A 144,179-nucleotide genomic window follows, 5' to 3' on the forward strand; every position below is an offset into this window, starting at 1 on the left:
GCACATAGACATGCAGGGAAGGGGAATATTGGGATCATATTCAGGCAGATGAGATCAGTTTATCTTTTGATCATGTTTGGCGCAGACACTGGTCTGATGGACCTGTTCCTTTGTTGTGCCGTTCTATACAACATGTTTGAAGGTCCTGTTTCCATGCTGTCATACTCATGTTCAGTTATTTTGCATCTTTGTGAAAGAGATCAACAAAGGCTCCAGTTTGATTATTTTGTTACATCGCATATTAAACATGGCAATGGGCAGAATTGTTCTGTCTATCAATACTTGGGATATTTTGTCTGGGCTCCGGGGAGTGTTGTAGAGCAGAGGGAACTGGGAGCGCAGGCACATTGTTCCTTGAAAGTTGTCTTCTTCTTGCCTATGGCGTGCACAGCCTAAAGTTGTAGGTCAACTTGTTCTATTTGATCTTCTTTGTGCACGTCGGGTTGATTGCATTAGTCGAAACAGGGTGGACCACGTGGCGGTTGCAATCTCCCACCCCCTTGAAAGTGGTGTCACAGATAGATAGGGAGGTCAAGAAGACTTTTGGCACATTGGCCTTCATCAGTCAGGATATTGAGTACAGAAGTTGGGATGTTATGTTACTGTTGTACAAGATGCTGGTGAGGCCACATTTGGAGTCTTGTGTTCAGTTTTGGTCACTCTGCTATAGGAAAGATGTTGTTAGACTGAAAGGAGTGCAGAGAAGATCTTTCCTATCTGTGCTTCCCATAATGTTATACCTCTATCAGCTTTCCACAACCTCTGATGCTCCAGAGAAAACAATCCAAGTTTGTTCCATTTCTCCTTTTAGCTTATGCACTATAATCCAGACACCATTCTGGTTCCCCTTCTGTACACTCTCCAGAGACTTCACATCCTTCCTGTATTGGGAAGACCAGAATTGCGCATAATCCTCAAAATATGGTCTTACCAAAGTACAACCTGACGTCTTGACTCTTTAGTCAGTGCCCCGACCAATGAAGGCAAGCGTATCATACGCCTTCTTTACCACTCTCCGTACTTGTGTTGCAACTTTCATTGAGCTATCAACTCGGACCCCAAGGTCCCTCTTCACATCAATTCTGTTAAGGGTCTTTCCACTAACTGTAAACTTCCTCCTTATGCAAAACCTCCCAAAGTGCAACACTTGGTTTAATCTCCATCTGCCATTTCTCTGCCCATATCCGTAACTGATCTATTTCGCACTGTATCATTGAACAGCCTTCCTCATTGTCCAAAAATCCACACATTTTGCTGTCTTCTGCAAACTTGCTAACCAACCTGTCTACATTTACATCCAAGTTATTTACATATTCAGATTCAGATTCAATACATCAGTAACAACAGGTTTATCTCCTGTAAACCTTGTCCTTCACACCTTAGGGCTACACTCACTAGTATTTGATATTTCCATCCTGGGAAAACGGTTCTGATTACTGTATCTATACATCTCATCATTTTATATTCTTCTATCAGGTTTTCCCGCAACCTCTAGCATTCCAGAGAAAACAATCCAAGTCCATAAGACCATAAGTTCACAACAAATATGGGTAGGAGTGGAATGAGACCATTCGGCCCATTGAGACTGCTCTATCGTTCAATCATGACAGACTCTAATGAGAACCTCATTCTCCTGCTTTCTCCTGCTTTCTCCTTGTAACCTTTGACACCCTTCCCCTTCAAGAGTCTGAAGAAGTGCCCCGACACAAAAAGTATTTTATCTATGTGCTCCAGAGATGTCACATGACCCGCTGAGTTACTCCAGCACTTTGTGCCTTTATCTGTAAACCTGCATCTGCAGTTCCTTGCTTCTACCAATATCATAACTTTGACATTATCTGCTAATTTCAACATCATGTTATCTAATGTTTTATTTTTTTGTAACATCCTGCTACTGTTTGTTTCTGCTGCAACAGCGTGGTTACAACATTTTATTTCACCTCACCCCCAACTCCATCAAATTTGGTTATAAACACAGGTCTTAAACTGGCAGCAGATACACCTGCAGAACCAGAGAGACGTGTCAGGGAGAACTGGAATCCTAGAATGAATTGTGGTGCTAGTGTCGTAATCCTGCTGCTGTTTGGACATTGTGCAGCTTTCACTCAGGGTTAAGGGCCTGTCCCACTTTCACAACCTAATTCACGACCTCTGCCGAGTTTGCCCTTGAGTCATACTCGCAGCATGGTCGTCACGAGGTCGTAGGAGGTTGTAGGTAGGTCGTAGGTAGGTCGTGATGCTAGTCGTGGGTACTCGTGGCATCAAGTAGGTCGGAGCGTTTTTCTACCCAGATGAAAAATGTCACATTGGCCTTCATCTGTCAGAGTATTGAGTATAGAAGTTGGGAAGTCATATTCCAGTTATATAAGACGTTGGTGAGGCCACATATAGAGTATTGTGTTCAATTTCTGGCAGCATAATAGGAAAGATGTTGTCAAGCTGGAAAGGATGCAGAAACAATTAACAAGGATATTGCCAGGACTCTAGAACCTGAGGTGCAGGGAGAGGTTGAGCAGCGGGTGCAGGAAGATGAGGGGTGATCATATACAGTTGTACAATATCATGAGAGAAATAGATCATGTAAAAGCCCAGAGTCCCTTCCCCCAGAGTAGGTGAATCGAGGACCAGAGGACATAGGTTTAAAGTGAGGGGGGATAAGATTAAATGGGAGCCATTACACAAAGGGTGGTGGGTGTAATGTATGGAATGAGCAGCCAGAGGGGGTAACCATATAACCATATAACCATCTAACAATTACAGCACGGAAACAGGCCATCTCGGCCCTACAAGCCCGTGCAGAACAATTATTTTCCCCTAGTCCCATCTACCTGCACTCAGACCATAACCCTCCATTCCTTTCCTGTCCATATAACTATCTAATTTATTTTTAAATGATAAAATCAAACCTGCCTCCACCACTTCCACTGGAAGCTCATTCCACACAGCTACCACTCTCTGAGTAAAGAAGTTCCCCCTCATGTTACCCCTAAACTTCTGTCCCTTAATTCTGAAGTCATGTCCTCTTGTTTGAATCTTCCCTGCTCTCAATGGGAAAAGCTTGTCCACGTCAACTCTGTCTATCGCTCTCATCATTTTAAAGACCTCTATCAAGTCCCCCATTAACCTTCTGCGCTCCAGAGAATAAAGACCTAATTTATTCAACCTTCTCTGTAACTTAGTTGCTGAAACCCAAGTAAATCTCCTCTGTACTCTATTTTGTTGACATCCTTCCTATAATTGGGCGATCAAAATTGTACACCATACTCCAGAATTGGTCTCACCAATGCCTTGTACAATTTTAACATTACATCCCAACTTCTATACTCAATGCTCTGATTTATAAAGGCTAGCATACCAAAAGCTTTCTTTACCATCCTATCTACATGAGATTCCACCTTCAGGGAACTATGCACAGTTATTCCTAGATCCCTCTGTTCAACTGCATTCCTCAATTTTCTACCATTTACCATGTACGTCCTATTTTGATTTGTCCTAAAATTCAAGAAGATTAGTCAAACATGACCTTCCAGGCACAAATCCATGTTGACTGTTCCTAATCAGACCCTGTTTATCCAGATGCTTATATATATTATCTCTAAGTATCTTTCCCATTAATTTGCCCACCACTGAAGTCAAACTAACAGGTCTATAATTGCTAGGTTTACTCTTAGAACCCTTTTTAAACAATGGTACAACATGCGCAGTACGCCAATCCTCAGGCACTATTCCCGTTTCTAATGACATTTGAAATATTTCTGTCATAGCCCCTGCTATTTCTACACTAACTTCCCTCAATGTCCTAGGGAATATCCTGTCAGGACCTGGAGACTTATCCACTTTTATATTTTTCAAAAGTGTCAGTACTTCTTTTTCGTTGAATCTCATAGTATCCATAGCTAATCTACTTATTTCCCTTACCTCACATAATTCAATATCCTTCTCCTTGGTGAATACCGAAGAAAATAAATTGTTCAATATCTCCCCCACCTCTTTTGGCTCTAAAGATAGCTGTCCACTCTGTCTCTCTAATGGACCAATTTTATCCCTCATTATCCTTTTGCTATTAATATAACTGTAGAAACCCTTTGGATTTACTTTCACCTTACTTGCCAAAGCAACCTCATATCTTCTTTTAGCTTTTCTAATTTATTTCTTAAGATTCTTTTTACATTCTTTATACACCTCAAGCACCTCATTCACTCCATGCTGCCTATAATTATTGTAGATCTCTCTCTTTTTCCGAACCGTGTCCAATTTCCCTTGAAAACCATGACTCTTTCCAATTTTTACTATTTCCTTTCAACCGAACAGGGACCTAAAGATTCTGTACTCTTAAAATTTCCCCTTTAAATGTCCTCCATTTCTCTTCTATATCCTTCCCATAAAACAAAATGTCCCAATTCACTCCTTTTAAATCCTTTCGCATCTCATCAAAGTTAGCCTTTCTCCAATCAAAAATCTCAACCCTAGGTCCAGTTCTGACCCTCTCCATAATTATATTGAAACTAATGGTATTATGATCACTGGACCCGAAGTGCTCCCCAACGCATACCTCCGCCACCTGACCCGTCTCATTTCCTAACAGGAGGTCCAGCACTGCCCCTCCTCTAGTAGGTATCTCTATGTATTGCTGCAAAAAACTATCCTGCACACATTTTACAAACTCCAACCCATCCAGCCCATTTACAGAATGTGTTTCCCAGTCTATGTGTGGAAAGTTGAAATCTCCCACAATCACTACCTTGTGCTTACTACTAATATCTGCTATCTCCTTACATATTTACTCTTCCAATTCTCGCTCCCCATTTTGCGGTCTATAATACGCCCCTATAAGTGTTGCTACATCTTTCCCACTTCTCAGTTGCACCCAACTAGCCTCCCTAGACGAGCCCTCCAATCTATCCTGCCAAAGCACTGCTGTAATATCTTCCCTGACAAGCAATGCAACACCTCCACCTCTTGCCCCTCCAATTCTATCACATCTGAAGCAACGAAATCCTGGAATATTTAGTTTCCAATCACAGCCCTCCTGCAACCATGTTTCACTGATCGCCACAACATCATGCTTCCAGGTGTCAATCCAGGCTCTAAGCTCATCCACCTTTCTTACAATGCTCCTAGCATTAAAATATACACATTTAAGAAACCCACCCCCTCTTATTCTCTGTTTATTATCTTTTTCTTCTTTCTCCCCTAGATTTTGTGTCCGAGTGCTTCCCTTCTCTGCCTCCTGCCTCACACTCTGTCTACTAGCTTTCTCTATTTGAGTTCCCCCCCCCCCCCCCCCCCCCCCCCCCCCAACTGTTCTAGTTAAAAGTCTCCCCAGTAGCCTTTACAAATCTCCCCGCTAGGATATTGGTCCCCCTCGGGTTCAAGTGCAACCCGTCCTTTCTGTGCAGGTCACACCTTCCCCAAAAGAAGTCCCAATGATCCAGAAACTTGAATCCATGCCCACTGCACCAGTCCCTCAGCCACGCATTTATCCTCCACCTCACTCCATTTCTACTCTCACTGTCGCGTGGCACAGGCAGTAATCCTGAGATTGTTACTTTTTTGGTCCTTTTCCTTAACTCTCCTCCTAACCCTAAATTCTCCCTTCAGGACCTCTTCTCTTTTTTTACCTATGTCATTGGTATTGTATTGTTGTATTGTATATTGTATTGTATATCTTTATTGTCATTTCCTGAGTATGCGCATACCCAGAGGAAACAAAAAAACGTTGCTCAACCAGTGTCCATTCAGTGTGCATGAAAAATAAATAGAAATTAAAAAAATACATGTATCATGAACAAATTTAACACTCTACTAAACATTCAATAGGCGTTCCGACCGGCAGCGGCACAACAGTGGCTCTGCTGCAGTGTGGGGGTTTGTGCGCGATATTTGGCAGGGGGCAAAGTCCATTTAGCAGTCTTATAGCCTGTGGGAAGAAGCTGAGGAGCATCCTGCTGGTTTTGCAGCTAATGCTCCTGTACCTCTTCCCAGATGGCAGGATGGAGGAAATGTCATGCGATGGGTGGTAAGGGTCTTTGATGATGGAGATGGCTCTGCTGATACATCTCTTCCTGTATATGTCCAGCAGGAAGGGGAGTGGAGCACCAATAATCCTGCTGGCGGTCTTCACTATCCTGTCCAGTTGGTGCCGTTCGTACGCCTTGCAGCTCCCGAACCAGGAAGTGATGCCGTAGGTCAATGTGCTCTCGACAGTCCCCCTATAAAAAGTCCGTAGGTGTGTAGTGGGGAGGCCTGCTTTACGTAGTCTTCGGAGGGGGTGAAGTCGCTGCTGGGCTCTTTTGACCAGAGCTGTGGTGTTGGCCGTGGACGTCAGGTCATCAGACAGATGTAGTCCTAGGAACTTCATGCTGCTGACCCTTTCCACATCAGCTCCGTCGATGTGCAGAGGTGTATGGTGTTGTTTCCCCGCCCTCCTGAAGTCAACCACCATCTCCTTAGTTTTTCCCACGTTAAGAATGAGGTTGTGGGATTTGCACCAACCTGTGAGCAGCTCCACCTCCATCCTGTACGCCGATTCATCATTGTCACTGATGAGACCCACCACTGTTGTGTCATCAGCGAACTTGTTGATGAAGTTGTTATTGAGTCTGGCAGTACAGTCGTGTGTCAGCAGACTAAACAGAAGGGGGCTTAGGACACAGCCTTGGGGTGAGCCAGTGCTCACGGCTATGGTTTTTGATGTCCTACTGCCCACCCTGACTGTCTGCTGCCGTTGCGACAGAAAGTTCAGGACCCAGTTGCATGTGCCAGCATCAACCCCCAATAGCTCCAACTTCTCCACCAGCTGCTGCGGAATGATTGTATTGAAAGCAGAGCTGAAGTCTATGAAGAGGATCCTGGCATAGGTATTTTTCCGATCGAGATGTGACAATACGAGGTTCAGTGTTGTTGAGACTGCGTCCTCTGTGGATCGGTTGGCTCTGTAGACGAACTGCAGTGGGTCTAGGTCGGCAGGTAGACTATTTTTGATATGCTGCATAACTAGTCGCTCAAAACACTTCATTACAATGGGTGTTAGAGCCACTGGTCGAAAGTCATTATGGCAGGCTAGGTTTGGTTTCTTCGGGACAGGGACGATGATGGCACTCTTAAGACAGTTGGGCACTACTGCCTGGCTGAGTGAGATGTTAAAAATGTCTGTGAAGACATCTTTCAGTTGCTCGGCACAGTCTCTTAGAACGCATCCAGGAATGTTGTCCGGCCCTGCAGCTTTGCGTGGATTGACGCTGGCAAAGGCCTTTTTAACTCTGGCTGCGGACAGCCTGAGCGACTGGTCACTGGGAGATGGCAGTAGTGCACGTGTCTGGGTGCTGTTTTTAACCTCAAACCATGCGTAGAACTCGTTCAGTTCATCTGGTAGGGAGGGGTTGTTTTGGCATATCCGCAGCGGGGGGGGGCTTGTAGTCAGTGATGGTACGAAATCCCTGCCACAAGCGACGTGTGTCTTTGTCATTTGCGAAGTGGCTATTGAGTTTTTGTCCGTACAGCCTCTTCGCTTCCCTGATCCCCCGGGATAGGTTACCCCTTGCCAGTTTGTATGCTTCGTTGTCCCCAGATTTGAATGCCGCATTCCGGATTCTCAGTAGGGAACACACTTCCCCAGTTAGCCAAGGTTTCTGATTGGCACGCCTCCTGATGGTTTTTACCACCGTTACATCCTCAATACATTTATTGATGTATGCGATGACGGATTCTGTATATTCTTGGAGGTTGATGCCACTGTCATGTTGCTGCCTCTCTGAAAATGGCCCACTGTGTGGTTTCAAAACAGTCTTGTAGTGCTGCCGTTGCTCCCTGTGGCCATGTTCTGACATCTTTGACCGTTGGCCTGTCCTGTTTCACCTTGGGTCTGTATGCAGGTGCGAGCATGACCGCTAGGTGGTCAGAGTTGCCGATATGGGGGAGGGGGGCTGCTTTATATGCATCTTTAATGTTGGTGTACACCAGATCTAGTTTGTTCTTCCCCCTGGTTGCAATGTTCACATGCTGGTAGAATTTAGGCAGAACAGATGTGAGACTTGCCTGGTTGAAATCCCCAGCTGCCATGAAGAAAGCATCTGGATGTTCCCTCTGCTGCTCACTGATGTTGTTGTAGAGCACTGTCATAGCATCCTTCACGTCCGCGCTCGGTGGTACATAGACAGCCGATATGTACCTATATGTGGTACAGCCGGTACCTATATGTACCACGACCTCAGGCTCCTCTCCCTCTGATTTCAGGATATCTTGGACGGGTTGAGACACATCCGAGACCCTGGCACCAGGGAGGCAGACTACATGAGACTGCGTCCACAGAATCGCCTATCCGACCCCCTAACTATAGAGTCCCCAATTACTATTGCCCTCCTCTTTTTTTTCCCTACCTTTCTGAGCAACAGGGCCGGTCAGTGTGCCGGAGGCCCGGCTGCTGTCGCTACCCCCAGGCAGGCTGTCCCCCCCAACCGTACTCAAACAGGAGTACTTATTTTCAAGGTGTACAGACACTGGGGTACTCACTCGTCCCTGCCTCTGCCCCTTGCCCTTCCTAAGCGTGACCTACATGTCTGAGGTAGTTGAGGCAGGTACAACCGTTGAAGAAACGCTAGACTAATTGGGACCCATTGGGTCCCAGCTTCACACGGGAGGGCTGGTCCCCCAACGCAATATTCCACGCCTCCACCAATTCCAATATTGCTGGCCAGTGAGGGGGAGGGGGGGGGCTTTCTGGAGCACTAGTATGGGTGTTGTGGTCCGTTTAACTGTTTAACTCCTACACTGCCCGTTAGAGTTGCTGCCTTACAGCGATTGCAACTATGGGAACTCTCTGTATTGTCACAAAATGGAGAATCTCTGTACTTGCAAGCCTGTTTTGCAAAGCCAGTTGTAAGCTGTGAGTCATGCTCCAAGGAGTCTGGACCTGAGATGGAAGTTGATGACAAGGCGAGGTCCAAATGTCTTTCCTTTTGTTTATATGCGTGAGGGTTTTGTAGAAGAGCTAAGAGGTGTTGCATATGCATGATTAGAATTGGACAGATAATGGGTGTTGTAAAGTACTGTTAATGATGTTGCGGAGTGTTTGTGCTGTTATCTTGTGAAGTATGAAGCCTTCAAATTGTTTATACTACCTGGAGAAATGTTTCTATTATTTTGTATACTGTCTTCCCGCTAGAACTTTGTGTACAAACAATGTAATGGTGAATTTTGTGATTGGGTTTGGGAATTGTCAATAGCTATAATCTAATCAGGATTCAAGAGAGTTTATTGTCATGTGTCCCAGATAGGACAATGAAATTCTTGCTCGAACTTCTCTCGAGCATGAACGAGATTTACATAGACCTCCCATGTGTTGACCATGCTGTGTGTTTGAGTCGAGTGCAGACTCTTCCAAACTCGCAAATTAGGTCCTCTTTAGTTGATCCAGTGCTGGACTTGGTGTTTTACTGAGCTAGACTGCAAGGCCAGTTCTCACGGTGCGACCTGATGCAAGATGTCACCAGAGTGAAGTGGTCGTGGTCCAGCACGAGTTCCGCACGATATAGCGGGAGGTAGATAAAGAGTTCCCACGGTACTCTGCAATTCTGTCATTTTTGCGAGTGACTTGTCCGTCTCCCGATCTTTCCCGTTAATCGTGAATGAACATCGTGGACTGTAGTGTAGTTAATCACGTGGCACAAATGATGTTACTTTGTTGTCACACACTATATTGGTTTTTTTCACCCGAGTTCTTTAATGAGCTGAAGAATAATCTGTGTTTTTTTAGACAAATGTTGTTTGGTGTGATGCACCTTCTCTCAATATGTGCAAGAAGTCGTCTTTTTATTTTGTCAAATATGAATAAAGACTGTGTCTCACATTGACCGTGATGATTGTGTTATTTTATGATCTACTGAGAGGTGAAACTTTCAGTCTGAAGAAGGCTCTCGACCCGAAACGCCACCCGTTCCTTCTCTCCAGAGATGCTGCCTGTCCCGCTGAGTTGCTCCAGGCAACTGGTGTCTATCTTCAAAGGACTGACCACCGGGCTGGTTGTCGGGGCTGGCGTGTTGCGTTTCACAGACCGAACTTGGGACGGGACTGGAGTTGGGAGGGAAAGGTGGGGGAGTCGAGGGAGAGGAGGGGGAGACAGATGGGGGTGTCTTCATTTAGTGGCGGTAGGTGAGATTTCACATCCACCTTGTGTGTGCCTCTCTCTCTCTCTCTCTCCCTCCCTCCCTCTCACACAGGCATGAATGGATGAACTCCGCGGGCCAGGCAGCATCTACGGAGGGAAATGGACAGGCGACCCATTCTTCAGACTGCCTTATGTCTCTCTCCTCCCAACTCCCACCCACACACACGAATGTTGGAGAAACTCAGCGGGTGCAGCGGGTGCAGCGGGGCCGAAACGTTGTCTATTTCCTTCGTTCCATAGATGCTGCTGCACCCGCTGAGTTTCTCCAGCATTCGCGTGTGTGGGTGGGAGTTGGGGGAAGGAGAGAGACATAAGGCAGCCTGAAGAATGGGTTGTCTGTCCATTTCCCTCCGTAAATGCTGCCTGGCCCGCGGAGTTCATCCATTCATGCCTGTGTGAGAGGGAGGGAGGGAGAGAGAGAGGAGGGAGAGAGAGAGAGAGAGAGAGAGAGAGAGAGAGAGAGAGAGAGAGAGAGAGAGAGAGAGAGAGAGAGGCACACACAAGGTGGATGTGAAATCTCACCTGCCTGTTTCAGTGACAGACACCCACCGCCAGTAAATGAAGACACCCCCATCTGTCTCCCCCTTCTCTCCCTCGACTACCCCACCTTTCCCTCCCAACTCCAGTCCCGTCCCGACCCCCTGGGAAACTGAAGGTTTCCCGCTGTAATTAAAGAGTTTCCACGGTAGACTGTAAAACTGGGACCCTGGTTCTGGACTCCCCCAACATTGGGAACATTCTTCCTCCATCTAGCCTGTCCAATCCCCTAGATACGATTAGACAGGTATCTAGTTATTTAATTCGATTAATGATTTCTATCGCCCAGCCTCTCATCTTTCAATCGGGTTCGGCCAGGAAGGAACTGCAGATGCTGGATTAAAACGAAGATAGACACAACATGTAGCTCAGCGGGACAAGCAGCATATCAGAAGGGTCTCGACCCAAAATGTCACCCATTCCTTCTCCCCAAAGATGCTGCCTGCCGTCGAGTTACTCATTCTCTTTAAACCGGCATCTGCTGTTCCTTCCGACACATGCACAAGAAATAGGCAACTTTTCGGGCCGAAACGTTGCCTATTTCCTTCGTTCCATAGATGCTGCTGCACCCGCTGAGTTTCTCCAGCATTTGTGTGTGTGGGTGGCAGTTGGGGAGAGGGGGGGGGGTGTAGAGAGATAAGGCAGCCTGAGGAAAGGCTCGCCTGTCAATTTCCCTCCGTAGATGCTGCCTGGCCCGCGGAGTTCCTCCAGTTAGAAACTGCTTTCAGACAAAAAGAGACACAAACTGCTGGAGTAAAATAGCTCAGCAAGTGAGGTACTTGAACACTCAAAAAAGAATAAAAATGTGATTATTTCACCTCCCTTCAACTATTTTGTGTTTCAGCATGAGAGGGATTATAACATTAGAGACATTCCTCTTGTAGTGATGTGTTAATGAAGAGTTGCAGACATCAATCTGATAGTAAAAAATATATTTATTTAACCTCACCTTATGTCCCCTCTGTCAGGCTTCCGGGTTTACCGTTCGCAGGAGTTCCCACGGTACCCGCAATAGTTATTACGGATATTGCACGGGCCGCTGCGTTCACGACTACCTGACGTTAGCGCCACGGAGGTCCTCGGGGGTCCACGAATGCCGTACTGCTATCGCAGAAGGTTCCGACGATGTTAAACTCTTGTTAAGTCTTGCCTCAGGTCGCACCGTGAGATCGCCCTTTAAGGGGTAAGCGGTAGGAGCATAATTACATTATATGTTACGGACGTGCAGCATATAATACAATAATATTAAAGTTCTGATCTTGAAAATATCACATTTTTGAATTTTCTAGGCAGTCTGGGTGTTTATTGCTATTTCCGTCACAATGGTCAATTTTGTAATTAGCTACAATTAGGTAAGTAATTATATGCTTTAATTTCAGGTCATCCAAGTAACGAGTGTCGTCGCATGCAACACTACACCAGGACTTCCATGAGCAATGACAGCAAAATGCAAAATGCAACTGCAAAATGTGATTAGCATGATGCTGCCTAATCAAGTCGCCAAGGTAAATCAAGTCAAGGTAAGTCGTCAAGTCAAGTCAAGTCAAGTCTATTTGTCACATACACATACAAGACGTGCAGCAAATTGAAAGTGGCAATGCGTGCGGATTGTGCAAAGCAACAGAACAGGTGCTCCTGAATGTATATTGCCATTTACCACTACTTCTACTAATGCAAGGACATTTGTTGGCCTTACCCTATATACCAACCCTGGTTCCGCAAATCCTGTCATGCCACCCCATTTTTTGAAAAGCTTCGTACGGGCCTGAGTGTGAAAATGCACACTTCTAGATTCAGGGACAGTTTCTTCCCAGCTGTTATCGGGCAATTGAACCTCCCAATCGCCAACTGGAGAGCTGCCCTGACCTACCATCTACCTCATCGAAGAACCACAGACTATCTTTAATCAGACTTTATCTTGCATTAAATGTTATTCCCTTTATCCTGTATTTGTACACTGTGTGCAGCTCGATTGTAATCATGTATTGTTTTTCCACACACTGGATAGCGTGCACCAAGCAACTTCACTGTACCTCAGTACAGATGACAATAAACTAGACTAAACTAAATATTACTGTGCGGCATGGTGGCGCAGCAGTAGAGTTGCAGCCTTACACCTATTGCAGTGTTGGAGAACTGGGTTTGATCTACGGGTGCTATCTGTATGGAGTTTGTACGTTCTCCCCGTGACCATGTGGGCTTTCTCCGAGATCTTCGGTTTCTTCCCACACTCCAAAGATGTACAGGTTTGTAGGCTAATGGCTTGGTATAAATGTAAATTATCCCATGTGTGTGTAGGATAGCATTAATGTGCAGGGATCACTGGTCGGTGTGGACTCGGTGAGCCGAAGGGCCTGTTTCCACACTATATCTCTAAACTAAAGTAAAGAGTATTTTAAGTGGCTTTTGGATAGGCACATGGATATACAGGGAATGGGGGGGATGCAGATTATGTACAGGCACCAACCTAAATTCCAAAGAATACCCATGAATCGAGTGGTACATAAAGGCTGGCACTGCCAATGACATTCACGCAACATGCTTCAACGGGGCAAATGTCTGACAGGAAGTGCACAGGACTCCAGTTTATGAAAGCATCTTCTCAATGTGCATCTACTGACTGCGTGTGATGTTTGAGCAAGCAATCAATATACGGTTTAGTCTGCAACGCTGACATGTAGATCCCACCAATGGAACTCAACAGTGGAACCAAAACAGCTCACGCATCTCAGCCCAAATAGAAAATACATCAGATTTTCCCCATCAATGTTACTTAGTGGGATCACACAATCCATAGTAACGTACATGATTGTTTGTTTTAAGAACTATTTTAGTTGCACTAAGGATGTGAGTGTTTTTTATTTTGCACTGGAATTGTAGTTATAAACGTATTTATTATATACTAGACTAAGTGGGACCCGTTGGGTCCCATGTTCACAAGGGAGGGCTGGTCCCCCGACACAGTATGGGTACTGTGGGCTGAAGGGACTGGTTAGTATGGACATTGTGGGCCAAATGGATTCTTGTAGTGACAGCTCAGTCCCTCAAGCCTGATGTGCTGGCAGCTCACTCACACTGGTGGGCTAATAGTTAACTCACAGCCATTCTTTGAAATTCCATTTCAAGCAGGGTGTAAGGCAACCAAATTCAAATGCAATTTCCTACCATTTCAAGCAGGGTGCAAGGCCACCGAATTCAAGTGCAGTTTCATACCACTTCTAGCAGGGTGCAGGGCCACCAAACAAAAGTGTTGTTTCATGCCATTTCAGGCAGAGGCTGCAAGGCCACCGAATTCAAGTGCAGTTTCATACCACTTCTAGCAGGGTGCAGGGCCACAAAATGTTAGTTTCAAGGCATGAGAGAGATTCTCAAATTTTTTTTTTAACACTAACAAACACTTTTATTTTTAATCGATGGGAAGAATCCTCTGCACCTGATGATTGGTGAGGAACTGAGTAAGATGGCCAGCTGTAAGTGGTAGCGTTTTATCTATAATCAATATTCGTGCAAACAGGAAGTTGTCAAGTTACCACCACCAGCAGCCATATTTTTTGCAGTGCAGCCTTTCAAAACAATTACCACCACCACCACCAGCCATTTTTTTTGCTGTGCAGCCTTTCAAAGAAGCTACCACTACCAACAGCCATTTATTTTGCAGTGCAGCCATTTAAAATCAGTTACCTCCACCAACAACAGCCATTTTTTTTTGCTGGGCAGCCTTTCAAAGCAGATACGACCGCCAACAACACCCATTTTTTTCCAGTGCAGCCATTTAAAAGCGGTTAAAACCACCACCAACAGCCTTTTTTTTTTGTAGTGCAGCCTTTGAAAGCAGTTACCACCACAACATCAGGCAATATACACTTTTTGCAAGCATTTTAGAACCAATAGAGACACTTTTTGCAAGCATTTTAGAACCAATAGACACTTTTTGCAAGCATTTTAGAACCAATAGAGACACTTTTTACAAGCTTTAGAACCAATAGACATTTTTTGCAAGCATGTTAGAACCAATAGAGACACTTTTTGCAAGTATTTTAGAACCAAATAGACACTTTTTGCAAGCATTTTAGAACCACATTAAGGGCACCCACAGTTGAGTAGACATGGCTTCCTCCATCTTGCAGAGACTGAGTGAGGCACACCACTTCCGGGTTTTATAGTCCCTCCCCCCTCCCACCAGGAGGGGCAGCAGAGAGAATGTGATTTAAAAAAAAAAACATTAATATCTCTCTGATTTTTCATCGATGGGAAAAATACTCCGGTCCCGGAAGGCGGAGGTGGGCTCTGAGCGAGGTGGCCAAAAATGACGGCCGTAGGTAGCGGCGTTCTCTCGGAAATCACACCACAGCGAGCCAAAAGCGGTCAAGATCAGACTTTTAGTAATATAGATTATTAATTTGTATTGTGTTATGCTGCTGCAAGTAAGTATTTCATTGGTCCATCGTTGGTTCTTTAGAATCACTGAATTTTCAATGATTTACTGAGTCTAGTGGAAGCGTTCAAAACTTTGTGTTCAGTCACAATGGACATACGGCATCAGGGCAAAGCATTAAAATATCTTAACCAAATATTAAACATATCATAACTAACAGAACAAACAGCTATGGAATTAGTACTGAAAGACTAAAGACTGAGCATGAGTTTTTTATGGACACACTGAACATAGAGTGACGAGGATGTATCAAGCACCTGGCACCATGAAAGGATCATTGTTCACAGTTCTGTCCAGACTCCTATCAGTTGTAACCTTAATCTCACAAACTGTCCCTGGACACGCCATTGAGCCAAACTGCTAAATGCAGTAGACGAGGTTTGTGGAGGCGCAGATGGACCTCTCTCTCACCTGGACGGGCTGCTGTGGTTCCTGGAGGGAAGTGAGAGAGGAGATGTAGGGACATGTGTTTTGTGATCCTGTTATTTAAGGAACAATAGATAATTATTAGAGACACTTCACAGAATGGTTACTTGGATATGGATTGACTTATTAGAGAAAGGTTGAAACGGGTGGGGGTGTGCTCATTGTAACTTAAAACAATGAGAGCTCATCACACTGAAACATAAACATCCTGAGGGGGTGTGGCAGCCGTGTGTTGGAAAGATGATCCTGCTTGTAGTAAAGTCTGGGACCAAAACACACCAACGCAGAATAAGGTGGAGGTGTTATTTATGAATGAGACAAGGAAGAATATCTTCTCTCAAATATCGGTGACTTATCTGAATTCCTTATCCCAGGAAAGGCTGAACCTTTCAATATATTCAAAGTGGAGAAAAATGTATGATCTGTAAAAGAATCGAGTGTAATGGGACAGGGTGGGAGAGCAGATTTGGAACGTTGTATTAGCCATGGTTTTATTGAGCATGAGAGAGGCTCGTGCTGAATGGCCTGCTCCTGTTCCAACTTCCTACTGTCTCCGTCACACCATTAACTTGTTTTCAGCTTATTTTTTTAAAACAAACTGTCTATTTTGATATAATCTACAAATTGCAACATTTCTGCTTATTATTAATTTGACTATCTTGATGTAATCAGTGTTTTCTGTTGCACCAGTGACCAGTGGCCGTTGCAATTTCATTATATTGAGCAACCCCTGGTTATTCAGAATATAAATGCAGAGCAAATAGAAGACACCAAGAAAAAACAACTGGATCAGAAAGGCAAGGCTCGAGAAGACTGGAACTCCGACAATGAACTACAGAGTTAGTGCTACACTCCTGCTGCTGCTTGGAATTTGTGCAGCTTTGTCTATGGGTGAGGAAAATACCCTAGATCTTGTCATTTAGAGTCTTTTAGCTTTATAGTTGTAATTAGATTTTTGATTCATTCAGCCAGTTGAAGGAACAGAAGACAGTTCAACGAATGTTCACTTGGATAATATTAGATATGGATTGTCTTATAATAAATAGTTGAAGCGGGTGGGTCTGTACTCATTGTAATTTTAAAAATGAGCGGTGATCACACTGAAACATAGAATCCTGAGTGGGTTTGGCAGGTTCTGATTCAAAGACAGTGTGTGTTTTCCAGGTTGTTCTATTTGATGTTCTGGCTTGCAGGTTACTATGTGTCCAAATGGAACTTGATGTATCCTTCCTCGGTCTTAGAATAGGCCTTGTTGTAACAGCGCAGAAGGCCAAAGAAGGGGCCACATTGTGAACACTGAAAGTAATAAAACTAATTTTAAGGAATATGTCTTTACAACTTGTCATTTGTCTTACAGCGGCTCATAAAAATATCAATTTAGGATCACGATGTAGGTGCAGTGCGTTTCAAACAAATCGCATGTCCGTGGATAAGATTCATAAAATTGAAATATTCACCGTGAGCAGAAAGTGCAATTACGTGGAAATCATGTAAGAATTGTTCATGCATTTAAATTTTCATGTTTATATTTCAATGGGTGGGATTCGTGATAATGTGGAGAAATTGTATGAATTGCATTTTATCGGCAGATCATCTGCCACAAGTGAAAGGAACAAACAAGAGAACTATGACATAGATTTTTTAATTAAATGATGTTGCAATTTATCCCCCCCCCCCCCACCCCCTCAAAAAAACCTAATGTTAATGATAAAATGTCTCCCTTTTTCTTTCAGAGCTCACTACACAATTTCACCACATCAGCCGAAGACAATTTGTTTGAGTGGGAAGGCTGCCTGGGTGGAGACATTTATTAGTGACTTACTGACCAAAACTGCAAAGTAGGATACATTTTGAAGGGCTTCATTGCCACAATGGTATCCTGAGGTGATGAAACAGGTTTTATACCTACAAATGTTTTTTTGGTGAAGTGATTTGAATTCTAAATAAAAAGGATTGTATCTCTGATATGATTTAAGCATCAAATACATGGCATTCTAAAATGTATTTGTCTGTTCCTAAATATAATGCCAAATCTTCTATCTCTTCGCTATAAGGGAAAGTCTCCAATATTAAATCATAGAATGAGGTTCACAGCAGATCATTCTGCACAAATGTCTTTGCTGGTTATGTATAAGTGATATTCAAGTATTCTCACCTCTAGCTCTTCAACTCCCAACCACCACCAAAACTCTGCCACCATTTCAGGTATTTTGAAAGCCATGCAAATTTCTCTGCTTTGAAAGTTTTTCCAACGAATTCTTTATTGAAAGTTACCATCAAATTTGCTTCCATTGCCTTTTCAGAGAGAAACTCCAGATTAACAGCTCTTTTCCTTGTGTTTCTTTTGCAAATGTCTCCACATCCGTGCCCTCTAGTCAATGATGCTTTAGCCACGAGCAACACTTTCATCGTCCTTCCTCCATTTTATATTTCATGATATACTGGATATTGGATATACAGTATGCTTCAAATCTCACCTTCACTCCACCTCTGCCCTGTTAAATAAACCAAGCTTTTCTCAATAAAATAGAGATTCCAAAAACATGGCTTCATTCTTGTAGATCAGCTTTGTGGGACTTTGATTTTGGACGTAATTTGGTGCCAAGAACTGGAAGGATTACATCAGCTAGAAACCTATGAAAGGTTTATCTTAGTTCCTCGCTATTTTTTAATTCTATGATGAGATGGACAATGCGCAGAATCCCTGTTTCCTTTTTTAATGGCAGTCATTGGCACATCAGGATGGAGGTGATTGAGCTTTCCTGATCTGATGACATTGTAAATCCAGGGGCACGGTACTACACCCGACTCTGTTTTTCCAGACACATCTTTCCAGCCACTGCTCCATTCTTTTCAGGGTCTCTATTACTTTGTCATTCACCTTTTCTCTGTCGGTAACACAAGGAACATTAAATTAAAGTAACCAGAGTAATGTGGACGAACGTACTTCATATTATTTTAAGCTATAAGCAGCATGGCACAGCAAGAAACGTGCCTGTCAAGAGCTTGCTATATTATATGTATGAAAAACTGTGTGCGTGCAAGTTTTGTTAATAAACTGCTTTGAATCCAATAATCGCATCCTGGTCATCATTTTAAAGAGACACAGGGAGATTGATACGGAACACCAAAGCTGTATTAAGTCAATTAGATTTATAGAACACAAAAACAGGCTGAATGTCTGAAAATGGGTCTTGACCCGAAACATCACCTATTCTTTTCTCCAGAATTGATGCCTGACCCGATGCATTTTGCAACTCCAGCATTTTGTGTCTATCTTCGACAGAAACAGACAAATCAGCATGTCCATGACATCCAGTACTCATCTATATTAATGCCATTTACTAGTACTGGTGTTGCGGGACTTCAGGCTTCTGGACCTCCTGCCTGACAGTAGCAGCAATAAGAGGGCGTGGCCGAGATGGCCAGGATCCTTGATGTTAGGCAACACCTCATGCAGACGCATTCGATGGAGGGGGGAGGGTGGGGGGGGGGGGGGGGGGGGGGTGGGGGTTGTACCTGTGATGGACGGCAACTCTTTCATTCCTTCCAGATAGAATTGCCATACCAGACCAGTCACAATACTTTCTACAATGTTTCTGTGGAATTGTGTTGGAGTATTTGGTGACATATAACCATATAACAATTACAGCACGGAAACAGGCCATCTCGACCCTTCTAGTCCGTGCCGAACACGTATTCTCCCCTAGACCCATATACTTGCGCTCAGACCATAACCCTCCATTCCTTTCTCGTCCATATAACTATCCAATTTATTTTTAAATGATAAAAACGAACCTGCCTCCACCACCTTCACTGGAAGCTCATTCCACACAGCCACCACTCTCTGAGTAAAGAAGTTCTCCCTCATGCTACCCCTAAACTTCTGTCCCTTAATTCTCAAGTCATGTCCCCTTGTTTGCATCTTCCCTCCTCTCAGTGGGAAAAGCTTATCCTCGTCAACTCTGTCTATCCCTCTCATCATTTTAAAGACCTCTATCAAGTCCCCCCTTAACCTTCTGCGCTCCAAAGAATAAAGCCCTAACTTGTTCAACCTTTCTCTGTAACTTAGTTGCTGAAACCCAGGCAACATTCTAGTAAATCTCCTCTGTACTCACTCTATTTTGTTGACATCCTTCCTATAATTAGGCGACCAAAATTGTACCCCATACTCCAGAATTGGCCTCACCAATGCCTTGTACAATTTTAACATTACATCCCAACTCCTATACTCAATGCTCTGATTTATAAAGGCTAGCACACCAAAAGACATGCCAGATCTCTTTAAACTTTGAAAAAAGTAGTGTTGTTGGCACTTTATGATTCCATCTACGTGCTGGGCCCAGGACAGGTTATCTGAGATATTAACACCCAGGAATTTGTGCAATGTGTCATAACTATCGGGATTAAATTCCATTTGAAATTCAATCTGATTTGCTAGCACCAGCTATTCTGCTGTGTTTATATGACAATCCATTGCCCAGCAGATATAAAACACCTTGATCTGAAAGATCAAGACTAATCTTGTATATTCCCTGGATGAGATGTGTCAGTCTTCCAAGCTATTACAAGTGTTATTTTTAACAGACCTGTTATACTATTAATAGGAACATATAGCGCTGAAGGAAAGTGTAGGACGAATGTGCCTCAGACAGTTTGGTGACAGAACTTATAAAGTAAAACAGTTGGCTCAGTCTTTCCTTAAAATTCATTCATACCATTTAAAATTCTGTTTCCAGTAACTTTTCAATCAATGAATTGCAGATCACAACCAGTTCATCTTTTAAACAAATGCTTCCACATGCTGCCTCACATTCTTTTCTCAGTGATCTGATCATGTGTGATTTTGACTCATGGAAGCACAAGGAGATCTTAAAGCCTCTTCATCCTCCTCCATTGTTCAATAAGCCTCCTGCACTCCACGGAACAAAGTCCCAACCTCCTTATATCTCAGGCCCCTCAGTCCCAGCAACATCCTCACTCATCTTCTCTGTACTCTCCCTCCAGCCCAATGACATCCCTGTGACCAAGACTGAACACAGTGCTCCAAATGTGGCCCCACAACGTCCTGTACAACTGCAACACAACATTCCAAACTCCACACTAAATACCCTGAATGCCAAGGGCTAATGTAGAACCTCTCCATCATCCTCTCCACCTATGACACAACCTCCAGGGAACCCTGCACTAGCACCCCTACATCCCTTACTCCACCATGGCCCCCAAGGTCCCATCTCAACCCGACCTCCCAAAATCCCAAAACACCCCTCACCCACCTGCACCAAACTCCATCAGCTATTCCTCAGCCCATTCGCCCAGCTGATCAAGATCCCACTGTAATCCTTGACAACCATCTTCACTGTCCACAATACCACCCACTTTAGTGTCATCTGCAAACTGCACGCTAAAACTGTCAATGGTTTATCAAACATATTTTTCTTTTGCAATAAATTATCTGCTGAAGGAACTCCGGCATCTGTGGGATGGAGGGGAGCAGTGATCGATGATTCTAACCAGGAACGTCTAGGACCAGGGGTCGTAGACTCAGAATAAAATGAAGTTTCTTTAGGAAGTAGATAAGGAGGAACTTCTTTAGTCAGAGGGTGGTGAATCTGTGAAATTCATTGCCACAGAAGGCTGCGGAGGCCAGGTCAATGGATATTATTAAGGCACTTAGATAGATTCTTGATTAGTAAGCATGTCAGGGGTTATGTGGAGAAGGCAGGAGAATGGGGTTGAGGGGGAGAGATAGGTAAATTCTCGTAAACCTCCTCTGGACCCTCTCCAACACCAGCACATCTTTCTTCAGATATGGGACCCAAAACTGTTCACAATAATCCAAAGACAGTCTGACCAGTGCTTTATGAAGCCTCAGCATTGCATCCCTGTGTTTGTGTTCTAGTCCTCTTGAAATAAATGCTAACATTGTATTTGCTTTTCTTACTACTGATTATGCAATTTCTCAATATAACTAATGTATAAATCCAAGGATGCCATCTACCCTTGTGCACCATTCCAAACTTGCCCTGCCAGAGACTTGTGTGGCCCCTCCTTCAGTCCTGCCTCCTACTGTAACGTCACTACTTCAGTTACAGTATGTTGCCCCTCTACATACTCAAATATTTCTCTTCACATTTTGGTCCATGAGATTTCACTCACCATGTGTGTGCTCACTTCACCAGCCTGTCTCTGATTCTTGTCCCTCCCACAGTTTACACTATTATATGTTTAAGAAGGAACTGTAGATGCTGGAAAATCAAAGGTACACAAAAATGCTGGAGAAACTCAGCGGGTGCAGCAGCATCTATGCAGCGAAGGAAATAGGCAACGTTTCGGGCCGAAACCCTTCTTCAGACTGATGGGGGGGGGGGGGGGGGGGGGTGTGGGGGGGGGGGGGGGGGGGGGGGGAAAGAAAGGAAAAAGAAGGAGGAGGAGGAGGAGGAGGAGCCCGAGGGCTGAGGGAGAGGAGGAGGAGCCCGAGGGCTGAGGAAGGGTGAGGAGACAGCAAGGTCTAACAAAATTGGGAGAATTCAATGTTCATGACACCAGGATGCTGACTCCCCAAGCGGACTATGAAGTGCTGTTCCTCCAATTTCCAGTGTTGCTCGCTCTGGCCATGGAGGAGACCCAGGACAGAGAGGCCGGCTTTGGAATAGGAGGGGGAGTTGAAGTGCTGAGCCACCGGGAGGTCAGGTTGGTTAATGCGGACCAAGGCAAGAAAAATGATAAAATCTGCCTAAAGGTTTTGTAGCAAGATTCTCACATGGAATGTCTTCATTATATTAGTCAGGAATTAATTCTATCAGGATATGCAAAATGACAGATGTATAGGTTTAAAGAACGGTTATTTCCTGTTTGTAACCACTGGAAATCTTACTCGAGATTACATTTAGACATCCAGTTATTTGTAAAACCTTCACACCTGCCATAAGTCAGAATGAACTTATTTCACACATTTAACTGTACCAATTAGTACGTGACAAATAAATGTATCTTGAATGAAAGGACATAGGGTGACATCTTACAATATTTAAACAATAAATATAGGGAGGAGCAGCATAAAACTACAAAGCAGAAGACACATGTGTGGGGAGTTAACTTCCCTACGAGAAATAGCGTAAGTTCTGAGTTATCGAGGCACTAAATAACTCATCAACAAATGACTGAAAACTTTAAGTCTATTCAAAACTAACCTTTTCATTAAAGGCATTGTCTACTGTAACTTAAAACTATCCCTAACCTTTTCCAAGTCCTTCAACAACTGTGCAAGGTTTGTTGATCTGAGTTAAACCCCTGTCCCACGGTACGAGTTCATTCCAAGAACTCTCCCGAGTTTGCCCTGAATCGAACTCGGAGATTTACGGTAATGGCCACTTGTCGGTACTCGGGGCTCCCGTGGACATTTTTCAACATGGTGAAAAATCTTCACGAGTCTTCCCGTGCTTACCTGCCGTTAGCGAGTCTTCCCGAGTACCTGCCGTTAGCGTTATGAGACGCTCAGAGACATCCCCGAGCTCCGATGTACCCGCTACGTTAATTCTCCGTGCTTACCACGAGTTTGATTTTTTTAAAACTCGGGAGAGATCTTGGAATGAACTTGTACCGTGGGACAGGGCTATTAGATAGTAAAGTTCATCTCAAAACTTTACTCAGAGATATAATTTTATAGCATATTCACAATTATAACGGACAAGATCATCTGAATTAATATTCAGCTGCTACACACCATGTTACATGCAATGCCTTATTGATGCGACTGAGGTTCATAGAACCTACCTACACACCATCTGACGAAGTGTTCAAGAAGGAACTGCAGATGCTGGAAAATGCATCTGCACCCATAGATGCTGCTGCACCCGCTAAGTTTCTCCAGCATTTTTGTGCACCATCTGACCAATCCTTCTTTGCAGTGGTCTCACCTGCACAAGGAAAGTCACACGACCAGCCCTTACATGGCCATTAATGTTAACATTAAAGTCATCATCTCACTCTCATGTTCTGCACACCCCAATGTACAGCAGTTTTCCAAGTCCAGAGTTAGTTGGAAGGTACTTTGTGGTCTCGCAGAATCAGTTGTATTAACTGACTTCCAACACCAGACCACATACTCTGCAACTTGCAGTTCAGCAGGTGGTAGATATCCCACTTTATAATTAAAAACACAAAATACAGGATTAACTCAGTTGGTCAGGCAGCATCTCGGGAGAACATGGACAGGTGACATTTCGGATCAGGACCCTTCTTTAACCTGGCAATTATAGAGTCAGCATTTGCCAACATCTGGGAAGGTGATTATAGTTATAGTCATATAGTGTGGAAAGATGCTCTTCAGCCCCACTCGCCCACACCCACCAATACATTACAGGTACATAGTTCCCTGAAAGTGGCAACACAGAGAGAAAGGGGGGTGGGGATGAACAAGGAGTTTGACACACTTCCCTTTATTGGTTAGGGGCATTGACTATAGAAATGTGGACATCATGTTACAGTTCAATAAGAGAACCAGCTACCAGAATGAGTTGTAGAGGTTGATATAGTTACAATGTTTAAAAACATTTGGACAGATAAGTGGATAGAAAAGATTCAGAGGGATAGGGGAAACTGGGCTAGCTCAGTTTGACATGTTGGTCAGCATGGGGGAGTTGGCATATTTCTGTGCGGCATAGGTCTATGACTGTGTTGATGAGAAATATATATTTGATTGATTGTATATTTTGTTGCAGCTGCAAGAATTGCAACCAAAAGCCAACTTTACCTGGAGAGCCCCAATGCAAACCCCCACCTCCCCCTGCAGACACCTGCTACGGCCGTGACATCTAGAGAACGCCAATACCGTAAATACACCATGGCAACCAAATTGATGTTGTGTGGAATCCCAAACTCCACTGGAATCCACAGCCTACAGCGCCCTCTACTGAAACAACACATGATTCGGCCTCCATGTCAGATGCTGTTCCCATAACCACATTGTGTTTTCTTAATGCATTTTTAGCTTTATATAGTTGCATTGCTTTTTATCTTCATTGAACATATAAAATGCTTCATTGCTTCAAAACTTGTTTTGTGCAAATCCCATTCTTTGACTTGTAGCATCATTTCTAATTTGTCATAGTTTGCTTGTACTTTTTTTGATGACAAACAAACTGAAGGCCACATATCAATGCAGCAGACCCCCCACTCAGTAGGTTTTGTAGATACAGAAATATCTTCACACATGGGCCTGAATCCTGTAATCAGCAGCAAAGCAAAAACACCCACTATACCAGGGAATCGCTGGTAAGTAGGGTCTTCAAACGAACAGATACTCATAAGTCACAAACAGAATGCAAAAGGTGCAATTGTTGATAAGTGCTTCAAACAACATATAGAGCACAAATGCATCAGAGAAAAGAGTCAGTGAATTTTATAAATACACTTTAAAAATTGTTTTCATTATTCCAACGTATTCATACTTTCAAATACTTTGGAATAAACACAATCCACAAATATAAAAGTAATTCTTAACGGGCAAAAGATTATTTTAGCAATGGTAAAGTTTACTATCCCATTAAAAATTTCATTATAACTATTAATTATAAAAATAAATATGCTGGAGTTATTTTTCAGGGAGAATAATGTATAAATACCTTGATTATAGATCAATTGGAATGACCTACAATCACTGAGATAGAGAAGAATGCAGAGTCTTTTACCCAAAGGAGGGGAATTAAGAACCAGAGGACATAAGTTTAAAATGAGAGGGGAAAGATTTCAAAGCAGCCCGAGGAATGGGAGGGGGATGATATATGGAACGAGCTGCCAGAGGAGGTCGTTGAGGCAGATATTATAACAACATTTAAAAGACATTTGGACAGGCTGATGGACAGGAACGGCTTAGAAGGATATTGGCCAAACACGGAGGTGAGACTAGCGTGGATGGGGCATCTTGGTCGACATGGACAACGTGGGCCAAAGGGCCTGTGTTTATGCTGTATGATTGACTATATGACAATGAGATGAACAGTGGAGGATATGGAAGAGGACATAATTAGGCACACGAACTCTGTTATCACCCGTGTTATATTCCACATGTGTGGAGATGCTGCGAATGCCCTCAAATTCATGGTGTATAATACAAAATGTCAAAAGTATAGTCATCGATGTTACAGTGAAGTACAGGTTGAAGGTGGAGTAGTGGAAAGAGCAAGGCCAGTTGTGGACGGGGAGGGAGGGGGGTGGGGAAATGAAGGCCAGAAAGAGTTAGGCCAGTGATGGAAGAGGGGGCAAAGGAGCTCTGACAGGGATGAAGGAGAGGGAGAGTCAGGCCAGGAAATAAGGAAGGTGAAAGAACTAGACTAGTATTAGAGGAAGAGGAAAGTGCCAGGTCAAGGATAGTAGAGGGGAGAGGATCGGAGATCCTCATGGGGTCTGTCTCCCAGGTGCAGGAAAGTTGACAATTTCAATTGAAGTTTTCCTTTTCCCTGGTTCCCTATGAATTACTTAAAATCTCAAACTAAAAAACAAAATTTAAAGGAACAACATTTCTGCATTATTATGGTGTAAGAGGCTTAGATGATGTTCACCTTACCAAGCAGGAAAAAACTATTCCAATTCCTGATTTGTGTGTTTTGAGATATGAATATGTTTAGTTTAGTTTAGAGATACAACATGCAAACAGACCCGATTAGCAAGTTTGCTGATCTCACTAAAATAAGTGGTACCATGGACAGTGAAGTTGGTTATTAAGAATCACAGTAGGATCTTGACCAGCTGGGCAAGTGGGCCAAGGAATGGCTAATGGAGTTTAATTCAAATTAATGTGCAGTGTTGCATTGAGAACTGGGACCAGGGCAGGACCTTCACAACAAGTGGTAGTGCTCTGGGGCGTGTTATCGAACAGAGGAATCTAGGAGCACAAGTACATAGTTCACTGAAAATGACATTACAGGTAGATGGGGCGGTGAAGAAAGCTATTGGCAGATTGGTCTTTATGTCACAGATGTTATGTTACAGTTGTATAAGACAATGATGAGGCCACTCTTGGTGTTTTGTGTTCAGTTTTGTTCATCCTGCTATAGAAAGTTACAATTAAACTGGAAAGGGTGAAGTGAAATTTTACAAGTACATTGCCAAGATCTGAAGGGCTGAGCTATAGGGAGAGGTTGGGGAGGCTAGGACTTTAATCCTTGGAGCGCAGTAGGCTGAGGGCAGATTTGAGTGAACTATATAAAATCATAAGGGGAAAAACCTTAATGGCATTGATGTTCAGATAGATCTTGTGCAGAGAAAAGTGGAAGCATAAGTATATAGGGTGGTAAGGCAAATGGTATTCTTGCCTTCATTGCTAAGGGAGTAAAGGGCCTGACCCACGAGCATGCGACTGCATGCGGCAAGCGGGTCCTAACGTGGTCTCTTGAGCCGTACGGCCTCACGGGGCCGGTCCCACTTCGATCGCTGGAGCCCTATGGAGTTGTGCGGAGCTGGTCCCGACCGCGCAGGGCTCCGAAAAACTGACACTGTCTAAAAATTCCGCGCGGCAACGTCCTGCCGGTTCGCAGCTGCATTGAGGCCGTACGCACCACCTTGACGGGCGTGCGCAGTGTCTCCACGCCATACGCAGCGTCTTGTCAGCATGTGCCTAGCGCGAACCTCCCGCTGACTTCGCTCGAACTTCACGTCAACTCGTACGGGATCACGCGACCTCCGCGCGGCCCCCGCCTCCGGTTTGGTCGCGCTTGCCACATGCAGGCCGCATGATCGTGGGACAGGCCCTTTAGATCCATGAATGGAAAGGCGACCGATCCATATTTTTCACAGATTTATTTGAGAAACAAATATATTACACGTGAAAAGCAATTGGCAGACATTTATTCTTTTAAAGCAATAGTTTGACTCAGCTATGTAAACATTATAATAACATGTAATAGCTAAGGGATTAAGTGTGCATATTACATATTAATCCCTTGCATGTATTAATTAAAACAATGCAGTAGAGCATAAACTATTAAATACAGCTTAGAAATGTTCCCAGAAAAAAACTAATTCCAAAAGGGTTCCTTGTATACTGCCAATTATGAAGATCGACATCACTATTAATGATTTCACAATTACTGAATAACCATCCAACCACCCAGCGATCTTCATACTAACCCAATAGAAATATTATCCGGTGGTCTTCCAGATGCAAACAAATACAACAGAAATCATTCCTTGGAATGCCAACAACAACAAAATTTAAAAATGAGTTGGTCCATTGCTCAGACAGAAATGTTTTAGGACTGAATATTTATTCATCTCAGTAATTTGATAAGTGCAATGAAATCCCCATTTTCTCAGGGACAGTGCAATGACAAACTTCCTTAATTATCTATGTATTGAATTTGGTCACTGATTGATTTGCATGGCCATTGCTCTTATGGGCAGATAAGAGTTGCTGCCTGTCTAAAGTCACTGTAGGCCAGACCTGAGAAGGATGGTCAATTTCCTTCCAGAAAAGGATATTAATAATCCAGATAGATTTTAATACCTCTATAGGCATATTTTTATTCAAGATTTTTTTTAACTTTAAGTATTCAAATTTATATTTGGACTTGAATTCATGGCTCTGGATTACTAATCGTATAACATGAAGTAGTTCCCCAGCTCAGATTGGAACTTAGTTATCTTATGCCATCCAATGCAATCTTACAGTTATCCATTCCATTTCACAGAAATACTATTACAACAAATAAAACAGCTTTAATTATTTACTGTGTTAATTATTGGATTTGGTAGTAAAATTATTTGCAATATTCAAACTGCAAAATTCCAATAAGGCATTATTAGGAACTAATTTAAGATTAGATAAATCTTAACATGTTTTGCAAGCTCTAATTCATTAAAAAGCATTTGCATTGCAATTGTACTTTGATAAGCAATTAACAGGTTAAAACTTCAATACTGACTATGGAATTCATTATTTCAAAAAGAGCATTAATTATCTTCACTGCCGCACAAGCTTAGAAGGACATTTCTGTAATCACCCGACGTGTCACTCTGCAAAAGAAAAGGAATTTGTTAATGGTTGTTCTTGAAAATTGAGCTGTTGTGTTCAGAAACCATTTAATAATAATAATAATAACTTTATTTATAAAGCACTTTAAACAACTGCAGTTGCCACAAAGTGCTGTACATGAGAACTCATGGACAAGAAGTTATTACAAACCATTAAAAACCGTAAAACAAAGAACTATAAAACAGTAAAAATTAAAAGACATTAAAAGCACTAAAAACAGGAGCAATGTCTCAGCCAGTGTCGAAAGCCAGAGAATAAAAATGAGTTTTTAGGGTGGATTTGAAGATGGACAGTGCAACGGCAAGGTGTTCCAGAGTGCCGGAGCAGCAACAGAAAAGGCTCTATCCCCTCTGAGCTTCCGCTTAGACCTTGGTACCTCAAGGAGCAGCTATCCAGGTTGAGAATAAATTCTTGTGTGGCAACATCAACAGCAGCTTGCTTTAGATGCATCCATGACATAGAAGCTACAGTATATATAGGTGCATATCACCTTACAATGTAGAGAACATAGTCGCGATGGTCAAGTTGCTGCCCCACAGTACCAGAGACTCAGGTTCGACCCTGCCTACAGGTGCTGTCTATATAGTGTCTGTATGTTTAGTTTAGAGATTTAGAGCAGGACCACTCTTCGGCCAATCGGGTCTGCACCGACCAGCAATCCCTGCACATTAACATTATCCTACACCCACTAGGGACAATTTATATATTTACCAAGACAATATACCTGCATACCTGTACGCCTTTGGAGTGTTCTACCCCTGTAACCATGTGGGTTTTCCTCCCATGTGCTCTGCTTTCCTCCCCACACTTCAAAAATATACAGGTTTGTAGTTTAATTTGGCTTCGGTAAAAATCGTCCCGAGTGCGTGTAGGATGGCGCCAGTTAACAGCGATCATTGGTCGGCACAGGATCGGTGAGCCAGAGGGCCTGTTTCCACGTTGTATCTCTAAGCCAAAAAACTAAGCTAAACCTTGATTAGTGCAGATTCAGAGAACTCATTGTATGTGTTCAAGTATAATTGGCAAGGTAGTTGGTAAACGTCATGGGACATCTTAGAGCTGTCCATAGACTGATTAGGCAGTCATGCAAGGCCTCAATTGTTAACTTGGGCGAGTCATACACATTCAGGAAGTAATGACTGGCCTACAACTGCCACAACCACAATTCTTTTTGCAAGGCAGAACTCCAGCAAGTGGAGATTCTGTTCTCGATCCTCATCAACTTCAGTTTACTACAGGTGCATCTTTCTGCTTGGGGCAAATCTCTTTTATCCTAATGATGTAATTTGGCTCTTTTATCCAAGATGGGCAGGGCTGCAATGAGAAGTGCAACCTTATTAGAAATCATTCTTGATTAATGATATTTGAGAGTAAGTTTTATTTCTCCTTTAGCACTGACCAAGAGCAGACTGATGAAGCAGCAATTTTGCAGATAATGCTCATATTTAGAAGACAGGGCAGATTAAGTGATTTTCCACATAGTTGGGAAAATGCTAGTGTTAAACTACACTAGGATATTTAGGGTTAGGTTCACTAAGGTACAGTGAAAAACTTTGTTTTGCTATCTTTATTTATCTTAATACATTCATCAATTAATTGCACAGGCAAACTGCTTTGATTTCCAAGTACAGGTGCACAACCTTTTATCCGAAGTTCCAAATAACGAAAAGCTCCGAATAGCGGACATTTTTTCGGTCCTTGAAGAAAGGTCCTTGAAGACGTTCACCGAGGGCGGCCCGCAGAGGTGACAGCGGAACCTCCGGTCGGTCCTCGAAGAAAGGGGAACTAAATCCCCATTCATAAAAGAGAAGGTGAGGGTATATTGCGCGGGAGGGTTAATAATTGACAATCTGCTGCTGCCTGCCCACTGAGTTAAAAAGTTCCCACGGTAGACTCACGATACACAGGGGTCACATGTGTGTGACCCCTTCCCTCCCCTCTCCAGCTCCCCGCCCATTGCACCTGCGCGAGGGCTTTGCACTGTCTTCACGTCGGAGCCAGTGCCAGTCACCGGAGACGTTAGGACCAACGGGACACCGGCCCCCAGGCCCACTGCAAGCACGGAGATCCCAGAGACCCACAGCCAGCAGCAGCCCAGCCCCGTTCCAATTCCAGAGGAACACGCTCCCCGTAGGGACCGAAGGTGATGGTGTGCAAGGTGCGTCTTGGTCTTGGGGTTGCGGATGAGGGGGCGCAGCTCGGGCTGCGACATCTCCGGCCACCCCCTGTACAGGAGCTGAGACTGGGAACTGTGGGGTTATTTGCAGTTGCAGAGGGAGGGGGCAAGGGCGGTACAGTTCCCCGTCTCAGCTCCATTCCAAGGGGGTGGCCGGAGACGTCAGGATCAACGGGACACCGACTGCAAGCACGGAGATCCCAGAAACTCACAGCCAGCAGCAACTCTAGCCCAGCCCCGCTCCAACTCCAGAGGAACCCGGGTTGCGGATGAGGGGGCGCAGCTCGGGCTGTGGGCGAACTGCCACTTGTCGCTGTAGCGGCGCATCGGGGAGCGGGTTCCTGTTGGTCCTGACGCCTCCGGCCACCCCCCTGGACAGGAGCTGAGAGACGTCAGGACCACCAGAAGCCGCTCCCCGATGGGCCGCTACAGCAACAAGTGGCAGTTCGCCCACAGTCCGAGCTGCGCCCTTTCATCGGGACACCGACCCCCAGGCCCACTGCAAGCACGGAGATCCCAGAGACTCACAGCCAGCAACAACTAGCCCAGCCCCGCTCCAACTCCAGAGGAACCCGGGTTGCGGATGAGGGGGCGCAGCTCGGGCTGTGGGCGAACTGCCACTTGTCGCCGTAGCGGCCCATCGGGGAGCGGATTCCTCTGGAGTTGGAGGGACAGGGAGACACAGCGGCTTTTGAGAATGGTGGGCAATCACTTCCAAAGTGCTGCCCACACAGTCAGTACACCTCTCCTACACTTGTCTCCCGCACTAAGATCATCTCGCAGAGAATGATCCCAGCCTAACCCTCCCTATTCTCTCCTATTCTGCAAGAAAAAACTACATTGAAGACTCAAACTCGCGATCGAGTAACTGCCGGGATCGAGGCGCAAACTCGCGACCTTGCAGATATGAGCCGAGCACTGTACCACTGCGCCAGCGTTAAAATCTACGCTAAAAATCTTCCATTCCGAAAGCCGAAAAATTCTGAATTACGAAAAGTGTCTGGTCCCAAGGCTTTTGGATAAAAGGTTGTGCACCTGTAATTCAACATTTAAGAATAAATTACCTCTTTCTCTTATCCTCTCATTCTCATTCCCTGTAAATAATAACTAATAATGAATTATATCTATCTTTTGTGATGGACCATGATTTAAATACATGCTCACTTTTGTATTTGGACCTCTACCAGACTTTTATTTAGTAGGACAATTACTCATTAGTGACCATTAGTACTTATTAGTCATAGTTGTAACACATGCAAATGAGCCCTTCAGCCCGCAACAACTATGCAAGCCCTTTTGCTCATCTACACTCATCTTATTTACATGTATTAAGACTGTATTCTTCAACACCTTGTCGTTTATTGTGAAAGTCTCTTAAAAATACTAACGGTATCCGATTCCACCATCCCCTCTGGTCGCATGTTCCAGATATCAACCATTCTTCACATATATTTAAAAAACTTATCCTTTAATTCTCCTACCTCTTATTTATTTTTAAATATATTTCCACATCCACTTTATGTAAAGACACATCACTGACTGATCCAGGAGTCGGCTAGGTGACGCGTTCTGTTTTACAGTCATACCTTGATCATACTCTGGAGAGTTTTTCCATAGTTGTCATAGAATGCCTTACGAATATCCATCAGGTCAACTTCACTCCTTGAAATTATAACCCTGATGAGTGTTTCATCATTGGTTCCACTTCCCTAATTACAAAAGGAAATAAGTCAAAATAGTCACTTAGCTACTTTCGACAATGTTAGGTTTGACAATCCATAGGCAAATTATGGAATGCACAATTTTTTTTTCTAAATATCAGTATGAACAATTAACACCTAATACGGTGTTTATCATTTGAAGAACTCCAAGCCGCAAGTCCAGCTGTGTGGTGTGATTTGCTGGAACAAACATCCACAGCAGTTAGACTGGAGTCAGCCTCGGACAGCTGCATAGACGTCTGGCAGAACGATAGTGGCTTCCATACCTGCAGCACCTGGATAAGATGTCAGGACATTCACCAATGCCTGCTGTGACCTTAATGTCAAAGACCAACTCAACCTACCAACCAGGTTCCCAAGGGCACCATGTCTAAACTAAACATTAGCTTCAAGTAAAACTTTAGTTTTACCCTATTTTGGAACATGGGAAAGATAATAAAGATACCCGTGATGCAATTGTGTCGAGAATCGGATACTTACAAACATTGCAAGAGAGACACAAGAGACTACAGATGCTGGAACCTTGAGCAAAAGTGCCCAAGGAACTCAGCAGGTCAGGCAGCATCTGTGGAGGAAAATGGACAGAGAAAGGCTCGGATCAGAAACCTCGAAACATCTGTCCATTTCCCTACACAGTTGCTGCCTGACCTGCTGAGTTTCTCCAGCAGATATTTATTTTGCAAAAAACTTTACAGAATGTTTTCTTGATCATGTTATTTTAATATTCTCTCCCAAACAACAGTTCTTGGTAACAAGCATTTCCATTTAGTACAAGGAAACATGTACAAATCTGGTCATTTTTATATTTTAAGAAAACTTTAATAAAAAATTAATTACGTTTATTTGAGATTAATATATCAATGAACAGACCTTCATGGCATAGTAGAGTGTTTCAGCAAAATATTCAGGAACACTTCTTATACACTTGACTGAAATTAAACAAAAACATAAAATGTGTATATAGATTATTAATGCCACTTTTTGTTTTACTAAGGTTAACAAATTTAAAGGTCCACTTATAGAATTAGGTTTCCATTAATCAATTTGCACAAATATTGGCAAAGGCCTAACAACCCAATTGACCATTGCATACATGGTGAAACAAGATTGGAACAAGAAACATGGCATCACAGGTCTTTGTAATTGCTCAGGTGTGTTTAATTGCCTCCTTAACGCAGGTAAAAGAGAGCTCTCAGCACCTAGTCTTTCCTCCAGTCTTTCCATCACATTTGGAAACTTTTATTGCTGTTTATCAACATGAGGACCAAAGTTGCGCCAATGAAAGTCAAAGAAGCCATTATGAGACAGAAACAAGAATAAAACTGTTTGAAACATCAGCCAAACCTTAGACTTACCAAAATCAACAGGAACGTCATTAAGAAGAAAGAGAGCACTGGTGAGCTTACTAATCGCAAAGGGACTGGCAGGCCAAGGAAGACCTCCACAGCTGATGACATAAGAATTCTCTCTATAATAAAGAAAATCCCCAAACACCTGTCCGACAGATCAGAAACACTCTTCAGGAGTCAGGTGTGGATTTGGCAATGATCACTGTCCGCAGAAGACTTCATGAACAGAAACAGAAATGCAATCCGCAAAAATAGGATGGCCAGGTTACAGTTTGCTAAGAAGTACTTAAAAGAACAATCACAGTTCTGGAAAAAGGTTATGTGGACTGATGAGATGAAGATTAACTTATAACAGAGTGATGGCAAGAGCAAAGTATGGAGGAGAGAAGGAATTGCCCACAATCCAAAGCATACCACCTCATCTGTGAAACACGGTGGTGGGGGTGTTATGGTCTGGGCATGTATGGCTGCTGAAGGCACTGGCTCACTTATCTTCATTGATGATACAACTGCTGATGGTAGTAGCATAATGAATTCTGAAGTGTATAGACACATCCCATTTGCTCAAGTTCAAACAAATGCCTCAATACTCATTGGCCGGCAGTTTATTCTACAGCAAGACAATGATCCCAAACATACTGCTAAAGCAACACAGTCGTTTTTCAAAGCTAAAACATGGTCAATTCTTGAGCGGCCAAGTCGAGCACCCAATCTGGACCCAATTGAGCATGCCTTTTATATGCTGAAGAGAAAACTGAAGGGGACTAGCCCCCAAAACAAGCATAAGCTAAAGATGGCTGCAATACAGGCCTGGCAGAGCATCACCAGAGAAGACACGCAGTAACTGGTGATGTCCATGAATCGCAGACTTCAAGCAGTCATTGCATGCAAAGGATATGCAAAAAATTACTAAACCCGACTACTTTCATTTACATGACATTGCTGTGTCCCAAACATTATGGTGCCCTGAAATGGAGGCACTATGTATAAACACTGCTTAAACCACTTAACTTAAACCACATGAGATTTTGTTTCTATTACAAATCTCAAATTGTGAAGTACAGAGGCAAATAGATAAATAGGTATTTGTCCAAAACATTATGGAGGGCACTGTATATTGATTTAAGAATATTGGTAGGTGGCTCATATTGATCAAAAAAAAAAAAATCAGTGGAGTTAGGTAGCCTGGTTTATGTTACAAATTTTACACAACTCTGAGAGAATATTATCTCTTGCATCTTACCAACTGCTAGCAAAGCACTCCTCAAATTTCCAGATGTCTCAGAAGAAATGCTTTCTTCTATTTGGTAGCCTGAGATTTTCATATACTCTGTAAAAACTGAAGATGATAATACAATTAAACAGTCATCTTTTCCAATAATCACGACAATGAAAGTACACACATTTAATATCTAATCCTTGTTGATTTGATTAAAAAATAACTTTAATTTATGATAAAGCAAAGTGCTGAAGAATTTGGAGTCATGGAGTGATACAGTGTGGAAAAGGCCCTTCAGCTATAAGATCACCCCTCATCCTTCTGCGCTACAAGGAATAGAATCCTTGCCTACTCAACCTCTCCCTAGCTCAGACAATACAATACAATACAATTTATTTGTTATCGTTTGAACCTCTTGAGGTTCAAATGAAATTTGGTTTCTGCAGTCATACACACAAGAAAAAAAAAAGAACCAAGACACAACACAATTTAACAAACATCCATCACAGTGAATCTCCTCCTCACTGTGATGGAAGGCAAAGTCTTATCTCTCCCCTGCACTCCTCCCGATGTCAGAGTCAAAGTCCCCTGCGGGCGATGGCAAGTGTCCCGCGGCTATTAAAGCCGCGTCGGGCGATGCAAGGCCACGCTCTGGGTCTTGGTGTTGGAGCCCCCGGCGGGCGATGGTAAGTGTCCCATGGCCGCTAAAGCCGTGCCGGGCGATGTAAGGCCCCGCTCCAGGTCATCCTAAACCCCGCAACTCGGGCGGGAAAGTCGCAGTTGCGGAAGCCCCGAAAAGCGGTCTCCCACCAGGGACCCGCGGGCTCCCGCTGTCACTGTCCACCAGACCTGCGGTTGGAGCCTCCGAATCTCCGGGGTCGGGCCGCAGCAGCGCGCCACCACTGCTCCTCCTGTTCCGAACTCGGCCAGCTCCGTGATGGTAAGTAAGTCCACAGGCTCCGCGACTGGAGCCCCAGGTCGTTCCGGTTGGAGGCCGCTCCACGGTGCTAGGCCCCAACGACAACAGAGACCCGACAGAGAAAAGGTCGGGTCCTCCGTGCAGGGGAAAGATTTAAAAGTTCCCCCCCCCCCCCCCCCGGCCCCACACACATACTCAGCTAAAAAAAAAAAACACTACATATAAACAAGACAAAAAAAAACAAAAAAAAAACCTCCTAGTCCTGGAAACAACCATCTCCAGCTTCACAACATCTTTCCTATAACACGGTGCCCAGAACTGAACACAACACTCTAAATGCGGCCTCAGCAACATCTTATACAACTGCAACATGATCTCCCAACTTCTACACTCAATACTCTGACTGATGAAGGTCAATGTGCCAAAAGCCTTTTGGACCACCAGATCAACCTGCGACTTACCTTCAAGGAACCATGCACCTGTACTCCTAGATCCCTCTGTTCTACAACACTGCCCAGAGGCCTACCATTCGCTATGTATGTCCTGCCCATGTTAGATTGCCCAAAATGCAACATCTCACATTTCTCTTGTTCTATCCACCACTCCTCGGCCCACCTGGCCAATCGATCAACATCCTGCTGCAATTCTTCACAACCATCTTCACTATCTGCAACTATAACTTTTGTATCATCAGCAAAGTTGCTAATCTTGCCATGTATGTTCTCATCCAAATGATTCATGTAGATGACAAACAGTAACAGGCCCAGCACCAAACCCCGAGGCACACCACTAGTCCCAGACCTCCTGTCCAAGAAGCAACCTTCCACCATCACCCTGCTGCTTCCTTCCATGAAGCCAATTTCCTATCCATTCAACTATCTCTCCTTGGATCCCATGCGATCTAACCTTCCAGAGCAGCCTACCATGTGGAACCTTGTCGAATGCTTTGCTAAATTCAAAATGTATATTGCTGTATCTCTCACCTAACATTGTGACTACACAATCCAAATACTATTCCTCATTTCAGCTATCCAACTACTTCCAAAACAAAGAGTGCTGCTTAGTTCAGAGATACACACTAATTCCATGTTATTCCACTTTTGCATCTTACACACTTGGGGCAATCTGTGGAAGCCAATTAACCTACAAACCTGCATATCTGCAAATTGGCACGTTCAATGCTCATACCATAGGTATACAAGCAGAATACAAGGTGCTGTTCTTAGAGTTTGTAGATGTCAGTGGATAATTTGCCCTCTGTGTAGTGAGAGACAGTGAAAGGAAAGCATGAGAGATAGTCCAAGGATGCAGGAGGCTGTTCCAATGCAGTCATCAATGTAGTGGAGAAATATTCGGCGTAATTGTATTTAAACAGCAGTCCATTGGCTAATGAACATTTTGGATCATTCAAAGACGAGTCTTCCACAAATACAAGCTCTTAAATATTTAGTCTCCCAGTAATATGTGAAAAGTCTTTTCTTCATTTTGTTTCAGGCCTGCAATGTTAACATTTGCTTAATGTTCTCCAATCTCAACAAGAAATAAAATAATAGTATATTCTAGAATTTAGCCAATCCAAATTTTCAATTGATCATATTTGCCCCCAAATACTCTGTTGAAGTCATGAAAGTCTAAAATGTTGCATGACACATCACCACAGTTATAATTAGTAGTCAGTAATGAAAGCAAAGCCAACAATGCAAACCTTGACGAAGATGATGAACACTCTTGCTCCCTACGATGGAGAGAAACATTGACTCATCTGTACCACATTTCAGTTCTCCAGCTTGAAACAGTTCCTGTTGTGTAGAAACAATACAAATTATATATGCATACCACATATACACACACACACACACATAGATAATTGAACACTTCGGACTGCAGTCAATATTAGGCTCATCTTCATAACCCCTCCTTCACACCCACTCCCTAACCCTGCAAATGAGCATTAAATAAGTGTGATTGCATAAGGACTAAGATTTGGATACCTTTACAGAGTTCAATGTAAATAAATGTGAGGTGCTGCATTTTGGGAAGTCAAACCAGGGCAGAACCTTCACAGTGAATGTAGGGCACTGGGAGAATTTGAGGCAACATTTCTGACTTGCGAACATTTTGGGTTATGGATATTTCTCACCAACGGAGCCCTGCCAAAACACAATGAGGACCTGCAACATTGACTTGATAGCTTGATATATGGATAATTCCCCACTATGTGCGCCCTACGTGGGGACTATTGCATAGAATTTCATTGTGACTTGTCACATGACAAAGTATTCAATCCAATTCTTCTTATCTATCTATATCATATGCTTATTAAAACTCTGATCTTGTTAGTGTGTATATATGTGTGTTTATGCGGTTGTCTTTAAATCTTCGCGAAAAAACTATGCGGTAACGATAACATTTTTACATATTCAGGCTTACATTTTTCCCATCGAGGCCGGGATCACCTTATCTGAACATTTCATGCTTTATTTAAAAACATGAAAAGACTTTAAAATTAAAAACACCAGCTTCAAATGATGATGTCACAAAGGCTCAGCTAACAGAGACCAGCCTGAATGAAGATGTCATCCTATATTTGACACATTATTCACACGATTAAAGCTTTAAAAATGCCAAGATTCTTACATATTCTGATTCACATTTTTCCCCCTTGAGGCCGAGAAATTTTCGCTGAACATTTTATGCTTTCTCAACTTATTACTGATTAACGTTTTTAAAAAATCAAGCCTCAATGAAGATTTCAATCCTATATTTGACACGTTATACGTGATTAAAGCTTTAAAAATGTCAACTTTCACATGATTTTTACATGATATTGAGATTCACATTTTTCGCCTCGAGGCAGAGATCACTTTCACTAAACAATTTATGCTTTATTTCTCAACTTATTACTGATTATAGTTTAAAAAAAATTAAAATACCTTCAATTTCTAACCAACCAACTGATGACGTCACAATGGCAGCTTCAACTGATGATGTGACAATGGATAGACATCAGGGGGAAGGTGAATTGCTATTGAAACACGCAGGCCAGGTGCAATTGGAATTTTTTTTAAAGATCTCTGCTGAGGTAGGCAGGGGGAGCGCTGGAATCTTGCGTTCGGGAATGACTCGAGTTGCAGGACCATGCCTCCCATGGAGGCTACGGGTGTGGAACGGGTCTGCATTTGGTCTATTAATTAAATACAACTAAAAGTGTGTATGTGTGATTGAGATGGTATCTACGCCAAAACGGCACACGGAAGCGAAAAAAATTTGCACCACCTTACACCCCTTTGTCCCATGGTCGTTCCTGTCAACTTTCCTTCAGATTTGATGTTATATTTCACGTTATTGATATTTCAACTTTTTAAAAACCCAACTTTGAGAGGAATAACTGTGACTCTACTTTGCGATTTTTCTGGCAGCTTCCAGTGATGACTTCACAATGGCATCTCACAATCCTCCAATCACAATGGTATCTCATTTACATATGCTGCCAATTATGTCACAATGGGATTGTAGTCCTGCTCACACCATTGTTGCTATCCAAGTTCACTTAGTCCCGCTAGCTCTCGCATGTGCAAATGCATTTTTTGATAAAGTCACAGTACATTGACATTTTTTTAAAGTTTAAAATGAGGGAGTGTGAATAAGGCAAAATGAGCAGCCCCTGCGCAGTTGGGGGCTATGGGTGAGTGGTGCAATATTGCGTTGAGTGAATGGGTTACGTTGGGGCAACGGGTGAGTGGTGCAAACGGGTTGCGTTGGTGGAACGGGTGTGTGGTGGATTACTAAAACTCTCATCTTGTTTGTTATTATGTCTGTGAGTCTGATCCTGAAACTAAGCCAAAACAGTACACGATAGCGCTACAATTTCTGGCTCGCCTTACTCACCATTGTCCTGTGGTGTGCTGTATCAAGTTTATTTCACATTGACGGTATATATTTTATAAGTTATTCACATTTTAAACTTTACAAAAACCACTTTGACAAAAATGTCTTCCATCTGCACTGGCTGTTAGCAGCGTTTGATGTCACAATGGGATCTCATCTACATAAACTGTCCATCAGCAGTGTTCCACGCCACAATGACATCACAATGGGATCTCAGTTACATTAAAAGAAACTCCCTTTTAAAAAACACAGCAGCGTTCCACCATGACATCAAAATGGGATCTCATTTAAATTACAAGAGAGAAGGAGAGGGGAAAGAGGAGGGATGATAAGGAAGTGCTGGGGATGAGGCACACTTGGGGAGGGTTGCCGTGACTCGCATAACAACGGGAATCCCTGGTGTCATAACAGGAACCTGTCAGCCGCGCCTGCGCAGTTGGGGGCTATGGGTGAGTGGTGGAATATTACGTTCGAGGACCAGCCCTCTGTTGTGACAGGGACCCAACGGGTCCCACTTGGTCTAGTACCATACAAAGCATTTTCACACTTTGCTCCCAATTTTTGTCTCTTCTGCCTCAATCTGATAACTCAGTTCTCAATTCTAAATAATACTCTGCTTATCATAATGCATTCATCTTAAGAGAGCATATTGCAGTGGACAAAAGTGCTTCTATTAATTAGTGGTTTTACCAGTTCTACCAGTTGAGGCATGAACTCAATTCGGTCCTTCCAACTTTAAATACAATGTCATTATTTCCTCATATACAACTATAGAGAACACTATGTATGAATCACACACTCACATGTCAACAATTGCCCAATCAGTAATACAGTTACTTCTGAAATTTGATCAGCAACACTTTTCTCTCAAGAATGGAATGAACAGCAGTATAAAAAATGGATTAAGTTTTATCCAAACTTTTTTCTGTGCACTGCAAGAGAATGGGGCTACCTAACAATTCAGGCACGAGTCCAATTACCAAATGAGATAAAAAAGGTACTAGTAGAGCAGCCTCAAAACTGCGTAAAATACAATTTTAAATAATTTATCTAAGATAGATTTAAAAACTATTTTTGTTAAAGGAAAAAAATTCAATTATAAAATGCTTTCACTCACCTGAGCATCTTTTTTAACTTCAGCTTCAGTGTATGTTGTGCTCTCATCCCTTCTGGCCTAACAAGGAGTAAAATAAATGTCAATTTTAGTTGTAATTAAACCCATAAGCCCCCTCCCCCGCCACCTCATGCATTCCTTTGTTAATGGCTACTGAAATCCTCCCATTGCCAGTTTTCTACCTCAACCAAACATCTATCGCACACATCCTAACACTCACTCTGCTAATTCCAACCACTCCAACCAAAATTGGATCCCCGTCCAACAGCATATTAATCATAAAATCTTTATCCCAATGTTATTTCTCCCTGTTCATTTTCTTACATTCTTCAAGGCCGTGCATTCAATTGCCCAGGCCTTAACCTCATCAATTCCCCATCTAAACTCAAATACCTCTCTCTCTCTCTCTTTATCACCCTCTCCCCCTCCATCCCACCCTCCTCAAGACAGCTTTTAAATCTACCTGTGTGACCGTGCCCAGCCTTAATATTTCCTTTTACAATTGGTAACAGATTTTGTTTGGTAAATGTATCAAACAAACTTTAAATTCAATACTTTAAATTTATGAACAATACCAAAAAGGTACAACTGCACTAATGTGTCCATAAATATGGCACTTAAAAAGTTAACCTCAATGGTCTGGCATATTGTAAATTGATAAAGACTTATTTTTCAATTTTTTAAATGTCTACCTGTAGCAAAATAATCAAAATCCTTTGGAAATGTCCAGAAGTGTCACTGATAATACATTCTTCCAAATCTTTGTCATATTCTGAAAGGTATTAAATTAAACAAGATTGTTAGGGCCAAGATTAAGAGTTATTTCCCAAGGTACATGAATTAAAACGTCACACACAAATATTGGAGCTTCCTTACCAATAGCAACCACTTAGTCCTGATAGTGTTTCTGCCAACAGATATCATCAAACACCAACAGAAATATTTCCTTCAGTACCTCTATCAATACATGCACCATACAAAGCAAGGATCAAATGCAGATTTAATATAAAAGCAGATTTAGTATAAATTTGAACCTGTTCCACCCGAGTGACAATACCCATTTTGTGTTAAACAATGTTCAAAGCCAGAGTGCGTAAAACATTGAACGGAAAGCAAAAGTCAAATACAAAAGATAAAAGTCACCTAACAGCACTAAAACCACCTCCTCATTTTCAAGCAAAGAGTAGATTTGATGTCCACAACTTCATCTAGCAACAAACAGATATAGTAGCACAGTAAATCAATTATTCGGGTCAATTACCTTTCAGTCAAACTTCGTCAGCAATCTAAAATGTTACTTAATTTTCTCCCTCCATGGATGCTGCCTGATCTGTTGAATATTCCTGGCATATGTCCTTTTATCTCAGATTTTTAGCACCTACTGTTTTTCTTTTGCTTTCTGAACAAATGATGACTCGTCTGCTTTAGTAATGACTGTGATGATACCGCGGATACACAAGCGCATACCTTCCTTATAAGCCTGAAAGATCGCTCTAAGTTCCTGGTTGGTTCTTGAGGCAAGAATTTCTATCAAGCATTTTTCATCTGTTCCAGCACCCTTGAAAGATATAAAACAAATAACTGTCAAAACATTGCTCGATACAACATTTCATATTAAGCCATTTGAAAGATGGTGCAGAAGATGTACAAATCAAAAGGTGGGCTTTAATAATAATAAATACTTTATTGAGTCCCTTGGGGAAATTCAGATGTCCAGAAGCCAACAACCAACAAACCCCCACATTCAGAACGAAAGCAGACAAAAAAAAAAATACAATATGGACAATGCATGAAAACAATAAATACTTAAAAAGGCCCAGTAATTAACTATAAAAAATGTAAAGCATCCCCATGCAGCCTAGCAGTCAGTATTATAAAATCTAATGGCAGCAGGGGTGAAGGATCTCCTGAACCGCTCCGTTCTACAGTGCAGGGAGAGGAGCCGGCTGTTGTTCCATGTGCTCCTTTGACCCTCCAGAATTTCATGGAGGGGGTGCCCGGAGTTGTCGAGGATGACCTGCACCTTGCTCCTCATACGCCTCTCAAGCACATCCACCACAGAGTCCACTCTCCTCCCCCCCCCCTCCCCCCCCACCCCCCTCCCAGCACTGAGCTAGCTCGTATTACCAGCTTGTCCAACTTTTAGCAGTGGTGTTGTTACCCCAGCAGACAACAGCGTAGAATATTCTTCATTATTTTGGGTGTGAAGCAATGAATCTCTAAACTAAATGACACTAGCTAAGAAAAAGGCTTTCAGTGCAACCAACAATCCTACAAGATGGTCACGGTCAAATTCCCTACTGAGCAACAAGACAACCAGAAGTGGTTATAACATTGCTCCAAGGCGAGTTAACTCGACTTATACCAGCAAATCTACAATACCAACTCTTTCCCTCACTACGAGTTGCATGAAGGAATTATTCCTAACTCACTGGAATTAGTCCGGTGTGAGGCCCCTCCCTGTAAGAATATGCCCTTTTAAACACTTATTTTTTCCAACCCAGCTAATAATAAAACAAAAGTGGGCTTTATAAGCTCAACAAGTTCAAATGAACAGTAGGCCCAATCCCTGTGGATAGGGTGGTGGTATGTGGTTAAATTGTTGGACTTGCAACTCACGAGACCTGGACTAACATTTGAGAATTGAATGTTCAAATCCCAGCATGACACCTGTGGAATTTAAATTCAGTGATTAAACTGGCATCTGTTAAAAAAAAAAGAATCAATTTGAATTTTCTCAATGCCGTTCATCTCCAGTGCTCAGCGCAACATTGGTTTAAAAATAGACAAACAAAAAGTTTGGGCTCTTTTTAAACCAAGGCTAATTTCCAGAGGCAATGTGAAAGTGACCATCCTTGATATCTAGACTAGACATCATTGAATCAACTGTGGTATCTATCAAGTCACCCTGGTAAAACTGAAGGCATTGAAAACGTAAGGAAAACACTTCAATGGTTGAAATCAACCCTGCACAACGATTTATTGTGGCTTTTGGAGCGCAATCCTCCTAGCCACAGGAAGTTATCACAAGTTGTTTAGGATAAATCTCTTCATCACAACCATCTTAACTGCTTTATAAATGGTCTTTCTTCCATAACAGAGGAAACCAAATAGGAACGTTTGCTGAAATCTGAAAAAATGATATGGCTCTTTGTAACAAGACCTGGACAACATTCAAGCATGGGATGAAAAATGGAAAGACATACACATGCCATAATTGTGCCAGGCAATGACCATGCAGTTGTACAGAGCCCTAGTGAGACCACACATGGAGTATTGTGTGCAGTTTTGGTTCCATCATTTGAGGAAGGACATTCTTGCTATTGAGGGAGTGCAGTGTAGGTTTACAAGGTTAATTCCCGGAATGCCGGGACTGACATATGCTGAGAGAATGGAGCAGCTGGGCTTGTACACTCTGGAGTTTAGAAGGATGAGAGGATATCTCATTGAAACATATAAGATTGTTAAGGGCTTGGACACGCTAGAGGCAGGAAACATGTTCCCGATGTTGGGGGAGTCCAGAACCAGGGGCCACAGTTTAAGAATAAGGAGTAAGCCATTTAGAACGGAGACGAGGTAACACTTTTTTTCACAGAGAGTGGTGAGTCTGTGGAATTCTCTGCCTCAGAGGGCGGTGGAGGCAGGTTCCCTGGATGCTTTCAAGAGAGAGCTAGATAGGGCTCTTAAAAATAGCGGAGTCAGTGGATTAAAGCCGCGCCAGTGGATCTTGGGAGAAGGCAGGAACGGGGTACTGATTGGGGTTGATCAGCCATGATCACAGTGAATGGCGGCGCTGGCTTGAAGGGCCAAATGGCCTACTCCTGCACCTATTGTCTACTGTCTATTGTCACCAACAAGAGAAAGTTCAACCACCAAACCCTTCCTCATATATCCTATGCTTTAACAAGTACAGCTTCAATTTACAAACTTTACATCTCGTCAGTGAATGAATACAGACTGTACACAAAGTGGTGGCAGGGGGTGAGCCATTTTTATTTAACTGGTGTCAGTCCTGCGCACTGGGGCAGTCAGAAAGAGTGCACATTAAGGGCTCACTCTCTTCCCAGAGGTCAGTGTGCTAAGGTGGCATCTGCCAATGATAAACCCAAAGGTGACGTTATCGCACGATTCAAGGAATAAACTGCTGACAATTTATTAACAAGCATTTACACAAATGTTTTTGTTTTGCAGGTTATTGAACTTGCCACACTGCACAGGAGCACTTATTTAGCAAAACAGAGAGAAGAAATTCCAATTCCTAGGCAACTATTTGACAATTAACCTCTTACAGAGTTTGCATGATTTTGTTCAAAATTCTAAGCTGCGTTTCCTGCATTCCATCAGCATTTACATCTTAAAAATACATCAATCCCTATGAAATGTTTTGGGACAGACCAAGATTACAACGTTTACTAAATAAATGCATAAAGCAGCAGATTGACTGGATCACTATAATTTGCAGCTGAGGGGGGGGGGGGGGGGAGGGGGATTGGTTACACGTGTAGAGTCACAAATTGTAATGCAACACTCAAGTAAACAGTTTTTCTCCTCCTCTCTCAGCTAATTGAATTGAATATTTATTACATGTCATTTGAACCTCAGTGAGGCTCGAACAAAACTTAGTTTCCACAGCCGTACAAACAGAGACAATTCCTACAAGACACACAAACAATTCAATTTACACAAACATCCATCACAGTGAATCTCCTCCTCACTGTGATGGAAGGCAAAGTCTTTCTCTCCCCTGTACCATTTTTCTACCGATGTTGAAGCCCCAGGCGGGCAATGGTAAGTTCCACGGCCATTTTAGGCCGCGCCGGGCGATGTACGGCCCCGCTCCAGGCCCAAAAGTCACAAGTTGGAGCCCCCGGTAGGCGTTCGAATGTCCCGCGGCCATTAAAGCCGCGCCGGGCGATGTACGGCCCTGCTCCGGGTCGTTCCAACCCTGCGACACGGGCTGGAGAAGTCACGTTGCGGGAGCTCCGGAAAGCGGTCTCCCACCCGGACCCGCGAGCTCCCGATATCACAGTCCACCGGACCTGCGGCTGCAGCTGGAGCTTCCGAGCTCCGGGGTCGGGCCGCAGCAACGCGCCACCACCGTTCCCCATCGGGCAAAGGGTACAGAAGTGTGAAAACGCACACCTCAAGTATCAGGGACAGTTTCTTCCCAGTTGTTATCAGGCAACGGAACCATCCTCCTACAACTAGTGAGCAATCCTGAACTACTACATGATGGTCCTTGGACTCTCTGATTGGACTTTACTGGCTTTATCTTGCACTAAACGTTATTCCCTTCTGTATCTGCATACCGTGAATGGCTCGATTGTAATCATGTATGGTCTCTCTCCGTTGACTGGCTACCACGCAACAAAGCTTTTCACTGTACCTCAGTACACATGACAATAAATAAACAAAACTGAACCAAACTGAACTTTCTCGATGAAGGCAGAAAATGCTGAAAATATCATCAGAAGTTCTTAGGACTACATCTGTCTGATGACCTGACGTCCACGGCCAACACCACAGCTCTGGTCAAGAGAGCCCAGCAGCGACTTCACCCTCTCCGAAGACTACGTAAAGCAGGCCTCCCCACCACACACCTACGGACTTTTTATAGGGGGACTGTCGAGAGCACACTGACATACGGGTGAAGAGATGGATTTTCCTGGTTCCGGAGCTGCAAGGCGTACGATCGGCACCAACTGGACAGGATAGTGAAACCGCAAGCAGGATTATTGGTGCTCCACTCCCCTTCCTGCTGGACATATACAGGAAGAGATGTATCAAACAGAGCCATCTCCATCAATCAAAGACCCTTACCACCCATCGCATGACATTTTTTTTCTCCATCCTCCCCATCTGGGAAGAGGTACAGGAGCATTAGCTGCAAAACCAGCAGGATGGCTTCTTCCCATAGGCTATAAGACTGTTAAATGGACTTTGCTCCCTGCCAAGTATCGCGCACAAACCCCCACACTGCAGCAGAGCCACTGTTGTGCCGCTGCCGGTCGGAACGGCTGTTGAATGTTTAGTAGAGTGTTAAATTTGTTCATGACATGTATTTTTTATTTTCATTTCTATTTATTTTTTCATGTACACTGAATGGACACTGGTTGAGCAACGTTTTTTTGTTTCCTCTGGGTATGCGAATACTCAGGAAATGACAATAAAGATATACAATACAATACAATACAGATCGGGACATCCGTGGAGAGACGGTTGATGTTTCAGGTCAGTAACCTTTTAAAGCTGAAATATTTCCACCTTTTTGTTTTCTTTTCCCAGATTGCACATTTCTGCAATATTTGGGCGTTGCATATTTCCACTAAACACTTGCGGGTGAAGAGATGGATTTTAATTTGGAAATCAGGTATTTACTCAGAAATCACAGGTTTAATTTAGCAGGGTCTTCGCATTCTGCCTCAAACTTTCTTGGAAATTAAACTAAATCCCTGCCTGCTTATAAGGTCCCCTCTGAATCTCCATAATCCTATTCAGCAAAAAGCAAGTATATCCAATGGCTTATCAAATCAAAAGAAGTCCTGACATGCCAGGGACAGTTTGTGAAAAATCTTATTTGCGTACTCCCTCTATTCTTTTTTAATTTGTGCAGTCAAATTTGGAGACCAAAATAACGCATAGTATACTCCAGGTGTAAAATAGGTATGACAAACTCAGTTGAACTTGGTAATTTAAATACCTCTTACAATTTCAAGACAGACATTCTCCAACTCTGATACCATGTGTACCTTCATTTCCACTAGCAGCCATACATCCTCAATCCTCTGGAATCCACTCGCTAAAACCCCTCTTTCTTGCATCATCTTTGGCTTAATATCAATTTTATGTCCAACGCCATTTTTCTTGCAAACACCAGTTGCAACTGTTGCTGCTCTAAGTTTAGTTTTCAAACAAGTATCTTTTTCATGCTGGGATCTCAGTTCTAAGTTCTGCTCTGGGTTAACAGTGAAAGATATTCACTCTAATTTAAATATTGTGGTTCAGCTCGAGTTCTGGCTCCTTCCTGCCACGTGGATTGCACAGCTGTGCCTGGTGAATCACCGCAGCAAGTACAATTTTAACCCTCCTTGGAATGTCGAAGATAGTTTCAAGATGATTGCTTAATGAAAGTGCATTTTATTTTAAAATACAAAAATCTGGAAAACCATGCAAATTCAGAAACTTTGTTGAGGGGGATCTAAGGGGATATTATTTCTCCAGTTCGAAAAAATAAAAAACATACGGTGAATATATTAAATAGTTAGAACCACTTAATGTGTTGCTACTGGACTAAATCCAAATCACTCAGTTTATAAATTCAGTTATAAATTATAAAGGGATTAGAGATCGAGGCACAGGGAATCAGAGCTCATACGAGGAACAATAAAGAGTGGGATGTGCATTCTTGCACAGCCGTAAAACTGGGAATTGCTGCAGTACCCAAGTAGAAGCCCATGAGGAGAGGAGGAACGCCATTAAACAGCTGGCTGAGTGAACCTTGGTAACATTATTCTGATTAATGAAATGCTCTCTCTACTGGACAAATGAAGATAATCTCAAATAAATTTCACTGAAAGGATCATGAGGGAAAGAAAGATGCTTCAACTGGAAGCTATTTAATCAGGAAATGTTTCACAAGGCTATTATATAAATAACGTATGGGATCAAGACAAGTACGAGGCAAGAACATTGAATGGCCACCTCATGAGCTTGTAGTTGTTATCAGGAGTTAGATGCGTGGTGTTTAGGAGACTATATCCTGTGGAAAGTGTTCAAAATAATAGGCCCAATGCCATTTGAGCAACTTCAGATTGGTCCTGTTCAGTCTGTGCCTCTGGATTTTAAATTGTGACTTGATGGGCCGAATGGCCTAATTCTCCAGGAGACAATTTTAAATTGTGACTCTACACCTTTGTGGCTCTACAGGTCAAGAGTTGACACCTTCACATTGAACCCAAGGAATGAATTCCAAGGTGATTTGGAGATGGATCAGTGCCAATAAAAACAACAGAGGTCATTGCAGTTAAACCCACCTTGTTCATGTTCATAAATGATGGGAGCAGAATTAGGGCCATCAAGTCTACTCTGCCATTCAATCATGGCTGATCTATAAGCCCTGGCAGCCGTACTAATCAAAAATCGATCTATCTCTGCCATTAAAATATCAATTGACTTGGCCTTCCGTGCAGGCATGTAGGAACATACACATTAGGAATAGGGGAAGCCTCAAGTCTGCCCTACCATTTAATGAGATAATGACACAAATCCGTATTTCCATCTACCTGTGCTCTCAGTTCACCCCTTGCTTACCAAGAATCTCTGTCTTAATAATATTCAGACTCAATTCTAGGTGCAGGTAGGATGTTAGAACATAATACTTGGTTGGATATTGGATTTTGGCACACATGTTTCAGTTACATCAAGTCCCACAACTTATAATGCTGGATGTGAAGATAATATGTTGCTAGTACAACCTGTAGTACTGGAGTAATCTCAGCAGTGGCCTTGTCCCTTAAAACCTCTTGCACCACAGCTATGGGGATATTCAATAACACTGACCCAGATGTTATGAAGGTTAATAGCAATAATATTTGTAGTCAGAATATCATGCACCAACTCGACAACTAAAATTGACGTCACCATTAATATCGGTTGGGTCTCTGATATTTCAGAGATATAGACTCTATGATTCTTCTACCTCTCAAATAAGTTGAGCTTCCCCAATAGAGCCTCAATAGAGCACCAATTGCTGCCAGCGTTAAATACAGGAGCTCGTCATTTTTTCGTTTCTTTTGCTGGGCTAAAGATTAGTTTCAGGAGCCACCGCCAGGGTTCGATGGGAATCGTTTAGGCAACTGAGGTACATATGTAATAGAAAGGACAAAAAAAAGTGCCTCCCTTGCTTCTACAGGTTCAGAAGTGTCCAATAACGAGCAATAAGGGCATGAAATCATCAGCAGTGTTCTAAATTATTGACAGGGATCTTTCACAAATTGTGTTGTGTTATAATCATTCTAAATCATTATTTAAACAGAATCAATAAGATTGAAATGAAATTTTCCTTTCTCAGGATTGAATACATTACACCTCTAGAATGTAACAGTTCATCATGCAAAACAAGATCGAAAAAACTGAATAATCCATCCACAGATTTACCTTAAGGGCATTGTGTAATTCAGAGACGCTGTACTGCAGAGGGGTCTTCATGAGTCCAACAATCACATTTTCAAACTTCCCACCCAATTCAGACTTTAGGTCCTCAACGAGATCCTGTTGTGCACAAGATTATTATTATTACACAGTGCATCTTTAAAATAAGTCACAATCAAGATTCAAGTGATTTTACAGTTAAATTGTCTCAGCTCCCATCTAATCTAATAGAAACAGAATCAAAATTTGGAAATCACTTTCAGAATGGATACAACTCATACTTCAAAATGACTACTATAACTCAGGGGAAGTAGATTACAATATGATGGAATTAATAAGGACAACAAAAACCTGAGACCAAACTGTATTCCAAATGCTCACTAACACTACATTTGTAAAGAATGGAGTAAATAAAGTTAAGCTCGTTATCACAGGAATGGTGCTCCGAATTTGTTTATTAAAGGGACCTATAAGTTACTTGCACACTACTCCTTCTCTAGAACCTGAAACTCACCAAGAACATGGTCAGTGGACAGCAAGAATCACAGTTGCCCACTCTGCAACACGCCGACCCTGTTCAAAACAGCTGAATTTACAAGGAATGCATACGAGTTTCAGAGTTTTCTTCCCTCAGAATGTAATTCCTTATCCCCGCTCCACTGGTACTTGGGCATTGCAATTCCTTTCATTAATCCAGTTGCCAATTGGAATTCATTACAATTTGGTGGTAGCAACAAATATCTGATTCAGAGGCAAAGCAAACTTATGGAATAACTCGGCTTGCACTCGCTAGAATTTAGAAGATTGAGGGGGGATCTGATAGAAACTTACAAAATTTTTAAGGGTTTAAGAAGGAACTGCAGATGCTGGAAAATCGAAGGTACACAAAAAAGCTGGAGAAACTCATCGGGTGCAGCAGCATCTATGGAGCGAAGGAAATAGGCAACGTTCTTAATTCTTAAGGGGTTGGACAGGCTAGATGCAGGAAGATTGTTCCCGATGTTGGGGAAGTCCAGAACAAGGGGTCACAGTTTAAGGATAAGGGGGAAATCTTTTAGGACTGAGATGAGAAAAAAAGTTTTTACACAGAGAGTGGTGAATCTCTGGAATTCTCTGCCACAGAATGTAGTTGAGGCCAGTTCATTGGTTATAATTAAGAGAGAGTTAAATGTGGCCCTTGTGGCTAAAGAGATCAGGGGGTATGGAGAGAAAGCAGGTACAAGTACAGCATTGGATGATCAGCCATGATCATATTGAATGGCGGTGCAGGCTCGAAGACTCCTGCACCTATTTTTCTATGTTTCTATCAACTACACGAAGAATTTTGCAGTTTGCACCCAATTAACACTTTTGGGAAAACTTTCAACCTTGGCTCACAATAATTTCTGCATCAAGGTTTACCCACCCTTTGTATTAGTACTGCTGTAATCACACTGATGGAGAAAGATTGTCAGCATTTCCATGCCTGCTATTTCACAGCGTAAAAGGAGAGCAAAGTTTTGTTTAGCTCAACTCCCATGTTTCATTTAAATCCACGAAAGTGAGTTGATACGTACAATGAAACATTTGTTTAAATATTGTCCTACCCTGCCAAAGAGAGTTTTGTATTGAAGAGAGATTTGTAAACGTTGAGTGCTGCTCCTGGTAGTTAAGATGCTAATAATTGCACTTTCATCAGTACCTACAGAACACAAGAAAAGCAAAACCCGTAAAGTCATGTGTATTTAGGCACAAACACGTCAGAATATTTTTGTTGTTTTAACACCCTGGTTTAAACATCCACAATCACCAAGAGTTAACAGAATTAGGCCTGGTTTACATAACCTATCCCCTTAGTTGCTGAAGCCCTGATATCATTCTGTTAAATATCACCCATATCTCACCAAGGAAAGATAAATGGTGCAACATTCTGTACGCAAAACTGAATGCATTGCAATTTGATGTATTTGGGAAAACATTTCCCTCAATAACCCTGTCTTCACATCATACATAGCAAGAATAACAAGGAAGTTCAGACCCCCCCCTCCCATTTATAATTCTTGATTCACTACATAAAAAACAATCTATAAAAATTCCTTCATTTATCAGGATACCACAAGTCCATATAGAGCTATGTCAGAGAGGCTAAAATGAGTTTTCCACTGCTGCTTGATTTGGATCCAGAATTACAACCAAACTTGGTAAAGTCTAGATTGATGCTCCAGTCCAACATGAGGAAGTGCTGCATTATCAAAACTGCTAAATTAAAGAAAACCAAAAGCAGATACAGCTTAAATCTCAGCAGATCAGGCAAGACGTGTGGGGATAGAAGGAAGAAAAAAATATATTATTTCTGGCTAGAGACTCTTTGAATGGGAAAAGATAAAAATAAAACGTTAAACATTGTGATGGGTGCAACAAACCAAAAGAAAAGAAGCAAAAGTTAGTGGAAAGGGAAATGTGTTGCCAGAGCTGAGCAGTTTGCCTTTGATTAGTTCATTTCTACTAATGTTTAGAAGAAGAAAGGAGACTTGGTTGAAATAAAAGATCCTGAGGGATCTTGACAGAGTTATAAGGGAAAGATGTTTTTACTTACGAAAAAAATATCTAGGACTTGGAGTCATGGTTTGGAAATAAAAACTCACATTTAAAATAGAGATAACACTCTTTTTCTCTGTCGGATGCAAAACTTTGGAACTCTCTTCATTACAGGATGATGGAAGCAAAGTCTTTGAATATTTTATTACAGAGGAAATGGATTCCTGTTCAGACAGGTGCTGAGAGATTATGTGGGGGCAGCCAGTAATGCAGAGATGAGATTAAATTAGATTAGCCATGATTGTATTCAACAGTGTTACAGATTCAAGAGGTCGGATCGATGACTCTAGCTCCTAATTCATATATTGTATTGGGAAGACAGTGATGTGTATATTGTGGACAAGATACTGTCCCTTAAGCTTACACTGATCTTAATTCGAAGGTGGCGAAAGGCTAAAGTTGAATTCAGGATGGGAATGGGACATGGAACTGGAAACTGAGGGCCATTCTGGTAGATTGGTTGATTGAACAGAGGAGTTCCATAACCAATCTGTTTGTTATTCCCCCAATGCAACACAAACCACATATTGAGGACAGAATTTAATATGCCAAATTTGTCTTGCAAGTAAATCATTGCTTCACTTGAAACGAGTGGATGAAGGATCTTTGCAACACCCACTTGGCTTGTCACAGTACCTCTCCCTCAGTTGCATGGGGAAGTGCCGTGACAAGGCAAGAGGGCGTGGCAAAGATGGAAGATTAAACCAGAGTGTCCCAAACAGGACTGACTGTTCCTCCAGAAGGCTCCAAAGGGAGGGAAGGAGAAAATGGCGCTGGTGGTGGAATTTTGTTGGACGTGGCAGGTGATCAAATGATCTGCTGAATATAAAGGCAGGGCAATGGGAAGTTTATCCTTTTTCTTGGTAGGAAAGGTAGTGAAAGCAAAAATTCAATCATAAATCCAGAAAGAGATATTGAAAATACTGTTGTGGATAGAGGTACAATCAAAAGGAACACAAGCTTAACTAAACCAAAATTAATTATGGTTAATGGAGACAAAGTAGAATTTAATACTCCTCATCCAATAAACATCAAAGCAGAATCATTCATTATTAATCTTATTAATACGGAGCACTTACAAAATGATTGCTCATGTATGCATGAAGGTCAATTAAATTCAGTATAAACCGAATTGTAAACGTAATATTTTCAAGATATAAATTTATCACATCCAACCTTACCTCTAACTCCAACAACGATTATAGCAAAATGAGAAAACAGTTAGCACAAAACATCCTTGATTGCAATACTCTGGCAAGTGTCTTGAATGACAAGATACAATGACAATATGCTGTCTGAGTTCTGATGATCAACAAACCAATGAAATTTTATTCTCTAAAGAGAGGGCAACTCTTGGACACAAATGGACAATCTAGTATCAACATTTTCTTTATGTGCATCATAAAGCAAGCTTAATTGTACCAAGCATAATCGTGGCTATAAGAGCAGGTAAGGAGTTGCCTATCCTGCAGCAATTGTCTCACTTTCCGATTCCTCAAAGTACTTTCCACCATCTACCAGGTGCAAATCTGGAGTGTATTAAAATACTCTGCCTGGTTGCATGAATGATCTCAAAAAAACCCATAAAGTTCAACACCATGTAAAGCAATTGCCCTGATGTACCATCCTAAACATTCAGTATTTCACCATCATTGCTGCAGTTTGCACCATCTATCATATCTAGTAAACGTACTTGCAAATCTTCTACAATAACGTATCCCAAACCTGAGCCCCTAACCAACAAACAAAAACATGCTTTGTTGTTACTTCTCCCAACTAACTACATTTCTACATTTCCCTTCGTCCCATTCCCCTTGTCCGTTTTTCACACCTTACACTTCCTTATCTATACACCGCTCCCACTCCCCTGACATCAGTCTGAAGAAGGGTCTCGACCCAAAACATCACCCATTCCTTCTCTCCAGAGATGCTGCCTGTGCCGCTGAGTCACTCCAGCATTTTGTGTCTATCTTCAAATAAAAACATGAGCTCATCACCTACAGGTTTCCCTTCAAGTCATTCATTGCTGGACAAAATCCTACAGATCCCTGCACATCAGACTAACTTCTTCAGACAGACTGCAGCAGTTCACAAGGAGATCACTCACAAGCATCTCTGCAAAGACAAATCTCAAGCGGCAACAATAGCCATATCTCCAGCTGTACATACACACACACACACACACATTGCGACTGAATTTCAAAAATTCTCAGCCCACGAATAAAAAAATGGTTAAAGATAAACATTTTCTACAAGTTACATATTTCAAGTAATTACCCAGTCCTTTCATGGCTTTTCTGAGCAGTTCAGCATCTTGGTTTGCATCAAAGTTTGGATAGTCTTTAATAACTCCTCGGGAACCCTGAATAATATATTATAATTGAAAAGATAGCAGTTACCAGCAAATGAAAGGAAAGTTTATCAACAAACACAGTTGTTGTTCAGCGCCTTCAGTGCCTCAGACAAACCTTGTTACATATTATGGATCAACTTCCCCACAATAATAATAATAGGGATAACTTTCCATTATCGAGAGTCAGGTCGGGGAGAGTTCCCCCCACCACAGGTACCATGTAATCCTATGCTAACCTCTTCATGGTCGGATAGTCGGCAACCAAACCATCTCCCCCACCTGGTTTGCCAAGTGAGGAGGGGGCTGTGGACCCCCTGCAGGACCAAAAACAAGACCTGTCAAAGGGCGGATGAGCTCCTAGAGAGCCAACGGCCATCTACACTTCAGTAGAAGTTGCGATCACTGTCGTACAAAACATTGTGCCCGTCGATGTTTTCAATGATGATGATGATTCTATTAAACATTAACAAAAGCAATATAGTGCAAAGCCATAATCTAATTCAAGATTAGTTACTCAATAACATAGTACTAAAATATACAAATATTTGACAACGTTTTGGCTATGATGAATTTCTTCTTCAACAAAATAAACACACCAAGAAGATTTACAAGGGCATTGCCAGGACTCGGGGCCTAAACTACAGGGAGAAGTTGGGCAGACTGGGACTTTATTCTTTGGAGCACAAGAGGCTGCAGGGTGATCGTACAGAAAAGTATAAAATCATGAGAGGAATTGATAGGGGGAATGCACAGAGTCTTTCAAGCTATGCAGGGTAATCAAGAACCAAAGAACAGTGGTTTAAGATGAGAGGGGAAAGATTTAATTGGAACCCAATGGGCAACATTTTCATTCAGAGAGTGGTGAGTATATGGAATGAGCTGCCAGAGGAGGTAGTTGAGGCAGCTACTATAACAGTATTTAAAAGACACTTGGACATGGATAGGAAAGGTTAGAGGAATATGGGCCAGATGCAGGTAAATGGGACTAACTTCGATGATGCATCTTGGTTGGCATGGGCAAGTTGGGCCAAAGAGCCTGATTTCCTGTTGTATGGTTCTCGCCATTATAGTCCAATTTACTAGCTATACATATTCACTTTGTCCACAATGTAGACACTCAACATTTCTGATCAGTCACAAAACTGCAGTGATATGGTGTTTATATTACTGATTCATTACAAACAAATGCTTATCTACAAAATGTTGATAAGACTCGGAAACAGCTTTATTCCAAGAGCTATAGCGGCTCTGAACCGGCCCTGCTGAGTGCCCCTCACCCCACCAAAAATTTTATTTTTAATATGTTTTATTATTTATTATTTATTTATTTTTATGATACTGCCTGTAAGGAAAATTCATTTCATTGTCTCTAATTGAGACAATGACAATAAATTTGAATACAATACACTACAATATTGAATACAATACAATACAATTATTTATTTATTTTACTTTTCTTTTTCATCGGTTGGAGCTGCATATTAAATCTCGTTGCACTGACGTGCAATGACAATAAAAGATATTATTATTATTATTATTATTATTATTATAGAAACACCAAAGCATGCACAGGAGCAGATATCAGACCACTAAATCTAAATCAAGTTTAAGCCATTCAATAGTTTTAAAAATTGAGAAAATAAAACATTTCCTAATTAGGGAAGAAACAAAAAAATGTATGTCAAAAATCAGAAATCGAAATCTAAATTAAAAGCAGAAAATGCTGGAAACAATCAGCAAGTCGGGTTGTGGGAAGAGAACGAGTTCACACACTGAATCAAAGAATTTAAAGGGAGAGGGAAAAAAACATGCTGGTTTACAAAGAAAAGGTCCGTCAAAAGGGTCCTGATCTGAAATGCCACCTGTGCTGCTTGACCCTCTGAGTTGTTTGAAAACTTTGTGTCTAGCTTCAATTTACAAAGAAGATGAACAGTGGGAAGGAATTGATGGGGCAAAGGGAACATTTGTGATAGAATGAGGGTAGAATTGTTTGGTCAGTAGTGTTTGGTGCGTTAAAGGCAGCAAATCGAGTGACAGCATGGACTTAGAAACATAGAAAATAGGTGCAGGAGTAGGCCATTCGGCCCTTCGAGCCTGCACCGCCATTCAATATGAGCATGGCTGATCATCCAACTCAGTATCCTGTACCTGCAGCCTCTTGTGCTCCTGTACCTGCCTTCTCTCCATACCCCCTGATCTCTTTAACCACAAGGGCCACATCTAACTCCCTCTTAAATACAGCCAATGAACTGGCCTCAACTACCTTCTGTGGCAGAGAATTCCACAGATTCACCACTCTCTGTGTGAAAAATGTTTTTCTCATCTCGGTCCTAAAGGATTTCCCCCTTACCCTTAAACTGTGACCCCTTGTTCTGGACTTCCCCAACATCGGGAACAATCTTCCTGCATCTAGCCTGTCCAACCCCTTAAGAATTTTGTAAGTTTGGTTGACAAAAGAGGTTTAAAAATGATACAAAATGTAGGATTGTTGGACATGTCCAAGAGGGTGCAGTGTGTTAACAGAGTTAAAAAGTGAGCCAATAATCACAAACTGAAGGAAAAGGCCAGTTCTGATACAGAATGACAAAACAATGCACGGAATATTATAGACTCTTTGATATTAAGTTCAAAAGTCTGCAATATGAAAATAGAAGACTAGCTCAAGACTAGCCTCAAGCTCGGATAGTACCTCGTTATTAATTGCAAGAGGCCACGTACAGAGGGCTCTGTATGATACCGCATAGTGGGATGGAAAAGTAAAGAAACAAAAATATGCAAGTTTTAAAAAGTAGTCGGGTGGTTCCTGGCGGTTAAGGATGAGACACAAAGAAATCCAAAGTAATAAAGTCACGTTCAAAAGTTTTCTTTAAAGTCGCTATCAAATATTTCGACATTCGTCATTCATTTTTTTTAATAAAAAGCAATTCAATTCAATAAAGTTGTAAGTGGAAAACTGAAGCCTGACTTTGTCTCACATGACTCAGTTACACGGTCTGACGTTTTTGAAAGAACGAACGGGTTTGAGAAGCTACAAACTTTAAAAGTGCATTTAAAGTCACGAAATTATAATGCACAGAAAGGCTGTATTTTAAAAATGAGTTTAAAAAAAATCGACCCACCTTTCCTGTCGATGCCATTGTTTCTAATCTGGTCAAAACAAAATTAAAAAAACACAATTTTATGAAGGTAAGCACAAAAGTTTGTAATATGTCAATCCAAAGTTACTTCTGCGACATTATATGAGCGCTTGATATTTAAAAAATATACAATCAAGTTTTAAGATAAATAATTTTCAATCTACTCTTTCAAAGTATGCCGAAACACAACCCCGCCCCGAAAAGTATTCAACATACTTACATTAGAGATTTGTCCCTTCGCCTGCCGCTGCAAGATCTTCACTACGCTCTGCACAAACACTGCTCTCATCAAACAAAAACCACTAGGACTATGAACTCACTCTTTCCAATCTCTCTACTGCCAAGCGACCGCACCCCGAGCTGGCACTGGATGCTGGGAATTGCAGTTTAGTCTTGGATGAGTTGTAACCAAAGAACATAGAGGTTCCTCTACTCTAGTATCTTTGGTTGTAACGCCGCCACAATTTCGGTTCTCTGGACTAGAAAGGATTCTGAAAGTAAATACTGAAATCGAACTGTTTTATAATTGATCACTGGATGATCCCACAGGATTATCTTCTTGAAGTGCCACCAAAATGTTCTCCCTAATCAAAAATGCAATTCCCCTTCCTTTCTTACATTCATCTCCATCCGTTTTGTAGCATTTTGTACATTGAGCTGCTAGTCATGCCACTCCCCCAGCTACATTCCTGTAACAGCTATCATTTTCCAGTTTCATATCCCTATCTATGCCCCGAGTTCTTCTGCCTTTCCCATTGCATGGGTGAAGTTTATTATTCTTACTTGCTGCCGGTTAAAAGGCCTGAAAAAGCAAGTCAAAGATAAATATAATAATATAATAATCAAACATTTAATAAATTCATAACCGTAATACTAGTGGAAAAATCTGGTGTTGGTAGTACAACCAAATCAAACATTTAATAAATTCATAACCGTAATACTAGTGGAAAAATCTGGTGTTGGTAGTACAACCAAAGGCATAGTCCAGAGTAGTTCCTAGTCCTAGTTGATGTTAGTGTTGTGTATCGTCAATCCTTCTGCAGTTGTACAGAGCCCTAGTGTGCAGTTTTGGTCCCATCATTTGAGGAAGGACATTCTTGCTATTGAGGGAGCGCAGAGTAGGTTTACAAGGTTAATCCCTGGGATGGCGGGACTGTCATATGCTGAGAGAATGGAGCAGCTGGTCTTGTACACTCTGGAGTTTAGAAGGATGAGAGGGGATCTCATTGAACCATATAAGATTGTTAAGGGCTTGGACACGTTAGAGGCAGGAAACAGGTTCCCGATGTTGGGGGAGTCCAGAACCAGGGGACACAGTTTAAGAATAAGGAATAAGCCATTTAGAACGGAGACGAGGAAACACTTTTTCTCGCAGAGAGTGGTGAGTCTGTGGAATTCTCTGCCTCAGAGGGCGGTGGAGGCAGGTTCTCTGGATGCTTTCAAGAGAGAGCTAGATAGGGCTCTTAAAAATAGCGGAGTCAGGGGATATGGGGGAGAAGGCAGGAACGGGGGTACTGATTGGGGATGATCAGCCATGATCACATTGAATGACGGTGCTGGCTCGAGGGGCCAAATGGCCTACTCCTGCACATATTGTCTATTGTTCAAGAGCCTGATGGTGGTGGGTGAAAACTATTCTTAAACCTTGTGGTCACAGTTTTCAGACTCCAGTGCCTTCTTCCCAATGAATGAGAGCATGGCCTGGATGGTGTGGGTCTGATGATATTGACTGCCTTTTTAAGGCTGCGACACTTATAAATCTCTTAGTTGGGGGGGGGAGGTCTATGCCTGTAATGGACCAGGCAATGTCTACCACTCGCTGTAATCTCTTTCATTCCTGGACATTCGAGTTGCTGAACAAAACCCTGATGCAACCAGCCAGTGTGTTCACTACCATACACTCATAGAAGTTCGATAAAGTATTCATCAACATGCCAGATTTCCTCAGTCTTCGAAGGAAGTTTAGGTGTTGATGAGTGTTTGTTGTGATTACACCAATGTGCTCGGCCCAGGACAGGCTTTCATGTCTTTGGGACGTGGGAGGAAATTGAGGCACCTGGAGGAAAATATACACGGTCACAGGGTGAACATACAAACTCCACACAGATTGCACCTTCGGTCAGAATTGAACCAGGGTCTCTGGCAGTGTGAGGCAGCCGCGCATGAGTATAGAGAGAATGTAGCAGGGGACTGAGCAAAAAGCCTTGAAGTGCTCCTGTTTTAATGGCTATTGAGGAGGAAGTATTGTCAATTCGTACTGATTGTGGTGACAAGACAGGATGCTGATGAATTAGAAGGGAACCTGTAGATGGTGTTTTCTCATGCCGCTGTTGACCTTTTGAGATATGCTGTCAGAATCGGTGAGAAGGTACTGCAGCAGTATACTTTGTAGAAAGAATACATTATAGCTTCAGTGTGCCAGTAGTGGAGGAAGGGAATGTTTAAGATAATGAATAGGGTGGTAAGAAGGCTGTTTTTTTTCTGGATGGTGTTGAGCTTCTTACGAAGCTTAATTTACCCAACCAAGTGGAAAGTATTTGTGCAGAAAAGATGCACCAGGATGTTTCCTGGACTTGCGGGCTGAGTTACAGGGAGACCCAGTGTTACCACCAGGACAATTGAAAACTACAGAATAATGGAAGGCCTAGATAGAGTCAATTTGGAGAGGATCCTTCCAGTAGTGGGAGAGTCTAGGATAAGAGGGCACAGACTCAGAACCCATGGATGATCTTTAGAATGGAGATGAGGATGGAGTTATTTTGTTCAGACTGAAGAAGGGTTTCGGCCCGAAACGTTTCCTATTTCCTTCGCTCCATAGATGCATGGACGGGAAAGGAATGGAGGGTTATGGTCCGAGAGCAGGTAGATGGGACTTGGGGAGAATACGTGTTCGGCACGGACTAGAAGGGCCGAAATGGCCTGTTTCCGTGCTGTAATTGTTATATGGTTATATTGCTGCACCCGCTGAGTTTCTCCAGCATTTTTGTCTACCTTCGAAGTTCAGGAGAATATTCTTCTTCCCAAAAACCGCTTCTGGCTTAAGTCCAAGAAGGAACTACAGATGCCTCTGGCTTAAGTCCAAGAAGGAACTGCAGATGCCTCTGGCTTAAGTCCAAGAAGGAACTGCAGATGCCTCTGGCTTAAGTCCTCCCTCCACCACCTCCAGTTTCAATTCCATTTGGAATATTTTGGAGGACCTAGAAGCCAAGAACTAAGGGAAGGAGGAACATCTGCTGGTGAAGGAACAGCTGCTGGAGGAGGTGGAGGAGGAGTAGTATGAGCCAAAGATCTACTGCTGCTGCTGCTGGAGGTTGAGATAAGATCTTTGTTTGAGCTGCTGCTGCTGCTGCTGGTCGCCGGCTGGTGACGTGAGAGGCGGGCGCCGGGTGGAGAGGCGAGGAGAGGAGATGAGGGAGACGCCGCTGTCCAACTGCGAGCGGCAGCTCATCCTGCAGGCCATCGCCGACAGGCAGGTGCGGATCAACTCTACTCAACCGGGGCGGCCGGGCGTGAGTGTGAGTGAGTGAGTGTTCACAGCGGCTCACTGTGTGCGGGCCTGCGGTGTAGGGCCGGGCGGCAGCACCTCCTCGTGTATGTATGTGTGTGTGCGTGTCTGTGTGTGTGTGTGGGCATCTGTGTGTGTGTGGGCATCTTTGCTCGTGTGTATCTGTGTGTGGGCATCTTTGTGCGTGTATGTGTGTGTGTATGCGTGTCAGTGTGGGCATCTTTGCTCCTGTGTGTGTATGTGTGTGTGTGGGCATCTGTGTGTGTGTGGGCATCTGTGTGTGTGTGTGTGTGTGTGTGTGTGGGGGGTGTGTGTGTGTGGGCATCTGTGTGTGTGTGTGTGGTGTCTGTGGGGCATGTGTGTGTGTGTGTGGGCATCTGTGTGTGTGTGTGGGCGTCTGTGTGTGTGTGTGGGCATCTGTGTGTGTGTGTGTGGGCATGTGTGTGTGTGTGTGTGTGTGGGCATCTGTGTGTGTGTGTGGGCATCTTTGCTTGTGTGTGTGGGCATCTTTGCTTGTGTGTGTGGGCATCTTTGCTCGTGTGTGTGTGGGCATCTGTGTGTGTGTGTGTGGGCATCTGTGTGTGTGTGTGGGTGTGTGTGTGTGGGCATCTTTGTCGTGTGTGTGTGGGCATCTGTGTGTGTGTGTGGGCATCTTTGTGTGTGTGTGTGGGCATCTTTGTGTGTGTGTGTGTGTGTGTGTGCATGTGTGTGTGTGTGTGTGTGTGTGTGTGTGTGTGTGTGTGTGTGTGTGTGTGTGTGTGTGTGTGTGTGTGTGTGTGTGTGTGTGTGTGTGTGTGTGTGTGTGTGTGTGTGTGTGTGTGTGTGTGTGGGCATCTGTGTGTGTGTGTATCTGTGTGTGTGTGTGGGCATCTGTGTGTGTGTGTGGGCATCTGTGTGTGTGTGTGGGCATCTGTGTGTGTGGGCATGTGTGTGTGTGGGCATCTGTGTGTGTGTGTGGGCATCTGTGTGTGTGTGTGGGCATCTGTGTGTGTGTGTGGGCATCTTTGTGTGTGTGTGTGTGGGCATCTTTGCTTGTGTGTGTGGGCATCTTTGCTCGTGTGTGTGTGTGTGTGTGTGTGCCCGCACATCGTGGGCATCTGTGTGTGATGGGAGGGATGATGAGCGGATCTGTCTGGGTGGTGTTTTCAAAATCAGCTGCCTCTCACAGTCAGTGCTGGGACTGCGTTTCTTTCATTCCAGTTGTGGGGGGGGGGGGGGGACTTTGCCCTCCCAGACCCCCCACCAGTTCATTTCCACACCACCCTGCTGTATCCCTGCAACTTTCTCCCTTCCTTCCACATATTCCCACTTTTGTCATCAACATGCACGGTTTACTGCAGTAGTCCATCTGTGCAGGTGTCTGTCTGGGATGTGGGGGGAATGGACAATAGTAAAATCTGAAGGCAGGAACGGTATCCTGACGGCAGGATAGGGACAAAATGATATTCAAGTCGGGGGGAATTAGAAGATCAATGTCATCTGGGGTAAATGCCCCTTTTCTGCTGCAGTTAGACCTGACAGCTGTACTCAACAGTTTGGTATCAAGGGCAAGGTTTGAGTTGTGATTGACGTTAGAATCAACAATGGAAGTGAAACAAGGATTGAGGTTGGCTGAGGGACTATGGATGCAATCAATCTTGCAATCAATTAGAACTAGATAACTTAAATTTATTGCAAGAATTCTGATGCTGAAGAGAGCCTGCGTTCTGCTGACTGTGCTCGGAAGGTACAGTTGAACATGACTGCTTTAACACCACTGCTGTTTCATTGGGTGGCAATTGCAAGCTGTTCCAATCTCTGGACAGATTGAAACCAGATTGGGCGGGTTACTAAAAGATTGTGAACAGCAGACAAGCATTAGACATTCATGCTATTTTAAAAACGTAAATTTGAGATACACATTTTTAAAAGGTAAGTGTAACTTCTGGCAATACACAATTATGTAGACCAGGAAAACTAGATGAGAATAGCAGTATTAGCAAGTAGGCTGTGGAGTAATTGTTGGTTACAAGAACTGAGAGGTACCCATTCCTGCATTTTAATTCGTAAAGGTAAATAAACTCTGTTTTGGTGATATTTATTTTTTCCTCTGATATTTTGTGAAATGAAAATTGAGGTGTGGGAGAAGAGCTCTATATTCAAGGAAATATAAACAAACTTTTACATCCAAGCGGTGACCTACCATAAATATTGGTATCAACTTTTGTTATTACATTGCTGTAAGCTGGCTAGTTTGTTTTAAATTTAGTTAATGTGCTTTATTTTTGATCAACAGCGCCTTGATGGAAGGCAGACATATGATTATAGAAATATCAAGATAACATTTGGAACTGAATATGGCTGTTGCATTGTGGAACTGGGTAAAACAAGGTAACAATTATTTTTATCAGAGAACTTTAATTCATTATTCTGGTCTATGTTTGAAGCATTATTCCTTACTGGAAGAAAATTGGCATTTTAAATGTTGGAATGGGTCATGGTGTACTGCCTTGGTACCCCATTGTTTCAGTACTGTTGTATTGGATGAGTACGTTTGATGTCCTCTCTCCCCTATCCTTTCTTGCTAACTGGCTGTGCTGCATTGGGGAAACATTCAGCATTACGGGCTTCCCCCTATTCTGTTAAGATGTTGAAGGAAAGACAAAGATACAGCCTGTATAATCATATGTATGCTGGACCTGGTGCATGTTCCCTGTGATTGGGTAACATTAATTCAAGTATGCTGTTTAAAATTTTGCAATCCAGGTTTTAAGCACATGGGAAAGAAAAGAGGTGTAATTTGATGGAGGATTGGAAAGATGAATTGATAAAAGGGACCGGGCAAAGCAATAAGAATAGCAAGGGGGAAAAGGGTCCACGGGTATAAAAATGAAGAGTGAAATCAACATCTGAAATATAAACTTAGTTGAAGTCCAGAATCCAGTAATTCACTTAAACAGAAAATAATGTGCAGTTCCTCAAGTTTATCTATTGAGCATTGCAAGCTTAGTCTTTCCTTCTGTTCTGTTAAGTATTTCCAACCTTTTGAAGATAGCCTCAGAGTAACTCAGTGGATCAGGCAGCATCTCTGAAGAAAAGGAATAGATGACGTTATAGGTCGAGTCTCCCTATTCCTTTTCTCTGGAGATGCTGCCTGACCCGCTGAGTTACTCCAGCATTTTGTGCCTTTCTTTGGTGTAAACCAGCATCTGCAATTTTACTTCGGAGTCACGTGAGTGACTTCGTGAAGAAACCCGCTTACGGCGCATGCGTGTCATATCGCATACACGCATTGAACGTGTCGGACCTGGGGAGGACGTCCCCTTGAACGGGAGAGTTAAAAAGCCGGTGGACGGCAGGTAAGTGATTCTGCATTTTTCACCGTTTATAGGAATGGACAAAGGACGCAGAAAGGCTGTGAAGAAGCTGCAGGATGTCGGCGGTAAAGGTGCCGGGGACCCGCAGCAGCAGCCGACGGCACAGGCAGTTTGCATTGAGACAGCTGTGCCAGATTCAAACCCCGCGCCGGGAAAAACTAATTCTAGACCGGGCGGGAAGGCGAAACGCAAAACTTATCACTGTGAAAGTGAGCCCGAAAAGTCGCCGGTAAATACTTACTTGTATAGCAGTGATGAGGACCAGCTGCAGGGAATAGAGCAGCCAGCAGCGACCACATCTGCAGAGCTCAGAAAACAGTACGAGTGGCTGCAGCATGTGGGGCCGTCATCAATATGTTCGGAGGAGTACCGGGACGGCGAACAACGGCATTTGCAGCGGCCGGGAGCAACCAGAGCCGGTAGGCATGGCGACGGGTTGCGATTAAAACCGCGTGCGACTAGTGCCCGAGGGCACGAAAGTCGGCAGGAGCGGTGGGCTAAAAATAAACACCCGCGATCGACCAGTGCGGGAGAGCACGAAAGTCGGCTGGAGCGGTTGTGGGAGGAATTTCTCCATAGTGCCAGGCTCCAGAAAATGGATAAAAGCCACACAGGCACAGGTGTAAGTCCCTCAGAGCATTGCCAGAAAAGGCTGCTGGACATATCATCCTCATCTGAAGAGGGTGTTCAAGGGCTGCCTGACTCAGACTCTGAACAAGAGTCAGAGCCACGTTCCCATATGAATGAGGGAACACAGTTGCTGGACATGGTGGGCAAATATTTCCAGCAAGAACAAACTGGAAAAGACCTAGAGGCCAGGATGGCTGCCAGCATTGATTACATGACGACCCATCACCTGCAAACTAATACCTTAGCTGAGGTATGGGGTAGACATTTACCTCCGCGAAATTGTGCGGCTCTGAATGTACCCAGTGTGAACCGAAGCATTTGGAGACACGTGGGGCAGGCTATCCGGAGTCAAGATATCAAAATACAAAACGCTCTTAAAGGACTCTCGGCGGGTATAACAGCTTTGGCCCGTACGCTAGAGAATGTGGATATGTCAAATGACATGAAAGACGCTTTAGCACTGTTTTGCAATGTTCAATTTGAACTGAACAACATCAGGAAAGGGGCTATTCAGCCAGCGTTAGATCCAAAATTTGCAATCCTGTGCAAGCAGAAAGCCATAAAACCTCAAAATTTGTTGTTTGGGGGTGACCTATCAAAACAGGTCAAAGATTTGGAGGAAGAGGCCAAAACTTTGGGCCTAATAAAAGCGACCAAAGGATATCTCGGAAAACGGTATCATCCTTATGGGACGACTAAAAAAGCAAGTACTAATATTTATAGTACGAAAAATTGGAGAGAGGCCAGAGGTAACCAGCAACAGCGTCCTTTTTTAGGGGTTGGCCCGGGACGCCCACAATGGAAAATGCGGAAGCCTCCACTTCAACATTTACCCCACCTTCAACCTCAAGGCCCTCCGCAACCTCGGTTAAAACCAAGAAAGTAACACCACCGATAACCATGGAGGTAGGTGGGTCTGTGCCTCAAAAATTAATAAGGAGCACAGAACTTGGAGGGAGGTTGCAATTTCATTTGGAAGCATGGTGTAATTTAACTGTGGATAGGTATATCCTTAGCAGTATTAAGGGATATCTGATAGAGTTTATACACATACAAGACCCTCCAGTACAACATACACCGGACAGAACTTATATGCTTACCAAATTAGACAGAGCTAAAGCTCATATTGAAATACAAAGGTTGTTCACTAAAGGAGTAATTGAAAAAACCAAACATGAACAACAGGAATTTGTCTCAAATATATTTATTAGACATAAGAAAGATGGGGGTTGCCGGATAATTATTGATTTATCAACACTTAATAATTTTGTATAATATGCTCATTTTAAAATGGATACTTTTAGTACTGCTACAGAGCTAGTGTCGGCAGGCTACTTTATGGCAAGTATTGATCTGCAAGATGCTTACTATACGGTACCCATCAGAGACGAACACAGACGGTTTTTGAAATTTAATTGGATGGGTCAGCATGGCAATACAAGGCGCTACCAAACGGGCTAACGTCAGCCCCTAGATTATTCACAAAAATTCTTAAACCAGCTTTGGCATTCCTTAGACAACAAAACTATAGAGTGATGGCATATTTGGATGATATCTTGATTGTGGGGAAAACTTATGAGTTGGCTAGTAGAGCAGTGGTTGCCACAAGACAATTGATGGAACAGCTGGGATTCATTATCCATCCAATTAAGTCAAGATTAACACCTGCTACTAATATTGATTACTTAGGGTTCACTATTAACACACTTGATATGTTAGTGACTTTACCTATAGGGAAAGCCACGGAGTTCCAAAAGGATTGCACAGAGCTTATTAATACCGTTAAACCATCCATTAGACGGGTAGCCAGGATTATTGGGAAAATTATAGCCACGTTTCCTGCCATTCAATTTGGACGATTACATTACCAAAATTTACAGAGAGAAAAAATTAGAGCACTAAAAATTAATAGAGGCCATTTTGATAGGCCTATGGAGCTAACAATAAGAGCCATAAAAGAACTACAATGGTGGGAACAAAATGTTATATATAGCTCCAACCCAATAGTTATTCCAAACCCATCTGTGGTATTACAAACAGATGCCAGTGCACTGGGTTGGGGAGCAACGGATACCATCTCGAGCTCTGGAGGGAGATGGAATATACAGGAAACTAACCTACTTACCACTAAGGGTATAAATTACTTAGAAATGTTGAGTGCTTTTTATGGTCTAAAAGCTTATTGCTCGGGAATGATTAACCAGCATGTTAGATTGCAGATAGACAATACCACGGTGGTGGCATATATAAATCATATGGGTGGAAATATATCAACATCCTGTGATGAATTGGCAAACCATATTTGGGAATGGTGTATCCAAAGGAATATTTGGTTATCGGCTACGTATCTACCAGGGATACTTAATTCAGTGGCAGACGCCAGGTCACGAAAATTTAATGAAAATACGGAATGGATGTTAGACAGAACGATATTTGCTGATATCACAGCAAAGTACGGAAGGCCGGATATTGATCTTTTTGCATCCAGGTTAAATCATCAGTTACCAAGGTATATATCATGGGAACCAGATCCTGGGGCAGAAGCTACAGATGCATTCTCTTTGCACTGGGGGAAATGGTTCATTTATGCATTTCCTCCTTTCTGCCTCATCAATCGGGTACTACGGAAAATTCAACTAGACTCGGCATCTGGGATTCTCATAGTACCTGATTGGCCTACCCAACCATGGTTCTCGGTGCTGCAGGATTTGGTGCTTACACCATATATTACTTTAAGACATAGTCCTCAGTTGCTGGTGCATCCGGTGACTGGGGACAGCCATCCTTGCCATAATTATCTCAATTTATTGGTTTGTAGACTCTGAAAGAACCACTTCGGCATATGGGTTTATCTGATAGAACTGTGGACATGATCACAGCAGCACAGAGACTGTCGACTCAAAAACAATATTTATGTCATATTAAGAAATGGACTAAATACTGCCTGGATAACAATCTAGACCACAGAAAGATGGATGTTCCAGCTGTCCTAGAATTTCTCACAAGCCTGCACTATGAAGGACTCAGTTACAGCACGGTCAATAGTGCTAGGAGTGCCTTGTCCAGTTATTTATGGGAAGGCACAGAAAGACAGGGTGTCGGCTCACATCCTCTAGTAATAAAACTGCTACGAGGCATTTTTAACACAAATCCACCAAGGGCTAGATATAGCCAAATCTGGGATGTGAGTGTAGTCCTAACCATGTTACGGAATTGGTCACCGGCTACGGCATTACCGCTGAACTATCTCACTATGAAAATGGTAATGCTTATGGCGCTGGTCACAGCGCAAAGGGTCCAGTCATTACAGAAATTAAGACTGGATAACTTGACTGAGGCGACAGGAAGTTTGATTTTCGTGATCCAGGGCCTTATTAAGCAAAATAGACCAGGATCAGCGGGTCAGGTGATAGAGTTCATAGCCTATCCGCAGGACGAACGCCTCTGTGTAGTGAAACACATTATGTTATATATTGACAGAACAAAGGCTATCAGAGGCAATGAAAAGGCTCTTTTAATTAGCCATAAGAAGCCGTACCATAAAGTCTCGACTCAGACCATTTCACGGTGGCTGAGATATTGCTTAATTCAGGCAGGTGTGGACACTAATGTATTCAAATCTCACTCCACCAGGGCTGCAGCTACATCAGCAGCTAATCGCCTGGAGGTACCGATGGACAAAATCCTCAGAACTGCAGGATGGTCATCAGAGAAAACGTTTCACACATTTTACAACAAACCAGTTAGAAAAGAAGAAACGTTTTCGGGCAAAATTTTGAGTTCTATATAATTTATACCTGAAGCTTATAAGGTTTATCAATTGATTTAATAAATATTATTTACAATTTTTGTTTAAAATGTTGGTATGATTGTATTTTCTTAAATACCAGTAACAATTTCTCCCAAACTACCAAGGCAGTTGTGAAGATTGGACTCGTTCCACGGCATGAGGTCACAGAGCTTTGAAATCTTCACGAAGTCACTCACGTGACTCCAAAGTAAAATAGTAAGATTAAACGAGAACTTACCAGTTTGAAGTTTGATCTTTATTTTATGAGGAGGAACGTTGAGGGAATACGTGCCCTCCGCTCCCACCCTTATATGGTCATATCTTAAACTGGTATCTCTTTAATAATCTTACTATCTTAGGTCATTATTGTGTATCTGTGACCTCACACCGCTGCTTTGAAGAATGACACGCATGCGCCGTAAGCGGGTTTCTTCACGTATTCCCTCAACGTTCCTCCTCATAAAATAAAGATCAAACTTCAAACTGGTAAGTTCTCGTTTAATCTTACTATTCTTTCCTACACATTCAGCCTCTTGAAGTTGTGGGAAAGACAAAAAAATGCCAGGTCGCGAGGGAAGCCAATCCCTACTTATTTTCAATAGCAATTCAAAATGACATCCATCTGAAGATGTAGAGTGGTTCCATTTAACTCCATTTCAAAAAATGCTCCTCTGCCAATACAGAGCCTCCTTGATACTGCACTTTAACATGATTGATATAGATATTTTATCGTCCTGCTTTATCGTCAAGAATAAATTTAAATATGCTTAAATGGTTTTCAACTGTGATTTCAGGGTCCTTGCACAAGTATCATGTGAACTTGCTACTCCTAAACCTAGTCGGCCGACAGAAGGCACCATCTTCTTCAATTTGGAGCTCTCTCCAATGGCATCTCCTGCATTTGAACCCGGCAGGTTAGTTTAGCAGGAGTGAAATACAACTGTAGTAAATTTCGAGTAACCAACCAGTATTTGCTTTCCAATTCCAATCATGTTTTTTTTTTTTTTCGTTCTTGAATGTGGAAAATGTTTTTGACTAACAGCTTTCACCATCAAAACTCTGAAACTGACCGCAGTTAGGAAATTCCATGCAAACATGTGTCGTTCATGTAGAAATCTCAAGTTATTGTTGGTGATTCAAAAGCTTTTCCTGAGCGTCTGCTCCTCTACCTTTTCCTTTGGGTTAAATTGACATTGGTCCCTAAATTGTTTGAATTAATCTCAAGTTAAAAGACAATGAAAATTGTGTGCATTGTTGCATTAAGTCTACAAGCACTATCTCACAATTACTGCTTGGAAAGACTGTACAATATTCAGAATTTGAGAAAGCCAAAAGAATATAAAATGTTGATGCATGATATTTCAGAATTTATTTATTAAATGAATATTCTGATAGCATGTTTACATAAAATAAAAATTGTGCTTTCTTTGTCCTGGTGTGGTACCTGCAAAACCAAATGAGTTGCTCAGGCATCTCGATGGCACCATAGCTGCTCAGTAGCAGAAATCCTTTTGAACTGATATTTTACAGCATGTTGGAACAGAGTGCTTCTCATTTATGGGTGCTGTAGTTTCAGCAATCTTCGTTTGAATTAGGGTAATTTTGTGTGTTGGTATACTTCTTTACCACTGTTTGTGTAAAATGACTGGATGTTCTTTTAAAGTGATATCGTAAAATATGACCTAATTTTTTTTTGATTTGCAGACAATCGGAGTTGTTAGTCAAACTGAACCGCCTGTTGGAGAGATGTCTGAGGAATTCAAAGTGTATAGACACAGAATCCCTGTGTGTTGTAGCAGGTGCAAAGGTGAGACAAATTTGTAAGGCGCTTTCTGATTGGAATTTGAGGACTTTTTTCTTAAATTTGTTCTCACTAACCACTATCACTGCTGAACTAGACAGTAATTTACATGGTAGAGAGAGGGATTTGTGACTTAGGCTGAAGTACAGCTCAATGCACTGACATATTGAGAATGACCATTACATTTTTTCACATACAGAAATCTCAGTATAGATGATTTGGTTTAAGTTTCCCTACTGTGGCGCAGCAGTAGAGTCGCTGCCTTAAGGGCCTGTCCCACTTGCGTGATCTTGGCACGCAAATTACGCGACCTTGTGGTCGCGTTGAGCCACGATGGTCCTGCAAAGGTCGGGCGCGATTACCAGCGTACGCACAGCCGTCTGGAGCGCGTGACGTCATTTGAAGATGGACACAAAGCTGGAGTAACTCAGCGGGACCGGCAGCATCTCTGGAGAGAAGCAATGGGTGACGTTTCGTGTCGAAAATCTTCTTCAGCCTGAAAAGAAGGGTCTTGACCCGAAACGTCATCCATTGCTTCTCTCCAGAGATGCTGCAGGTCCCGCTGAGTTACTCCTGCATTTTGTGTCTATCTTCAATTTTCTTGGCCCCGCTCTGGGAGTAGAAGTGGGGGCGGATCCGGACCGCAACGGCCGTGAGCCCCAGGCCGAGTTCGGCGATCGTTTGCCCGCTTCTGCTGCTGTTGGAGGTGAGACGTTGCGTCGCGCCAGGGTCCTGGGCCTGTCCCACTTTGGCCGTCAGTTCCGCGACAGGCCGTTGGCGCGCGAAGATTTAGGAGCCTCGCGCGATGTCGTGCACAACTACATACCCCTCCGTGCTTCTAAGTGGGACCGGCCCAGCGCAGCCATACGATGTGCGTTCGTCTCAACGCGACCACGAGGTCGGGTAATTTGCGTTCCAAGGACACGTAAGTGGGACAGGCCCTTTACAGTACTACGGAGCCAGGTTTGATCCTGACTACCGGGGGCTGTCTGTACAGAGTTTATACATTCTCCTCTGTGACTGCGTGGGATTTTTCCAGTTGCTCTGGTTTCCTCCCACGTTCCAAAGATGTGCAGGTTTGTAGATTAATTGGCTTCTGTAAATTTTCCCTCGTGTGTAGGACTAGAAATAGAGTGCGGGTGATCGCTGGTAGGTGCGGACTCGGTGGGCCAATGGGCCTGTTTCCAAGCCGCTTCCCTAAACTGAACTAAACTAAAGCAGCAATGCAGTCATAATGAAACCCAGAAGTGGAACCCCAGAATATGTGTAGTCTGCCAAGCTAGCAGGTACATCTCATCAGTTTCTATGTTTTCAGTTATCTTGGTTTTTAAAATATAAATTCACAACTTGAATCTTCTGCGCCTCCAGTAGCAATTAATTATATTTGCATCCTCCCTAAACTTGTATTTACCTTGCTCTACCAAGGCGAGCTGCTTCCCTTCTGTCAAGTTTGCTTTGTTATATATCATATTGAGCAAATGGCCACAAAGCATTCATCTCCATTTAAGATTCCTTTCAGCTACAAAATTGTGATAGTGCTTGAGAAATGAAGGGACTTGAACTATTTTCATCAAGATATATACTTAATTTAAACATTGTGCAAAACAAATATAAACAGAAAATCATTATTTTAAGTCTGTGCCTAAATTAATCAAATATCAATAATCACACAAGTAGTTACTTTAAAATAAATACCAGTGTGGAAGCACGCAGCCTACACTCTGTGTTCAATTAAACATAGAACACTGCATCACAAGCACAGAAACAGGCCCTTTGGCCTACAATGTCCGTGTTGAACATGATACCAAGTTAACCCAATCTCCTCTGCCCGCATGAGGTCCATATCCCCCTCGTCCCAGCATATTCATGTGTTTATCTAAAAGTCTCTTCAATGCCACTCTCTTATCTGCTCCCACAACCACCCTTGGCAGGGTGTGCCAGGCACCCACCGTTCTCGGTGTAAAAAAAATCTTGGCCCACACATCTCCTTTAAATTGTATCCCAATCTCCTTAACGCTATACCCTCTAGTCTTTTACATTCCCCTATGCCCTCTAGTCATGACATTTCCATCCCAGGAAAAAGATTTGGACTGTCTACCCTATCTGTACCATTTAAGTATGTGTATCTAATTTTAAATTGCCTCGTAATTTGAATGATGCAAAGCAGACATGCTTTGTCATTGAAGTATTTGTTTGTGATCTTTTCTCAAACAGCAACATTCAGGTCTCGAGTTTGATAGTAATTGCCACAAAGCTACCGTGAGTGACCTGTATCTGCAATGAATAATCCCTAATCTCAGGGAGAGTTGTGCCTTATTTGCATTAGTTAAGATTACTGCTGATTCTGAATCCAGTTAACTTCAAAATTAATTTTTCAGAATTATCAAAATGATTACGTGCAATACTTTGCTTGTTGTTGGACGGATTTGGGTGTTTGTCCTGCATGCTGAATCTGGCTTTCGCGAGAGGCTCAGTTGCCCTCTTAATTACGGCCACACAAAGAAAAAACACCACACAAACAAAATCTCATACTTCAATGACGAGTTTCTCGGACAAGTTGGTTCATTCAGTCCTTGACAGTATATACAAGTTCCAGTTACATTTATTGTCATATGCACCAATTGGGACAGTGAAATTTTAGTTACCATATTAATTTTTGTTTTTGTCACCGCAGTCTGATTCATAAACGTCCTATGTCTATGTGGGTTTCATCCTAACATGACCTTTAAGTTACCGTCACTATGTTGGCCTCATTTCTGTTCAAGCCTCACCTGCAAGTTAGGTTCTTGGGTTAACCATATTGCAATCAAGCTCAGTTTTGTTACACTTTCCAGAAACTCATACAGTAGTAAAATTAATATTATAACAAACAGTAACTGAATTCATAAGAATATGTATTTTAATTAATTAGAACAACAATGACTCATCTTATTATTAGCTCAGTTGATGGCATTTCTGCCTCACTACTAAATATGGGTTTAAGTTCCTATCCATGACTGCTGATGACTTTCTTAGAGGATATAGATTTTATTGCAATTCTTTGAAGAGCATACAGTTCTCTCAAAAGTCTCTCTGTGTACCTGAACCAATATCAATACATATAATGAACTTCATTCATTCTTTTCCTATTAGTGGGATCATACTGTAGTTGTGTGTGGTGCTGATTCGAAGGGACGAAGGCCTCCTCCTGCACCTATTTTGGTGCTATATTTGCATGTATTTTACAATTCAGCAGTAACTCATTGCATGTGAAGCAATATGGAATGTGATATACACTATATAAATGCAAAATTACTTATTGTTAAAGATAGTACAGTTAGTTAGCTAATATTTGGTTAGGTAGCTAATATTTTTTCTTTGATTCAGAGAAAGGAAAGGAGCAGAAATTATGACCTAAATGATTATGCAGTCCAGCTGCAGTGAAGTTGCATTTGATTCCTTTTTTTTCACCTGAGCCTGAAAACAAGTTTGCTCTTTATACTGAGATAGTTGTAGTTCATATCTCAATCAACATGCCTATATCTTTTTTTGCAGAAGGTTATTGGGCAGAATGATAATGGGTCTACTAATGATTCCAAAGGGAACTGCAATTGTTCAGTCATACACATAACATTCAGCAATATTACTGCCGATACCAAATCCATTCAAACATTTAATTTCAAAACAAATCATTTTAAAATGGGTACTTTATATGCAATATCTGTGTTGTTTATTTTTAATAACATTAACATTGTACCAAACTATAACTGAGTTTAAAATGTATTTTATGTTCGTTTAGATAAAATCACAAGATTTCTTCTGAATGTTAGTTTAATTGATGGCAGTTCTGCGTCCAAACAGGATGTACATTTAAACTCAAATCCTGAACTTGAGATGCACATTTGGAGCATTACTCAATGCAGCAATGTTGCAAACTCCTGTTAACATTTTCTGAAGGATACTGAAGATCTTATTGTCACTGCATGTTTGTCATTGGATTGCACATAGAGCTCATTGTTGGAACCTAGTTTGCTGGGATATCCCAGTATTATGCAAGGAGATCCTGCTCTTTGGCCCTCTGCCAGCCATTCTTGGCTGTGGATCAGAGAACCCATTCATCCTGGAGAATAAGTAGGTTTTTTATTATTAAATATTTATTTTAAAACTTCCATGCATGATTTAATTTTGAAATGTTTCAAATACATCTGAATATTGGAGACATTTAAATACTTTGAGAGAGAAAGGGGGATGCTGTGCTTTTTCCCAGCTTTTCCTCCATGTCATGTGTTCATGGCAGTTTGCAGCCCAAATTGTTCCGGGGGTGTTACTGACTGACACAGAGTGCAGAAGGTCACCTGCATTGGCCCTCTGCACCTGACCCAGGAACGTGCAAGTTGGTATGAACCATGAGAGCTGATGCTGGGCAGCAGTCCATATTCAAGAGATCATAAGAGTTGCTAGATCCTTACCACAGCAGTGACTGAACAACTTTTGAAATTTTGTGGAAGGAGACAAAGTACTGGAGTAACTCAGCAGGTCGGGCAACATTTCTGTTCTGATAGATAATGTTTTGTGTATAGACCTGTATTTTGCAAATTTATATTGTCATTGTAACTGCCTTTTAATTCTAAACTATATCCACATCTTTTCAGTACCACCAAGAACATTTTAGGGTTTATATACCAAAGATGGTACTCAGTTTTGTTTATTGGAGTTTTAGAACAGGCTTTACTTGCCTTGGATGCTGCATGGTAGCAGAAGGCTCCCGGGATGGTGCAGAGCTGGGAACCCACCCAGGAGACCCGGTAGCCGGGCAAGGGAAGACCCGGCCGGCTGCAACCTGTAGAGGGAAGCCACCGAGCCCCCTCCCCCCGCAGCAGTGCGGGGCGGCTGATCTGGCTCGCCACCATGAAGAAAGTCCCAGCGATTCCTTTGAATTCTCTTGGGTAATGCCTGTAATATAAGTTTAATTTGGTTTCTTTGCTGTTGTTTCAGGTGTGGCAGATTCGTGTAGACTTGCACTTGTTAAATCACGAAGGCAACATAATTGATGCAGCAAGCATAGCAGCCATTGTGGCACTGTCTCACTTTAAAAGGCCTGATGTGTCAATCCAAGGAGAAGAAGTCACTGTAGTGAGTATTCGCAAACCTCTCTTCATAACTCTGTTCCACAAGGAAAAATCAATGCATCATCACAATCGCCCCGACCCAGACTGCTTTCCTATCTCATCCATCTGCTGACACTTGGTAACATGTTCAGTCTCCATTGTACCACGAAAATTACTGAGCTCTAACTTATCACCACTTCACCTCTCCATCATGCTGATAATAATGTTATAATGTGCCGTACATCTTTCTACTGTTGAATCCTTCTAATACATCTTTGACAATAGCAGAACAGTTGTCTCTTTCTTACCATAATAAACTTGAGGTGAACTAAAACTCTGCTCTATCACAATTCACGTTTGTCCATAGACCTCTTTGCAAATATCAATGTTTGACTCACTGTTGCGTATCAGGCTATCTATATTAACAGTCTCAAAGAGGGTATTGTTTTCAGACTCGAGCCAGATCAATGAACTAACTGAAGAGCTTCAGGAATGTCAGCTAAAGAAAGAAAAACAGATTGTAAAAGTCCCTATATAAATGGTGCAATGAAGTATCTTTCAGCTAAAGTAGTTTTGAAGCAAAAAAGGAAATGCAGCTGGCATTTTTTGCAAACAGCAAGATCCCATAATGACACTCTGACAATTATTAAAGATGAACCGTATACTCGCATTATGCGTTTAGAAAAGTAAGAGGCATTTTCATTGAAAATTCATGGATGCCTTGACTAAGTAGATGCAGAGTTGGATGTTCTAATGATGCGGTTGTCTTGAAGCAGGGTTCAGTTTCTAAATAAAGAGTCAACCAGAGAGAGAAATTACTTCACCCAGAATGTAGCAATCGTTTGAGTTCTCTGTCGAGCTTCCATGCTGTGGAAGTTTGTGCTAAGTATGTTCAACACTGCGATTTATAGCGTTTTGGATTTTAAACAGCACAAGTGACAGAGAGTAAGCGCAGGAAACTGGCACGGGTAGAAAAACAGCCACGGTGTTACTGAATGGAAAGAAGGCACAAGGAGCTGCAGAGTTTGCATTTGTGGAGGAAAATGGAAAGGCGACGTTTCGGGTTGAAGTCGGATGTCATCTGTCCATTTTCCTCCACAGATGTTGCCTGGCCTGATGAATTCCACCAAAGACTCTCTTTGCTGGTCTTATAAGATTTCATAGTTGGTCCCCAATAAAGCTTCTGTCAATAATCACCCTTGTGTCTGTTTGATAAATGTTGGTGGTAATATCATTTCGTAGTGAATCTTGTTATTGCTTCACAATAATGCAATATGAATATAAAGTGTCTCCTATGTGGTATGTTAAATCTGCCGTCAGTGCCCATCACCATCCTTCTAGGGCAATGCACCCCTTAGTTACATGATTCTGATATTTATTGGCCTTTCACCAGTGCTTTCACAAACGAGAGATCATTAAAAATTATACTGCTAAATCATTGTATCCAAATCCTGATCAAGTTCCACTGAATCCATACTGTTGTGGTCACTCATGATACCATATAACCATCTAACCATATAACAATTACAGCACGGGAACAGGCCATCTCGGCCCTACAAGTCCGTGCCAAACAACTTTTTTCCCTTAGTCCCACCTGCCTGCACTCATACCATAACCCTCCATTCTCTTCTCATCCATATGCCTATCCAATTTATTTTTAAATGATACCAACGAACCTGCCGCCACCACTTCCACTGAAAGCTCATTCCACACCGCTACCACTCTCTGAGTAAAGAAGTTCCCCCTCATGTTACCCCTAAACTTCTGTCCCTTAATTCTGAAGTCATGTCCTCTTGTTTGAATCTTCCCTATTCTCAAAGGGAAAAGCTTTCCACATCAACTCTGTCTATCCCTCTCATCATTTTAAAGACCTCTATCAAGTCCCCCCTTAACCTTCTGCGCTCCAGAGAATAAAGCCCTAACTTATTCAACCTTTCTCTGTAACTTAGTTGTTGAAACCCAGGATACAGTTGGGTGCAGAGGAGGTATATCAGAATGATAGACACAAAATGCTGGAGTAACTCAGTGGGACAGGCAGCATCTCTAGATTGGAGAATATCAATTATAGGAGAGGATGGATGGACTTAAATTGTTTTATATGGAATGCCAGATGTTATGGGGGAGACCTGATAATAAAAGAATATAAAATTATGAGAGGCATAGATAAGGTAGATAGAACCTGTTTCCCGGGATAAATATCAAATACTAGACGGCGTAGCTTTTAGGTGCAAGGGGCAAAGTTTAAAGATGTGCAGGACAAGTCTTTTACACAGTGGACGGTGAGCTGTTGGAGGTGGTGGTGGAGGCAGATGTGATGGTGGCATTTGAGAGACTTTTGGATAGGTATGAGGATATGGAGGGTTATGATTATGTTCAGGCAAATAGTTCATGACATCATGTTCGACATAACAAGAGGATTTCAGTATCGGAGTAAAGAGGTTCTTCTGCAGTTGTATAGGGCTCTGGTGAGACCACATCTGGAGTATTGCGTACAGTTTTGGTCTCCTAATTTGAGGAAGGACATCCTTGTGATTGAGGCAGTGCAGCGCAGGTTCACAAGATTGATCCCTGGGATGGCGGGACTGTCATATGAGGAAAGATTGAAAAGATTAGGCTTGTATTCACTGGAGTTTAGAAGGATGAGGGAGAGAATCTTATAGAAACATATACAATTATAAAAGGACTGGACAAGCTAGATGCAGGAAAAATGTTCCCAATGTTGGGCGAGTCCAGAACCAGGGGCCACAGTCTTAGAATAAAAGGGAGGTCATTTAAGACTGAGGTGAGAAAAAACGTTTCCACCCAGAGAGTTATGAATTTATGGAATTCCCTGCCACAGAGGGTAGTGGAGGCCAAGTCACTGGATGGATTTAAGAGAGAGTTATATAGAGCTCTCTGGGCTAGTGAAGGGATATGAGAGAAGGCAGGCACAGGTTATTCATAGGGGACGATCAGCCATGATCACAATGTATGGCGGTGCTGGCTCGAAGGGCTGAATGGCCTCCTCCTGCACCTATTTTCTATGTTTCTATGACATAGATATTGTGGGCTGAAGGCCCAGTTCTTGTGCTGTGCTGTTCTATGTGGTGGAATGCTGTGTATTCTAAATACTGTAACTAGTAATCTAATTGTGATGCTTGAGTTTACTGATTGAATCAGGTGGAGAAGAGCGATAATGGGGAGATTTTGGTGACTTGTGCCTTGCAGCAGCTCAGTATTGTTATCAGAAAATCATTGAAGTGGAGTGGAGAAAATAGTTTGATTATAAAATGCTACACGATTTTCACTTGAAGTTTGTTTATTTATTTGGAAGATCGAAACTGTTCACAGAACATTGTCCCAAAGGGAGCACTAAAGCACTGTCCCACGGTACGAGTTCATTCCAAGGGCTCTCCCGAGTTTGCCCTGATTCGAACTCGGGGATTTACGGTAATGGCCACTCGTCGGTACTCGGGGCTCTCGTGGACATTTTTCAACGTGTTGAGAAATCTTCACGAGTCTTCCCGTGCTTACCTGCCGTTAGTGTTACGAGCCGCTAAGAGACGTCCCCGAGCTCCGACGTACCCGCTACGTTCATTCTCCGTGCTTACCACGAGATTGATTTTTTTTAAACTCGGGAGAGCTCTTGGAATGAACTCGCACTGTGGGACAGGGCTATTAGTAGTACTTTAAAATGATCTTGTAACACATAAGGGGAGGTATAAGATCACAGAGTAATTTACTGATTTGATGGGTGTGATTAGGAACGCCTTCTTTCTAAAACCTTTTCATTGAGGTGAGGTGTCCACCAGTCCCAACTGCTGTGTGTCTGCTGTTACGGATTTTGGGTCGAGTCTCTTTACTTTTTTGCCCCCCCCCCCCCCCCCCATTCATTGTTGGCAACATTCATGTATGGTACTTGAGAGAATCTAATGAGCATAAGGAATAAGAGTAGATTTAGGTCATATACTCTTCCATTCAATCACGGCTGATCTATCTTTCCCTCCTAACCCCATTCTCCTGCCTTCTCCCCATAATCTCTGACACCTGTACTAATCAAGAATCTATCTATTTCTGCCTTAAAAATATCCACTGACTTGGCCTCTACTGCCTCCGTGGCAAAGAATTCCACAGCGGAATCAAGGGATATGGGGAGAAGGCAGGAACGGGGTACTGATTGTGGATGATCAGCTATGATCACATTGAATGGCAGTGCTGGCTCGAAGGGCCGAATGGCCTACTCCTGCACCTATTGTCTTATGTATCTATGTATTCACCACTCTAAATACTAAATTTACTAAATACATTTCTCCTCATCTCCTTCCTAAAAGAACGTCCTTTAATTCTGAGGCTATGACCTCTAGTTCTAGACTCTCCCACTAATGGAAACATCGTCTCCACATCCACTCTGTCCAAGCCTTTCACTACTCTGTTTTAATGTTCATTCTTCGAAACTCCAGCGAGTACAGGCCTACATGAAGTAGCTGAGTGCACTACTCAGATACTGGTGGCAGCCATGTGATACATAGCGTGTGGTCGAATATGTGTGTGGTTTCCTGCTGACATATGCTGTTTCGTGTTATCCTCGCATGTGGACATTTATCTATTTAATTTTGACGGTTACAATGTGGATATTGCTAACCTTAAGGTGGGATGTGCAGTATAGCCATGTGGTGTTAATGACACAGTATTTTTAAAGAAGTGATGGTGTGAATTTGCTTCTCTTCTGCAGTGAGTAAAATGAAGAGGTTTTTCCTGCAGTTATAATACCGTATGATCATTTGGCTCCTTGGGAATTTCTCCTGGTTTGTGGTTTCAGCAGTTCCTCTTAGTAACCAGGTTGAATACTGTGAAGCATCTGGAACTGTTTGGGTCGGTACATTGCCATTGATTCAGACAACAGAATGTCATCTTGAGACGGGAGATGGTATTTTCCACCAGAGCCCTAGTGGTTTTGACACTTCCTCTTAAAGTATTAGAAACTACTTGAGAAGGGACTTGTGTTTGTTGTTAAGGATCCAAGTCTGGCAACACAGACTTGCCTGGAGTGAAGGGGAGCAAACTTCCTGGGGAATAGCTGTAATGTGAGAAATTCCACGTGGCCCATAAATTGAAGCCCTTTTGATCAACATCCAAGTGCTTCTATGTTTAAGACGGAACTGCAGATGCTGGAAAATCGAAGGTAGACAAAAATGCTGGAGAAACTCACCGGGTGAGGCACCATCTATGGAGCAAAGGAAGTAGGCAACGTTTCGGGTCAAGTCCCTTCTTCAGACGTGGGGGGGGGTGTGGAAGAAAGGAAGAGGCGGAGACAGTGGGCTGAGGGAGAGCTGAGAAGTGCAGGAGAAGGCAGGGACTGCCTGAAATTAGAGAAGTCAATGTTCATACCATTGGGGTGTAAACTGCCCAAGCAAAATATGAGGTGCTGCTCCTCCAATTTATGATTACAATTACAATTTACGTGGTCCTCACTCTGGCCATGGAGGAGGCCCAGGACAGAAAGGTCGGATTCGGAATGGGAGGGGGGGTTAAAGTGCTGAGCCACCGGGAGATCAGGTAGGTTAATGCGGACCGAGCGGAGGTGTTGGGCGAAGAATCCACTGCTCTAGGTGTCAGCTGCTCTATATCAGTGAGACCAAGCGTAGGCTTGGCGATCACTTCGCCCAACACCTCCACTCGGGTCACATTAACCTACCTGATACCATTAGTGCCAGTTGATTTTCCAGATGGTGTGGTGTTAACTCAAATAATCACAATAGTGTTTCATTCCAGGTAGAAAATTGCAATGGACATTCTGTATAATTTCCAAACGATAGTCTCAAAGCCTGCTAACTTTCCATTACATTACACTATCTTGAAAGTATTTTTTTCCTTAATTACATTCACCCTCTTCAACTGCTTTTCCTATATTTCTTCAGTCCTTGGAGACTGGCATATTTAGTTTCCAAGCTTGACTAAGTCATAACCAAGTAATGTCTTCCATGTTTATTCTCAAGATGAATATTCACCCAAATTCTTATCCATATTTTTATGTTAAAACTATTGTCCAACGTCTTTCAGCAGTAACCTGTTCCAGCTGTACAGTTCCATTGTGTCTAATATAGGTGTCAAAGTATCTTGAAGTTGACCTCCTCTTTCCCACATCACCCACTGTTGCAACATATTCCCAAACCAAATCGTATCCCCAAATCTTGAAGACTGGTCATTAGAAATTTAACACCAAGTTATCTATGATTTATCTTCTTAGATCGACACTGAAACATTTTCAACATGCTACACGTTAATTAGCACTTAAATTAACATCTTGGCACATATCTACAACACTAAACAATCCTTTTCTACTTTCAGAACATTACCTGAAGAAAATGAATGAGCAGATTGTAATTGAGAATATTTTACAAAGCATCAGCTCCTGCTATAGTTATACTTGGCATATTGAAACATAGAAACATAGAAAATAGGTGCAGGAGTAGGCCATTCGGCCCTTTGAGCCTGCACCGCCATTCAATATGATCATGGCTGATCATCCAACTCAGTATCCTGTACCTGCTTTCTCTCCATACCCCCTGATCCCTTTAGCCACAAGGGCCACATCTAACTCTCTCTTAAATATAGCCAATGAACTGCCCTCAACTACCTTCTGTGGCAGAGAATTCCAGAGATTCACCACTCTCTGTGTGAAAAATGTTTTCCTCATCTCGATCCTAAAAGATTTCTCCCTTATCCTTAAACTGTGACCCCTTGTTCTGGACTACCCCAACATCGGGAACAATCTTCCTGCATCTAGTCTGTCCAACCCCGGAAGGTTTCATTTTGTTTTCATATTTCTTACTGATAAACTGCTGTGATTGCTCATTGCTTTGCATGGTCAACTGAAATCTTTTGAATAATACTTAATGTGTTGAAACAAATTTCTGTCTCTTAGTATACAGCGGAGGAGCGTGATCTGATCCCATTGAGCATCCACCACATGCCCATTGCAGTCAGCTTTGCTTTCTTTCAGCAGGGGTGAGTACAAAAATAAAAGGTGTTTTCGTTCTTGCACTTTGAATGTCTGAAGAAATTTGAAAATAATTTTAGAATGTGGAAACACACTGAAATCAGATGTAGAGATGAGATGTTCAACAGCAGCCAACACATAGTTAAAGCAACTTAATCTGCCATTGTATCAACTCTGAAAAGGATCTTTGTAGTATGAGAAAGGATTTTTCATAAGTAGTATATTTTTCTTGCATGTAAAAATAGATGTACAGTTTAGGACAGAGTGCAAGGGAAACTTGTAGAAAGGACCGTGAACTGTAGTTGTGAACAATTGGAGCAGAGACTGCATCAACATTTAAGGAACCAGCCAAGTTGTTGAAGGAAGCGCAAACAAGAATTAAGACTGTTCCCTTGTAACTAATACTCTTATGTCATAGAACCTACTTGTTAGTAGATCCAATTGAACACGAGGAGCGGGTCATGGATGGACTCTTGGTGATTGCCATGAACAAACACCGTGAGTTGTGCACCATTCAATCCAGTGGTGGAATTATGCTCCTAAAAGAACAGGTCAGTAAACGTGTGCACTTCTGTTTTCAAACAAGTCTACAAAATATGCTAGAAATCTAAAACCATTTCCACGTGCTGCAGGTTAATTGGTACCCAAATTAACACTAGCACAAATTAGGGCAGCACGGTGGTGCAGCGGTTTAGTTGCTGCCTTACGGCACCAGACCCGGGTTAGATCCTGACTACGGGTTTGTATGTTCTCCCCGTGACTGCGTGGCTTTCCCCCGGATGCTCCAGTTTCCTTCCATTCCCAAGACGTACCGGTTTGTAGATTAATTGGCTTCGGAAAAGATTGAATATTGTCCCTGGTGTGCGGGATAGTGCTTGTGTACGGGGATCGCTGATCGGTTTGGAGTCTGGGGCCGAAGGGACTGTTTCCATGTGATATCTCTAAACTAAATGTCAGCACCATTTACTCCTGCATCAATTCATTTATTGTTAAAAATGTCATAAATGCCTTTGTTAGCATTAGCTATCTACTTAAATGCATTCCCCCCATTATTTGGCCTCCATAAACTTGTGTTCATCTAAATCCCTACTTCAGATTCAGATTCAACTTTAATTGTCATTGTCATTGTCAGTGTACAGTACAGAGACAACAAAATGCAGTTAGCATCTCCCTGGAAGTGTGACATAGAATAATGATTTCAATAAATAAATCTATTTACATGCATACAGTCATAGTGTTTTTCCTGTGGGAGGAGTGTGTGGGGGGGGGGAGGGTGGTGATTGGCAGTCACCGAGGTACGTTGTTTAGTAGAGTGACAGCCGCCGGAAAGAAGCTGTTCCTCGACCTGCTGGTTCGGCAACGGAGAGACCTGTAGCGCCCCCCGGATGGTAGGAGGGTAAACAGTCCATGGTTGGGGTGAGAGCAGTCCTCCGCAGGCAACGCTTGCTTTGGACAGACTCAATGGAGGGGAGCGAGGAACCGGTGATGCGTTGGGCAATTTTCACCACCCTCTGCAGTGCTTTCCGGTCAGAGACAGAGCAGTTGCCATACCATACTGTGATACAGTTGGTAAGGATGCTCTCGAGGGTGCAGCGGTAGAAGTTCACCAGAATCTGAGGAGGCAGATGGACCTTCTTCAGTCTCCTCAGGAAGAAGAGATGCTGCTCATTTTAGACACCACTCGTGTTATTTGAAAATAATTGCATTTGTTAATGCAATGACTATTTTTAAATTCTCATCCTTGTTTTCAAATTTCTCCTCCCTGCCATTTGTGATATCTGTAATTTCTGACTTGTTTTCCTGGGATATTATACATTGTCTTCAACTTTTAAACCTCTTAGGTTCTGTGCTAAACTACTCTACATGTTCAACTACAAAATTTGGTTTGATAAACATCCTGTGAAGTATTGTGAGACAGTTTACTGCTTTAATGATGCGGTTGTTTTGTTGTAAGGTACATTGGGCACATTTCTGCTTTACTTTCCTCTCTAAGAATAATATAAATGTTATGGTGAGGATGCAGATTAGGATGATATTCGACATATCAATGGGATAAAAGTGCGTTCCTATAAATTGCTTCTTCATTAAACTAGATAAAACTAGCTAAGGTTCTGCACTTGATCAGCCAATGAACTTGCCTAAAAATGAATACATGGAGGCTTGTATGGAAATCAATCTTGGCTTGAATAGTCTTGTAATTGCTCAGACTGGTGCTGTTCACCCCTTTAGCATGTCATAGAATGAATGACAAATGGGTCAAAGTGGTAAGAGGGCTGCTGAGTCCCCATCCTCTATAATAATCAATAACACTTGGTGATGAGGAAGAACAGTAATCCAATCTCTTCATTGTAGATTCTTCGTTGCACTAAAATAGCAGGAGTGAAGGTGGCAGAGATCACGGAACTAATGCAGAAGGCTCTTGAAAACGATAAAAATGTCAGGCAAGTTTATTTTGAACCATTTAATATTTGTATTCACAGGTCTTTGTTTGAAAAGAACTAAACTTGAGTTGCTGTTCTTCTGATGTGTGAATGGGCATGGTCGTCATATGTGTATTAGATTTTGACATAGAAAGTGATGCACTGCAATTATTCACCCTGCTACACCAACAGTATCTCCAAAATGGGACTTCCGCGACCAGAAACGGCAAGGGCTACAGGTTCATGGGAACATCAGCTGTAGGTTGGCCTCTAAGTTATGCCATGTCATTGTTTGGAAATACATGACCATCGCTTTATCATTGCTGAGCCTGAATTCTGGAATTCTCCCTAATAGCGTTGGGGGCAAGTTGACCAGACGGAGGCTCGCCACCGGTTCCTCAATATGTGTGCGGTAGTTCCCAATAGATTGCCTTGCAAAGATGCAGATCCAGAAAATGATTTTATTGAATTCTGTTTCTGGATTTGGCCTTTGTATTTATAAATAATTAAGTGTCACAAATCCTTTCAACATCAAACCTATCTTTTCTTTGTAATTATTGTCTTCACCTTTTGAGATGCATAGATTGTTTGTGGCCTAACTCATTTGTAAGAGAGCAATTCTGACAACAGTTTAACTTTAATGTTTAAGTTTGATTTTTATTTTTACCGCAACACACATCATGGTGCAGGTTGACTGTGTTCACTGCATAATGTTGTTAATGGATAGGAAAAAATTCTCAATGTCATTTGCACTATTTCTTTTACACTATTTCCAACAAATCATCTTTGTCAACATTTTACTTTTATTTTTCGCAATATGTTTTCTCAGATCCTTGGTACATTTTCATTTGATCTTTATCGATAGTATAGTTTCCAACCAAAAAAAAAACCTTAAATAACTTGGTCAGACATCATTTCCTTTTTACAAAGCCAAGTGACTTTATCTGATATTTCCAAATCTGATATTACCTTGATTTTCCAAATCTGGATAATTTTGGGGAATGGAATAGCTTTTCATACCTGAGGTTGAAGTCTAAACTTTGAAGCTCCAACAGTTCACTCATTATCACTTCCCTGGTATCTGTAATCTCCTACCAGCACTTGATTTACAGCCATTACTGGGAATTGAATTGTATACTCCACAATGAAGCTTGATGCAAAATTCATGTTCAATTCATCCATCGTTGCACTGATTTCCATTATTAATTCTCCAGATCGCTTTTCATAAGGTTATTATTCACTTTAAAGCAACTACAGTGTCCTCCATAATGTTTGGGACAAAGCCCCATCATTTATTTATTTGCCTCTGTATTCCACAATTTTGAGATTTGTAATAGATAAAATCACATGTGGTTAAAGTGCACATTTTATTAAATGTAATTTTTATACATTTTGGTTTCACCAAGTAGAAATTGCAGCTGTGTTTATACATGGTGTCCCCCTCCCATTTCAGGGCACCATAATGTTTGGGACACATGGCTTCACAGGTCTTTGTAATTGCTCAGGTGTGTTAAATTGCCTCCTTAATGCAGGTATAAGAGAGCTCTCGGCACCTAGTCTTTCCTCCAGTCTTTCCATCGCCTTTGGAAACTATTATTACTGTTTATCAACATGAGGACCAAAGTTGTGCCAATGAAAGTCAAAGAAGCCATTATGAGACTGAGAAACAAGAATAAAGCTGTTAGAGACATCAGCCAAACCTTAGGCTTACCAAAATCAACTGTTTGGAACATCATTAAGAAGAAGGAGAGCACTGGTGAGCTTATTAATCGCAAAGGGACTGGCAGGCCAAGGAAGACCTCCACCGTTGATGACAGAAGAATTATCTCTATAATAAAGGGAAAAAAAACAAACACCTGTCCGACAGATCAGAAACACTCTTCAGGAGTCAGGTGTGGATTTGTCAATGACCACTGTCTGCAGAAGACTCTATGAACAGAAATACAGAGGCTACACTGCAAGATGCAAACCACTGATTAGCTGCAAAAATAGGATGGCCAGGTTACAGTCTGCCAAGAAGTACTTAAAAGAGCAACCACAGTTCTGGAAAAAGGTCTTGAGGACAGATGATACGAAGATTAACTTATATCAGAGTGATGGCAAGAGCAAAGTATGGAGGAGAGAAGGAATTGCCCAAGACCCAAAGCATACCACCTCATCTGTGAAATGCGGTGGTGGGGGTGTTATGGCCTTGGGCATGTATGGCTGCTGAAGGCACTGGCTCACTTGTCTTCATTGATGATACAACTGCTGACTCGTAATGAATTCTGAAGTATATAGACACATCAATGCCTCAAAATTCATTGGCTGGCGGTTCATTCTACAGCAAGACAATGATCCCAAACATACTGTTAAAGCAACAAAGGAGTTTTTCAAAGCTAAAAAATTGTAAATTCTTGAGTGGCCAAGTCAATCACCTGATCTGAACCCAATTGAGCATGCCTTTTATATGCTGAAGAGAAAACTGAAGGGGACTAGCCCCCAAAACAAGCATGAGGTAAAGATGGTTGCAATACAGGCCTGGCAGAGCATCACCAGAGAAGACACCAACCAACTGGTGATGTCCATGAATCGCAGACTTCAAGCAGTCGTTGCATGCAAAGGATATGCAACAAAATACTAAACATGACCATTTACATGACGTTGCTGTGTCCCAAACATTATGGTGCCCTGAAATGGGGGGACTTTGGATAAACACTGCTGTATTTTCTATATGGTGAAATCAAAATGGCCTTTATTAAAATCTGACAATGTGCACTTTAATCACATGTGATTTTTTTTTTTTTCTTTAACAAATCTCAAATTGTGGAATACAGAGGCAAATAAATAAATGATGGGTCTTTGTCCAAAACATTATGGAGGACATTGTAAATAATTTGATGAAATGTTGATTTAGAAACCCAGCTGTTACGATTTTATATATATGTTTACTAAATGAACTACTTTTTATAGAAAGGAAGGTGGAAAATTTGGTTTTGCAGAATCCGTACCAAACAAAAGGATTACATCTTTTAAACTTGATGAAGTGGCTGTGCTTACAGAAGGAATTGAAGAACAAGCTGAAGAAATTGTGTCAAAGGCTGAAACATCTCCAGCAGTGTATCTTTTATTTCTGGCTTGGATTACTCAATTAAATGATTTGGCTTATTTAACATAACTTTCATTTTGTGCTTCAGAACAAACGTAAACCACTTTTGTATAGAGAGATGATCTTTTGTTGCTGCATGATTTGAACTTAAACAATTCCTTGCTTAGCAAACTTTCCATATTTGCTTGCAGGCTACAATTGATAGTATTTAGAGCATACAGTGTACTGGAGCAACAAAACTGAATGCTGCATAGTGGATGCAAGGAACTGAAGATTCTGGTTCACTAAAAAAAGCACAAAGTGCTGGAGTAACTCAGCGGTTGAGGCAGCATCTCTGGAGAATCTGGATAGGTGAAGTTTCATGTTAGGACCCTTCTTCAGACTGGGGGGGGAGAAATGCTGGAAGAGAGGAGGGGCAGAACAAAGCCTGGCAGATAATAGGTTGCCACAGGTGAGGAGAGTTTTTAATAGGCAAATGGTGGACAACAGCCAGAGTCTAAAGAAGTGTTCCAACCCAAAACATCAGCTTTCCATGTTCTATGTGGCTGTCTAACCCACCGAGGTGTTCCAGCAGTTTGTTTTCTTTGAATGTGGCATAGTTCACTGTTTTGGGATGGATGAAAGATTGACTTGTACAGAGTAATTTTGCAAACTTGGTATCACAATTTGCACAGCTAATGAAGTACTTTAGAAGCGGTGGACTGGTGTAATGTTGGATTATGTGCACAGCAACATTCCATAAACAGTAATGTGATAATGGGTATTTTTGTTTAACTAGTATTTAGCCAATAATTATTGAAAGGGATTCTGATGTTCCTCTAAATAGTGCAATGACATTGCATGCATTTGCTCAGGGAAGTATAAATATCGACTTAATGTTTCATTCAAAAGGCAACGTCACTGAAGCTGACCCTTCAACCCTATTTATCGATATTCCAGGGCAGCACAGTGACACTGTTGGTAGAGACTCTGTCTCACTGCCAGAAACTCTGCTTTGATCCTGACGCCAGGTGCTATGTGAAATTTGCATGTTCTCCCTAAGTCCGCATGGATTTCCAGTTTCCTCCCACATCCCAAAGACATGTGAGTTTGTAGATTAATAAGCCTCTGTAAATTGACTAGTTTGTTGAGAGTGGATGAGAAAATGGGACAACACAGTGAGTGAACAGGTGATCAATGGCCGGCATGGACTTGGTGGGCTGAAGGACCTATTTCCATGCTGTATCTCTAAACTAAACCCATCATATCCATGCTGACCATCTCGCCCATTTATACTAATCCCATTTGTGTGTGTATTAGGTCCATATCATTCTACTCTTAACATGCTCAAATGAAAAAGCGAATATTTAGACAAAAAGGATATTGCTGACAGTTTTGCCTTTGAGACATCAACAATTTCCTGGCCAATAATTTTGCGTGTGTTTACGTCATTTTCCTACTATTTTTCTTAACCGGAACCAGCATTCCAAAACCAATTGTGCGTGCTCCAGGTACAGGTCAAATTGGAGAGGGAATTCAAAATGAATGGATGATCAATGATCTGGAAGATGATGAGGATGAAGATGAAGAAGATATTGTCCCTGAACTAGGTGCCCAAAGTTTGGGTAATGAAGGTGAACTGTGAAAATATTGAATGCGGTAATATTCTATTGAGAATTTGAGATTGGCTGAATACTAATTATCCTTTATACTTTTTGTTAAGCTGAGATTATCCATCTGTCTGAAAGTGAAGAGGAGGAAATGGTAATATTGGAACCAGAGGGATGTCAAAAGAAAGAAAAGTGAGTTTAAAAGAAAATATTACGAATCCATTAACCCTCCAAATTGATGCAATCCATACACCCGTCCTAATGTCGTTTTAATGTGTTGTACCTGCCTCAACTACTTCCTCTGGCAGCTTGTTCCATCGACCCACCCACCACCTTCTGTGCCCCAGGGTTCCCTATTAAATCTTTCCCCTCTCACGCTAAATCTATGCCCTCTAATTCTTGATTTTCCCTACCCTGGTGTTCACCCTATCTGACCTCCAAGCTTTCAAGCCATTGACATTTCAAAATTTCTTGAAGTGTTGGGAGGAAAATGATTTAAGACCTTTGCTTCAGATTGAACTATTTCTATATCCGTCATTCTGATGTCCTAAAAGGCCACAAATCTACAAGGTTACTAATTTAATCTTTCTCATTGCAGAACACTAGGCCTAAAATTATGTTGCTTTAGTTCTTCAATTTAATTACATAATGTTTGGGACAAAGACCCGTCATTTATTTATTTGCCTCTGTACTCCACAATTTGAGTTTGTAATAGAAAAAAAATCACATGTGGTTAAAGTGCACATTGTCAGATTTTATTAACGAGTATTTTATACATTTTGGTTTCGCCATGTAGAAATTACAGCTGTGCTTATACATAGTCCCTCGATTTCAGGGCACCATAATGTTTGGGACGCACCATCACAGGTTTTTGTAATTGCTCAGGTGTGTTTAATTGCCTCCTTAATGCAGGTATAAGAGAGCTCTCAGCACCTAGTCTTTCCTCCAGTCTTTCCATCACATTTGGAAACTATTACTGCTTTTATCGACATGAGGACCAAAGTTGTGCCAATGAAAGTCAAAGAAGCCATTATGAGACTGAGAAACAAGAATAAAACTGTTAGATACATCAGCTAAACCTGAGGCTTACCAAAATCAACTGTTTAGAACATCGTTAAGAAGAAAGAGAGCACTGGTGAGCTTACTAATCGCAAAGGAACTTAGAATAAACATCACCTCCATTTTCCCCATAAATCTGGTTTACCCTGACCCTGTCTAATGATCCCATGCTATTACCCATGTGGCTGGTCACCTGTATGGTGTGCACCTCTGAAGACCTGCTATACTAATAACAACACCAGTGCTGATGGGCAAGGAAGGCTGATTCTGCAAAATTACATACTTAATACATTTTCTATTAACTGTTTCTTCGACTTCAGAAATTGATGAATGGTTTTTACTTTATCCCTCAGAAAAACTTCTAAAGGAACACAGCAGAAAACAAGCAAAATAATATCTCAAAATAAGAACAAGAAAATACAGAGAAAAAAAAGATCTCAACTGTGATATCTCTTTGCTTTGAAATAAATTGATACATATTCTTGCATTAACTTTTTAACGCGTTTCATGGGCTCTCGAGAAAAATTATAACAAATTGCCCCATTTTCGGTATCCAACAGTAGAATTGGTGTGCCTATGGTTTTATAAAACCAAATGCATTTTGATCAGGTAGAATTGTTGATTTTTCACAAGTTATAGGAGTAGTATTAGGTTATTCGGCCCATTGAGTCTACTCCGCCATTCAATCATGGCTGATCTCTGCCTCCAAATCCCATTTTCCTGCCTTCTCCCCATAACCCATTGTTTTAATCGGAAAGTTTCTTGCTATTTATGGATAACGTATAGTTAACGTATTGAACAAAGCTCTAACGGTTTTAAGTTCTAATTCATTACACATCACTATTTTAGCAGTTCGGCATCTGATACTGTTTAATAGTTTAACTCAGGGGTTTCGTCATTTCTGTATACATTCCCTTCAAAATATGTTAGAATAACTATTTTGCCATTTTAAAAAAAAAAAGTTTTTATTCATTCCAAGGAACTCGTGGCTTGGTTAACTTGGTTGTGTCTTTTTCTGTTGAGAATTTTGTAAATGGCTTGAGTTGTAAAAAATAAAAACTTTTCTTGGAAGTTGAAAAGTTATAATGCCTCGGAGCATAGCCAATATATACTTTAGTAAAGTAGGACAGTTTCCCCTCTTTAATTCCACGCTCTCACCCCAACCCTTCCCCAGCCTCTATATCCAACACATCATTCTGACATTGCCACCACCTTCAGCATGATCACATTCCATCTTCCCATCCCCACCCCTTTCCATGGACTATTCCCTCCTGGATTCAGTCGTACCTTCCCATCTTCTCCACACAAGTTGTAATATTTGTCCCTACGCCTCTCACTTCCATCCAGCAACCCTTCCATGTGAGGCAAATGTTCACATGCACCTCTTCAAACATTATTTAGTGCACCTGAAGTGGCCTTATTTACACAGAGAAATCAAGCGTAGCCGAGGCGACTGTTTCACCAAATTTGCCAAGGCTTGCTGGATTAATAAGGGATAGGAGCAGCAATAGGCCATTTGGCCCACCAAGTCTACTCTGCCATTCAATGATGGCTGATCTATCTCTCCCTCTCAACCCCATTCTGCCTTCTCCCCATAACCCCTGGCACAGAACTAATCAATAATCTATCACTGCCTTGCAAATATCCATTAATGGCCTCCACATCCTGTGGCAATGAATGCCACAGATTTACCAACTTCTAACTAAAGAAATTCCTCCTCATCTCCTTCCCAAAGGAACGTCCTTTTATCCCGAGAACGTCCTAGACTCTCCCGTTAGTAGAAACATCCACTCTATCCAAGCCTTCCACTATCCTTACTTACTTACTGCCTATTGGGGAGATGGCTGCCCTGTCGGCAGTCTGTTTGTATTTTCTTTCTTTTTGTTATTTTTTTTAGTGTGTTAAGTTTGTTTTAATGTTCTTCGGTTTGTTTTATGAGGGGGGAGGGGATCAGGGGAACTTTTTTTTCAAGCTCTGCCTGAAGATGTGATCAATTTTCGGATCACATTCTCTGGGCTCTGCAGTCTACCATCGATGGAGCTGGAAGGCTCCTCGGATTGTCGTGAGCCCCACCGCGTGTGGACTTAACATCGCTGATCCATTGCCTGGGATCGCTCCCACCGCAAAACCACCATCTGGGGCTCGCAATCTTGGGTGAGGCTAGGTCAGGAACTCCAACCTTGCGGAAGGTTCGATCAGCCCCGACGCGAGTTTCGATCACCTGGCGCGGGGAGCTGACATCCCCCTGATGTGGGAGCTTGATCACCTCGACGAGGAGGGCCCGAATGCCGTCGGGTACGGGAGTCAAGATTAACGGGGGCTCGAGGCCCATGACCGAGGAAGAACAAAAGGAAGAGACTTGAACTTTATTTTGCCTTCCATCACAGTGAGGAATGTGTAGGAGTCAGTGTGGTGGATGTTAAAATGTTTTTTTGAGTGATCTGTTCCTTTTTAATTGTATGACTGACCTGGCCAATGAAATTCCTCCTATGTTGCAAAATATACTTGGCGAATAAAGTGTGATTCTGATTCTGCCTCCTGGCATGTAGGGCAGCAACAAAGGTCCTCCACTCCTGTGTGTTCGGGGCTAGCTTCTGGACACTATGTCAGGTCCATTGTTTTCATGTCCTCCTCTACAAGTTCATTTCACTGCACTTTATTGTGTATGTGACGAATAAATCTGACTATTGATTATTGAGTTCGATGCAAGGCGGTTTTGGGTCTCCCTCTTTTCCCTTCCGGTGTCCAGTGCATGGCTATTCTTGGAATGCTGTCTGGTCCTTATGGCTTTCATCATCGGCATTCATCCTAGCATCTGTCGATAGCCCTAGAAGTCCATCACACTCAGTAGCATTGATTCCTTCAGTTGCTGTTTCCGTAAGATATTTGTTTTACGAGACAGGGTCGTTAGCCCTGTGCTCAACCTCCAACATGGAGGACTAGTGGATCACTCTTCGTCTCGCCTCTACCCTTCGACCTGTCCAGCATGGAAGACCCTAACAGGAGACGAATCTCCCGCTGGCATAGTTCTAGGGGTCACTGAGACACACAAGCTCCACGACCACAAGGTTGCAATCCAACTATTCGGTAAGTATCAATGATGTCCCCCCTCATCTTTCTAAACTCCAGCGAGTAGGGGCCCAGTGCCGTCGAACGCTCATCATGTTAACCTACTCTTTCCTGGGATCATTGCTGTAAACTTCATCTGGATCCTCTCTAGTGCCAGCACATCCTTCCTCGGATATGGGGCCCAGGATTGCTCACAATACTCCAAATGCAGTCTGACCAGCACCTTGAAGCCTCAGCATTACATCCCTGGTTTTGAATTCTAGTCCTTGAAATAAATGCTAGCATTGCGTTTGCCTTTCTTACTACTGATTGCTAACCATTTAAAATCCCATTATGTCTTTGGCCTTCTTTGCCAGTGAGCCCACATGCAAACTATAGGAACAGTACCCGATATTAACATTGGGTTGCTGGCTGCCTACCAAGTATTTTCACAATTTCTTCCACTATCTCCAATCTGCTGTCATCTTGTTCTTTTCCCCTCCTTCATACTTTCCTCCCATCCCCATTAAATTACATTCCTTCCTCCAGCTTTACATGTCACTTCTCTCTTCTCCCTGTTACCAGTTACCATACAATGCACAGCATTCTCTATTAGGAAAGATTTATAGGGATATGGGCCAAATGTAAGTTGCTTAGATGGTGCACCTTGGTCAGTTGGGCTTATGTGCTGTATAACTAAGGCTCTCTATTGGCATGCTAGCTGAGAATCCAGTGAGATGGGCAGCTTTTGAAAGTCATCCATCAGTCTTGGGCTCCAGTGATGCTCTGCATTGGAGCAAGAAGAAATGGCACCATGGACAGCAAGAACCCATCTATCCCACTGGTTCCCCAAAAGCAAAGCTAAGCAAGATAAGTCAGAAACTGGGGTGCAAACATAGGTCAAACTAAAAAAAAGACACCATGAGATAGATAGTAATACCACCAAAATGAAGTCCACTTTGCATTCTCCAGATGTGGCTTGTGAACCCTCCCAGGAGTACTTGTATTTGTTGCTTGGATACCCACTGGTTGATATGCATTATATATTCGAGCCCAGTCAAACTCTGATCCATATATTGCAACACCTCCCACTTTCTCCTTCACCCTATGCATTCAGATACAATCGGAAGAGTTTTTATCTGTACCTTCATTTTTTAAATCCCGTCTATAACTCCTCTCCCAATTCCCAGGGTATTCATTGCTGTTTAACAGTAATAGCCTCATTTTACTGTGCTTTGTTCCATATTTACTGGGTTTAATATCTTTGTTCTCACCCCTATTTTCAGATCAATTACTATTCTCTCCATTTTCTTTCACCTTCCATCCAATGCTTGCCAAGTCCAGATCATTAATACTTGATAAACCTGTAATACCAAATCCCACCCACATCCATGCTCAATGCTTAAGCATTTGTCTCCACACTATTGATGCTTTCTGTCCTCTCTCAATTTATAAACCTATCTAGTATTTTCAGCCACTCATTTAACACTGCCAGCACAAACTTCTTCCAGCCCCCACTCACCCCCACCACTCTTTAACCAAATTGTTCTCTGCCCCTGCCCACCAGTTAATATTTACTTTGTTCCCCATCTGTTCTTAAAATCTATCCATCAAAAAAATACTTAAATGACGCTTGTAATTTCTACTATTCCCAATCTCCCCTCTTCAGCGACTCTGGGATTGCAGTCACTTTTCCCGTTTCACTTCTGAATCTTCCTATGAATGTAATTTGTGACAGGTGAAAAGCTGTGCATTTGACCAAATAATATTTGTAAGTCAAGAAAAAAAAAATGTGTCCTCAGTCTGGCATGGTTGATCACACTGTCTTTCTACAGAAGTTCCTCCATACTGCAAAGTTGGCATCCTTGCATATTTTGTACATCACCCTTTTTCTATTATGACAGTTATATGCAGTCTCTCAGCAATAAAACAATTGCACATTGTTTACACATCCAGGGGTTTCCCAACTGACAGAAATCCAACATTAAAAAATATTGAAGAAATTGCATAAAGCATTTTAAGCTAATATTTCACACCATTAATAATGGATCTAGTGTATATTCCATTAGTTTAATTATGTGTAGCAATAGGATGATTAATCACCAAAAATGAAATAATTATAGTATGTGGAGCAATAAAATGTGCATTAGCATTTAAAATGAATGTTTCAGACTTGGAGAAATTAGCATACTGACAGTTCCCAGTAATAGAACACTTCATAACCTGGGGACTACCTGTATCATCAAATTCTGCCTCATTATCCCCTCTCAATCTTTCCACCATCTGTTAATGTTAAGCTCCCCATCTGTCTACCCAGTTAAGCTAAGAGCTTTCTTCCAATTAAGTATGAAGACAGAAGCCATTGTCTGCATTCACTTGCTGCAAGCTCCATCCCTCTTGCTGATCAACTTTGCAAAGTTGTCATCCTTGAGTACAAGACAAACTTACGAATGCATCTTCACTCAACATGCCCAGTTTAAGCATCTCGTCTCTGGGGAAGTGTTACGGACAATCTTAACTCTTTCTCGTATAACAACATTTTTTTTCCAGTCTAAGTCGGCTTCAAATTTTAAACTGCAAGGAAAGTCATTCCTTTAGCTGCCAGCCCTAAATTCTCCATTCATAAACCTATCTAGTAATTTCAGTATTTAGGCCAATATTTTTTTTTTGACTTACAAATATTATTGTTTCAAGCTTTACTTTTGAGCTAATTTCTTGTATGGAATTGTGATCTATGCACAAAAATTGATTTATGTCAATCAATATTCAGTTCTACTGTGGAAACGTGTTTTGTAAATAAATTTAAGATTGAAATTTATCATAAAAACTACAAATTATGTTAAACAAATCATGCCAATAATCTGTTTAAGAAGGAACTGCAAATTCGAAGGTACACAAACATGCTGTTGCACCCACTGAGTTTCTCCAGCATTGTTATGCTAATAATCTTTTTTCTCAAGAAAAAAGGTGGGGCAAAGTCATTGTAGTATATTGTATATCTGGATAAAAGGAACCTCGTCAGACAAGATGGGTTGGAAATGGGGTGGCCAGGTAAGTGAAGCAAATGCCTTTGAGCATAGACAACTAAAGCAAGATGAATGCACAAGCTGGTATACAAGCAATTACAATTTAATGCAAATAGGGGGAAAAGCAAGACATTCAGACAGATTAGATGAAAAGCAGTCATAGCAAGTTAAAAAATACAAGGGAAGATCAGGTGCTGGATAGCAAGTATAGTTGACCAAGCACTTACAATTAAACTGTAGGGACAGATGGGTGGCAACAGGTGGGGGCAAGGCATTTTGGCAAGGATGAAATAACAGAATTTTACTCAAAACCAACATGCATCACATCAGAAAGGGTGTACTCAATTCCAACACAATATTTAGACTTTTGATTACATGGAGTGAAAGTTCAAAAGATTCAAACATTAATCAGTTTGTAATACTTGATGTTCTTGAAATTGAAAAGCATTTGTCCATTCAAATATGCATTTAGCCAAAATAGACAAATTAAAAACAGTTGCTATAACAGTGATTAATAGTCTAGAAATTTACTATTGGCAGCCAACAGCAATCATTCTCTTTGCAAAAAGTTGATGTGCACTTACAAATGTTTTACCAATTGCCAGGTGCAAGATAACTCTCCCCTTTAGTAAAATAAATCCAATCAGTTTTCCTCCTTATTCTGCTTTATTGGTATCCCTGTGTAATCTTAGCTCTGCCTCTTTGAACCAATTTTCAATGCCACAGCAACTTCATGCATTTGACCCCAGCAGACTACCAATCACGCTGGTCGCCTCCACTGGACCCATGATCATCACCAATCATTGGTCTACATTTTCAGCAGAAATAATATCTAATAGTGTTGTACAGAAATACTTTAAAATACTAGTAGCTGACACTCGTACTCAAACCAGATATTAGAGCCAATGTGTTTATAAGTTTACCACCGGTTCATAATTCACATGTGGAAGCTATTCAAATAGACATGGGGGCAGAACTCACTCTTCTGCTCCCATCATACCACTACTATTTTAGGTATTCAGGCATATTTAGTGCTGCCACCTCAAAGAGGACTGAAATTTTGTCTCAAAAATGTACATGCCAGGTGTTTTGGTATCAAAGGTTGAATTTTAAAAATGAAAAGACTTCCCTTTTGCCATAATAGAAAGAGAAAATGCTATGGTTTAAGCTTGAGAAGCAAATAAAGGGAAGAATCAAGAATGTTTAAACCACATGAAGCAATATTCAAAAAGTCAAAAAAGTGAGCATTTTGTTCAAAGCAATTAGATTTAATATCCTTATGAGCCACAAAATATTATTCACATATGTTAGCACTTCAAGACCTTTTACTCCAAATGGTGGGTAATAGGGAAATGAAATAAGCAGTAAATAGCTAATCTTCATCTTGAGCATGTTGACTCTCGGTTTAGATAGTGAAGATTAAATTTTGACATAATATTGGTCATATTATAGCAGGCCTCATTTGCTATAAACCATTACAGCATTTTACCCTTTAGTACAGACTCCAATATTCTACAAAATTAGTGTACTGTACAGGCTGGCCTCATTTAACGTGCTTAGAATTTTTAATTCACATCTTAGTTGATGTCAGTTAGGATTATCAAAAATCTTAAAATGGCATTGTTTCAAGATGCCTAATACTCAATTAAAAAAATTGTATGCACATAGTTCCAGTGAATTAAGAAAAAAATTCCCTGTAGGCTAATCTGGGCTAGGTTATTTCAGCTCTAAATATAAAAGTTGTATACAAAGGGATTGCACATATTCATAATTCATAAAAATATACAAGTATAAAACAATGCTTGTAATATCCCGTACGAGTCAGCAAATTACTATAGGTTTGGATTGCAGTTATTCAGTGCTAAACGTAGTGGCAAGTTGAAAATCCACATTTGTCCTCAAAAATAACAAGCTGTGTCCATAAAAGGTGTCCAGGTTCTACAAATATATGCAAAATAACCACTTGGCAAAGATGATGGCATCACTGAACAAACAGCAGGTCCAAGGAGAGTGGAGGATCAATGATCGATACAGAGTGATACCTGAAAGAGAAAACTCATTAAAAAAATACAATCGTCTTCTTTAAAAGCTTAGTGCTAACACAAATGAAATGCTGAACAAAGCAGAAGGTCAAAGCACGTGAAGTAATGCTAGCTCTCCAATAATGTAGCAGAGATCAATATTTAAGAGCCAAAATGAGCTAGATAAACATTCACAACACAGTATTCCTCATGTTTACAATAAATCTATAATACTAAAAAAGTCTGATCTTGACTGGTTTTGGCTCGCTGTGGCGTGATTTCCGAGAAAACGCCGCCACCTACGGCCGTCATTTTTGGCCACCTCGCTCAGAGCCCCCCTCCGCCTTCCGGAACGTAGGATTTTTCCCCATCGATGAAAAATCAGAGATATTAATATTTATTTTTTTAATTGCCATTCTCTCTGCTGCCCCTGCTGGTGGGAGGGGGAGGGACTATAAAACCCGGAAGTGGTGTGCCTCACTCAGTCTCTGCAAGATGGAGGAACCAAGAGGGTCACGTCTCTCTGAGCTGAATAACACTGAACACATGTCTACTCAACTGTGAGTGCCCTTAATGTGGTTTGAAAATGAAAATATGGTTGGTTTGAAGTAAAAATGCACCGCTAATGAAGTAAAAATGCACTGCTAATGAAGTAAAATTGCACTGCTAATGGTTGTTTGGGTTGAAGTCAAAATGCACTGCTAATGGTCGTTAGTGTTTAAAAAATGTTAAGAATCTCTCTCCTGTCAATCACACCATGAAGACCACACCTTTTCTGGCGGAAGGGGGAAGGATTATAAAACCCAGAAGTGTGGGTGTGGCACAGTCTCTGTATGATGGGGAGGGAGAGGTCACAGCTGTGAATCAACTGAACACAATGAATGTCTACTGAACTGTGTGTGGCGTTTTGTGTGGTTTTATGGTGGTTTCACCTTGATGGAATGGTATGAAACTGCATTTGAATATGGTGGCCTTGCACCCTGCATGAAATGGTATGAAACTGCATTTGAATGTGATGTCGTTGAACCCTGCATGAAATGGTATGAAACTGCATTTCAATTTGGTGGCCTTGCACCTTGCTTGAATGGTATGAAACAGAACGTGAATTTGGTAGCCTTGCATCCTGCTTGAAATATTAGGGAAATGGATTTGAATTTGGTGGCCTTGCACTCTACTTGAAATGGAATTTCAAGGAATAGCCGCGAGTCAACTGCCAGCCCACCAGCCATGAGTGAGCTGCCAGCAGATCAGGCTTGAGGGACTGAGCTGCCACCCCAAGAATCCATTTGGCCCACAATGTCCATACTAGCCCTCTGGAGACCAGTAGTCCCTGCAGACAACAACACCCATACCAGCTCTCCAGAAAGCCCCCACCCCCCCCACTGGCCACCAATATTGGAATTGGCGGAGAGGTGGAATTTTGGTGGAGCGTTGGGGGACCAGCCCTCCTCATGTGTGAACATGGGACCCAACGGGTCCCACTTAGTCTAGTATTTTTTACAACTAAAGCTCGACAGCTTGCAATTTTTCCAGCTACATGTTAAAAACTTAAACCTTTCATGGTGGCCTAAAGAATAAGAACATTACATGACCAGGAGCAAAGATTACAAAATGTCTGGTTAATCTTTCACTAGTTTTCATTCTGGTGAGAAATATTCAGGCACGATAACCAAATGGCAGCTGGGTCAAAAGAATACAAAACCAACTCTCGAAATCATACTTAATGAAATGGTTGTTACATTGTTGGGAAAAGTTTAACAAATGACCTAAAATATCAACATTATTTGCAATTTGTTTACCCTGTTCAATACACTGCATAAGTAAGTGGCCGTGCAATTCGGACATAATCTAGAAAGCTAGAATTTTATACTTTTAATTTCAAGTAGGCTTCAGTCTCCTCTTATAACCATGGCACTATTCTTTAGCTTGATGACTCGACATACAGTATCACTTTAACAGGCTGCAATTACAAATCTCTTGAATTAATCCTGCAGATGCAAGAAAAAAGGAAATCTTAAAGTTCAATCATTTCATCTCTCACTTTGACAACCAAGCATACAACTCGCACCACGCTTACCTCGAGCTCTTGTACTTCTCTCTCACTGCTTGCTGTGCATGTTCTGGTGCTTTGAGGTAGTTTTGGTAAAGGTCCGTCACACATGGCTTTAAGTATTTGACAGCATATCCAGATAACTGAGCTAGTGACATACACTGTACAGAAAAGACTTTAAGTTAATTAAATATTTTTTTTTAAAAAGGATACCCACCAAGAAGGGCAAGTGAAAAACATATCCAAAGAATAAAAAAAGTTTTGCTGTAAAAATATGAAGAAATAAGGAACCCCTGTTGCAGCTTTACCAAGGAAAGACAATATGCTAGATCACCCCATAGAACTTGGATAGAAGATGTTTCCAGTTGGAACATGCTGCCAAATTAAACTAATCTGCTCTGCCTGATCCATATTCCCTCATACCCTGCATATCCATGTGTGTGCCTAAAGGCTTAAATGGCACTGTCAAATCCACTTCCATCACTACCCATGGCAACATGCTCCAGGTAACATTCACTTAAAAAAAGTCCCCCCCCTCTGTGCTTAAAGCTATGTCCCTCTAGTCTTTGACATTTCCACCACGAGGAAAGAGGTTTTGACCATCTGCCCTACCCGTGCTTCAATTTTATATACAATCTACCAGGTTTCCCTCAGCCTCCAACACTCAAACATTCCAAATGTGCCCTAATACTAATACCCTCGAATCCAGGAAGCATCTTGGTCAATCACTTTGACACCCTCTCCAAAAACTCTGCATGCTTCCTGTAATTGGGCGACCAGAACGGCACACAATACTCCAAATGCAGCCGAACTAAAGTTGTATAAATTTACAACACAAGTTCCTGACTCTTGTATTCAACTTATTATGCCTTCTTTACCGCTATCTACAAGTGTTGCCACTTTCAGGGAGCAATGGACCCAGACCCCAAGATCGCTCTGTACATTAATGCTGTCAAGGGTCCTGCATTAACTCTAGACATCTCCCTTACATTTGATCTCCCTGGTAGATAAAGAGCACAGCAGCCCTGCACGGAGATGTTTAATCCACATGCCTGCTGAATGGAGAGGATTTGACAAAGGAATGAGTGTGTGAATGCCAACCTATCGGCAGTGATATCATACCCAGATTTTATTGCCCATGGTATTTATGTGATATGACTAAATACAGACAAAATAGCAAAAAAAAGCCCAACCATGTCAGGTGTCTGTTAAGGATAGCCAAGGGGGGGGTTTAATTACAAGGTTAGGCTGGAGAAATTAGGTGTTAGCTCCCATGTGGGAAAAGTGAGAATGTGAGATTTAAAAATATATACAAGATATTGATGGTACTTGCTCATTCGGAAGATTACCTAATTTTTCTAGTTGTGGTTTAAGAGAATATATGAAACTTGCCTTTTCAATCTTGTGTTGTCTGCTGCATTTTTGTACAGGTTAGGCAAGAAAAGCTTGTTTCATCAGGATGATGGTACAATGGAAACAAATGCAGACTTAAATTTGGGGGCATAAGATTCAAGGATATTGTAGTGATGCAAAGAACATTTTCTATCAGCAGGAGGCAAACTTGCAACTTTGTTTGTGAGTGTGGCAGTAGAGATCAAATAATCCCCCCAAAAAATTGGATCAGCATTCAAGGAAATTAACTTCTAATGTATCGGGGAAATGGGACTGCATAGATTGCTCTTCAGAGCTGACATGTACTTGCAGATTGAAGGACAACATTCTCTACTAGTGCCTATTAAAGGAAGATTGTCTGAAAACAAGACAGCAATAGGACAGCAAATGGTTGCAGTGGGTCGGCTGGAGAAAGAACTGCGCATGTTCCAAAAGTGGACCTTTACGCTGATAAAGGAAACCATGAAAAAAAAACACCAGGAGGAATAGTATTGAGAAAATTTGATTTAAAATGTTCCATTTTAATTAAAATAAAGATAGATTTTCAATGGTCACAATTGGGTAACTTGGTCATTCCAAGGCTTTAAAAAAAAAAAAGTGTGCTCTGCATCAATGATTTAGATCAATATCAAAGAAAAGGCCAAATTAAATGGTATCAAACACAGTAGAAGATGGAAGTAGGAATGGAAGCAAAATGTACAAAAAAGGAAAACCAAAGATGGCAAAAATATTAATACACATGGAATGCAGCAAACGAACAAGATTGAAAAGGCAAGTTTTTTTTTTTAAAACCACAACTAGAAAAATTAGGTCATCTTCCTAAAGAACAAGTGTGGGATTTTCTGCACAATTGAAAACTTTTTGTAAATGCATTCAGAATTAAGTATTTATGACTCACCCAGCCAGAATGTGATATTGTATAGTTGGCCAAACAAAAGGCTGATGCAGCAAGGACAGATGGTGGGTATTTCAGAAACGGTTCAGAATCGATCATGCTGAGTTCTCCCAGGTACTGTCAAAAGAGAATCCGGTTTAAAAAAATATACAAGTAGAAATTGTGTCATCTGTTCAGCAATTCTACACGATCGCACTGGATCCTTTACACCAACTCTCACCTTTGTGCCCAATCCCAACACTATTCAGTATCTAAAATATATTGGGCTGTCTTAAATCTAGACCTGGACAGCATTCAAAGCCTGGTGTTAAAGTTTCTTTTCTACTCTTGTCCTGAACAACTATCATGTTATGAGACTGGGCATATAATGCCAAAGTCTACACTCCTTGTGCATCGGATTCAGTAATCCATAGTTTTTAAAACAACATCCTTTAGATTTAGGAACAACGTGCCTTTTCAATCCCAACATGTAGTTCAAAAATTAAAGTCAGATCTTCCACATGATAATACTCACCATTGATAGACTCTCAATTTTACTGCTGGCTTTCGTGCGGCCAACATATTGAGTAAGAAATTGGTTTATTGTTGGTGCTGCCAAGTCAAACGATAAAACTTTAAGAATGAGATGCTCCATCCGTAGAACTTGCTTCTTTGTGTAGGTGTCATCAGTTATATAAACAAATTCAGCAACTTCAGGTGGATATATTTCTTCAAATTTTCTGCAAAAAAGAGTTTATAAGCATGATTTTTAAAGTTTCATAATTGTTTTCTAAACTTAATGTTTAAAAAAAGATCAGTAACTAGTCACTAATTTCTTTACTCCAAATGCACCAGCTTTGAATAGCTTAATACTCATACATATTGAGCACAGGAAGCATCGATTTAGACCAGTAATTAACTGCGCGCTCGATTTCCAGAGATACTCAGCTTTTAACATAAAGCGTTCAAATTTTCTCCACAGCCAATTGCTGTCAAAAGCTCTCGGAATCTAATGCTGTCATTATATTTATTCCCCTTTAACATTTCTAACATATACCATTGGAACCACTTGTCAAAGAATATTTCTTTATTAAAACACTCAATTTTGAAAACCATTTGGTCTGCCTTATTTTATACATTAAGAACATTCAAGACCTTGGGGGATTTTTTCAGCTTTAAATCATTGCACTAAACAAGACTATCAGTGAGGGTAACATTTTGTTAATCCTACAAAACAAAGAGATGCCCATGCAAGGGTTTAGCAGATCTGTTTTTGTATTCAATATCCGCATTTACAAGGCTAAATTGCCCCGCCATTTAAGAATTTTTCACGGTATAGCTCAGACTGTTTGTTCTTGTCTTGTTAATTAATGATTAAATATAAAAAATGGCTGCATTAAAGTGCACCTGCCATTTGTTTGCCCATTTTACAATAAAGTGGTCAAACATGCATCTTTTCCCTCTCAAATCAATGATCCATCTGTTTTGTGCACTCTCCCATCTCCATGTTATTTAGACAATGAACAGCTGCTATGTGTGCACAGTTGGGCAAGGAAGGATGAAGTAGGTGTGTGAAGCCTGTTGCACAACATCCTAAAACCAGAAAAAGTATCTGTTCCGTAAAATGCAGCATTCCAACAATAAGCAGTGTACCGTTACCACTGTTCACTCATTACCATGAACATTTCTTAAATAAGCCAAGACCTACTTTATTAAATAGCTTTTGAAAAGTCCAGTTTGCATTGTTACCCCTTTTCAAAACCCCATTATTCAGATACGTTTCCTCTTAATTTGTTTCTTTAACTCATTCTTTAAAACAATATGCAACTCATCTTTGTTAAACAAAATCCTCACTACATTGAAGATGTTTTTTGTTGCAAAAAAAATAAAAAAAAATCAATGCTATCAATACTGTGTTTTTAACCACCATTCAGCAACTTTGGATGCATCCAGTCTGCATCAATAATTACATTTTATGACTTTTTTCTATCCAACTTATTGAACAATTTCCCTCTTCTCGGTGATTCATCATTTGTAGACAAATATGGTATTAATTAACCTCATTATTTGTTCTTTCAGCCAATTAAGAATTATTTCAAGGCAGCAATCCTTCGCATATTTAAAAAGGATAGTTTTATTTATTGTCTGCTGATGTTTTGCACACTTCCCACAAGTTGTAGTACCCCAATTCTTAATGAAATATAGCTGTTCTTTGAACTTTTCATTGTATATATTGCTGAAGAATAACGATTTAAAAAAAATCAATACCATCATTCCCATACCACTCTTCCCCCCAATGCATGTTTCAACTTCCCTAACTCTTAAATACCTTGCAGTCAGGGACATTTGTTCTTATTAATGCCCTTGCGCTAGCTACAGCTCCGTACATAAACCAATATGTAATTGCACTGCTCGTTTGATCTTTCCCACTCTACAATTTTGTTTTGTGTTAAATAACATTCCCATCCTCCCATTCTTTTCTCCAATCTTATTCCCAACCAAATGAGATTTAACTTTACTCAACACTTCCATACCATCCAGCCTTCCTGTATGCAATTCTCAGCATCAAATGCAAACAACCTTGCTCAACCAGCTAGTTCCAACCTACCTCAGATAGGGTCCCAATATCTAAGGAACATGAAGTTATTCAGCTATGCATTCACCTTCCATTAACCATGGTGTATTTCTGTGTGAATAATTGCAATGAGAGACGATTCCTTGTAGACAGTTATCGTACAAGAGGAAACATGCATCTCACCTCCATATTGTCAAGACCCTGCAGATTTACTATTAATTCACACCACCCTATGTACACTAGCACCAGCATAACCAATCTGTACTCTTACAATTATATATGTGCTGTGTACTCACATCAGTTGAACAGTCTGAAAAAGCATCCCAATCCAGAAAGTCACCTTTCCATTCTCTCCCCCCCCCACCCCAAAACTTGTTCAGACAAGAATTTGTTGACCTCTAAAATAAGTTGAAGAGAGTTAAATTCATACTTACGAAGCCAACAGCATGGCAGCTGTTCCTACAAGCTGGAGTTTTCCTCTAAGGACCGACATAGATGACAAAAATCTGTCAATATAGTTTACAGCCAAATATAGTGTTTCATTTTGCAATTTGTATTCTTCTCCAACTTCCACCAACCAATCAACAAGAATAGCTCTCATACTGTTGGTTATATCAGGCTGTTTCTTCATGTAGCCCACTTTGGGTCTGTATTTCAACTAAGGGGAAAAGAGGAACATGATATTTCACACAAATCTGATTTGTTCCACAAAGCCCGATGATCCAGGCTTGTTAGTCCAACTCGGAACCCCTTATAATATTGCAACTTCACTGTTTTAATATTGGTTAATGATAAAACATGGCATTCCCTTTACATCGACACTCTTTGCCATAACACCTACATCCCATTAACAAATGCATGTTGCCGTGAACTCACAGTTTTACAAGGTGAAGGGCAAGAATAAAACCAGGAAAAATACTCAGCCATGTTTAAAAATACTCAACTCAGTTTAAAACATAGTTAATGTATGTCTACATTTTGTTATGTGGACAAGTGATTCCGTCTCCTCAGTATCCCGCAGCTGCGTTCTTGCTCTCCCTCCCCCAGTCGCAACAGGGAGTCCCCCTAGTTCTCACCTTTCACCCGTCACATACAGCACATAATCCTGACATTTTCGCCACCTCCAATGGGATCCCACCACTAGCCACATTTTCCCATCTCTACTTTCCAGAGACCATTTCGTCTGCAACTCCCTGGTTAACTCATCCCTACCCACGCAAACCACGACCTCCCCAGGTACTTTCCCCCTGCAACCGCACCTGCCCCTATACCTACATCTCCTCTCTCGCCACTGTCCAAAGATCCCAACAGTCCATTCAGGTGAGGTGCGCTTGCAACTCCTCCAACCTCATCTACTGTATCGGCTGCTCCAAGAGTGGAATCCTATATATCGGCGAGACCAAGACAAGCTCGGCACTTGTTTCGCTGAACACCTCCGCTCATTCCGCCTAGATCCACATGAACCCCCGGACACTTTAACTCCCCCTCCCATACGGACCTTGCTGTCCTGGGCCTCCTCCACTGTCAGAGTAAGGCCCAATGCAAATTGGAGGAACAACACCTCATATTTCGCTTGGGCAGCTTACAACCCAGCGGTATGAATATTTACTTCTCTAACTTCAAGCAACCCTTGCTTTCCCACTCTCTCCATCCCTTCCCCCATCCTAGTTATCCGACCAGTCTGACCGTCCTCCTGATTAAAATTTACCTTTGTATGCTTCGTTGTCACCTTCCCCTAGCTAACTATGATCTATTTGACATTTTCCATGTTCTCCATGTTCCTTGTTCTCTCATTTTCGCACCTTGCCCTACCATATCGGTGACTTCCCCCTCCCCTGACTATCAGTCTGATGAAGGGTCTGGACCCAAAATGTCACCCAGTCCTTCAATCCAGAGATGTCACACTGAGTTTCTCCAGCATTGTATCTAATTTAAGTGATTCATATTTAATTCAAGTCCTGAACGTTTGTTCAACTAAGTTCCCCAAACCATTTATTAATTAGATCTTTAATGTCAATAATAACAAAGACTTAAATGGTCAGAAAACAAGGTTCACACTCCATCGATATCCTTCCACATTTGAACTATCAATACAGCAATTCACCTGAGAAATAGTCATTCCAGCAAGGTTATCAGATATGAGCATTAGTCCACTGTGATGAAATAAATAAGACGCTTCTGCAATGAAAATTGATGTGCTATGTCTCTGCAGCTATCGTAGACTAAGAAACAGGGATTGAGATGCAAGGAATGGACTATCTGCCCAATGTTCTTACCTCCATTTCCCTTAAGTAGTTATGTATATCGTCTGCATATTCAGATAATTTATTAGCAATTGCCTGTTTTTCTTCTTCACATGAAGATATTGATTCATCCAGCACCATCGGTGAATCTATTCGCAAAGAAAATTATAGCAAACCTAATTAAACGGAGTTAGGATGGCATTACATCCATTTTCGTTGTGAATTAACAACAAGTAACCAAGGACCAAATCAACTGGGCATTACCCAAGATGTCTGCTTTGGTCGAATGTGGACTGCTGAATGAGCCAACTCTTTGCACACAAGAGAGATTATAGAACTGTTTCCACAGGTAGGAGAAGAAATACAACTTTAAAAAAAGATTAGTTTAACTTCAGTAGTAGAAAAAATAAGCTTGTGATAACTGAGAACTGAAGAAAATATCAAGAATAGACAAAGTCAGTGTGGATTTTTACACATGTTAAAAAGTGCTCAACAAACCTGAAGCTTTATTTTGACCTATTATAATAAAAGAGAAAACCATATAATTTGCATTTTGAAAACTTTTGATAAAGTGCGAGGTTTCTGTGTTGATTTAAAGTACCTGGGATCAGGGGTAATATACCGGCACAGATTAAAAATGGTTGACGGGTGGAAAATAGGAAGAATAAATGGATCTTTCTCAGGATGCAGGCAGGGAACAGTGGGGTGATGTAAAGACGAGTTATTCACAACACGCATCCAATATTTTGCAATACAAAATACATCAGAGCATTATTTAAATGAAAAGACGGTGGCAAAACGTACAATGGCAACCTGGGGGTCCTTATACAGTCACTGAAAGCAAACACGCAAATGCAGTAAGAAAAATATGAAAGGCATATTGCATGTTGACTTTTATTAGAAGATGTATTGGGTGCAGGAGCAGGATGTTCTACTATAATGAGAGCACTTTTGAGATGACGCTGAAATGTGTGCAGTTTTAGTGACCTTAACAAAAAGGATAGATTGCCATTGAGGGAATACATCAAGCATCTACCTGAAAGATTTCAGGAATATGGGGTGGTTGGGATAAGAAGCTACCATGAGGGAGTTGAGAGTTCAGAGGGAGAGAGGATCTCTCATGACACAACGGGCGAGTTGCAGCATGGATATTTCCCTTGATGAAGTTTTTGGAACAAAACTAAATCTGGACAAATTTCATCATTGAATGGTGAACCTATTGCAGTGTAGGATAAGTCACAAAATATATTTAAGGCAATAGATAGGTTTCCAAGCAGAGTTGAGCAGGAACATGTCAGAGAATCAGCTACAATTACACTGGATGATGGAGCAGGCTTGAAGGCCAGATGGTTCACTCCTACAGGTTTCTATTACATTTCTCACAATAAGGAACAAAGGTAGACACAAAATGCTGGAGTAACAGGCAGCATCTCTGGAGAGAAGGGATGGGTGACGTTGCGGGTCGAGACCCTTCAGACTGAAGGAGGATCTTGACCCAAAACATCACCCATTCCTTCTCTCCAGAGATGCTGCCTGTCCCGCTGAGTTACTCCAGCATTGTGCATCTATCTTCGATTTAAACCAGCATCTGCAGTTTTTTCCTACACAAGATAGCCAATGTAGATTTAAGAAGACCTCAAATAAAAGGTAGACAAAAATGCTGGAGAAACTCAGCGGGTGAGGCAGCATCTATGGAGCGAAGGAGTAGGTGATGTTTTGGGTGGAGACCCTTCTAAGTAGCACATTAAAAATGGCACAAAATGCATTTCTGAGTCTCTTGGTATCTCTAGCCAAGTCTAAATTGAAAACAAAAAGCAGCAAACTTGGAAAGAAAGGAATCGGAAGGTGATGTTAGAAACTTTGGGAACTTTGGAGATTTCCCTTCTAAAAGTAGCACATTAAAAAGTCTGTGGCTGCCGCCTGCCGTCCGGCTGCCAGCTGCCTTTCTTCCTTTTGATTCGCTGCTCCTTCCTGTTAGCTTCCAACACACTTCGAAACAAAGTTGCAAGACAGGTGAACTTTTCATTGCTGCAGCCAGGGGAGGTAAATTGAGGGAAACTGGAAACTTACATTTGGCAGCTTCAGTTCCATTGGAACGGGTGCATGGTGGAAAGAATCACACCAAGGTAACGGGTCTGCACTTGGTCTAGTAAAGCAAATTGATCCGGCTGCCAGCTGCCTTTCTTCCTTTTGATTCGCTGCTCCTTCCTGTCAGCTTCCAACACACTTCGAAACAAAGTTGCAAGACAGGAACACTGAACGTTTCACTGCTGCAGCAGGCAGGGGAGGTGCCATTGGATTTTTTTTAAAGAGGCAGGGCAGTGCTGGAATCTTACTTTTGGGAACGGCTTCAGTTCCATTGGAGGAGACGGGTGCATGGTGGAATATTGGGTTGGGGGATCACACCATTGGGGGAGCAGACCCAACGGGTCTGCACTTGGTCTAGTGAACACTGTTTCCCTCTCCAGAGATGTTGGTTTAACCGAGTATTTCAGCATAGATTACATTTTTCTTTTTTAAATCAAAGATGGGCTTTTAAAATCTCCAAGAAACAACAACTATGACAATTACAGAATTTTGCTATTACAAAAATAATCAATGCAATTAGATATTAATAAGTCTGTAGGAAAGGAAGAAGAAATCAGAAATTTGCCTTTTAAAATTGTTAAGAGAACCACTCAACCGACCTCAAAACACAAAAAATGTTGCACCCATTATATTGACCGTACTCCATAAACTAATATACTAAGCAACAGCAGTTAAAAACAGAGAGAAGTGATGCATGGTAATATCAGATCAAGGATGCCATCTGCTAAAGTCCAACAACGAAAATGATTTAAAAAAATGCATCCTGCAAAACTTACCAAAACTAACATCTGCAGAACGCTTAGTAGAGGGCAATGGCTGGTACCTTCCCAATGAGAGTACTTTTGAAGTTAGCGCCAAACTTGTGACAGATCCTGCAACGCTGCTTGTGCTTCGATGTGGTGCACCATCAGGTTCATCCACATGGATAGTGAATGCCGGTTTGCTTGTTGCTTTTCCTGTGGGTATTGGGCCAGAGTTATCTTTGCTGCAGAAGAGTCCTGATGTTGAAGCCTGTAAGTGTAGTTTAGATGCACAAAGAAATTAGAATAACTCTTATTATTAGAATCAAATGAGCAAACTTTACTTGGGTACATCATCAAGGACAGATATGGGTTACTGCCACCTTTTGGGCTACATTTTCACATTTATCGCATTATTTAAATAATTTTAACACAAGTCCATAATTTTAGAATGTATTCCAAAAGAGAACAACTATGAGTGACTAATAGCAGTGCTACCAATCTACTAGCCCAACATATGGCCCCATCGCAGAAGCGTCCACGATGCAGGGCTGGACACTGCAAGTATCCCGAGCTACTTCCGCTACCACCATCATCTAATGGGACAAGTGACAGGTTCCACTGATTGTCGCCGGAAGCTTGCGTCCTTTTCAGGACGGACGATGATAGCGAGGTCAACATTGGGGACACGAAAAGAAGAAGAAGCCCAACATATTAGGGAAATGTATAAAGAATGTAATTAAGCACCCATGAATATTAACTATCAACCAACTATGGCTCTGCATTCAATACCATTATCTAAACAAGGTTACCTCCAAAAATTATGGAGAACTCCCCTCTGTAACTGGGTCATCGATTTCCAGACCACAGTTGGTGAGGATAGGTGACAAATCATCCTCTACTATAATCCTAAATGCTAGTGCCCCGCAATGATGCATTCTCAGCCCGCTGCTATACTTTTTATACACTAATGACTGTGCAACTAGATACCAATTCACAATTTACAAGTTATGCCAAGATGGAATAAAGCAAGGAGATTGAGAACCTCGTAAACTGGTGCCAAGACAACAACCTCACCCTCAATGCCAGCAAGGCAAAGGAGATTGTGGCTGACTTCAGGAAGTAAAGCAGAACAAACACCAACCCAGTATACATCGATGACACTGAAGTAGAGATGATGGAAAGCTTCAAGTCTTTGGGAATAAATATCGCTGGCAATTTTTCCTCGACCAGTAACATAAAAGCTATGGTCAAGAAAGTACACCACCGCCTCTACTTCCTTAGAAGACTTGGCAAGTTCAGTATGTCCCCAACAGATGCGCCGTAGAAAGCATTTTATGAGGATGCATTACAGCATGGGGAACAGCTCCATTCAAGACTGCAAGAAAGTGCAAAGTTGTGGACGTAACCCAGACCATCGCGCACTGTGGACAGTGAATGTAATCATGTAGTCTTTCTGCTGACTGGATAACATGCATCAAAAAAGCTTTTCACTGTACTTTGGTGCACCTGACAATAAATTAAATCAAACCAACTTCCCTTCCATTGTCAGTAGACAAAAATGATGGAGAAACTCAGCGGGTGAGGCAGCATCTATGGAGCGAAGGAATAGGTGACGTTTTGGGTGCAGTCCTGACCTCCCATCTACTCATTAGAGACCTTTAAATTATCTGAAATCAGACTTTATCCTTCACTAAATGTGGTACCGTTGTTCTGTGCACTGTGGATGGTTTGATTGTAATCACGTTTAGTATTTTCTTTGACTGGATAGCATGCAAAAGCTTTTCATTGTACCATGCAGTACCGCCCACTCCCCTGACATCAGTCTGCAGAAAGGTCGCAACCCGAAAAGTTACCCATTCCTTCTCTCCAGAGATGCTGCCTGTTCCGCTGAGTTACTCCAGCAGTTGGTGTCTACCTTTGATTTAAACCAGTATCTGCAGTTCTTTTCAACCCATAAATTATATGCTCATTTTTATTACAAAAGGCTTTAACTACTGGAGTAAAGTTGCCTAACTGCACGACTTTGTTGGACCACACTTGGAGTTCTGATAACCTTACCTTAATTAAGGGTGTAAAGAAAATTCACTAGACTGGTATGGTTTTCAGGGATGGCAGGTCTACCATATAAGTAAACTAGGGCTATATTTTTCCAGAGTTATGCTCACTGAAACTTCAAAAAAATCTTGCATGGCTCAACATGGTAAAATTAGAAGTTTAATATTTCCACTGCTCCCCGGGTCCACTGCCCCCCCCCCCCCCGCTTAGGTCTCAGGATATGGGAATGGCCATTTGGGGCACAGGAAATAAATTTATCTTTCGAATTTTTATCTCAAATTGCCATAGAAGTTTAATCATCAACTTAATTCAAAACAGATATTAACTGGGGAACCAAGAATTTGGGGAGGGCAAGGGAAAAAGGCCATGGAAGATCACCAGTCAGGACCTTAAGAACAATAAAGCAGGTTCAAATGGCTGATAGCCCACTCCCGTGTCCAATTCGTATGTTCCAAACACATTACTAGAAACCAAGAGAAGATTGGAACGCCAGTCCAAACATTTCCAAAATCTCTAATTTAAAGAGGCCTGATGCTGCCAATATAAGGTCGTGCAGAAATAAATTAATTACTGGTTTCTGCAATACTGAATCAAATGCAACTGGGCAATCTATTCCACTTTGTGGAGGGAACGCGTTGAAGCTTGAAATCTTGTCAGTGGGAGATAGCTTGAGATTTGCAAGTCGGATATCCAAAACGTTTCAAAAAAACTGTTGCATTGAAAAATAGTTTATGGTTGATAGATCGTTAATGCTTTAGCTCCCAGGAATTCTAGTCATTAAAGACAAAAGCCCACGATAACCCTTAGAAAACGTTCGCTTTAACAGCGAAAAATCATTTATTCTTATACTTCCAACAGCCGCCATAAATTCAAATTCACCAGTCGCCCACCGTATATACAAAAGGTCACGACGCTTCATTTACATTTGGTGAAAAGGGGTTATCCTTGTAAAATATTACCCAAGCTACACGATAAAACGCGTTTCCCTAGAATTGTCTACCTTATCGTTTGCATGGCCTTTTCTGCGGCAATGACAAACAAGTCCATTCTGATCCGCAAATTCACTGCAGTTGGCGCCACGGGACCACAGCAACCCTTGCTCGGAGGCGGCAGTAACTTATGTGCAAAAAATATTAAAGGGGGCATAGATCGTTTTCAATTCATCGCCTATATCCAATTGTGGATGTCTTCAAATAACTGAAGTGTGAAAATTGAGTGGAGGCCCAGATTTAAAAAAACTCATGTTGAGTATTCGTTTCGATATATTGTTGCAACATATTAAAGTAAGGAGATTCTACTACTACCACGTTCGACTACAATAAATCGGGTGTCGGGAGAAAAGCCACTATGATCAGATCTGACTATGATAAGGGGCTTACATTTGAGATTCCAGCTACCAAGACAGATATGTATAGCAGGTACACAAAAAAGCTGGAGAAACTCAGCGGGTGCAGCAGCATCTATGGAGCGAAGGAAATTCTTGCACCCGCTGAGTTTCTCCAGCTTTTTTGTGCACCTTCGATTTTCCAGCAGTTTCTCCAGCTTTTTTGTGCACCTTCGATTTCCCAGCATCTGCAGTTCCTTCTTAAACAGATATGTACAACAATTCGTTCTTCCCCCGCACAATTAAAGCATGAATAAATCTTCACCCTACCATAGTTACCCAACCAGATACAACTACATTTAAGGTAGCTCTTTCTACCCAAAAACCCTCTCTGGCTTAAGTCTTCCCTCCACCACCTCCAGTTTAACTTCCATTTGGAATATTTTGGAGGACCAAGAAGAAGAAACCACGTTGATAATAGGTACACAAAAATGCTGGAGAAACTCAGCGGGTGTAGCAGATAATAATACACGTTGATAATACATCGATGGGCAGTCGCACAATGGAAGTCAGAAAAATAACGTTTATGTTGTACACACCATGCAGAATTGTGGAAAGAGAAACTCCACACCTCTTTCCATAAATCTGCATAAATTTAAATTTCTTGCATGGTTATATTTTCAAGCAGTCAGTTCTCGTTAAATAATAGTAATAATAAATCATGAAGCCTATTTCCTTCGCTCCATAGATGCTGCTGCACCCGCTGAGTTTCTCCAGCTTTTTTGTGTAACCCTCATTAAATAAAACATTTAAACCGGTGCAGTGGCCAAGGCCATTGAGTAACTAAGAGTTTAAGAAGGAACTGCAGATGCTGGAGAATCTAAGTGTAACTAAGAGGCCGTGAACTAAGAGGCCATTGAGTAACTAAGAGGCCGTGCTTGTGTCTTGCAAGAGGCCACCTTGTGACAGGAGGCAGCGGCGTTGTTTCACACTTACTGGCTTGAGGTGAGGCTGCAAATCCAAGTTGTTCTGCAGCACCCCGAGCACCTTCCTGCCGCCCTGGCCGGCAGCTTTGCGTGAGTTTCGTTCCCGGGCTTCTACAAGTTGCCCCACTTCCTCCCATGTTATCGTGTCCTTCACACCCGGGGGGAGCGCGTTTTCCCGGTTCTCCTCGGCATGGCGACCGGTGGAGCTCAGGATCATCACGAGTGACTGGAGTTTAAAACGGCTTGTAAAGAAAAACCGAAACGGGGGTGTCTCTCATAAAAAGGTCAGTTTTCTCCTCCCCTCCCGAGAGCGGGAACGATGGGGGCGGCGGTGGCGGTGGCGGATCCCGGCCCAGGCCCAGGCGGGCTCGGTGCTGGGGAATAAAATAACCCGCCCGGTTCAAGCTTTGGTCCCGGCCGAGACCCGCTCGGTCTTCACTTCCCCGCCGCCCGCTGGCCCGCCGGCACCAACACTCTCCCCCAAGGCCGCGCTGCGTAGGTGGATGGTGGTGGGTGTAATGGCGGCTGCAGCTTCTTCTTCTTCTTCTTCTTCCCCCTCCTCCCGCGGGCAGTTGCTCTCCGCCAGCCAGCCACCCACCCCCGGCTCCAGCCGCAACCGTAACGATCCCACTTCGAGTCTCCCGCGACTATTGAAACGAACCAATGGCCGCTCCGCTCCCCGCCCGTTGGCCGCGCTGCCGATTTGAATTTGTGCGTGTGATGGCGATGGTGATGGTGATGGCGGTGGCGATGGGCGCGGCGACTGTCAGTCAGTCAGTCAGATGCAAGGACGCTGGGCGGCTCCAGTAGTGTCACGGCCTGTCACCCCCCGCCCCTCTCCTGCAGCAGCCTGTCAGGCGGCAAACTCAGAATTAACAGGTTGCTTGCCAAAGATTATAGAAACATAGGTGCCATTCGGCCCTTCGATCCTGCACCGCCTTTCAATATGATCATGGCTGATCATCCAACTCAGTATCCCATCCCTGCCTTCTCTCCATACCCCCCTGATCCCTTTAGCCACAAACATAGAAATTAGGTGCAGGAGTAGGCCATTCGGCCCTTCGAGCCTGCACCGCCTTTCAATATGATCATGGCTGATCATCCAACTCAGTATCCCGTACCTGCCTTCTCTCCATACCCCCTGATCCCCTTAGCCACAAGGGCCACATCTAACTCCCTCTTAAATATAGCCAATGAACTGGCCTCAACTACCCTCTGTGGCAGAGAGTTCCAGAGATTCACCACTCTCTGTGTGAAAAAAGTTCTTCTCATCTCGGTTTTAAAGGATTTCCCCCTTATCCTTAAGCTGTGACCCCTTGTCCTGGACTTCCCTAACATCGGGAACAATCTTCCTGCATCTAGCCTGTCCAACCCCTTAAGAATTTTGTAAGTTTCTATAAGATCCCCTCTCAATCTTCTAAATTCTAGAGAGTATAAACACAAGGGCCACATCTATCTCCCTCTTAAATATAGCCAATGAACTGTGGCCTCAACTACCTTCTGTGGCAGAGAATTCCACAGATTCACCACTCTCTGTGTGTGAAAAATGTTTTCCTCATCTCGGTCCTAAAAGATTTTCCCCTTATCCTTAAACTGTGACCCCTTGTTCTGGACTTCCCCAACATCGGGAAGAATCTTGCTGCATCTAGCCTGCCCAACCCCTTAAGAATTTTGTAAGTTTTTATAAGATCCCCCCTCAATCTTCTAAATTCTAGCAAGTACAAACCGAGTCTATCCAGTCTTTCTTCATATGAAAGTCCTGACATTCCAGGAATCAGTCTGGTGAACCTTCTCTGTACTCCCTCTATGGCACGAATGTCTTTCCTCAGATTAGGAGACCAAAACTATGCAATACCCCAGGTGTGGTCTCACCAAGACCCTGTACAACTGCAGTAGAACCTCCCTGCTCCTATACTCAAACCCTTTTGCTATGAATGCTAACATACCATTCGCCTTCTTCACTGCCTGCTGCACCTGCATGCCTACTATTAATGACTGGTGTACCATGACACCCAGGTCTCGTTGCATCTCCCCTTTTCCTAATCGGCCACCATTCAGATAATAGTCTGCTTTCCTGTTTTTGCCACCAAAGTGGATAACCTCACATTTATCCACATTATACTGTATCTGCCATGCATTTGCCCACTCACCCAGCCTATCCAAGTCACCTTGCAGCCTCCTAGCATCCTCCTCACAGCTAACACTGCCCCCCAGCATTGTGTCATCCGCAAACTTGGAGATGTTGCATTCAATTCCCTCGTTCAAATCATTAATATATATCGTAAATTGCTGGGGTCCCAGCACTGAGCCTTGCAGGTACCCCACTAGTCACTGCCTGCCATTGTGAAAAGGACCCGTTTACTCCTACTCTTTGCTTCCTGTCTGCCAGCCAGTTCTCTATCCACATCAATACTGAACCCCCAATACCGTGTGCTTTAAGTTTGTATACTAATCTCAATATACTAATATAGAGCCTCTAGTATCTCTGTTGCTGGCTGCCAGACAGACAGAAACAATACAATAATAGACAATGTCGCCCATTCCTTCTCTGCAGAGATGCTTGCTGCCTCTCCAGTATTTTGTGTCTATCTTCGGTGTAAACCGGCATCTGCAGTTCCATCCCTACACTTGGAAACAGGCCGTTCGGCCCACTTGCCCATGCTGACCAAGATGTCCCATCTACCTCGTCTCACGTATGGCCCACATCCCTCTAAACATTTCCTATCCATATACCTGTTCAAATGTTTTTTTAAATCAAGTTGGGAAAAGGGGAAGTAAAATGGGATCTGGGGGGTCCTTGTACATCAGTCTGTGAAAGTAAGTATGCAGGTGGGGTGGAAGATTGCAACCTTCACGTGCTCCGCCCTGTTTCGACTAATGCAATCAACTCGACGTGCACAAACGGGAGATCAAATAGAACAAGTTGTCCAACAACTTTAGGCTGTGCACGCCACACGAAAGAAGAAGCATGCAGGTACAGCAGGCAGTGAAAAAAGCGAATGACATGTTGGCCTTTATAACAAGAGGAATAGAATATAGGAGCAAAGAGGTCCTTCTGCAGTTGTACAGAGCCCTAGTGAGACCACACCTGGAATATTGTGTGCAGTTTTGGTCCCCTAATCTGAGGAAGGACATTCTTTCTATTGAGGGTGTGCAGCGTAGATTTACAAGGTTAATCCCAGGATGGCGGGGCTGTCATATGCTGAGAGAATGGAGCAGCTGGGCTTGTACACTCTGGAGTTTAGAAGGATGAGAGGGAATCTAATTGAAACAGATAAGATTGTTAAGGGTTTGGACACGCTAGAGGCAGGAAACATGTTCCCGATGTTGGGGGAGTCCAGAACCATGGGCCACAGTTTAAGAATAAGGAGTAAGCCATTTAGAACGGAGACGAGGAAACACATTTTCTCACAGAGAGTGGTGAGTGTGGAATTATCTGCCTCAGAGGGCAGTGGAGGCGGCTTTCAAGCTAGATAGGGATAAAAATAGAGGAGTCAGGGGATATGAGGAGAAGGCAGGAATGGGGTACTGATTGGGGATGATCAGCCATGATCACATTGAATGGCGATGGTGGCTCGAAGGGCCGAATGGCCTACTCCTGCACCTATTGTCTATTCTGTCTATCTTCGGTGTAAACCGGCATCTGCAGTTCCTTCCTACACATGGAAACAGGCCCTTCGGCCCGACTTGCCCATGCTGACCAAGATGTCCCATCTATATAGTCTCACGTATGACCCACAAACCTTTCCTATCCATAAACCTGTTCAAATGTCTTATAAATGTTGTTATGGTACCTGCCTCCATAAACCACCATCTTCTGTGTGAAAAAATTGCCCCCCAGATTCCCATAAAAAATGTCCCCTCTCACCATAAACCTGGGGGTAGGATCTTATACAGGGCATAGGCAGGTGAGAGGTTAGAAGTTGGTATGGAGGGTGGTGAGAAAATGTTTAGAGGATGGAATAGAGAGGAGAAAGGTGGAGAGCGAAGAAGGAAGGTTATTTTAAACTACACGTATTTTAATGCAAGGGGTCTGACTTGAAAGGTAGATGAGCTGGGGGCATAGATGCAAGTTGGACGTTGTGGTCATTACTAAAACCTAGTAAAGAGAGGGGCAGGACTGGCGGCTCCATGTTCCGGGTTACAGGTGCTTGAGGAGAGCCAGGGGTGAGGGTAAAAGAGGAGATGGGGTTGTGTTATTGATTAAGGAGGATGTCATGGCAGTGTCAGATGTGATATTGCAGACAGTTCGTCTAGTGAGGCTATGGGTGGAGCTCAGGAACAAGAAAGGAATGATCACCTTGTTGGGGGTGTACAACAGACCCACAGTCAATGGGAATTAGAACAACAAATGCTGTATGCCTGGAGATTGTGCGGACATCTGCGATTCAAATAAAGTTGTTGTAGTAGGTGATTTTAACTTTCCCAATATTGACTGGGAAAATGGTTTAGACTGGGTGCTATTTCTCACAAGTGCTCAGGAGAGTTTTCTCCAGCAATATGTAGATCGCCCCACACATGTGAGGGCAACATTTGATCTAGTCCCGGGGTAAGGCCAACTTTGACAATATGAGAGAAGATCTTGCTCAAGTTGATTGAAGCAGGTTATTTGAGGGGAAAGGAACATCAGCCAAGTGGGATGTTTTTAAAAGTGTGCTGACAAAACCTCAAGATATGCACGTCCCTGTTAGAGTGAAAGGCAAGGCAGGCAAATGTAAGGAAGCTTGGCTGATGAGGGAAATTGAGGCATTAGTCAAGAATAAGAAAGAGGCATGGAACAGGTATAGGTAGCTGGGATCAAGTGCATCCCTGGAGTAGTTGCAGGATCTGAGGAGCAAACTATAAAAGGAAATCAGAAGGGCAAAAAGAGGCCAGGAATTCTAGCAGATAGCATTATGGACAATCCCAAGATTTTATAAATACACAAGGGGGAAAAGGTCAACTAGAGAGAGAGTGGAACCACTCAGGAATCAAAACGGACAATTCTGTATTTTTGATAGCTCCAGTTCTGATGGCTCTTCAGCCTTCTTCTTCTTTTGTGTGGCGGGCACACCCTAAAGTTGTTGGACAACTTGTTCTATTTGATCTTCCGTTTGTGTACGTCGAGTTGATTGCATTAGTCGAAACAGGGCGGACCACGTGAAGGTTGCAATCTTCCACCCCTCTCTTCAGCCTGAAATATTAAAATGTCTCTTTCCACACATACTGCCTGATCTGCTGCGTTTTTCTCTGCATGATCAATTTTTATGTTAGTTTGCAACTATCTGCAGTTATTAATGTTCATTGGCCAGTATGTAGCTTATGGAACGGTGAATGGAATTAGAGTGAATGGACCAGAGGGCAACCCAGACACATATATAGTATCCACTTAAAGGCAGGTCTCCATTTATTGTGTGCAAGGTATTGCATTTTGGGAAGTCAAACAAGGGCAGGACTTTCACAGTGAATGGTATTGTCCTGGAGATTGTTGTAGAGCCGAGGGATTTAGAAGTGCAGGTACATAGTTCCCTGAAAATGTCATCACAGGTAGATAGGGTGGGCAAGAAGGTTTTTGGTACACTGGCCTTCACCAGTCAGGGTACTGAGTATAGAAGTTGGAATATTATGACATTGGTGAGGCCACACTTATGTTCTGTTTTGGTCACCTTGCTATAGGAAGGATGTTGTTAAGATGGAAAGAGTGCAGAGGATGTTGCCAGGACTTGAGGGTCTGTGTTAAAGGGAGAAATAAGCCAGGCTGGGATTTGACTCCTTGGAGCGCGTGAGTCATAGAGTGATTCAGCGTGGAAACGGGCCCATCGGCCCAACTTACCCACACCGACACCAACTTACCAACACCGACCCACACCCCCCGACTACACTAGTTCCACCTCCCTGCGTTTGGTCCATATCCAGGGCTGCCAACTCGCACGCAGTGAGCATGAGAGTCACGCATTTCATGAAATTCTCATGCTCTCGTGCTGATGACAGAATTTCTCACGCTCAAAAAAAAATATTTTTTTAAATATCCAGGGGTGATTTATGAACATTTTGGCAGGCTGGAATTTTTTTTTCATTTTGCAGAAAGATTTGATAACTGGGATTGTATTCTCTGCAGCAACAGAGGCGAAGAAAAGACTTGTTGAGGTCGAGGTGAATACTATTATGAGAATAGGACATGGTTTGCTTAACAAAGAGTGTAGGAAGGAACTGCAGATGGTGGTTTAAACTGAAGATAGACACTAAAAGCTGGAGTTAACTCAACGGGACAGGCAGCATCTCTGCAGAGAAAGAATGGGTGATGTTTCGAGACCTTCAGACTGAAGAGGTTGAAAACCAGCCATATAGATGTAAAACGCAATGACTGGAGATGCGTGTTATCCAAGTAAGGGGAGAAATCAAAATCAGTTGTTGTCAACCAATGTTGGCAGCACTGCCATATCCCTCCAAAATCAAAATTCATCTTTATTGACGTGACACCATTATAAATATATTACAGAAAAATTCATTTAATGGGGTGGCACGGTGGTGCAGCGGTATAGTTGCTGCCTTACAGCACCACAGACCCAGATTTGATCGTGACTACAGGTGCTGTCTGTAAAGTATTTGTACATTCTCCCTATGACCACATGGTTTTCTCTGGATATTCCGGTTTCTCCCACATCCGAAAGAAGTGCAGGTTTGTAGGTTAATTGGCTTCTGTAAATTGTCCCTGGCATGTAGAATACTGCTGGTGTATGGTAGATTGCTGGTCAGTGTGGACTTGGTGGGCCGAAGGGCCTGTTTCCATATATATGTTTTACATATATATCTTAATTTCATTGAACCATATACGGTTGAATATGTGGCATTATTTTTGTCTTGTTTCTATAGTCAAAGGGTAAGGTTGATTGATTTATTTGTGCAGAACAGTGATGGAAGTCTGACTCCTCTTGCCTTGTTTCTATGTTATTGTTTCTCTATATATATGCATAACAGCATGAATTATAATCTGATTTCCATACATGAATATACTAAGGTCATTCATGTGCTGCACATGTTGATCAGAGCCTGGCTCTATTGTGGAATGTAATTAGGAATGTAATTCAGCCTAACCTTATTCATACCTAATCCAATTTGAAGCATAAATGTTGCATTCAAGTGTAAATTAAAAGACTCGCTACAGTATGCACCAGATTGCACAATTTCAAGCTGAAAAATGTAAAAGTTCCATACCGAGGGACCCCCCCTCCCACACCTCCTCCCCCTCCCCTGGTTGCTGCACTCCCTCACAATTTCTCACTCTTGACTCTCACCCAATGTTGGCAGCCCTGCCATATCCCTCCAAATTGTTCCTATCTATGTACCTGTCTGTTTCGTAAATGTTGGGATAGTCCCTGCCTCAACTACCTCCTCTGGCAGCTTGTTCTATACCCCCACCACCCTTTGAGTGAAAAATTTACCTCTTAGATTCCCACTAAATCTTTTCCCCTTAACCATAAACGTATGTTCTCTGGTCCTCGATTCACCTATTCATCTACCCGATCTATTCCTCACGATTTTGTACACCTCTATAAGATCACATCCTCTAGTGCTGCAAGGAATAGAGCCCCAGCCTACTCGACCTCTCCTAACAGCTCAAACCCTCTAGTCCTGGCTATATATATGGCAACATATATATGACAACATCTTCTTAAATCTTAAAGAAGAAACTGCAGATGCTGGAAAATTGAAGGTACACAAAAATGCTGGAGAAACTCAGCGGGTGCAGCAGCATCTATGGAGCGAAGGAAATAGGCAACGTTTGGCCCAAAACTCCAGCATTTTTGTGTACCATCTTCTTAAATCTTCTCTATACCTCTCCAGCTTAATAACATCTTTCCTGTAACATGGTGCCCAGAACTGAACACAATACTCTAAATGCAGCCTTGCCAGTGTCGTAACCAACTGCGACATGACCTTCCAACTTCTATGCTCTAAGTGAATGAATAAGGAATAAAGAAACACAAAGTCACCGTGAGAAGATATAACTGGGCATTTGTTTATCATCTTTTTGATAAAATATTAGTGATAAGGGTGCTTGATTTGATATGCTAGGACCAGATGGTGAGGGAGAATTGATTGCGGGGGAAAGAGGGTCCCTGTAGGATGGGTGATTGGTATTCATGCGAAGAGAAAACGACCGAGTGCTTTTGGGACTGTTATTTTCAGTGCTGTTGGATCACAGGTGGGTGGGAGTGACACTGACAGAGATTAAACCAGAATGATTGAATGCTTAGCTGGAGGCCAACTTTAGAAGTAAATAATTAAATCTGCCCCCAGTGGAATAGAAAGGTGTACAGAGAGGTGGATTCAAGTGGATGTTAGAATAAAGGATATTGAGCTACAAAGGAAAGAATGTATGGAAATATCAGGAGTTATGAACTAAATTAAAAAATAAAGATCTAAAGAACATAAATCTTTGGATAATTGCCCCACACACAGGTGGTTGGCTTGGAAACAGAATAATCAGTATTGTTGGAAGTTGGCTAAAGTTGTTGTGGAGGGATTTCCTCCATGTGAGGAACTTGGCACGAACTGTGGGACAGGACAAAGCTGCAGTGAAGAGATGGGCTTCACCTAAACTGCAAAGAGACCAGTGTTCTAGCAGATTGGGTGAGTAGGAGATGGCAAAGGTTAAAGCTAGTTAAGGAGGAAGAGAGATTCTCAAGAAATTGAACAGGAAAGAAAACCAAACAATTGACTCGACCAACTGTATATTAGTGGTTAAGGTACAAATACCTCAAAAAATAAGGAAAAATTGCTATTAAATATGAGTTAATTTATCTGCACAGCAATGCGAAAGTGCATCATAAAACAGGGACCCTGTGGCCTATGTCCCAAGGTAGAGCAGGGTTTTTTAGGTGCCGTATACTCTATCAAACCTTTCCAGCTATAGTAGAGAGCATAGTGATTGCATTACGGCCTGGTTCAGTAACTATAATGCCCAGGAATGAAGGAAGCTGCAGAAAGTTGTGGACATTGCCTAATCCATCACAGAGACTGACCTCCCCATCATGCAAGGGGCAATTTAACAGGTGCTGCCTCAAGAAGGCAGCTAATATCATCAAAGAGCCACACCACCTGATCACGCACTCATCTCACAGCTATCATCAAAAAGCTGGTACAGGGACCTGAAATCTGCGACCTCCAGGTCAACCTATCAAGCTCTTGAACACTGCACAATATTAACCACAATCCTACTTCACCAAGAATTATTTACTATGGACTTTGTTTTTGGGTGCACTACGGACTTTGGTTTTGCACTATGAAGCGCTGGTAACTTCATATTGCTAATTATTAATGTATTGTATTATTGATTATTGTATTTTTATGTATGTAATTGCATTATTGGGCTTGTACAACTGCACCAAGTAATAATTTCATTGTTCAATTGCTGGTACATATGGCAATTAAACACAATAGAAAAACACGTAGAGACCAACAACAAAATAACAATGAATAATCAAGGAATGGACTGCTTGGATCGATCTTTTATTTATAAGTTGTGACATAATTCAACTTGTTAAAATTACAAATATTTTAATAAAAATAGATGTAGACAGCGTTCACACTGAAATAGATGTAGACAGCATTCACAGTCGTGGAGAACAGCAAAACTAGAGGTCATCAATATCATAATCACAATAAATATAGCGGAGAATTCAAGACAAGCTACCCAAAGAATGCTGGGATTGTGGAATTTGTATTGTATTCTTGTATTGTATTCAAATTTTATTGTCATTGCCTCACTTTGAGACAACGAAATGAATTTCCCGTACAGGCAGTATCGTTAAAAAAAATCACAAGAAAAATAATAAAAATAAATAATAAATAAATAATAAAACATATTAAAAATAAAATTGAAATTGAATTAAAATTTTTTTAAAAAGCACAAACACAGAAAGTCCACAACACAACATAACATAAATGGCACCCAGGTGAGGACGGCACCATAGTCCAGCCAGCCTCCCCTCCGTGTCCATCCGTGGTCGGGGCCTTCCGAGCACCCGCAGTCGCCGCCCCGGGTGGCCCGATGTTCAGGCCCTCACGCCGGGCTGGTGGAACGCCGACGCCGAACCCCAACGGTGAGCATCCTCCTCCTCAGCGGCCCGGACCTCCTGGTCAGCCGCCTCCCGCTGCCGGAGTCTGCAGCTCCTGAGTCCACAGGTCGAGCCGGGCAGAGTCACAGGACCCCGCGTTGTTGATCAGCGCCGCCCGCGTTGGGAGCTCTGCAAACCGCAGCTCCAGGATGTTGGTGCAGCAGGTCCAGCACTCCGGGCTCCAGACGGCGACCCCCGGTAAGGCATCGCCAGCCCCGCGATGTTCCAGCGCTGTCCCGCCGCTGCTGGAGCTCCGGTCGATCCCGGCAGGAAAGGCCGCGCCAATCCAGGTAGGTAGGCCGCTGTGGGGGGGGGGGGGGGGGGGAGGACGCGACTCGAATAATAGTCGCGTCCTCACCAGGAAGCGGCTGAAGGACGGTATCCCCCGCACCGTGCCCTCTTCCCCCACATAAAAACACCAAAAAACACAAAAAAATACACTTTTAACATAACTAAATAAACAAAAAAACAAAAAGATACCGGGCTGTAGGTGGAGGCTGCTGGCACCAGCGCCACCGGAAGTACAAGAACACAAGAATTTACTAGCAAAGAGCATAATTAAGGTAATTAGTAACAATTCATTCACGGGGCAGCTGAATTCAGATCGTTATCAGTGGGATTTTAGCAATTGACTTTTAATTAGTTGTGAAATTAATGCTACCCTTAGTGCACCCTTGTAATGGACTGTTTGAACTCCTACCTTCCGGCAGATGTTACAAGGCCTTCTACGCCCGCACCTCCAGACTCAGGAACAGCTTCATTCCCAGAGCTATAGCGGCTCTGAACCGGCCCTGCTGAGTGCCCCCCCCCCTCCCCATGGACTGTCTCCATCGGATGGTCACGTCGCACAAACACATCTGCAGTCTGTTTTGACTTTTACTGTTTTAATATTCTTTTTACAAACCATGTTCTTGAGGTATCTAAATTTAAATTTTATTAGTTATTTAAGTTATGACATTGGATGGAAGCTGCATACCCAAATCTCGTTGCGCTTATGTGCAATGATAATAAAATATATTGATATTATTATTATTATTATTATTATTATTATTATTATTATTATTATTATTATTATTACACCTGAAATTCCCTGAAATGTAATCCACAATGTTCAAACCTTCAAATCAAAATTCAGATTGCACCATTTATATAGCCTGTTAATTTCTGGATACTCCAAAACTACATCCACTAATTTCCTCAGTGATGGAAGGTCTTTTCTAACCTACTCCCATCCCTCCCCTTTAATTGCCTGGTTGTCTTTGCCATTTAATTCCCTATATTGTTCTATTCTGAGAATACCTCCTCCAGCACCTTTTGACCTCTCACCGCTCCTCAGCCTTCGGCCCAGTTCTTATAAATACCAGAGAGATATTTGGGGGAGGGTGGGGCTGGCTACGTTTGGATTGGAAAAACCCTCCACTGTGCAAAGCCTCGCAGATCCAATTGGTACGAGTGGCAATGTCAGGTGACTCACCAGCCATTTGAGAGGATTACCCCCGCATTTTGGATGATGTAAAGAGCCATTGAAACAAAGTCTGAGGAAGGGTCCCGACCCGAAACATCACCCATCCATGTTTTCCAGAGATGCTGCCTGACCCACCGAGTTACTCCAGCACTCTGTCTTTCATTGAAACAACTGTTTGTTTCGTTTTCTCCATCAATGAGGGCCATCTGTTGCCACGGCAACTCCCTTGCTGTGACAGCTCGCAATGCAGTAACAACACAAAAGAAACTAATTACTATGACCAGACAGCTGTTCAAGTGAAAGTTTTACTCGTTGGTTATTGTTGGACAACTTTCATTAAAATGAAATCACTATGCAATCAGCGAGCTGTTTCATTTCCTCGAATTGTGCCAATCAGGAGCAAACATGAGTGGCGTGGTGGCCTTTTACCACTTACATCTGCTGCAAAGCAGAGATGTTCACAATGAAATGCATTAAATATTCATACCGTGTTTGCACCAATTAATTTAGATGAAATTGCGAGCTCATTGATAGAATGAATGAACAGGAAATAATTTGTGGCTGGAATTACTAATTAAAGGACTCCATATTGTTGCTGTAACAATGGCAAATATGATTGAGGTAAGAAGCAGAATGTTTACATTTATTGATGTTTGCCAAAGTACCATTCTCCAGCACAATTTGATTGGACAGTGCGCACAGAAAGTAAAAAATGCAGCCATGGGAAAAGTGGCGAGGATGAGTTTGAACAATAGGCTAAATTGATCACAAACTAGTCTACATGCTAAGTATCCAAACCACCAGTTTCCTACGATGTAACTATATTGTAAGTGAAGATAGGCACAAAATGCTGGAGTAACTCAGCGGGACAGGCAGCATCTCTGGAGAAAAGGAGTGGGTGATGTTTCCGGTCGAGATTCTTCTTCAGACTGAAAGGCACGTGACTGGGAAATGGAAGATATAGACAATGTTAGAAACATAGAAACATAGAAAATAGGTGCAGGAGTAGGCCATTCAGCCCTTCGAGCCTGCACCGCCATTCAATATGATCATGGCTGATCATCCAAATCAATATCCCATACCTGCCTTCTCTCCATACCCCCTGATCCCTTTAGCCACAAGGGCCACATCTAACTCCCTCTTAAATCCAGCCAATGAACTGGCCTCAACTACCTTCTGTGGCAGAGAATTCCACAGATTCACCACTCTCTGTGTAAAAAATGATTTTCTCATCTCGGTCCTAAAATACTCCCCTCTTATCCTTAAACTGTGACCCCTTGTTCTGGACTCCCCCAACATCGTGAATAATCTTCCTGGATCTAGCCTGTCCAATCCCTTAAGAATTTTGTACGTTTCTATAAGATCTGCCCTCAATCTTCTAAATTCTAGCGAGTACAAACCGAGTCTATCCAGTCTTTCTTCATATGAAAGTCCTGCCATCCCAGGAATCAGTCTGGTGAACCTTCTCTGTACTCCCTCTATGGCAAGAATGTCTTTCCTCAGATTAGGAGACCAAAATATTGTAGAGAGATATAGAACAATGAGTGAAAGATATGCAAAAAAGTAAAGATGATAAAGGAGACAGGCCAATGTTAGCTGTTTGCTGGGTGAATACGAGGAGCTGGTGTGACTTGGGTGGGAGAGGGATGGAGAGAGAGGGAATGCAGGGGTTACTTGAAGTTAGATAAATCAATATTCATACCATTGGGTTGTAAGCTGTCCATGCGAAATATGAGATGCTGTTCCTCCAATTTGTGTTTAGCCTCACTCTGACTATAGAGGAGGCCTAGGACAGAAAGGCCAATTTGGGAATGGAAGGGGAATTAAAGTGTTTAGCAATCCTTTTTCTCCAGAGATGCTGCCTGACCCGCTGAGTTACTGCAGCACTTTGTGTCTATCATTTTTCAGTGTGTTGGTCTCAAGTTACATTATGGCATGAGGAAAAACCTTGTGAAATTCACATTTAGTTCTGCTCTCTATCCTCACCTGCCAGTGGGATTTCTGGAAATAATATGTTATGGAGTATTTCAGTTCTACCTTTTTGAAACAGTAAACCCAAAGGCTGTTCAATATTAGACAAACGTGCTGGAGAAACTCAGCGGGTGCAGCAGCATCTATGGAGAGAAGGAAATAGGCAACGTTTCGGGCCGAAACCCTTCTTCAGACTGATGGAGGGTGGGAGGGGGGCGGGGAGAAGAAAAGAAAAAGGAAGAAGAGGAGCCCGAGGGCTGAGGGAGAGCCGAGAAGGGGAGGAGACAGCAAGGGCTACCGGAAATTGGAGAATTCAATCTTTATGCCCCTAGGGTGCAGACTGCCCAAGCGGAATATGTGGTGCTGCTCCTCCAATTTCCGGTGGTGCTCATTCTGGCCATGGAGGAGGCCCAGGACAGAGAGGTCGGATTCGGAATGGGAGGGGGAGTTGAAGTGCTGAGCCACCGGGAGGTCAGGTTCGTTAATGCGGACCGAGCGGAGGTGTTCGGCGAAATGATCGCCAAGCCTACGCATGGTCTCACCGATGTAGATCAGCTGACATCTAGAGCAGCGGATGCAATAGATGAGGTTGGAGGAGATGCAGGTGAACCTCTGTCGCACCTGGAACAACTGCTTGGGTCCTTGAATGGAGTCGAGGGGGGAGGTAAAGCGACAAGTGTAGCATCTCTTGCGGTTGCAAGGGAAAGTGCCCGGGGAGGGCTTTATCAGTATCACAGTCATGGAGATCTGATGGAGATCCCATTACTCGCACAGTATTGCTGATGTCTAGGGAATTATCAGTGTGAAGCAAAATGCACAGTCTGCTGACACCAACAATAAAACTGGTATTAATAGGGCTATAGGGAATATAACATTACATCAGGGAAGGAATGTACAATAGTGCAGTGAATGAGAGGCTGGCCTTTCAATCATTAAAGTAAATGCAGTTCATATTGCCAGTGTCAAAGCCTTCCGCGTTGATCAGCTGAAGTTTCATGCTAATGAGCTGAATCTCAGTCTTAGCCCCAGGGGCATTGATCCATGGCAGGAAACATTAGAGAAAAACAGGCTTGCATTTATATAGCGCATTTCACAGTTTTAGGTTACGCAAAGCATTTTACAGCCAACAAAATGCTTTTGGTATGCAGGTAAGATTGTATTGTTGAAAATCGACAGCCCGTTCTCACAAAGCCAATGAGATAATAGCCACTTCATCTGTTTTTAAGGAAGACTCAAGGAACTACTTGGATCTTCAGCAAAACACAAAATGCTGGTGAAATTCAAGTTGGGAGGTCATGTTGCAGTTGTATAAGACGTAGGTGAGTGCATTTAGAATATTGTATTCAGTTCTGGGTACCATGTTATAGAAAATATATTGTCAAGCTTGAAGGGGTTCAGAAAAGATTTACCAGGATGTTGCCAGGACTAGAGGGTGTGAGCTATAGGGAGAGGTTGAGTCGGCTGGGTCTCTTGGAGTGCAAGAGGATGAGGGGTAATCTTATAGAGGTGTACAAAATCATGAGAGGAATAGATTGGGTAGATGCAAAGTCTAGGGGAATTAAGGACCAGAGGACAGAGGTTCAAGGTGAAGGGGAAAAGATTTAATAGGAGTTTGAGGGGTATCTTTTTCACACAAAGGATGGTGGGTGTATGGAACAAGCTGCCAGAGGAAGTAGGTGAGGCTGGGACTATCCCATAATTTAAGAAACAGTTAGACAGGTACATGGCTAGGACGGTTTGCAGGGCTATGGACCAAGCGCAGGCAGGTGGGACTAGTGTAGTTGGCTGGTGTTGGCAAGTTGGGCCAAAGGGCCTGTTTCCACACTGTATCACTTTATGACTCTAAGTGGGTCAGGCAGCATCTGTGGATGAACGGATGATGTTTCGGTTTGGGACACTTCTTCAGATTGATAGTAGTAGGAGGCGGAAAAAGCTGGATAAGAGAAGTGGGTGCAAGACAAGGCCCGGCAAGTGAAAGGCGTATACAGGTGAGATGTGTTGTTTGACAAATGGGTGGAGTAAGTGACAAAGGCGACAAAGGTAGGTCAGAGGAGTGGAGTGAACTGTAAAGCCAGAAGGAGGGACATAGGTGGAAGGGGACAGAGAAGTGGGAAGAGAGGGAGATGAGGAAATTCAGTAAACGTGGCTATCCCTCCTGCTTTTGTGGATGAATCTCTCATCTGTGTCTTCTCTGTACCCACTGTTCTGCTGTTGCTCCCCCCCCCCCCCCCCCCCAACCCCAAACAGAACAAGGACAGAGATCCCCTGGTCCTCACATTTCTCCACCAACCATCGTATCCAAAACATCATTCTCTGGCATTTGGGTAGCTTACAAACCAATAGCATGAACAATGAATTCTCCAATTTCAAGTAATACCCCCTGCACCACTGCACACCTAATTCTCCCATGATCCCCCACCCCATAGTCATTCTATCCCTTTCCTCTGTACATGGATCTCCCATCCCCAAGTTCCTAATTTCCCCTTTATTCCACCAAATATCACGATTTGATTTGGGAACTGCTCTGCCCAGGACAAGAAGGAACTGCAGAGAGTAGTGCGTTCGGCCGAATGCACTATGGGAACTACACTCACCCCCCTGCAGGAACTATACATCAGGAGGTGCAACTCCAGAGCCAACAAGATCATGGGAGACCCCTTCCACCCTTGCACCGGACTGTTCCTGCTGTTATGGTCAGGCAAACGCCTCCGTTGCCATGCTGTGAGAACGGAGAGGATGAGAAGGAGTTTCTTCCCAGAGGCCATTAGGTCTGTAAACTCCTATCTCTCCAGGGACTAACTTTACTGTACGATTTTATTGTTGTGTGGTGTCTTTTTTAAATTGCTGGTTTTTCCTTTTTCTTCCTCCCACAAATATGTAATCTGTGAATATGTGAATCTGTTCCATTCTGTTTGTAGTTTGTTTGTTTGCACAATTGGCGAGCATTGCCACTTTTCATTTCACTGCACATCTCGTGACGAATAAACTTGACTTGACATGACTCTCTCTCCTTCCACCAATATCCTGCTCTCTGGCTTTATATTTCACTCTCCTTACCTGACACACCTTTGTTCACCCCTTCCATGTAGCAAGCTATCAGTTGCCAGGCTTTTACCCCACCTCCATCTCTCTTTTCCAGCTTTCTCTCATCTACTGCAATCAGTCTGAAGAAAGATTTTGACCCAAAACACCACTTGTCCTTTCATGCAGGGACTTGGGATGGGAGATGAGCATACAGTGGAGGGAATAGGAGGCGGGTCACCAACATGGTGGGAGATAGCGGGAGAAATGTGTGCATATCAAGGTGAGGGGGGGGGGGGGGGGGGGGTCAGGTAAAGAGAGGGAGGTATTATGTGAAATTGGAGAATTCAACGTTCACATTGTTGGGTTACAAGCTACCCAAACAGAATGTTAGGCACAGTACAGCTCGTCCAGTTTCCCCCTGCCCCCACTCTGGCAGTGGAGTAGGCTTTTGTCTTGAATTGGTGTTCCATACAAAGGGTGACACTATCAACAATGCAACACACAATAGACAATAGGTGCAGGAGTAGGCCATTTGGCCCTTCGAGCCAGCACCACCATACAATGTGATCATGGCTGATCATCCCCAATCAGTACCCCGTTACTGCCTTCTCCCCATATCCCCTGACTCCGCTATTTTTAAGAGCCCTATCTAGCTCTCTCTAGAAAGCATCCAGAGAACCTGCCTCCACCGCCTTCTGAGGCAGAGAATTCCACAGACTCACCACTCTCTGTGAGAAAAAGTGTTTCCTCATCTCCGTTCTAAATGGCTTACTCCTTATTCTTAAACTGTGGCCCCTGGTTCTGGACTCCCCCAACATCGGGAACATGTTTCCTGCCTCTAGTGTGTCCAAGCCCTCAACAATCTTATACTTTTCAATGAGATTCCCTCTCATTCTTCTAAACTCCAGAGAGTACAAGCCCAGCTTCTCCATTCTCTCAGCATATGACAGTCCCGCCGTCCCGGGAATTAACCTTGTAAACCTACGCTGCACTCCCTCAATAGCATGAATGTCCTTCCTCTAATTAGGGGACCAAAACTGCACACAATACTCCAGGTGTGGTCTCACTAGGGCTCTGTACAACAGAAGGACCTCTTTGCTCCTATATTCAATTCCTCTTGTTATAAAGGCCAACATGCCATTTGCATTCTTCACTGCCTGCTGTATCTGCATGCTTACTTTCATATGTCTACACATACCTGCTGTCTTATTCTGAAGTGTTATCATGGAGTATATGCTTGAATCTCTGGCATGGGGTTTTAATTCACAATCTTCTGACTCAGGCAAGAGACAGACCATTGAGCCACAAATGACAATTTCCGTTCCACTGGAAATTCCATCAGAGGTCATGGGATCACTGGAATGGAATATAAAGTTAGGTGAAAATACAAAGTAAGTGGAAATGAATGGATTATGGTGTAGATTTTTTGAAATATAAAATTAAGATAGTTGGGTTAGTCTGACAAATTTGCTGTTTGTCTGGTAAGGAGAGATCCAATCAGATGATGCCGGTTCTTTATACACATGGAAAACTGTGGGGGAAAAAATGAATTTGGCTGAACCTTTCCGAAGCAAGAACCTGATCCTAACAGCCTAGACGTGGCAGGAAAACTAACATATTTCCAATCGTTTAGTAGATTGTTTTACTGCACTGGGCAGGGAAGTAGTATTGGTCTGCAGTTATTTTAAGTTTTTATCCATGAAAATGGCTTTGAAGCCTAAACTACATATTTAACGAATAATCTTCAATCCCTGACCTCCTTATATTTTGCAGTTTCACATTTAGTCAAATTGGAGTGTGAATACTCCTGTTTTTTTTTAGCCACCTGCTGAATTTCCATCAAGAGAGTTAAAGGCAGTCTCAAAAATATATACCTAAAGTCAAGGATATAGGAAAGAATGGTCATCATTTTCTGGAATTTGAATGAGACAAATATGAAGGTGGCATATAATTCAATCGTATCGTAGAAACACGAAACTGCAGAAAGAGACACAAAGTGCTGGAGTAACTCATCGGGTCAGGCGGCATCTCTGGAGAACATGAATAAGTGACGTTTTGGGTTGGGACCCTTCCTCAGCCTGAAACAGCACCTATCTATGTTCTCCACAGGCCTACTGAGTTAAGGGCCTGTCCCACTTGGCAGTCATTTGCGCGTAATTTACGCGACATCATTTATGCGTCATGACAAGCACGTGATGCGCGCATAGTGTGCATTACGCGATGACATAGGCAGTGACGTGTGGTCACGCGCGGCATCGCAGCATTTTGTGATGTACAAAATCTTCGCGTGACACGCAAATGACGGCCAAGTGGGACCGGCCCTTTACTCCAGCACTTTATCTTATCAAGGTGGCATGAGCACATTTTTCATATATTAGTCTTGCAGTGTGTTTATGCAGTCTACATCATTAAATGATTAGAAAATTTCCATTTAGAACACATTCATCAAGAAATAAATGTCTATGTGTATAAAATCTCATTCTCATGAGCATTGTTTTCAATCTTCTGAGTACAAGTAAAAACAGCTTTCAGCTGCTAGCTTCAACACATTCGGTAGAAAAGTAAATAGGAGGAAGTGACAGTGATTTATCTGGTCCTGCCAGCAAGAGATAATGAGAAACAGAAGTAGCTTCAGTGCTGAATGCTGCCAACAATCTGCCTCAATCCATTATTAGAGGATAAATCTGACAAATCATTATCATTGGAAGCATAAGAAGGAAACATAGAAACATAGAAAATAGGTGCAGGAGTAGGCCATTCGGCCCTTCGAGCCTGCACCGCCATTCAATATGATCCTGGCTGATCATCCAACTCAGTATCCTGTACCTGCCTTCTCGCCATACCCCCTGATCGCTTTAGCCACAAGGGCCACATCTAACTGCCTCTTAAAGATAGCCAATGAACTGGCCTCAACTACCTGATGTGGCAGAGAATTCCACAGATTCGCCACTGTGTGAAAAATGTGTTTCTCATCTCGGTCCTAAAAGACTTCCCCCTTATCCTTAAACTGCGACCCCTTGTTCTGGACTTCTCCAACATCGGGAACAATCTTCCTGCATCTAGCCTGTCCAACCCCTTAAGAATTCTATAAGTTTCTATAAGATCCTCCTTCAATCTCAATTCTGTAAGATCCCCCTCCTCCTGATGGAAATGTGGTAGTCCATCAGGATTTCTCTATCTGTTTTAAGAAAATATATATTCTAATAATATATATATATAAATAGTGACATGGTTACCAAGGAAATTTATTGGAGACTACAAGTGATTGCACATGCTGGAATTTGGAACACAAAACAAATTTCTGTAAATCTCAGCAGGTCAAGCAACCTTTGTGGAGTTAAAAGGATGGTTGACGTTCCTGGAGGAAAACCTACCACCGAACTGAAAGTGGAGAGAGAAGAGAGCCAATATGTGGAAGCATGAGGGAGAGAGGTTGGTTGGTGGAACCGTAAGGAAAACAAAATAGGCAAATGTAGCAGGTAATGGAGGGGACAGAGAAATGTGGAGGTAGAGGCTGGTAGGTGATAGGTGAAACTAGCCACGATGGGCTGATGGAACCAAATGAGGGAGGGGATAGGAAAGGAGAACCTAGGGAGAAGAAACCCAGGTAGATAGTTAGGAGGAGAACAGCCAATATGCTTCCATAGATGCTGCTGCACCCGCTGAGTTTCTCCAGCATTTTTGTGTACCCCAGGTAGATAGTTATGTTGGCGACGGGCAGATTGAACAATGGGGGGAGCATGGTCTAGGTAATGAGTGGGGAGAGATGGAAAAGACCCCCAAACATTTCCTGACAGTGAGTGAAGGTTTGTAAAGAGTGGAATAATATGGTAAGGGTGTGATGGAAGTTATCAAACTGGTTGAGGGCATGGGAAGTGCCCGGATGTAGATGAGAAAGAATTAGACAAGAAGAGACATGATAGAATGAAGGTGTGGTGAAAGTATGAAGAGATAAGATCAGTGGGTTAAAGTAGGTGCTCCTGATGCAATGCGATGAGGGGGTGACTTTTCAGATGGAGATGATACGATACGATACAATAGAACTTTATTCATCCCTAGAGGTCTGCCAACAGTAACAACACACAAGGTACACAACAACTTGAAATTAGACAATATCAAGACTGAGAGTGGAGAGGCAAGGGTAGCTGGTACAAAGAGGGGAGGGAGAGGTATGACAGGGAACATTAAGTGATAGGTGACTGAGGGGGGGCTGGGGGGTGATGGGCAGAAGGAACTGGGTGGGAGCAGGGTGGGTGGGAGGCAGACGTGGTGAATCAAAGAAGAAAAGGAACAAGGAGGAGGTGGGGGAAGGGAGGGTATAGATGGAAACAAAAGCTGGAGGGTGATAAGTGAGGACACAATGGCCTCAAGCTCTGGAATCTGATAAGTAAGGAAGGTGATAATAGGGACTATTTAAGGGGGAAGTGAAGAGCAGATGGAATCGGGATGGGAAGGGGGATGGAATTGGTTGATGGGATGATATAAGGGAATAAAAACAAAATTGGGAGCCTCAGAGATGGTTAGGAATGAGAAAGTGAAGAGAACACAAGAGGCAAGGGTTTCCTGAAATTGTGAAATTCAATGTACATACCATTGGGGAGTACCCAGGCAGTATGAGGCGTTTCCCTTTCCCAGGGTGAATGAGTGAGTGACAGTCTCTAGGATGGAAATTGATAGTGAAGTCAGTGATTTCTGCATGGGTGCATGAGGTAGCCCCGATGCAGTCATCAATGTAGCAGTGACGGAGTTCGGGGATAGGGCCAGTGTACGCCTGGAACAAGGATTGTTCAACGTACCCCACAAAGAGGCAGGCATAGCTGGTGCCCATGTGAGTGCCCATAGCTACACCTATGATTTGGAGGAAGTGGGAGAAATTATCGAGAGTGAGGACCAGCGGAGGAGAGTGTTCGTAGAGAGAAATTAGCTGGTTCTCCAGTGGAGGAATAAACAGAGGGTTTTCAGGCCTTCCTGGTGGGGAATGGAGGTGTAGTGACTGGACGTCCATCGTAAAGACAAGGGAACGGACATCTGGAGTACAGAAGTCATGGAAGAGACGAAGGACATGTGACGTGCCTTGGACATGGGTCGGGTGGGCATGGACGGGGATTGAGTAGGATGGAGTCAATGTAAGTGGAATGGTTTCAGTGGGGCAGGAGCAGGCAGAACCAATGGGTAGTTCTGTTTATGGATTTTACTGGGGCGGGCGAAAAGTTTGGAGGCTGTGGAGGGCAAACAGCCACAAGTGATGACATTGGTTATGGACTCTGAGATAATGGCCTAGTGCTCATCTATGGGATCATGGTCCAAGGATAGGTAGGAGGAGGTGTCCAAGAGCTGGCGCTTGGCCTCAGCGCAGTAGAGGTCAGCTCGCCAAACTACCACGACACTATCAGTCTGAAGAAGGGTTTCGGCCCGAAACGTTGCCTATTTCCTTTGCTCCATAGATGCTGCTGCACCCGCTGAGTTTCTCCAGCTTTTTTGTGTACCTTCGATTCTCCAGCATCTGCAGTTCCTTCTTAAAATACCACGACACTTCTCTTGTCAGCGGGTTTGATGATAATGCCATGGTTACTGCAGAGTGAGAAGAGGGCTGTACATCTATAATAGATAACTCCCTGGTTAACTCATCCTTTCCTCCCCAAACAACCACCTCCCCAGCTACTTTCCCCTGCAACCACAGGAGATGCAACACCTGTCCCTATATTTCCTCCCTCAACTCCATCCCGGGACCCTGACAGTCCTTTCTGGTGAGGCAGAGGTTCACTTGCACCTCCTCCAACCTTATCTACTGTATCCGGTGTTCCAGGTGTGGACTCCTGTATATCACCGGGACCAAGCATAGAGTTGGTGATTGGAGGAACAGCACCTCGTATTTCTTTTGGGCAGTTTACAACCCAGCGGCATGAATATTGATTTCTCTAACTTCAAGTAACCCTTGCAGTAAAGATTGTTAAGGGTTTGTACATACTAGAGGCAGGAAACATGTTCCCCATGTTGGGGGAGACCAGAAACAGAACCAGGGGCAACAGTTTAAGAATAAGGAGTAAGCCATTTAGAATGGAGACGAGGAAATACTTTTTCTCACAGAGAGTGGTGAGTCTGTGGAGGCAGGTTCTCTGGATGCTTTCATGAGAGAGCTTGATAGGGCTCTTAAAAATAGCGGGGTCAGGGGATATGGGGAGAAGGCAGGAACGGGGTACTGATTGGGGATGATCAGCCATGATCACATTGAATGGTGGTGCTGGCTCGAAGAGCCAAATGGCCTACTCCTGCACCTATTGTCTATTCCCAGACCCCCAGAATCCCCGTCCCTGACTCTAAGTCTGATAAACGGTCTGGACTTGAAATATTACCTAGTCCCTTTCTCCAGAGATGCTGCACTGAGTTAGTGCAGCTGATTAATCCCCTTTCCCCAAGGCGAAGTCTATGGATATGCTGTGAATTAGGATATAACCAGGTTGTTCATTATGTTTTCCATACATACATTCCTTGGTGTTTAGACATTAATTGTTATGCTGAATAAAGCACTCTTGTTTAACCATAAATTACCATATGAAATAGAAAAATTGTAGTGTGGGAATAATCAGTAGATATAAATTGTATGGCATGATCTTGTTGTGATCCAAAGCACCAGTTTCAGCCCTCACAACAACAATTTATTGAAACAATAATTTGCTATAATTGAAATAAAAGGATCAAAATCCTGAGGATGTCTCCTTAATGGCAAGTAATGGGCAGGTATACATTGTCTCTCTCTCTCTGCATGATAAACTAAACTCATAGCAAATGCAAGTTTGAAATAATGACCTATTTCACATGAATATGTAGGCTTTCTTCATTGTTTGTCATTGTTCATGCAATAATATCAATGCATGTACATGGAAACAGGTATCTTTACTTAAAGGAGTAATTCATCCAGAGGTCTTGACACATTGTTATTGCAATGGAACCAATGTCACGTACCTTGCATACCATTTGTCGTAACCCCATTGCAATAATAAAGTTGTAAATATCAAAATCTTACCATCAATCACCCATGAGTCACCACAGTAGTTTTATTCTCTCCGCGGTTCCATTTGGTCCTACCCCTTGGTGGTCAGGCACCCAGGCACCTGTTAGCAGTGCACCTACACTAGCAACTGACACACGGCACTACACTAGCACACTGACATACGGCATCACTTCCTGGTTCGGGAGCTGCAAGGCGTACGAACGGCACCAACTGGACAGGATAGTGAAGACCGCAAGCAGGATTATTGGTGCTCCACTCCCCTTCCTGCTGGACATATACAAGAAGAGATGTATCAGCAGAGCCATCTCCATCATCAAAGACCCTTACCACCCATCGCATGACTTTTTCACCATCCTCCCATCTGGGAAGAGGTACAGGAGCATCAGCTGCAAAACCAGCAGGATGCTCCTCAGCTTCTTCCCACAGGCTATAAGACTGTTAAATGAACTTTCCCCCCTGCCAAGTATCGCGCACAAACCCCCACACTGCAGCAGAGCCACTGTTGTGCCGCTGCCGGTCGGAACGGCTGTTGAATGTTATTGAATGTTATTAGAGGGTTGAATTGTTCATGACTGTATTTTTAATTTTAATTGCTATTTATTTTGTAACGAAAACTGAATGGACACTGGTTGAGAAACGTTTTTTTGTTTCCTCTGAGTATGCGAATACTCAGGAAATGACAATAAAGATTTACAATTTACAATTACAATTTACAATTTACAATCCAACCTTTAAATATAGCTATCCCCATGCAAATGGATCCTTAACTTCCTCATCAGTAGGCCTCAATCAGTGCGTGTACTCAGCGGGTGAGGTAGCGTCCATGGAGAGAATGAATAGGTGACTTTTCGGGTCGAGACCCTCCTTCAGACTGATGTCGCGGGGGGAAGAAAGGAAGATGCGGAGACAGGAGGCTTGTGGGAGAGCTGGGAAGGGGAAGGGGAAGGAGGGAGAAAGCAAGGACTATCTGAAATTAGAAAGTCAATGTTGATACCGCTGGGGTGTAAACTACCTCAGTGAAATATGAGATGTTGTTCCTCCAATTTGCACTGAGCCTCACTCTGGCAATGGAGGAGGCCCAGGACAGATTTCTTCAACAGGACCGGTAGGAGGGTGAACCCGGGTAATGCCTCCAGTGTCTTCAGGTAGGCTGCAGGAGGTACCCTGTAATACAATGATGGCCGGTCTAGGAGAATAGAGGGACAACAGTTCACAGGAACTGCTCCAATGTAGCGAGTGCGCAGAAACCAGACTTTGAACTTTCAATTACTGCACAAATAAGGTGGTGCCCACAAGTGTAATATATGCAAAACGAATTTCACTGTGCAATTGCATATAGAGTCATAGAGTGATACAGTGAAGAAACAGGCCCTTCGGCCCAACTTGCCCACACTGGCCAATATGTCCTAGCTACACTAGTCCCACCTGCCTGTGCTTGGTCCATATCCCTTCAAACTTGTCCTATCCATGTACCTGTCTAACTGTTTCTTAAACAACGGGATAGTCTCAGCCTCAACTACCTCCTCTGGCAGCTTGTTTCATACACCCACCACCCTTTGTGTGGAAAAAAATACCCCTTGGATTCCATTTAAATCCCCTTCACCTTGAACCTATGTCCTCTGGTCCTCAATTCCCCTACTCTGGGCAAGAGACTCTGCATCTACCCGATCTATTCCTCTCATGATATTATACATTATAAGATCACCCCTCATCCTCCTGCGCTTGAAGGAATAGAGACCCAACCTACTCAACCTCTCCCTATAGCTCAGACCCTCTAGTTCTGGCAACATACTGGTAAATATTTTCTGAACCCTTTCAAGCTTGACAATATCTGTCCTCTAACATGGTGTCCAGAACTGAACACAATATTCTAAATGCGGTCTCACCAACGTCTTATAAAACTGCAACATGACCTCCCAACTTCTATACTCAATACTCTGACTGATGAAGGCCAATGTGCCAAAAACATTTTTGACCACCTTACCCATGTGACAAATAAAGCACTAATGACTTTATGGAGGCACAGTGGCAGAGTTGTTGCCTTACTACACCAGAGACTCAGGTTCAATCCTGACTAATGATCCTATCTGCGCAGTTTGTATGTTCTCCCTGTGTGATCATATGAGTTTTCTCCAGGTGTTCCAGTTTCTTCCTACACTCCAGACATAAATGTTTGTAGGTTAATTGGCTCTGTAAAGTGTAAATTGTCCCTAGTGTGTACGATAGTGTTAGTCACTGGTCAGCGTGGACTCAGTGGGCTGAAGGGCCTATTTCCACACTGTATCTCTAAAATAAAGTTATGACCATCAACACAAGCGCTGTATGTTCAGTCTGCTGTTCTACTCTCTGTACCTATGACTGTATAGCTCCAACATCATCTTTAAATTTACTGACTACCACCATTGTCAGGCAAATAAAGATGAGCGAGTATCAGGAGGGAGATCGATAACCTGATTGATTGGAGCCAGAACAACAATTTTGCTCTTAACATTAGCACGATCAAGGACTTCAGAAGGGAAAGGTGTGCATCCATGAACCTATCTTTTTTGGCAGGACAGCAGTGGAGAGGTCAACAGCCTCAAGTTATTGGGTGTGGATATTTCCAAAGATCTGTCGAGAGCGTTAAGAGTGGTTTATTGACATCTGTCCCAGATAGAACAATGAAATTCTTACTGCATATTGATGCAACCACAAAAAAAGCTCATCAATGTTTCTACCTCCGCAGAAAATTGAGATTTGGCATGTCTCCGACTACTCTACCAAACGTATACAACTGTATGTAAGAGAGCATACTGGCTGGTTGTACCACGGTCTGGTTCAGTAACTTGAACATCCAGGAACTAAGGAGGCTGCAGAAAGTAGTGGACATTACCTGTCCAACACAGGTATTGACCTCCTCACCATCGAAGGGATCTACAGGACGTGCTGCGTCAAGACAGAAGCTAATATCATCAAAGACCCACACTACTCTGGTCATGTTCTCATGTTGCTATTGCCATTGGGTACCCCAAGAACCATTACCTCCAGCTTAAGCTTCTTCCCACAACCATCCAGCTCCTGAACCACACTGTACAACCCTTACCACATCTGTACTTTGGCAAAGAATGACTATGGACTTTGTATAGGTTGCTGTATGTACTTTGGTTGCAGTATTATGATCTAGTTATCTGATAAATTATTGTGCTTTTGTTTATCGTGCGTTTATTGGTGATGTTGTTGCCTTAATGTGGTTTCAAAACTTCATTGTTCCGTTCTTGGTGTAATTGACAATTAAACACTCTTGATTGTCTTGAGCTATGATGAGCGCAAACATATGCTCTCATTTCCTTGCTTACCTTGGAGCCCTTTTTTTCTATGACTGTCATGGTTACAACCGTGCAAATAATGTTTTAAGAGTAAGGGCAATAACTATCACACACGGTGCCTCAGGAAGGCCGTCAGCATCCATAAAGACTGCTCACACCCTTGTAATGGACTGTTCAAACTCCTACCTTTCGGCAGACGTTACAAGGCCTTCTACGCCCGCACCTCCAGACTCAGGAACAGCTTCATTCCCAGAGCTATAGCGGCTCTGAACCGGCCCTGCTGAGTGCCCCCCTACCCCCATGGACTGTCTCCCTCGGATGGTCACGTCGCACAGACACATCTGCACTTTAGTCTGTTTTGACTTTTACTGTTTTAATGTTCTTTTTACAAACCATGTTCTCGGGGTATCTAAATCTAAATGTTATTAGTTATTTAAGTTATGACATCGGATTGAAGCTGTATACCCAAATCTCGTTGCAATTATGTGCAATGATAATAAAATATATTATTATTATTAGGATGTTGCATCTAAATTTAAATGATCCCATGCAGATATTAAGATTAAGTAATCAATAATTGTAGGAATCTGCACTCTGTAATTGTAATGCTGTAACATTATATTCTGCACTCTGGTATTTTTGTCTTTGCACTGCTTATTTTTCCTTGCGTAAGGCTCGATTGTACTCATGTTTGGTATGATTGGCTGGATAGCATGCAACCAAAGGTTTTCACTACAGTTGTACAGTTGTAAAAATCAAAATCTTAACTAATCAAACACGCATGAGTCACCACAGTAGTTTTATTCTCTCCGCAGTTCCACCATGGTCAGGCGCCCAGACTACTATACCGTATCGCATTACATATAATAATAAACCAATGGCAATGCCGTTAAAATAATCATTTTTTGTGAAGAGCCCTCTATTACCTAAATACAGGTAGTAGTGTAATATTTTAATGATACTGTCCAATCAAAAGTTTTTTTTTGCATTATCCATATTTTCCTCACTGTTATGTTATTTCTTTACTTCTAGGTTTTTAACAAAGATGAGACCAAACCAAGAAAATGTTTAATGTTTAATTGACGTTTTATAAGTGTAGTCCAATTTGTAGTCCATCATCAAACCAATATGCAAAATAATCATTGCATCAATGAACATAAGTACTGAATTTAGTTCAGTAACAACCTTCATGGAATGTAATCCAGCTGGGTAAAATAGAATAGTTGCTCGAAAAAATACAATAATCATTGTTGCTCTTCCTTTAGAGTATGGAGTTACCTACTAAAACTTTAATGCTGATAATTTAACAGAAGTTTGAATAAATAGTATGTAAACTAACATTACAAAGATTTTCAATATTTAATGGTTACTATA

The 144,179-nt window shown here is 42.4% G+C and overlaps 3 protein-coding genes and 1 long non-coding RNA gene across 5 annotated transcripts; 2 read left to right on the forward strand and 2 right to left on the reverse strand.

The window, feature by feature from the left end:
* Positions 1–11,757: 11,757 nt before the first annotated feature.
* Positions 11,758–18,630, forward strand: LOC129704155 (uncharacterized). The gene is made up of 4 exons (XR_008724692.1): positions 11,758–12,222; positions 16,254–16,454; positions 16,921–17,053; positions 17,297–18,630. It is a non-coding gene; the product is annotated as an uncharacterized LOC129704155 (long non-coding RNA).
* Positions 18,631–27,346: 8,716 nt separating this feature from the next.
* On the reverse strand, positions 27,347–58,564 carry LOC129704159 (annexin A5-like). 2 transcript variants are annotated; one of them, XM_055647085.1, is made up of 13 exons: positions 58,420–58,564; positions 58,182–58,209; positions 54,987–55,071; positions 51,719–51,813; positions 50,139–50,252; positions 42,450–42,540; positions 41,675–41,754; positions 40,986–41,042; positions 37,686–37,779; positions 35,086–35,181; positions 33,364–33,422; positions 32,359–32,481; positions 27,347–28,577 (listed from the first exon to the last, which is right to left on the reverse strand). In XM_055647085.1, the coding sequence occupies exons 2-13, from the start codon at positions 58,197–58,199 to the stop codon at positions 28,515–28,517; spliced, it is 975 nt and encodes a 324-aa protein (XP_055503060.1). In that variant the 5' UTR covers positions 58,200–58,209; positions 58,420–58,564; the 3' UTR covers positions 27,347–28,514. The 2 variants fall into 2 exon arrangements, with proteins under 2 accessions (XP_055503060.1, XP_055503068.1); XM_055647093.1 differs by having other exon boundaries at positions 58,182–58,204; positions 58,420–58,547.
* A 2,960-nt stretch (positions 58,565–61,524) lies between these two features.
* Positions 61,525–94,037, forward strand: exosc9 (exosome component 9). The gene is made up of 12 exons (XM_055647116.1): positions 61,525–61,672; positions 63,980–64,074; positions 70,275–70,394; positions 71,185–71,287; positions 76,256–76,393; positions 83,273–83,355; positions 83,766–83,898; positions 85,700–85,792; positions 88,724–88,866; positions 90,317–90,468; positions 90,558–90,636; positions 91,857–94,037. The coding sequence occupies exons 1-12, from the start codon at positions 61,607–61,609 to the stop codon at positions 91,948–91,950; spliced, it is 1,299 nt and encodes a 432-aa protein (XP_055503091.1). The 5' UTR covers positions 61,525–61,606; the 3' UTR covers positions 91,951–94,037.
* Positions 94,038–97,664: 3,627 nt separating this feature from the next.
* On the reverse strand, positions 97,665–116,568 carry ccna2 (cyclin A2). The gene is made up of 8 exons (XM_055647103.1): positions 115,939–116,568; positions 111,597–111,831; positions 108,766–108,881; positions 106,924–107,147; positions 104,450–104,654; positions 103,939–104,052; positions 101,676–101,809; positions 97,665–99,619 (listed from the first exon to the last, which is right to left on the reverse strand). Exons 1-8 carry the CDS (start codon positions 116,143–116,145, stop codon positions 99,559–99,561), a joined length of 1,296 nt encoding a protein of 431 aa, XP_055503078.1. The 5' UTR covers positions 116,146–116,568; the 3' UTR covers positions 97,665–99,558.
* Between the last annotated feature and the right edge of the window lie 27,611 nt (positions 116,569–144,179).

This window comes from Leucoraja erinacea, chromosome 1 (genome assembly GCF_028641065.1).
Source record: "Leucoraja erinacea ecotype New England chromosome 1, Leri_hhj_1, whole genome shotgun sequence".
Classification (NCBI taxonomy): domain Eukaryota; kingdom Metazoa; phylum Chordata; class Chondrichthyes; order Rajiformes; family Rajidae; genus Leucoraja; species Leucoraja erinaceus.

Coding starts and splice junctions, on each gene's coding strand:
- LOC129704159 (XM_055647085.1), bottom strand. Junction 42,541..50,138: donor AATTACACAATGCCCTTAAG/GTAAATCTGTGG, acceptor ATATCTTTCAAG/GGTGCTGGAACAGATGAAAA. Junction 41,043..41,674: donor TTTTGATTATTTTGCTACAG/GTAGACATTTAA, acceptor ACTCCTTGTTAG/GCCAGAAGGGATGAGAGCAC.
- ccna2 (XM_055647103.1), bottom strand. CDS start 116,145: ATGATCCTGAGCTCCACCGGTCGCCATGCCGAGGAGAACCGGGAAAAC. Junction 104,053..104,449: donor AAATTGAGAGTCTATCAATG/GTGAGTATTATC, acceptor CTCTTTTGACAG/TACCTGGGAGAACTCAGCAT. Junction 101,810..103,938: donor CAATATCACATTCTGGCTGG/GTGAGTCATAAA, acceptor TTTTCTGTACAG/TGTATGTCACTAGCTCAGTT.
- exosc9 (XM_055647116.1), top strand. CDS start 61,607: ATGAGGGAGACGCCGCTGTCCAACTGCGAGCGGCAGCTCATCCTGCAG. Junction 76,394..83,272: donor AAGGAGAAGAAGTCACTGTA/GTGAGTATTCGC, acceptor TCTGTCTCTTAG/TATACAGCGGAGGAGCGTGA. Junction 83,356..83,765: donor TTTGCTTTCTTTCAGCAGGG/GTGAGTACAAAA, acceptor CTTATGTCATAG/AACCTACTTGTTAGTAGATC.